This window comes from Xiphophorus hellerii, chromosome 7 (assembly GCF_003331165.1).
Source record: "Xiphophorus hellerii strain 12219 chromosome 7, Xiphophorus_hellerii-4.1, whole genome shotgun sequence".
Classification (NCBI taxonomy): Eukaryota; Metazoa; Chordata; class Actinopteri; order Cyprinodontiformes; family Poeciliidae; genus Xiphophorus; species Xiphophorus hellerii.
Window position 1 is genome coordinate 14,785,776 of NC_045678.1, and position 144,179 is coordinate 14,929,954.

Consider the following 144,179-nt stretch of genomic DNA (forward strand, 5'->3'; position numbering starts at 1 on the left):
CTTAGAATACAATTGTCTCACTGGCTATTATTGCTTCATTACAGCTTCTGTTGTTTAGTATTTTATATGACTGTGAGTCTTTTCTGCGAACGGATGGCAAAATCCCTTTTCATTATTTAAACCAAAATTTGCTGAACATGATGCATTACGTCTTACATATTAAGACTTGATGGAAGACTTATCTAGTTATATAATAGATTGACAGTATATCCTTGCACAGAAAATAATCTGCATGTTCAGGTTTAAGCCTGTAGATGGGGCCACTGCAGTTCAAAAAACATTCTGTACTTGTTTTTGTCAAAAATGTCTGTGCTCACAAAGAATGAACTTAGAATGCGAGGATGTAGTCAGTGATTAAATAATACGTAGATTAAAAAAAGAAAATGCACAGGATAAATATAATTATCTAAGAAGATAAAACAAAGAAAGTATTAATCTTTTTTTAAACCCGTCTTAAAAAAAAGTAATATATTAACTTGCATAAGTTGAATCCATGCAAAAAAGTTGAAAGTGGTGAGGAATTTAGATTGTAAAAGGCTCAATGCTTAATGTTTGTTACACGTCAAGACATTACTCGATTGTCTGCAAACCGAAGAAAAAGTTTAAACTTTTCTTCAACTGATTTTTGTGTTGAAAAATATGCTCTGATGACACCAAGTTTCTTTAACATAAGTAGGTTAACAAAAATAATGCTGCTATTCATGTTGTAGGTAGAAAAAAGAAATTTGCTCAGAATACCACTTCAGATCAGTTTAAGACCATTGGTGACCATGGAAAAATCTGTAAATCAGATTTTTAATTAAAAATTATAGCTTATTTGCATATAATTTATAATGTTATGATGTCTTTGCTATCTTATATAATACTGTATATACATGAGCTATTGTTAGCTCATTTTTGGCATTTATATTTGCATACATCAAACTGCACCATGAGTGAGTTGAATGTTCTTATTCACAGTAGTTTCTTGTTAAAAAATTAAGCTTTGGGAATTAAGTATTTACAACATACTCCGATTTATTAAGTTAAGTTAAGTTTAGATTTTGTTTCATCACTACAGAGAATAGTTTCTCAAAAGTAAAATATTAAAAAGATTTTTTGGCTTGTGTAAGATTACACTTTTCAGTCTGCAGTGGTTCTTACTTTTGAACTGACCTGTGGATGTGATTTTGCCCAGTCTCTTTCTAAATGTTGATTCTTGAACACTGACTGAGGTAGCTGTCTTACTACAGATGTTGCTCTGGGTTTGTTTGTGACCTTCTAGAGGAAGTGTTGATGTGTTCTTGGAGTCATTTTGCAAGGCTCGCCTATTCCTGGAAGGTTCCCGACAGGTTCATGTTTCCGCCATCTGTGGAAAAAGGCTTTCCCCGAATCCAAAATCCTTACAAATGGCTTTGTAGGCTACAATTCACTTTACTGTGGAGAGTGACACTGACGTCCAATAAGCATCCAGGTTAAGACTAGCTTCTGCCTTGAAGGTGTCTGGGTTTTTCTTGAAATTTTTAAACTATTTTGTTTGATCTGACTATATGACAGTTTGTCTCACAAGAACAGACATACATATTCTCTCATTATTTCAAGCTTTGTTCATAAGTAGCTTCAAGGTTCACGTTGTTATGATGTCACAGACAACTTTTCTTTAAATTCTCAAAATTACATTTTGATATTTATTTTCCTTTAACTCAATCTAAATTCTTGTTTTTATATATATATAAAAAGTTTCCAAAAGTTTGGACACACCTTCTCATTGAATTCAATGAGAAAGTGTGTCCAAACTTTTGGTCTGTACTTTATATATATATATATAAAAAAAAAAATTCCCTTCTCACCCACCGCGGGTGGTTCTTATCCTCTGAGCTCGGGTCCTCTACCAGAGGCCTGGGAGCTTGAGGGTTCTGCGCAGTATCTTGGCTGTGCCAAGGATTGCACATTTCTGGACTGAGATGTCTGATGTTGTTCCTGGGATCTGTTGTAGCCATTGGTCCAGTTTGGGGGTGACTGCCCCGAGGGCCCCGATGACCACAGGCACCACTGTGGTCTTCACCTTCCAGGCCCTCTCCAGTTCCTCCCTGAGGCCCTGGTATTTCTCTAGTTTCTCGTGCTCCTTTTTCCTGATGTTGTAGTCGCTTGGTATTGCTACATCTATCACAACGGCTTTCCTCTGTTGTTTATCCACTACGACAATGTCTGGTTGGTTCGCCATTACCATTTTGTCTGTCTGGATCTGGAAGTCCCACAGGATCTTAGCTCTGGCGTTCTCCGCCACCTTTGGGGGTGTTTCCCACTTTGATCTCGGGGTTTCCAGTCCATATTCTGCACAGATGTTTCTGTATACTATGCCTGTAACTTGGTTATGTCGTTCCATGTACGCTTTCCCTGCCAGTATCTTGCACCCTGCTGTTATGTGCTGGACTGTCTCAGGGGCCTCCTTACACAACCTACACCTTGGGTCTTGTCTGGTGTGGTATATCTGGGCCTCTATTGCTCTGGTGTTTAGGGCCTGTTCCTGGGCGGCCAGGATGAGGGCCTCTGTGCTGTCCTTGAGTCCAGCTTTTTCCAGCCATTGGTATTTACTGATATCAGCCACTTGGGTTATTTGCTGGTGGTACATCCCATGTAGGGGCTTGTCCTGCCATGATGGTATCTCTGGCACCTCAACCTCCGTTCCCTGTTGTCTGAGATATTCACTGAGCACATTGTCTGTTGGGGCTTTGTCCCTGATGTATTTATGGATCTTAGTTGTTTCGTCCTGGACTGTGGTTCTCACACTCACTAGTCCTCTGCCTCCTTCCTTGCGGCTCGTGTACAGTCTCAGGGTGCTGGATTTGGGATGGAATCCTCCATGCATTGTTAGTAGTTTTCTAGTCTTAATATCAGTGGCTTTTATCTCCTCCTTTGGCCAGCTAATTATTCCAGCAGGGTATCTGATTACTGGCAGGGCATAGCTGTTTATTGCGCGGATTTTGTTCTTGCCATTGAGCTGGCTTCTCAGGACTTGCCTTATTCGTTGGAGGTATTTAGCTGTGGCTCCTTTCCTTGTGACCTCATCGAGGTTGCCATTTGCTTGTGGTATACCTAGGTACTTGTAACTGTCCTCTATGTCTGCTATTGTTCCTTCTGGGAGTGAGACCCCTTCTGTGCGGATGACCTTCCCCCTCTTTGTGATCAGCCGACCACACTTCTCTAGTCCGAATGACATCCCAATGTCCGTGCTGTAGATCCTGGTGGTGTGGATCAGTGAGTCGATGTCTCGCTCACTCTTGGCATACAGCTTGATGTCATCCATGTAGAGAAGGTGGCTGATGTTGGCCCCATTTTTGAGTCGGTATCTGTAGCCAGTCTTGTTGATAATTTGGCTGAGGGGGTTCAGGCCTATGCAGAACAGTAGCGGGGACAGAGCATCTCCTTGGTATATGCCACATTTGATGGACACTTGTGCAAGTGGTTTGCAGTTGGCTTCATATACATATATATATATATATATATATATATATATATATATATATATATATATATATATATATATATATATGTATATATATATATATATATATATATATATATATATATAAACCTTGAAACTTAAATGGGACCTCTCCTGGTTAATAAATCTAAGTAAACTCAGTTCTAAGTAACATAAGACTGACGACATCTTGTTTTATGGCTGTTATCTTTTTTTTCTTTTTTTTTTTTAAATTTAGACTGCATCTTTGACACAGTTGATTGCATAAGGTGCAATTGTCAAACCGGATCCTGGAACACACATATTTATTCACCTTCGCACAGTACCTTTACCTGATACCTTTGAATAGTATCAGTTTAAAATAAGTTGTCTGACTGATCTGTACTATCACGCATGGATTTCCAAGCTACTAGTTGTGACTCCAGCCCTTCAAACTAAATAAAGATGCAAAAACCGCTCTGTTTACTGTAATTGACATGGACGCGTTAAGAGAAAACCTGCCAACATCTCCATTTTGAATTTCAACAACAAACATTGTTTCTGCTTAGAAGGGCTTCAGGCTTAATACATGAGTAAATAAATCATCTGGTGGTGGGGATTACTATATATCTGAACCTCCATCTGCATTACGGTGATTAACTTTTGCCAAAAATAAAATACTGTGGATTAGATGATTTGTGCACAATCATTCTGGAAGCTCATTAAATTAAATTGATCTATTGAGGTAAATTTAAAGATGAAATTACAAAAATAAAACAAGAGGTGATACAAACCAACAGGGAAGAACCCTAAAAAGACTTTGATGGCAGCAGAGGGATAAAAAATTGTCGTAATTACTAGGACAATAAATTTTGAGAAGAGGTTCATACAGGGACAAGGAACAGGCGAGTCTGATGACTAATTGTGGAACAGCTGTGAAAGGAGCTTGAATTGGAGAAGAGCTTGAATTGGAGAGGCCTCTGCAAAGCCACAGTGTGAATACTGTATAACTGAAAATGATTAACACAGAAAAAAAATAGATATGAGTGAAAAAGACACGAACAGAAGATGACAAAACACAAAGTAACTAGAAATGTAAATAGCTGAAAATTTAAAATGCAAAATAATGTAAAACTGAAAACCAAAGTGACTAGTGAAACTTAAAGTCCCAAGGATAAGAATAGATAATGCATTAAGATCTGCCTTGGTTGTGAAATTAATACAACCTGCTGACCCTGAACTAGTTTCTCACCTGTTTGTGCCATTTGTGTTTGATTGCAGCAACGGTGAAGGCTGTAGCTCTGTGACCTTTTACCTGTAAACCCACTCAGTAGCTATAAAGAAGAATATAAACACTGAAAGCGATATACTAATTGGGCAATTAACTTTACAAGATTAAGCAAAATGCTTTACAACTTAACACAGACACAAAATTTATACAATGTCTTGTTCATACAAAACAAGGCATTTCGTATGCATAATATAGACTTGGGATAATAAGCAAAGCACACACTACTATCTGGTTTTGTCAAGTGCTCTAAATCAAGCAGGAGAACCAACAGCTATTTATATTTGTTGAAACACAATAAAAAATTAACAGAAGAGCTTAGTTTTTTGTGTTTAAAAACATAAAATGCAATCAGTAAGGAACATCCAAAGTCAGGACATTTCTTCAAGGAAATTTTGTCTGTACTTTTCCATCTCAGTCTGTTAATAGAGAAGTTTCCTCCCCGAAAGACGAACTGAAAAACGTGAGACATTTACTGTGATCATGCTGACAAACACAGCAATAATCTTGCCACACGAGATGATAAAATAGTTTTGAGGTTAGCTCATACTAATAACTCCCAAAGTGTGATAAAGTGATAACCACATAACAGGTGGTAGTTTAGCTATCACCTGTTATGTCTGATTAATGTTTTTATTTTTAATCAACAGCAGCATTACGTAAGTCTCAGTTTAATTCCCCAGTAATTACTGATGTCGCTAATGCTAAATGTTTGGAACTTTATTTCAACCAAATAATCATTGTTTGGTGAACAGAACAGAGAAACTGTAAATATCTGTCTAAATATATTTTATTCTTGGTTTAATATGCTATCAATCCAGGTCCCGGATCTATTATCTTTCTTCTACCCCAGTTTGGGTTAGTAAAATTTATTTTAAATGCTTTTAACCTAGAAAACGTGATAATTAGAAAAAGAAACTCAATGTAACTATTTTCTCATTTAGCAAAAGATAGACTGAGCCAAAGAAATCTTTGCCTGCTTCTCACAGTTCTTCCGCAACACACAAACGTCTGGATACACAAGAGTAAAAGAAATTTACTAAATGCACTTAATTACACTTATGATGCAAATAAAGAACTTTAATTTCTATCCACAACTAAGTTTATTTGTATAGCAAACCTACAAGAGAATTACTATTCAGTTTAAAAATGTAAACAAGTCAAAATACAATGGACTGAAATCCACAGTGAAATAAGTCTAAAGCTCTAAGGATATGTCAAAGCAAACAGAAAATCCAATGAATGAATGAATGAATTCACTTCCTGATACTCACAACACGATCTTTTCCCCCTCTTACACAATAACCTCTGTCCCGCAAGGCATGCTGGGAGATGATGTTTCGCGGGAGATGGAATTTTCCAAGATACCCGTTTAGAGTAGTGAGTGGAAATTTACCCTGTCCTCTTGCTCCTTTTATATGGAGAACCATGCCTTCCTTTGCAGGCTTTTTCAGAGAAAGTCACCATATTTTGCCATAATTTTATTTGTCAATTGAGAAAATTTGATAATATTAATATCACGAGAAAATAGATAAAGCAGCAATGTTTCTTGTGTTTACATCATGAGCGTAATTGGTTTATAATAACCACATCAGAATGAATTGTAGTTGTAACACCTGTGGTAGCAGGGCAAGGAGGCCAATCAGAAGGCCTAGAGTAGTTTGATTGACTTTCATTCAATTTATTGGCAGCCTTACTGGCATACTTTTAAATATCCAAGCAGCAACAACACCTGATATATTTCTCACTAAAGCATGCAATAACAATATTTAACATATCCCGTACATATACATATGTATATGTATGGGTATGAAATGTTCACATTAGAACACAAAATAGGATTATTTTGCTTTTCAAGAACAAGCATTTCTAACATTCAAGTTTGAAAGTAGTTATTTTACAAAACACCAAATACACATTGCTTATCATAAATTATGCCCTTAAAGGACATGAGTGATAGCTTTTTACAATGACAGGTATACTTTATTTGGATCACAAGCAGGATTGGAAGACTGCTTTGTAAAAAAAAACCCAAAAAACAGATATTCCTTAAAAAGTATATTTTCTGATTGGTATGGGCAACATTATTATTATGTGACAAAACCCTCAAAAAATCCAAACGGGAATGTGGAGCTGCTGTATTAATCTAATAAAACATGCACTAATTACCTAGATTTTTCCAGGATTCAAATCTAAACCCAAATTAGATTAAGTGTCAGACTTCCGTAGCCAGAAAGAGCAGGCCCTTCTGGTAGTTTCTCTAACTCCAAGCAGCTCAGAAATGTACTATTATTAATGTATTGTTCTAAGATAAGCAGGGACCTTTGTGTCTAAATATAGGGCTGCATGTTTTGAAAATGATTTAGTAGGTTTATGTACGCTACAGTTTGCTTGAAGACCAATAAAAAGTTGTGCATTGACAAGAAATTCTAGAATATTTCCACAAGACAGCAAATGCAAGTGAAGTTTATTTTAAAGACACAAGAGACCAGATATGGGATAAGACCCAAGTAAAACGCACCTGGCCTGGTTCTCTCAACTTAAGCATGGGGGTTAAGGCGGGTAATTAGCCGGAACAACTTCTAGGCGCATTTGGTGCGTCCCTTTAATACGTCACGGGTCCACGTGTGGGGCGTGGATTTGTATTGGTTCCTATAAGGAGTACGAGGCTGATAGGTTATCGTTGTCCGACAGAGCATCACAGTTGAAGCGAAACTCTCCTTCAGCTGGGGAAGCCGACTTATCCTGGCCATATCTACACACTACGAGAAAACAAGCTCTCTTCCTGGGCGGACGGAGTATATTCTTCTTCCTGTTCATCGACTTCAAGGGGCGTGGAGTGGCGTGTTGAAGCGCGTCTATTGAGTTACATTTTTTCCAGTGCAACCGGTGAGTGTAATCCACGTCTTTAAGTTGATCCCATTTAAAATATACCGACTGAGTATCACTATTAACCCGCTGGGGGTGTGTTTCCAATAAAAGACACGCTCTCTCTCTCTCTATATATATATCAGCGATTGTTTTAGTAAACCTCGTCCGACAACATCAGAATGCTGACGTCAGTGTACGAAAACAGTCGTTATCTTAAAGAAAAGACCCGCTTAACGCCACAATTCGGCTTTGCGAGCGCAGGCAAATGTCCCAGACATACGGAGTGGTTATGAATGAGACATGTAATGTCGCGGCATTTTCACGCGAATGAATGAGCGGCTGTTCTAGAATTTTCTTGCCACCTGATAGGTTGGTCCGTGTCTGCTCGTGCGCTGGTGTCGCCTCCTCTTTGTATTCTCGGGGCAGTCTGAGGCCGTCATCCAGCTGCATCTGGACGTCAATTGAAGCCCCATTGTTCCGTAGCGATACTCTTGCGTCGCGTTTTATGTTGCTCCAAAGCTCAAGGGGAGTTATAGAGCCTCACCTGTGACTAAACAAACAACAACACACCCCGTTTCATGTCCTCCATTTCAATGGGATTAAGTTGTATCACCTTCTTCTCTTTGTACTGCGGGGATGATAGTAACCAAATGATTTAGGTTGTATTGATAAGGTTTAGAGCAATTTAACCGTCTGGTGTTCTGCTGCGTTTTGCTTTTGAAGACAGAAATTCAACCACAGCTGGAAGGTAATTGTTAGCCTGGGATTTAAACTGACAGGAGGAGGAAGAGCAGAAGAGTTGCACTTGCTGTTTGTTGTTATACCTGTTTTATGACGCAGCCTTGTCGTGTCGCTGTGTCACCTGACAGTGTCCATGCCATCTCTCAAGCTAAGTTGGGGACCTTGAAATGCATTGCACAATACCAGTGGAGTTATTTAATGTAACTGCAAATAAAACGCTTTTCCATTTTGGATTAACTCTGTGGAGTTTAATGAAGATTTTTTTTAATTGTGTGCCTGTGCACCTTTCCGTCGTATGGGTGTGTTCTTTTTTTTTTTTTTTAAACCTTTTTCGAGGTAGCATGGGTCTGGGAGACCAGATATTTTTTTTGGCACCATCATAGGTAGGCTGGCTTGCAAAGACCTGTCCTATAATCCAAACAGAATAAATTCATTTGGGAAGAAGGCCATCAATGATCTTTTTTTGTGTGAAACATATTTAGAATGGAAGATAAAGGGTTTCTGAACAGAGCGATTGTCCATTATCGGTGTAAAATGATGTATTACATTTGTGAAATAAACAATATTTTTATTTCTCTTTATGCTGCCTTACATATCTGTTAGTAATTCCGACTGAAAACTCTTTACATGTTTTATTCTGTGCACATGTTGCACAAAGGAAGATCATTGGTGGCAAACTGCCTCCTACCTTCATTCTCTGTGTAAATAATAATCTGCTTCTTTAGAAATAACCACCTAAACCAAACATGACAACCATTTAAATATGAATTAAATAGTGTTTGGATAAACTACAATGGTGTTTTGTGTATTTGGAGTTATTTTTAGACTTGACTCCTCTTACACTAGTGGTTATCTTCAGTCTTCTGGACCAACTCATTATACCAGTAGTTCCCAAAGTCGGTCCTTGAGGGCCGGCATCCTGCATGTTTTAGTTCTCGCCCTGGTTTAACGCACCTGGATCAAATGATGGTTCATTAGAAGGCCTAAGAAGAGCACTGACATGCTGAAAAGGTTGTTATTACCAGCAGGGAGAGAACTAAAACATGCAGGATGCCGGCCCTCGAGGACCCACTTTGGGCGCCCCTGTATTATACTAAATTAAGATAAAAGCTTGATTCTTTCTCTATCCAGGCTAACTATTTTATTATTAAAATAATTCAACAAGAACGGTTTCAATAAAATGTGAGCTACCACATGTAGAATGCACAGCACTGTTATTCTGGCACTAAGGCTGAGTAAGTCGGTCCTGGCAACATTGGGGAAAAATAGTGATTATGTTTTAATCCCGTATTATGTAACTTTGCAAATCAAAATTAAAAAATGTATTTACTGAGAAATCTCCCAGTGTTTCTGAGCCAGGGTCTCTTAGGCAGTTTATGGCAACCACATGGAGAAATGGGCCTTGTTGATGACTTAATAAAACTGAAAACAAAGACTTCTTTTATTGAGAGAGATGCTTTTGCATAGAGCATGGTTGTGAAAAAGAAGGCGTGGGGGTTATTTTCTGCTATGTATGGCAGGGTGAAACCTCAGGAGAGGCCAAACATTCAAGTGTTTGTGATGATGGGGGGCGAAAAAACCCCCAACAAAAAACAGATGTGCTCAAACTTCTCCCAAATGTATTCCTTTTTGCTGACTCTGGATTTTTATTTAATCCATCTGATTGTCTATCTGAATATGTATTGTTCACCAAATATTCACCCTACAGGAGAAACTTAGATCTGGCCTCTCTGTTGAGCGGATGGTCAGTTTAAGAGCATTGGCTGCAGTCATTTATGGAAATCCTCCACAAAAATCGCCTTTGGATTCATTTTTGTCCTGTATGAAGCAAATAAGTTTGAGATTTATATGTCAAAGTACTATTTATACAACTTTTTAAGTCCTACTGGAGAGTGAAGAGATAAAGACCTGGGATAAGATAACTCACCTTTTGCAGAATCTGAGCATCGAGCTGCACATCTCTTGATATCTAAACAACATTCACTATAATCATAAAACAGATACTATACTACAATTTGAGATGCTAATTCTTTAATACATTAGTATGAACACAAATGTATGGAAAACATATAAAGCACAATCATTTAATTGGTCACACATGGGGCAGAAAACTCTTAAATAGAACCTGCCTGACAACATGCAGTAGGATGTAAGATCTCACAAAGCATTGCATCATGATTTCAAAAAACAAATCAACATAAGAAAAACAAATCCATTGCAACATTTTCCTATAAATCCAATTATACACAATAAGGCATGTTACTAATAGCGGTTCAGCAACCGTTTTTAGATCCCGTCACCATATTCCCGGGGACTGTTGTTTGCTATATAGCAGCTGAGGTAACACATTGACACTGAGATGCTCTGAAAAATGTTGTGAGAATGCTTATAGGGAGCTAACTTAAGTGTGCAGAAGTTTCTTCAAAAATGTGCAGAAAGTTGTTCCCAGTTTCAGTCACAGTGTTGTAGAAAACGCTGCACTGGTAAACACTCACCACAACCACAAGAATGTGCACCCCTGATTCTTTTAATGGTACATCCCAATGGGGGGTGGTTGTCTCTTGACAGCTAAGACAAAGAAAACAATTTAACTGAAATTCATATAAGAAACCAGATGATTCAATTTCTGTAACTGTAGGTGATATTAGTAACATTTGCTGATGGTAATTTGAATATTTCTGTAAAAGATAATTTTTGATACTGTGAGTCTCATAGTGATCTTTATTTCAGTGAAGTCTAATGATGATTATTTAAAAAGAGGCATTTTGAGGAACTGTCCAATAAAGGCACACAGGACGTTCTAGGGCTAATTAAAATCATGTTTTGGTGTGTGTGTGTATCTTTGTGGGATTTTCTAAGTGTAGGCATGTTCTTAATCCAAAAAGGAATTGCATGACACTCTAGAGGACACCAACATGGCCTCATAATAGGCCGCGTAGGAACTGTGTAGCTGTTGCCAGCGGCATTTTGTGCTTTCTTGACTCACCTTACATAATATTTCAGCTCTAGCATGGTGCGACGTTAGTTGTATTTGAACAGATTAGGAAGAAAATCTCAGGAAAGGTAAATCCCTTTTTAGTCTGGGTGGCACTGGAAAAATACAACCGAAGCAAATCCCAGTTCACTGAAGGTGCAAATCTTGTTTTTTTTTTTTTTTATGTTTGACATTTCACTATTTATTTTCCTAATCATTTTTGTCATACGTTTTGTTGTGTGACCTTGAATTTGGTGTCAGTACACATTACTCAATGTCTCTCCTGTTGTGAGTTCTAACATGTTTGTGTTCAGTGTTTTTTCCAAGTAAAAGTCATAATACTAATGATGTGTTTCTCTTTTTCTGTTTTACAGGAATATTTAATCTTGGCTTTTCTAAACTGGTGACCTACAACGCCCTCCCCAGCCTCCAACAAACCCAGAGCCAACAGACTACCTCGTTAAGCTTTTTCGACCTGGCAGTGGATCATTAACCAGCCTTTGCTTTGACTGAAAACTAAAGCAGCAAAATTTTAAAAATATTTCTGCTATTTTTTTTTAAATGAATCACACTAAGAACACTTGTACATTTGCTTCTTTTTAAGCTTTAAAGGAATTAATTCGTAAAAATGCATGCCAGGATGGAAGCAGCGGACATTGCAGTGGTTGCACTGTATTTTGTCCTGGTGCTGGCCATCGGGCTTTTGGCCATGTGGAAAGCCAATCGCAGCACCGTGAGTGGCTACTTCCTCGCTGGACGCTCCATGAACTGGGTAGTGATAGGGGCGTCCCTCTTCGTCAGCAACATTGGCAGCGAACACTTCATAGGTCTGGCTGGGTCGGGTGCAGCAAGCGGCTTTGCTGTAGGAGCCTGGGAATTCAATGCACTCCTCCTTCTGCAGCTGCTCGGCTGGGTGTTTATCCCCGTCTACATCTACTCTGGAGTTTACACTATGCCAGCGTACCTGTCAAAACGTTTTGGTGGGCACAGGCTGAAGGTTTACTTCGCCTGCCTATCTGTGCTGCTCTACGTCTTCACCAAGCTCTCCGTGGATCTGTATGCTGGTGCTCTCTTTATTCAGGAGTCCTTGGGGTGGAACCTTTATCTTTCAATTCTTCTGCTCATCAGTATGACTGCTCTTCTCACCATCACTGGTGGATTGGTTGCAGTGCTCTACACAGATGCTCTTCAGGCAGTGCTGATGATTGGTGGAGCCCTGACCTTAACCATCATGAGCCTAATCAAAGTTGGTGGACTAGAAGGGGTCAGAACTAAGTATATGCAAGCCATTCCTAATGTCACTGCAATAATGGCTGCTGGAAACTACACATATTCACCATCTTGTCGCATTGAACCAAAGCCAAACTCACTACACATCCTTCGCGGCCCTCTAGATGAGGATATTCCTTGGCCAGGTTTCATTCTGGGGCAAACCCCTGCATCCATTTGGTACTGGTGTGCAGACCAGGTCATTGTGCAGAGAGTATTAGCTGCTAAGAACATTGCTCATGCTAAGTGCTCAACACTCATGGCTGGATTTCTCAAGATCCTGCCCATGTTTGTGATAGTCATTCCAGGAATGATCTCTCGCATCTTATTCGCAGATGAGATTGCCTGCATCGGGCCGGAGCACTGCATGGCTGTGTGCGGTTCCCAGGCTGGGTGCTCGAACATCGCTTACCCACGCCTGGTGATGGCGGTGATGCCGGTGGGTCTCAGGGGTCTTATGATGGCGGTCATGATTGCTGCTTTGATGAGTGACCTTGACTCAATCTTCAACAGCGCAAGTACTATCTTCACCCTGGACATCTACCAGACTGTCAGGAAAACAGCTACGCAACGCGAGCTGCTGATTGTAGGCCGCATGTTTGTTGTGGTCATGGTGGTAATCAGCATCGCTTGGGTCCCTGTAATCATTGAGATGCAAGGTGGACAGACATACATGTACATCCAGGAAGTTGCTGGCTATCTCACCCCACCAATAGCTGCCCTTTTCCTGCTCGGTGTGTTCTGGAAGAGGTGTAACGAGACGGGCGCCTTCTGGGGAGGGATGACGGGTTTCGTGCTCGGTGCTGTACGGCTGATCCTCGCCTTCTTTTACCGCCAGCCTCGCTGTGACCAGCCAGACAACAGACCCTTCTTCATCGTCCACATTCATTACATGTACTTTGCAGCTGGACTCTTCTGGATTTCAGGGTTGGTTGCTGTGGTGGTCAGTCTTTGTACCTCTGCACCGGATGATGAACAGGTGCGCACCGCCACAGTCTGGGGGCTCCGCAAGCTGGAAAAGGTTCCCCCGAAGGACAGAGCTGTAAAGTACGGTCTCACAGAGAAGAACCAATGCAACAATAGCGAAGTCTACTATAAAGACATTCCTGTAGATGTCAAAATGGAGAGGTGTCTAGATGGAGCTGAGATCAAGCTTCTGGTCCCGTCCACAGACCATGATCCAGCTACTCCCAGCACGGAAACGTCCCCTGCCTCCACCCCTGCTGAGCAGCCTGCTTTCAACCAGATGGATATGATCAGACCAGAGCCAGGAGAAAAAGGCCTGTGCATGCGCTTTATTGACTGTTTCTGTGGGTACAAAGAAGAACCACATGGTGCTCCACAGAAAATCTCGCAGGAAGATGAGCGGGTGATTGCAGCGATGCTGTACGAATCCCCCAGAGTTAAACTCCTTCTCAACCTGGCCCTATTTGTGGTCTGCTCTGTGGGCATATTCATGTTTGTGTACTTCTCACTGTAGTTGGACCCCGTACAGAACTGTTTAGAGTACTTCTTTTGAATATGTAAGATAAGTGCAAGGTTTTTTTGGGCTGTTACAGCAGTAAAAAAATTTTTCACGGTTTATACATTTTGTCTGTAATATTTACAGTTATTTTTTGTATCTCATTAACAGGGATCTAAGCTTGTTATCATTTTTAAATGAGTAAAGCTTCTCCACGTGAAAAAGAAAAGCAAAACACATTGTACTTCTATGTGACTTTGAATCCTATTGTTAATCTTGCATTTAAAATGTTGACTGGGACTTTCAGAGTTGTTCTATAAGTGAATCTAATATTTGCCTTACTATATATGTTTTTGTTGCATTTGAGGATGAGTTGAAATATTTATGACCTCTTTAGAAGGGGTGCAAGAGAAAACATCAAGAAGAATTGCTGGGTACTTGAAGAATGTTGCAAATGCTGTTTATTTTTTAAAATATATTTTTAATAGTGATAATTGAAACAATTGATTTGACTTACTTAATGTGTTGCATTTAGAACCACTTTATGGAGTTGTAATAAGAAATGTATTCATGTTTTTCTGCTGATCGGTGTCAGAAAGAGAAGCATAACTTAAATTATTTTTCTTTTTTTGTTGTAGTCAAAAATAGACATGGTGTAGTTAATTTAGTAACTTTTGACCAAATTTCAGTTGCATTTGGAGCATTATTTCTCTTTCTATTACTTTATACACATTGTGTTTTACACTACATTATGTTTGATTTTGTTTTTGTGGCTATTTTATTGTAACAGAAAGCACCAGTCAGTTCTTATTTGATGTCTTGTTGTTTCACATTAGAAAACTAAAGTCTTTTGCAAATCTTTTAGGGCTCATTTTGTTCAAATTGCTTCCATACTAAACTGTTTATTGTGTGTCCTCTGTCTGTTTTTAAATATTGTCTATTTAAGGTTATTTTTTATGAATCTCCTACCAAATGTGTCTTATTGTGCAATGCATAAGTGGGGGGAAAAAAGAAGAAAATTTACAAAGAACACAGAAATAAAAAGTATTTTTTAAGTCTTGACTCAACCAGCTTTTTAATGCAGTGTTTTTTTTGGTGGCATAAATTGAGACTGATGCTGCAAAACTTAAAGAACGTTTGTGTCAGGGTTAGCATTTTGTTGGCACAGCTTACTTCTGATGTCATCATTGAAATGTCTTTTTTCAATCTGCTGATCTTCTGGATTGTGGTAATTGTTTGAGTCACAACTGCAAAAATATGAAAATTTAAAGGAAGATTTGAATCAAGTTTTGCCCAACCTTGAGTGCACAATGTCAGTGAATGGGACAGGCAAACCCTTTTTCAAGTTGAGACATGTTGGGATGATGAGAGACGATTGCTGTACGGGAAAAAGCTTTAAAAGTTTTTTCTTTCCTTTTTGAGAGAATATACATTATTTTTATTCTAGAGACTAAATAAAGTTTCTGTGGAGACCAGAAGGAAGGTGCGTTTTCATTCTTTATTTTCTGAAATAAGTACATTACCCGAGTAAAAGTTGTTTGAACAGATAACAGAAATTGAGGTTTTCTGTTTATTATATTCATAATGTGAAACAACCCAAAGTAGATTACATTGTTGCATTGGGCACTTGAATTATATTAAGCATCCTTGGATAATTTTGTTCTTTCAAATGGCATTCATAAACATAAGCACAACTTTACGGATAATTTGCACCTCATATGCAATTGCAGTTTAATAATACTAGCAGTAGTAACTGGGAATTACAAATACAAATACATCATATTACCTGTGATAAATCTTTTACTTTTAAAATGTCAATGTAACTCATTAGTGTTTGTTTGCATGTGTATTAATATTAATAATAATCACACATTAAAAAACAAGAATTCAAAAAATTAAGCTGTTTAAATTCAGATCAGATTACTTCCGTCTTCTCTTCTTACTGCATTTCATCTTAAATTATTTACCATCACATCATAACTACATTAGTTGGATATCAAAACCTTAACCATCCTCTTGTAGAGAAGGTATGATGTAAAGATTTAAGACTGTAACTAAATCATCAGTCATTATATCACTCCTTTCTGAACATCCTATGCAAAGAGCTCTGCTGTCTTATTGACTAGGATTACATAAACCCCAGCAAAGAGCAATTAATCCGCTTTGAATCTGATGAGGACTCGGTTATCCCAAGCTTCTTTACCAAAGATTCAACTAATCAAAATCCCAACATCAGTAGTGATGAGGCTTCACATTCTGCAGTTGTCCTGTACTGACCAAATCTCACGAGTGTAACTTTCCATCTGGATTTAAATTAGAAATACAACATAGAAATAGTTCATCTGTTGTCAATTTTCTGTTTGACTTGGATTAAAACTATGACACTGAATCCTAAATAAAGCAATCCAATAAAGATTGTTGGGTATTATGTTGACTAAGGCACTATATTATACAAAGAGATCTGATCCCCACTGTTGATCCTCCTTTGATTCAGAGGGTGACATTTGGAGGCCATGATCTGAGTGCCTGTTTAGTCTGTGACTCATCACTGATATGCTGCGACTTACCATAGTATCAAGTGAAATGTATCATGATGCGAGGGGGTGCAGACAAAACCACATTCTGGTTGATTATGAGCAGGTGTCACGCTTATAATTGATAAAATGAATAAAAATATTTCTCTTGTCATTGAAAATGCAACAAAATCTGTTTATTATTTAGAGAAATAATGCAACATTGCCAATGATTAGCTAAACATGTTCAAGAATGACCTTAACTTGCCTCTGTGCACAGGACTGTGTACCTGGCAGGCAGTGAAACAAATAAGTAATTGCAGGATAAAGGACAAACAATGGCATAAAAATATAATTTTTAAGTAATCACAATATTTACATAGGCATAGTTATTCATTTATCAGACAAATTTAATGTCTGTCAAAGGTTAACTGAGAAAATAAAAACAGTTTTTATATGTGAAATTTTGTTTTTGCATCAAAAGTTGATCTAGGTCAACCTCACCTTTTGTGACCCCTAGAGGTTACGTGACATAATTGTGATTGACCACCTTTTCTGGAGATCTCAGTTCAATTTCTACTGTTTATCAAGAAGTCACGTTAATAGAACCTGTCTGACAGCAGGAAGTAGGCAAGCTGATCTTAAAAAGCAACACATTGTTTCCAGATCTATAGAACTCAGAACAAACAGGACCAGAGTCATTTTTAACATCTTTTACACTGAGGTTAAAATGTATTTATAAGGTTTTGGGAATCCAGTGAACCTGGGAAAAAGCCGCTATCCACATATGGAGAAAACATGGAACAGTGGTGAACCTTCGCAAGACTGATTGATTGGCTTACAGAAGCTCATTGACAACTCATCATGTCATACACACAAAAAACCCCAAAACATGTTCTGCAGACCTCATTAACCTCAGTTAAGTCAGTGTTTGTGATTCAACAACAAGAAATAGATTGGGCAAAAATGGTATCCATGAAAGAGTTCAAAAGGTGAAACCACAACTGACTAAACGCAACACAAAGGCTGTTTCACATTTGCCAAATTAAAACTTAATGGTTCCCAAGATATGTGAGAAAATATTCTGTGGACAAATGAGACAAAAGTTGAACGTTTTAGAGGGCATTCCCATTAAACCTGGTGTTAAACTAACACAGCCACATTTGGTGCTGGTGGAGTGATAATCCAGGGCTGCTCCAATGCTTCAGAACCAGTGATAATCAGCTGATAATCTGTGGGAAAACCGATGCTTGCAAAAGCTCTATTTCCATTATGACAGAACCTTTTCCATGTCAAAACATGTTGGGATGATAAGAGATGATTGCAGGATGGACAAAAATGGCTGTCTTTATGTACAAAGATGGCAGAGACATAACCAAGAAGACTTCCAGCTGTAAATGTATACATTTTTCTTCCACTTCCCACTAATGTACAAAAAAAATACTTGAACTCTGATAAAGGTTTGTGCCATCTCTAATGGTTCTTAGTGGCACAGACAGACTGAACATCAAACTAACGTCCTGTAGATGTGGACGTTTTGGGCGATTTTCCAACGAAGCTATTGTTTGCAAATTCTAATTCTAATTCTATCAGTGATATCCAAATCATCATCATTTCGGATGCATTTTGCTTACTCCTCCACTAACCCCCGCTAGCCTCATTCCCAGCCTCTTGCCCAAGAGGAAACTAATGATATTGTCCTTCTGGAAAAGTACTGGCATTTGGGCCATGCTTTGTTCATTGTCTATTTCAGACAGAGAAAAAGCAGCCTGAGACAAATACTTAGATAGAAGTAGGTAAGCAAGATATATTATAAAATAAAATTATAAGTGACAGAAATCTACAGTGCTTTTTTTTTTTTTTTACCAAGCACTACGAGGTTGTCATGACCTTTTCGGTCTTTATCTTTCCATTTGTTTCAGTGTTACTCATTGAAGTGAGTCTCTACAGTCATGGCAGAGTTCCTGCAGATAGAGTGCCTTCCAAATGTGTTAACTTGAAGCTTTTCACTTCACATTTTGACATTGTCAGTGTGTTTTATTAGAGTTTTATTTGAAACGACAACACAATAGTGCATCTTTGTGAAACTTAAGGAAAATAATAGATGTTTTTCGAATCTTTGTACGTGTCAAAATCTTCAAACTTCTCTTGCAATTTTAAAAGTCTTGCCACAGATTCCCCACTGGAGTCTAACTGCAGTGTTAGACATATCCTTGTCTAACATTACAGTTCTCCTTCTCAGAGCTGTTAGATTTACTTCAACCAAAAACCCATCAACCCACCTTACCTGAGGTGGATATCTGCTGCTTCTCCAGAGAGACCGGGGGACTCTTCGCTGCTCTCCAAGTAAAGCTCTCCTTTCTCATGCTCTCAGTTTAGTCATAGTAGGTTTGAAACGGTGCTTCATAAGACAAACAAAGCTTAATGTATAGTTTTATAATTTAACTCTGCGTACTCACAACTATATCTATGACCCGTCTACTGTGCTCCCTTGTCTTCATGATGCAGTTTGTTCGCTGTGTTTTAGCAAACCTCTGAGGCCTTCACAGAACATACTATATATACTCATAGATGAACTAAGTGGTAGCTACTGAAGGATTTTATTTAGATGTATTAGAGTAAAGTCAGAAAAATGCAAATGCACTTTGCATTTCTCAGTTTTTTAAAAACACAATTTATCAATTAAGCTTTCTCATTATAACTCTACCTATTTTGTTTCTGAAGTAAAACCCCAGTATAATGAAATCAGTGGATCTAATGTGAGAAAACAGAAGTTTAGTACTTTTTTAAGGTTCTCTATAATGGATGCAAAAATTGAGACAGCTGCAAACAATAAAAATATTAAATTGCATAAAGCCTCCTGTGTAAATATGTGTTAATATCATAAGTTTGAATCCTTGACAGGATCTGTCACAGTGCTTATATAACTATATTTAACACACAGTAGATGCAGTTAACCCTGAGGTAACTTCTTGGCAAAGCTATGTCTCCAGGAAAAGATGTTTTGTTGTGAATAAAAACAGGTTAAACTTCACCTTTGATCTGAGACACTGAACCAGTCAGGAGACTGGACTGCATCAAGTAACCACAAGCTGTTGAATCATAGGGTGTGTTTAGTTTTTGTCACATTGCTTCTGCAGCTTGCCTCAGGCTTTATCGAGTTAATGGTAGAGCTTTCGAGTAATCGAGTATCGAGTAATGGCAAGCAAGAAAGATGATGTTTGGATTGTTCCTTTGCAGTATAGAGGTCTTGTTTGAATGCTGGCTGAGAGTCTTTGCATATGTGGGGTTTGCGACTTCTTCCCACAGTCCCAAGCTTTAAGTGTGCATGACTCTGTAGAGATGCGCCAAGGGCAAAGCGCATACAAAAAAAGAAAAAAGAAATTCAGAATAAAATGATTCCTAAAGTAGTTCACATACTGATGTACTGACTTAACCCCACATGGTGTGTGCTTGATCAAATACATGTGACTGTGGCCAAATTAGGGTGTACACATTTGTTTATCATGATTGTGTTTGAAAGAGCAATAAAAAAAGACACTCCTGAAAACCAACCATGACATCATGTTGATAAGGTAAACTAAAATGGTCCCTACTTCCACAGGGAGGATTTCAAGGTTAAAATAAGGTAATTTATGGCTTTGATTCTCTGATACAAAATGCTTCTGTGGTTTTAGGAAATTATCCAGCTGGAAGGGAGTTTTTTCTTTTTTTTGGTCTCTGCTTTACATGAAGCCAGATACAAGGATAAACATTTTTTTAATCACCTTTGAGAAAAGCTGTTTATATACATGGTGTAATGAGATTGATGATAATCGTGGGAAAAAATAGATGAAAATGTTAAAAAATGTTCAAGTGTCCCTCAGGGATTTTTTGTATCAACTTCACAAACTTTACAAGATACGTGTTTTTCTTCAGATTTGAGCGCATTTTAGCCATCTTAGCCTTAAACAGTCATTTTTAATACTTGATTTTCGTGTCTCAGTTTAACTTATTTAATTAGATTTTTTCAGTGGATTGATTCTGAATTAACAGAAAGTCAGTAAAACCCAGAACCATTTAAAAACAACATTGACAAAAGTTTCCAGTGAACTGAGCAAAACACTTATCCTTGCAAAGGATGGAAAACAACATTTTGCACATGAAACAGTAAAAATAAATGTTCCATGGAGATCGTTTTAATATATGTATACTGTATATACAGTATATAAAGACCTTAGGCATTATTGTTACTAGACAGCATGTTTACCCTGACAAAAAACATGCCACAGCTTTTGTTCTGTTATCACAACTAACCAGACATGCAAAGGTTTAAAAATGTCGCTGTTGTTCATTCCTAGGGTAACAGCGGAAGCAACCATGTAGAGAATGCAGTGAGACCTTTCAAATATACGGTGAACACATAGTCAATGCATTCCTGGCGTTCCCCGTGCATAGTCCCGACTAAACTATGGCGGCATGCCTGGGATTCTGCCGTTAATCCACTGAATAGGGCTTCCCCGGCAAAAGGAAATATTTACCTCCTGCAGAAATAACATCAGGAAGAATAGAGTCTGGGATCACAACATAATAAGGATGAGTCAATGAAGCAAACACCAGTGAGGCCTTTTTCTTTCAAGGTCATGATGTAAAGACAGATTAACAGTGACATAGTGCAAACCCTGTCAAAGAGCTGGCTGATATATGTAAACAGAGAGTTACTGACATGATGTAAAGTCTAGAATAAGGTGACTCAGTTATGACGAAACAAACCTTATCTTATCCTTGTATGTCATAATGAGTGAGGTAAAACAATGCCCCTATCAATCTTACGATTTACAGTATTGTTACCTCATTTCCACTGCTTACACAAAACAGTGTGAGGTTGAATCTAAATATTTGACTGTGTGATACTTCAGTCATTTCTTTTTTCTCTTCCACATCCCCTATACGGAGCCGAATCTTATGTCTTCTCATATGTTTTACACTTTCTAGGGAGAGGAATTTCACCAGACGAGTGTTGTAATATAAAAACAAAGGATTTCCCCCCCCCCAGCATTGCAGGCACTGAATGTAGAGTTTTTTAACAACTGAATGTAGAGTTTTTATTTTATTTTAACATTTTAACTCTTTCAACAAGAGTTAAAATTATTTAATTATTTTAAGGTTTAAGAGATTGGAAATGTCTTTCATAAGACAATGAGGCCGATGGTGGCAATTGTGGAAGGAGTTTGTCCCTAAATTGCTGGGTTGCTGGTTTTATTCCCATGCTGTCTGCCTGTGTCATTGTGTCCTCGTTACCTGCAGGTGGTGGTTGTCCTGGCAGCCTCACCTCTGTCAATGTGTCCCAGGGCATCTGTGGCTGCAGTCCAGTAGCTTGCCACCATCAGTGTGTGTTTGAAGTGCAACACTGTCCATTGGACTTGATAAAGTGCTATACAAGTACAGACCATTTAATATGTTTCTGTTACCAAGTTTAAATTAAAAGTTAGAATACTACAACATCATTGGCCCAGCCAAAGTCCTGACACTGCAAGGAGAAGCAAGCATAGACAATGGATGGATTGATTAATTTAATTTTGTCTAAGTCAGTCTCACAGCAGACATTTGTTCCAAAACTTTGCATCAGCATGCCACTCCCACAAAAAACTCAGTTTGATTGTATCTGAGTGCTGTACTCAGCTCAAGGCCAGTTGAAAGCATTTCACTCTCTCACAAACACCTTCATTTTGTGCACACCGAGATAAGGTTTGTTTTTGTTACACCAGCTAACCTTTTTCTTTGTACTAGCAAAAAATATACTTTGTAAAGAAGTAATAAAGCGTCACCAAGCAATTGACATGTTCAGAACAAATTCTACGCTGATATCACATAAGGTACATTTATTGCAATAGTGATATTTAGGAGTATTACTTTAAATGGAGATCAATACAAATGCATGCCACATTATATTTATACTACGGATTTATCTGGTTTTGACTGGGCTGGTTTTGTTTTTGGCGTCAGTGCCGCAGGTGGTAGCGCCGTTGCCTTGCACCTAGAAGGTTCTGGGCTCAATTCCTGGCCTGGGGTATGCGTGTTCTCCCTGTGCATGGGTGAGTACCCGCCTTCCTCCTACAGTCCAAAAACATGGCTGTCAGATTAATTGGTCTCTCTAAATTCTCCTTATGTGTGTGCGCATGATTGCTTGTCCTGTCTGTCTGTGTTGCCCTGTGATGAACCGGCGACCTGTCCAGGGTGTACCCCGCTTCTTGCCCGTTGATCACTGGAAACCCCAATGGGACAAGGGTGTAAGAAAATGGATGGATGGATTTTCTTCCTTCAACAAATATGCACCTCTTTGTATTGGTGCATACACAAAGAGGTGCATATACAACAATAATACTCAAAGGTTTGTGATTGTAATAAGATCAAATTCAAGGGGTATGAATTGTTGTTCCTGCATCATTATGGAAAACAATTATTTATTACGAAGGGGGGAAATGACAATATAAGTTACTTATACAGGAGTTATTTAAGAGGATTTAGGCATGAGTTACATTTTAATCACAAGGTTATTTTCTTCAGAAGGACTGAAAAACATTTCCATGACGTCTACTGGATAGGCTGACTTTGAAAACAATAAATAATGGGTCAAAGAGACGGTTCAGGTTAATTTGTTACAGTGTTTGGAGTCAGGTGTAGTTTTCACTGCAGCAGGGCAGTGAGATTAAAGGAGAGATTCTGGTCTGTGGCAAGAAGAGGGAGTGGTGACTAAATAAGAAAATCTCATGACCACGTCTGGAAAAATACTGTTGTAGCTCACTCAAGGACAAACGAGAGAAAGAAAATAGAGAGTAACTCATAACATGAGCAAGTTATAGAAGGAGAATGTTTGATCGATTAAACAGTTTGACAAATAACTTGCAAGATGAGGATTAGTCATTCTTTTTTTGTGAATTTGAGACCAGATAAATGTTTCCCCAAGCCAACTAAAAAACAACACTGTCAGGATGTTTACATTTATGATTAGGCAAATTGTTTAAAATCTGACATTTATGTATGATCTTTTATCATTTTTGCAAAGCTTATTTTTATATTTTCTAATATTCAACATTTTGAATGGGAGTCATTGCCCACGAATAAGCAATTTCCCCAAAGGGCTCAACTCAATAAAGTATTTCTGATTCTGAAGTAATCAGTGTCACTGAAATCAGCACTGAATTTCAGACAGAGATAAATGAGGATATACTGTATGTGAGTGCATGTGAAAAATGAGGAAGCAGCAGTAAAAACGTGTCGATGAGCGTGTGTGCAAGTCTGCATTTTGGAGCTTATGTAACATTTAAGCTCAGCTTGGGTTTTACGGTTCACTGGCTCTTGAGGATCGTTTACATATGTCACATTCACTGTAGGGATTGGTTGGCTGACCCCTGATGTTTAATCCAGCAAAGCTTGGGATGAAGTCAGAGAGCTTCTGGTCAAAGCAGTCTTTGCTTTTGCTGTCCGTAGCTTTTTATGGCTATATTGAGAAAGACTTCACAACTTTGCTGCAAGATATTAAATTTTCTTATATTTGTGCATCACTTAAGTAATGAAAAAAATACTTTAATATTTTTGCATTACACATCCCTAATTTCACAAACAATACGTGTAATTAGGGATTCCACAGGCCTCTAGTTTTGTAAAGATTTGACCTATCTATATTGACATTTGCTGATTTAGAAACTGCAATGCAGAGAAATGTAAGAAAAGTTTCAAAAATATTTGTTGTTGGTGACTGTGGCGACTCATGTAGAGCTGCAGCAATCATAAGACAACAATTAGTTTTGCACTCCACAAATCTTACTTTCTGGGAGACTGATTGTCAACCAAAGATCTTTTTGGGGAAACAACTATCAAGTAGAAAAAGGTGCTCATGTCAAATGAGTCCAATATTAAAAACTTTATGTGCTGAGAAAACAGAAACAAACAAACAGACAAACAAAAAAGAACAAACATCCCCACTGAGCAACAGCTGTGGATGTGTGTTTCTTTTTTGGGGGGCAGGAAAAGCATAAATAAGAGAAATCATTAACCAAGAAGCCAAGAAGATGTTCTAACTCTGGACGAGATGCAATGATTCACAACTCAGCTGAGAAAATCTCCACAAAACAAATCTTTAAAGAAGAGTGTCAAGAAAAAAGCTGTCATTCAGAGAAAGTGATTAAAGGAAGCTTTGCAAATGTCGTTTGAAGCCTCCAACAAGCTTCGTTCCGGGATTGAAAAGAAAGAAATTCCAAATCATATTAAGATTTACCAAATATCTCTCTAATAAGAGTTTTCATCTGTAAAGCAGGAAATATACTGGTAGTATGTAGGTTTGATAGTGTCATTTACAGAGGAAAGTAAAACATTCACAAAAAAAGGGATGACTTGGTCTCCACTTGCAGTTTGTTACAACACATACAATGTTGCAATGAGTTTTTGTCCCACAGCGTCTGCTGAAAACTGACCAGGGATGAAGAGAAGCAGAGGAAAAATCCCGAGGTCATTCTGAAGTTTGGTGCACAGTGTGAATATTTTATCTCACTGGAACAGGAAAGTTCCCATCTGCTGGATAATAAAAGCTTGTAACATTTGTGTCAAGACAGCACAGCATGTACAATGTAGATAACATTCAACTTTTAATGTGTTGACAGATTAAAACTGACTGATCTCCATTTAGCACCTCTATTTTAATTCAGTCTGTCTTTTGGCTTTGTGGTTTGTTTCAATCTTCTTCAACCAAAAAAATCAGAATGAAACATAATGAAATGGTTTACACATATATTTTGCCCCCCCCCCCACCCCCGCTTTTTAACAGAACCGGAAGACGTGCAACGTTAACCTGATAGTGAGGAATCATAAATCTTCAAGGAAAGTGGCTTATGTTATACCGCCATCTAGCGGTTTCAAAGGAAATGAGCGGACGCTTCTCCCTCTAAGTTGTGCTTTCTCTATGCAGTCAGTGTCATGAGTTGCGGTAAGTGGTGGTGGAGGCAGACGCTGAGACCCAGGTAGGATGAATGATGATGATGAATTTAATGATGAAAAGTAATCCACAAAAGTCCACACAGCACAAAGAGCGGATGCAAAAGCTCTCAAAACGTAACAGGTAACTGGACAAACACGACAAGGACCCGACAAAGACACAGAGAGACACAGGTGACACTAAATACACAAGAGGTAATCAGGGAACGAGACACACCTGGGAATAATCAAGGGGAGACAGGACAACACGGAGGCTCAGAGACAAAGAAACTCAAAAATAAACACACAGAAGACTCAAACCATGACAGTCAGGTTGTCAGACAATTCATTCATTCATTCATTCATTCATTCATTCATTCATTCATTCAATGCTGTCTTTCTTAATTACAGTGAGATTGAATATTTTTTTCCACTGCTAGTATATCGTCTTTAGTAGCTGCTGTCAAACAGCAGCTTGATGTTTAACAGCAAGCTGATATTTGCCCTTTTATTTAAAAAAAAGTCACACAAAAATCTAAAACCTAATTTAAGTTAAATAAAGTTTGAAACAGTAAACAGACTTTGCTCTCTTTCAACATCATAAATAAATTAATTCAAAGTAAAAGCATTACCAGTGAAGATATGCTCACCTTTTCCTTTGCTTAAAAATCTTTATGTAATTAATTTCGGGATGTTGTCCTCAAAAGCTTGACAAATGTAGAAGAAAAGCTGAATATTTCTGTCGATGTGTCCTCATCTTCATTATGTTAATCATAACCAGTCAAAATCAGTCAGTCATTTAATCTGGGCAGAACAATTGCTGTTCTCGTTCTGCCCCTACCTACTTAAAACTAAAGTAAGCACACAATCTAACCTTGGTCTACACTACATAAGTTTTCTTTTCAATTATAGTTGCTTATTTCTAAGTTTATCTGTGTTCTTCCATTTGCCTGTCCCTTTACAGTTGACACTCTTGAATTTGCCTATTCTATTCCATTCTATTCTATTTAAGAGATATTCAGATATTATACAGTTTGAAAGTCGTATGTCGAATTATGTTTGGATTTATAGGAAGTTATGTGTATTTTATCCTGCAGAGGGCAGCAGAAGTTCAAATGTCAGCACCTGGAAAGCTTTCATATTTGAGAATATGACTATTGTAAAGAAGACTTTATTGGGCAGTTTGTCTATACAGAAAGTTGATTCAGTCCAGACACAGAGACACACACTCTTTCCTAAGGGCAATTTAGAGAGAAAATTAGCATGAATGTTTTTGTACAGCCGGAGGAAGTCAGAGTCCCCAGTGAGAGCCCCATTCAGACATGGAAAGGACATGCAAACTTCATCGGAAACCAGGATCTTCTTGCTGTAGAGTAACAGCACAACTACCTGTGACACTGTGCAGCCCAACTAAACTCATTTAGTTCAAAGTGTCACTCAGTATACTGTACAATTAAGATGATCTAATGATATAATCCCAGTAGATAAAAAGCTGTTGTGAGTTGTAGACTTTGTGGGGGTCTTCACACTTGGTTTCAACAGGAACAAATGTCCAGCAGCACCTATTGAGTATGGGTATCCAGGTGCTGCCACTAGCTGAGAACAAGGGTATCAAATAAATAAATATTTTTGGACGGACTTTTTTTTTAAGTAACTTTTTTGTGTACATTTGGACTAAAAGAGAGACTAATTGTAAAGCCCAGTTTTGAAAAGCCATTGACGCATCACAACATGCAATAACAATAGAAAAGATCACTATAAAGAAAGGTTAGCTGGGGGTTAGTCGTTTGAACTGTTAGTTAAACACCTGTTAGCAGACTGTCCTGTGAGCTGCCACTTCAGATACACTAACATTTCCTTCAACTGCACTAAAAAAACTCTAACCGCTTCTTCTGAACCTCCTTGTAACTTTGGAGGAGGGGGGTCAGCCTATTCAACATCAAGTCTGTAAATGAAAAATCAGAGAGTGAATACTTTTTTTTTAATACTCCCCCCACTGTCATCCTTTGGTGTTTCCCTTTCTCACTTGCTGTTCTATTTTTATCTTTCAAACAACTGGTCTCCTAAAAATGGGCCTGTCCTGCTCCAGTAGGGGAAGAGAAGCTCGACTATGTATGGTATCCACCCACAGTACATTGCAGGCCTGAGTGAGCTCCTCTCTTCTTTGTGTCCACAGGAAGCCGTGAGGGAGGAATCACGCAGTGGGGAAAGAGTTTCTTAACAAGTTTTGAGATTTCTCTCGGCATGCTAAAAACTTCAGCTGACAGACTTTTGTTTGCCTCCTAAATCCTTCTGCAGAGATTTCTCACTTTCTTCCATCCTTTCCCAGTTCAGTTGTCTGACTTCTCCAGTTGTGCAGCTTCATCTTCTGAAACCAAGTCACGCTCTGTGCGGGTGGATGGTTAGCTGTGGACCATGTTTTCCCTGTGGTTGTTCCTGCTCCCTTGCCTGAGCTTTGTGAGTGTGACGTCGGCTGAGAAGGGCCTGGAGTTCCCTCAGTATGACGGGAAGGACCGGGTTCTCGACATCAATGACAAGAATTACAAGAAGGCCTTGAAGAAGCACAGCATGCTCTGTTTGTTCTACCACGAGAAAGTGCCGGACAATAAAGAGCTGCAGAAACAACACCAGATGACTGAGCTAGTGCTGGAGGTAAAGCATGACAAGGAGGGTAAACATTGGCAAATTGATAAAAGAGAAAGAGGCGAGTGGATGTGATACAGAATTAAATGATATGTGACATATAAAGGTCCATGTTTGTGCTCCAGTAAGCTGGAAACCCACAGATAGGAGATGATTATCTGTGGGTTTTATCTATCTATAAGAGGAATACTCCTGAAGGTCAGTCTGTAGTCTATGAATGCCCAGTTATCCAATAAGATGCATTGCTGTCACTTGAGGTTGTTTCACCCTAATTCACAGCGTCTCCATCCCATAGAAGTATATGAGCTCTTTTCACCCTGTGGCGCTGCTCTGTTCAGAACCAGAGATCTGCAGTATTTAACAGCTAAAGGTCACAACATTCTTGTCTGCAATACAATACCTAAAAAAACCCCAAATCTAATATTATGGCCTCAGTCACAAACTGATTTCCAGATTAAATGGTTCTTAAAGTTTAGCACCAAACGGCCTTGTCTCACAGCACAAAGCGAAAGCAGGGCTCCTCTTTGACCTGTTAGAGGTAATTTGAACTCCTGCTAATAGCTTCCTTGCACAGGTGGGCAGATCAGCTATTATCAGGCAGCCATTAAATCTCATGTAAGGAATTTGTCTAACTGGTATGAGGTGCCCATAGTGACTGCAAGTGTAGTGTCCAAACAGTAATTTAAGACTAAGACAACAAAAATTTAATGACTAGAATACAACAGTCTTTTATGTTTCCATTAGCAGGAAAATGTGCACTATTGCAGAAGGAAAGGGGATAAATTGTAAGAACTTTTTTTTTTTATAAATAAGAAATCAATAAAACAGAAAACTACCATTTAAATAGAAAAATACAATAATCAATGGTAATATCCCAATAAAAAAATGTATTGTCCTTTTAGAAGAAAATAGTTCAAGTTCAATGCTCAAGTAAAAACATCACTCTGCAAATGCTTGAAAACCATTTCATCAGTGTCACAATATCTACGTAAGTATTTTGAATGCTCAACAATTATCTGACCGACTTACCATTGTTGTTTCAGATACTGCAATATCTTAATTTTCTTGACAAAAAGATATTTTGTCCAAACAATTGGACACAATATCAGATTTCAGAGCATATTTCCAGCTTTGAGTCTAACACAATAGTTAGCTTCACCACTTCAGGTGAACACCACCTGAATTTATAGCAAAATTGATTTTTCTAAAAAAAGAAAAATCTATCTGTCCATCCATCCATCCATCCATCCATCCATCCATCCATCCATCCATCCATCCATCCATCCATCCATCCATCCATCCATCCATCCATCCATCCATCCATCCATCCATCCATCCATCCATCCATCCATCCATCCATCCATGTTTACAGGAACCCCAATATTTTTTGCTACCTATCCTGTTTTTCTTTTGTTTTGTTTTTCTGATATTTATTTCAGACACCACAATACAGTTTACATGGAAACTAAATTAAGCCAAATGATTTTTTTTTTTTACCATGTTTGGTGATTTCCAAATGTTGCAAGAAAAGATGTAACAAAAGTCAAATTCTTTTCATGCAGTAGAATAAACATCTGATGAGTTTGTAGAAACTACTAATATTTGGTTAAGAACCGTTCAACGCATTGCAAATTGGAGTTACGTGTGTGTATACATGTGTGTATTGACCCAACTTGAAATCCACCATTTTGCAAGTCCTCCCAGCAGCACTTTACCAGTATGTTCCTTTCTCTGTTGCATGGGGAGGTCAAACACCAAAAAAGCTCCTGTACTACACATGACAAATACCAGAACAATAATATGCTGTATGCTCTGACTGTGGTTATATTTAGAACGAGCCAGACTGAGTGATTATGTAACTATATCTTTCTGCCTCTAGCCTGCAGCACCTGTCATGCTGCCAACCATCTTCTGTGATCTTGGAGCTTTGTTCGGATTTGTTTGTCTTCATACAGAAACTGTGGATCTTTTCTTTCACTTTAACTCTTCCTAATATTTCTTCCTTGACTTTCAGCTTGTTGCTCAGGTCATGGAGGAGAAGAACATTGGGTTTGGGATGGTTGACTCAGTCAAAGATGCAAAAGTTGCAAAGAATCTAGGTGAGAACAGAGGCTTGTCGTCAATAATTTTTTTCTTTATTATAGCAAGATGAATATTATTGAAAATATTTAGCTTTCCTTTTGCTGAAATTGTTTTTCTTTTAATTGCAGGCTTGGAGGAGGAGGGAAGTGTGTATGTTTTTAAAGATGACAGAGTAATTGAGTTTGATGGTTTGCTGTCTGCAAACATTCTGGTGGAGTTCTTGCTGGATGTGAGTAGATTTGTGTCAGAGCATATTTCCAGCTTTGAGTCTAAATCGTGCTGGTCGTAGTTACGAGTCCACACAGGCCACTCTCCAAGCTTTTTGCTTTGGCTTCTCTCTTTAGCTTTTGGAGGAGCCTGTGGAGGTCATAGAGAACGCTCTGGAGCTAAAAGCCTTTGATAGAATGGAGGAGGACATTCGCATTGTTGGCTACTTCAAGAGTGAAGACTCTGAACGTGAGTGCTTTAGTTTGTAAAATGCACAATCTTCTGCTGCCTGATCATCTTGCTTGTTTAGAGGAATTTCAGAGGCATTTCTTTGATTTTGACTGAAGTAAAAATAGATTTTAATCCTCTCATCTCCAGGGATTATTCATAGTTTTGTATTCATACATTGAATTGACAAACAGGACCCCACCCAGTTAAGAAAATCAAAACTACACTTATGTAGTAACTATATTACTGGTCAAAAGCTTTTCTGAGATGAAAGAAATGTGCCTCTTCAAACACCACCACAATTTAAGAGAAATGTAATTTTTTTCTACAAAGTGTTATTTGGCCAAAACAGTAGAAACTGAGTCTAGTATACAATCAGAGCTGTGCTGGAGCTTTATCCCATCTGGCCATCTGTGGGAGAACCGCACTGAGGTCAAAGATGAGCTATTTCCGCTCCCTGATGTGCAAAGGACAAGCCGATCTGTGACTAAAGAAAAGGATACAACAATAAACATGTATTTACTATAATACTTCAGCTCTGAGCTGCGCATACTTTATCTGTCATTTTTGTTTTTAGATTACGAAGCATTTAAAGAGGCTGCAGAGCACTTCCAGCCCTACATTAAATTCTTCGCCACATTTGAAAAATCTGTAAGTGTCAAACAGAGTGTAAAAGGTTGTCATCAGGAATCTGCTATTGTTGGCTGATCTGCCTTTGTTGGTCAAGGTGGCCAAAGAACTGACCCTGAAGCTGAACGAGGTGGACTTCTATGAGCCCTTCATGGAGGAGCCCGTCACCGTCCCAGGAAGGCCACACTCTGAGAAGGAGCTGGTGGACTTCATAACAGAGCACAGGCGGTAAACTGTGGACTTACCTCGATTTATTTCATATTTTAAATTATTTGCAACCGCAATTCTGCATTGTGATATGATGCAATGGGTGATATTGTATTTTCTGTGCCACCAGACCAACTCTGAGAAAGCTGCGTGCAGAAGATATGTTTGAGACCTGGGTCAGAGAGCAGCAAAATTAATAATTTTGCTTTATGTTTTTCTCACAATTTCTTTTAGCAGCTAGTGTTAAACCTTTCTTCTTTTTTTTCCAGGAGGATGACATTGAGGGCATCCACATTGTGGCTTTTGCAGAGGAAGAGGACCCAGGTAAGGTTACATAACATTGTGGAACAGGCTGGTTTATATTATATAAGCTGAATAGTTTAGAGATCTGCATCTTTAAGAACATAAACAATAAAAACAGGCCTGAACTCATATAAAAGAATAGTGACTTAAGCTTGTATATTAAAATATATTTATAAATCGCAATATATATTTTTAAAGAAACTAAACAGTAACAACAAAATTCCTGTTTTCCAGATGGTTATGAGTTCTTAGAGATCCTGAAGGAGGTTGCCAGAGATAACACTCACCTTCCTGACCTCAGCATCATCTGGATCGACCCTGATGACTTCCCCCTGGTGAGCCTTATGCCTCCTACATCAGAGTAACTGTGAGTGCAAAGGCAAAACAATTATATGTTCTCTTTCTGACTCCTTCCAGCTGATTCCTTACTGGGAGAAGACCTTTAAGGTGGATCTGTTCAGACCGCAGATCGGCGTCGTCAATGTTACAGATGTAAGATCCCGAAACCTGACGTTCAGACCAAAACAACATTTTCTGTCACAGTTTAACCTTTTAATGTGAACGCAGGCAGACAGTGTGTGGTTGGAAATGGAGGATGAGGAGGACCTGCCCACGGCTACGCAGCTGGAGGACTGGATCGAAGACGTTCTTTCTGGCAAAGTAAACACTGAAGATGACGACGACGATGATGATGACGACGAAGACAATGAAGATGATGAGGAAGAGGATGAAGACGATGAGGATGATGAAGATGATGACAACGGTGATGACAACAACGATGATGATGATGATGAAGAATAACTAACTGCCTTGAAGCTGGCTCTTCCTCCATCAGTCCTGCTGTACAACTTTGGACTCAAAAATGACTGTATATCATCTGAATCGGTGCCTGCTGATCTTTTTAACTTATTTTAACCTTTAATATTCATCAACACAATTTTTGAACACGTAAATACCTCTTTGATTGGGGTTGAATATAGATATGTGTAAACATGTTCATGAGGGACATGTTTAATGGATATGGATTTGACTCTTCATAATAAATGGTGTTGATGTCAGTTTCTCCTATTGTAAACTGCAGTCTTAATCAATCACTGCAAATTTATCCTTGTAGTCGGTACTTTTGATGTGGTCATTCAGGCTTATGCATTCATCTTTACAGCAGGTGGACAAATCAAGACTTTTTTCTCACCTATTGCAAGTAGTGATCTAATGTTTCTGAAAAACCATACAACTTTTTTAATGCAGCTGATCCACAAAAGATGATTGGTTCAAGCGAGTCCCTTTAAATGTTAAAATGGTGTTCAGATCAGAATTATATACAGTTTTAACCAGAAGTTAAAATACACTGTATAAAACCACACATAATCTGTTGTTACTGTCTGACAATAAATCAAATTAATCTTTTCCTGTTTGGAGTAAAATAGAATCACTAACGTGATTTGTTTTTCTCAAATGATAGATGGTTTGGAAAGGCCAAAATGACATTATGACTTTGTAAGCCTCCAAATTCACTACCTCTGTCTTTAATGGGGATCTAATTGTGAATAATACAGATAGGTGTATTGTAAGCCAGAACGCAAACACACTGCTTCATTTTGTCAAGGAAAAATTAAACAAAATTACGCAAGATAGGAAGAGGATTAAAGAAGTTAAGAGATCAGTACAAATATTTATTTTATTTATTTATTTATTTTACAAACTTTGCCAGAATGGCTGTGTTTTACATGTTTGTTGTATAAAACAGGACAGGGAAGGGCGTGCCGTGGTGGCGTAGGGGTTAGCGCGACCCACATTTGGAGGCCTCAAGTCCTCGACGCGGCGGTCGCGGGTTCGACTCCCGGACCCGGCGACATTTACCGCATGTCTTCCCCCCTCTCCCTCCCCCTTTCCTGTCAGCCTACTTCATAAAAAGGGACACTAGAGCCCACAAAAAGACCCCCTGGAGGGGTTACAAAAAAAAAAAAAAAAAAAAAAAAAAAACAGGACAGGGAAACTGGGGCTCATGACATGTAGTTGCATAAATATGGGAAATCAGTCTCTTTACTCAGGTTTTGTCCATGTTAACATAAACACACACTCGTACAGGTTCTAAAAATGCAGTATATAACCGAGGCACGTGTGTAACACTCCTAAACAAACCTACACTTTCTCTGAACACAGCAACACTTCAAGATATTACAACATCACCAACCTCATAAATAAAAAAAAAACAAACAAAAAAAAAAACAGATCAACTATCCTCACATGTCAAAAGTCAAGGTAGATCCTCAGAATGCTCTTCCAATCTTGGTAGATAGGTGGCAGTAATGTATCAAATGAACCACAAAAGCAATACTGACATTGCTCAGTCAATTTCAAACTCAAATATTCATCTTCATTAATTGCTTTAACAATTGGCAGTTTAAGAATACAAATGGTCCATTTCAAAAATATTTTAAGGAATGTTTTGAATGTTAAACAGGAAATTAACTACCATATATGGACATGTCCTCTGGAACCACAAAGTGTGGCAGGTTGGTGTTGTAGAGAGAGAACATACACAAAATGTCTTGACAAAAAAAATTATGATTTTAACATGAATAGATATGTTGAATAGGTTTGTGGTTGCTTATTTGCTACAGAAAATAATGGAGGGAGCACTCTTACTTTCTTCAAAAATTCAACCATGCAGAAGAAGAGTAAGTGTTCTCATCCCAAAACAATGTCTTTGTTGTAAACAACTTGTTGTCCAAAATAACAAAACAATAAACATCTTAGTTTCAAGGAAATTAGCAACTGAAGGTCAAAGGACAAGAACAAAATACACTTCATAATAAAGCTAACAGAGTTAGCTCTTTAACAATTAGCAGCCAGACCATTATGGTCCATGACCAAAATTACCAATAAGTTGGACAAAAACTCAAGTTAAGATGTGCCAGACAAAACTGAAAGGACCCTTTATTTAACAGATATTAAGATTTGTATAATTAAAAGTCTAGAAATGTAAGCTTCCTGTAATCTGAATTCTCATTTCGCCATGCTTTTCCAAACTTGGAAAAATTTTAAAAAACAATCCACACTATTACAAACCACACAGTTCAAGTCCTTACAGTTTCCATGAAATAAGGGGTTGAAAGTTAGATTATTGTAGTGCAGCTAAACCACCTAGAGTAAAACATGAATTAAGACTGTATGGAAAGGTATGACTTTCAGCTGCTTCCATTTGTAAGTTTACAAAATGATGGCACAGTTTGAGAACATAAAGTAGGGCATGTGTGTGACATAGCTACCGCGAGAGAAATGGCAGTACTGACATCAGAATGATAATGCTGGTCAGAACTTCAAGTTATTTCTCCCATGATTCCCTTTTCCTCACTGAACAAACTGATAAATAGATCTTAAGTTTACAAACTTTCATTGAGGCTGTATATGTCTTCTAACATCTTGGATGTCCTCTTTCTAATCCATTCACTCAACCAGAGTAGCCAAGTGTGTCTTTCCATAATCTACTGACTACAACATTAGTATTCAGCTGGACTGTGCTTTGCTTTCTGTTCATTAGACTCCTGTCATTTATCTAATACTTGCATGTCTTTAATTAGCTGTGGTCCTTGTGTCTCATCAAATAATTCATACATAAACAAACTGGTAAAAAAAAAAAAAAAATCACAAAATAAAAAAGTTATCAAGCAATCAATGCACAATTTTGTATAAAAAGTTAAAATGGGATAAAGCATATTTACATATAAATACTGTACATACATCTGTAATACAGGGTGATTATAAATAATAACTGCTACTGTTAAAAAGGAGTAAAGCACTGTGCAAAAGTATCAAACAACCACACTTTTTTTTTTTACATTTTCCTGTTCAGTAAGGGGTGATCTTTTAAGGTTGCCTTGATAAATACTTCTCAGATGTTCCTTCAAAACTTTCCTTTGGACTTTGAAAAACAGCTAAACTTCAAAGAACATTGAAAAGCCTTCAAAAACCCCAATGCAAGAATTTATCACAAACACATTAAAAGATTACAAGCAGTGCGGCTTCTAATGAGAGATGACTTAAGACCTTTTGACAGTGATAAGGTTCTGGTAAAAAGAATTAACTTTACATTGAATTGCTTAAGACAGACTCCAATGTGAACCTCTATGAAAAAGCTGTGAACATGCTGTAATCCCTCTTTTGTCCTAATTCTGAAACTTTCCTACATCACATCGGTGCACACTGACATATGCAAACCAAGGGAAAACAAAGAGGCATGAAAATATGTTCATTCCTGGAACTTTTTCACAGTTCATCATGGTATTACCACAAAATGTAAGATGCTTTGTTGGAATTTAGTTGTTCTGAAATATATTCCTGTATGCTTTGAATAGCCCAGTCAAATTCCTGACTTAAATCTAAAATGTAAATTTGTGTTAAGATATGAAAATTGCTTTTGTCAGATGCTCTCCATCCAGCCTGACTGAACTTGTGCTAGTTTGAAGAAGTAAGAATTTCCCAAAAGCTGTGAAGACACTGCAAAATATTAGCATTTTTATATTCAACAGAAGATGGTTGGACAAAATAGCCTATTTACCGAGCGGCTATGACTTCAAATGCATTTAGCTAAAATTGAACGCCATGTATTCTTTTCATCTCATATGATAATTGTGCAATATTTTACCTGCTGCATGACATCCCTATGAAATAAACTGGAATTTGTGGTTAAAATATTACAAAATGTTAAAAAGTTCAACAGTAATGCTTTTCAGAGGCACTGCAGATGTCATCTGTAGTGCATGGAGGTATAACTAAAGTGAGCCTTGCAAATGTTTTCAGAAAGAAATGCTTTTCAACCCTTCATCCTCATTCCAGTCCGTCACGATGACTACAACATATCAATTTGGAAAACAACACGCATAAGTACAAAAACGGTACAAAATGCTTTTCTTGGAAAAATTCAGCTGGACAACTGCAAAAGTTCTGCTTTTTACAGAGCAGCAGCACCGCTGCAATGCGTCACTACTAAACAGATGTTTCTGATTGGAGCAGCAGTATAAACTTATGAGATTTGGGGTCAATGTACTCTTCAGTCAAACGGATGTAAGGGATACCTTTGACTGTGACTGCTAAACTAAAATCAAGACACTTCAACAGGAACTCTGTTCCCTCCTTAACGCCGCTGGTCACTGAAGCTTCGCTGATCAAAGTCCACTGATCGGCCATCCAGCGCTCGGGGCCGTACAGCAGGGTCGGACCGGGAGCGAGGTATGCCTCAAGGAAGGCCTGGACACAAGGGGGAAAAAAGTTACAGCCATACTCAGTATGGTATAAAAAATACTTAGTTTAATATAAATCAACAGCTTGATAGAAAGTGAAAGTGTTAGTTAAACAGGCTGTGTTTCATTCGAAGTTTCAATAATCCTGTCCAACATGAAAACAAACATAAACCAGACTGACCTTAGGACTCATGTTATTCACTAGGCAAAAAGCCAGGTGCTTCTGGATGCTCTCCATGCTGTGGCAGTGCTGCCTCCTGGTGGTGCGGAGGTATTTCTGCAGGGAACGAGCCATTGAGGGAAATACGGCCAGAGCGGCTTCACGAACATCCATGATGTCGGACGGTGCTGCGTTCTCATCCTCTTTCTTCATGCGCCGAACATGTGTGAAGGCCTCCTCAACGGCAACCACCAGCCTGATAAACCCACAGATATAGGAAATACTTTTACATACGGCCATTTGTGTAATTATTAAAACAATGATCTTGACCTGAGACACCTGTGATACGGTAAGAGAGTAACACAGAAGTATGATAGACCAAATATTTATCTTCTGGTGTATTATGAGAATGTTATTAACATTAATCATACAGCTCATTTATCCACTCTTTACCAGAGGAGTTTTGATGATAATGAGCATAAATAGTAGCTGTAAGTATCTTTTTCAAGAAACTGTAGCTTTGATTGTTCTAACTTAACTTAAGGTTCTCCCCAAACATTGTCCACAATAGACTCTGTCACTATTTCTGTCTGTGTTATATTCTGTGACCTCATTAGAAAAAGGACTCTGACTTATCCTTTTCCCCCAAACCCACGAAACACAAACCCTGTTACATTTGGCCGGAAGAGCAACCCGGTCTCAGTGGATCTGTAACACTGGATTTGGAAACGGCTATTAGAGAATCTGTGCCACCACTGGGACAATGTCATGAGGCGTTTTGGTTTCCAGGGCTCTAACTAGGAACATTTTTGACCAGAGTTTTGCTCCAAAGGCCTGGTCTGCTGAAAATGTATTATAAACTTATGTTGGTTTGTTGTTGTGACTTACCTGGCTCTTCGCTTGCGGACTCTCCTCTCATAGTCTGCCTCCTCATAGTATAGCTCACTGTGAGCGTTGTCTTTGCGTTTGGTGGCAGGTGTAACCAAGGGCCGTGACTGATTTCCATTGCTGGGCTGAGCTGCAGCCGTACTCCCTGGGGCTAAAGCCAGGAGAGAACAGAGGTAAACTGATTATATCAGTGTGACATAAGGGAAGCAGCTTCCTGACCCGTCAACACTGGTGGTGGACCTCACACCAGTGATGAATGGGCATCGAGAAAACAACTCAGAAAACAACAGAGAAATCAGATGTAATCATAGAAGGTGGACAACTAATGAATGAGTATTAATTTTTCTGGTCACGATTATGCCCATCTAAGTCTAATTTTTTTTTTTAGAAAACAGGGTTTCAGGACTCTGTATGTTAATCTTTGGGACATCCTTCCAGTTTAATTTGCAGATTGTTTTGTTAATAGCAAAATATAAAAATAACTTTCATTTAAGTTGTTACAGAAAGCATCTCATTGGGCGTGGCTTAAAGTAAATTGTGACATAATGTGAAAATCAAAGGTTAATGTCCATGTCTGATGAATTTACTGCATTTAATGGTTTGTGTAATGAAACTTGTAGTGGAACTGAAGCTCATCAGCTTTTAATGTGGGCGCATTTGGTTTTTTCAAGCATGCGGATCAGTAAAGTTAGAGGGAGGTGGTGGAGTTAATGCTACAGGTCAGGTGAGGATATAAATCATTAATAATCTGATCTGCATTTGTGAGTGTTGACGCATCCGCGGTTCAGAAAAATATACCAAATGCAGTGATGAAAAATAGGTGAATCATCATATTTGTTGTGCATTTTCTACAGAAAAAACATCACCCTCTTTACCTCCTGGCCTACTTATGTGTATTATAATAAGAATAGTGACTGTGAGTGAATGGAGCAGGGAAGAATAAGCCATGCGTGGGGGTTGACAGGAAAGGAAAAAAGGGACAGAACAGGCAGAGCTGGAGACAGGGTGAGCGGAGGAAGGAGAGATGTAGGAGAATGTGAGAAACGAGCATTTCTCTGATGAATTATTTAAGGCATGAAACTCCATGGCCCCCTAGAGGGCTTTTCGTTATGCTCCGATAGGGATGGGGGAAGATTACTACGAGGACACTGTATTCCACACTATATCGCCGCCAAGGATCAAGAAATCCAGAGCTCTGCAGTGGGTTGAGGATTAATGGGCAGTGAGTGGAAGATCCTTTTAAATGCAGGAGAGAGTACAATATGTGACACTAGAGAACAGGCACACGTAGTTATGGGGAGCAATATGTTAAAATGCAACAAGGTGCTGCAGTGTGAGTGAGTAGGCAATGCACTATGATCGTTATACTGAGGTGGCAAAGATGAAGCAGCTAAACTATGAAATAAAATGTGATGTAAAAGTCTTAAATCATCTTTTACTCTTTGTTGAACTTGTTGGAACTGGTCTTCTTTATCTTTAAACTTCAGCAACTTTTCTCTCATTTTACTGTTGCAACTGATAATTTATTTTTTCAACAAAACTAGCTAATATTGAAGTTTAAAATGGCTCCCAAATTTAAAGGATAAAGACTATTAGCTTAGTTTTTTATATTACAATGTTTTCACTAACATTTGGTCCCAAGAAAACAATTTACTGCTGCAGTGAAGCATTCATTCATTCATCCATAGAATGGTCACCAGTCAATCACAGGGCAACACCGTTTGTAGATTTCACTTTTAATGTATTTCATGTAAGTATTATCTCGACCCACAAATACAGTCTGTGTATGTAATCCACCAAATGGTCTATTAAGAGATAATGGGTGACACAAAATTCATTGCCATTACTGGACAGGAATGTTTCTGTCACATTTGAGGTGACCTACCATCCACGTTGTAGACCTTTAGCCCAGCCAGGTGTTTGGCAGTTCTGTGTTTGGAGGCAGAGAGCAGGGCAGGGTTGTGCAATGGAAAGTCTCTGTAATAATATTCCAGGATGGTCAAAGCAGCTCGTTGAATGCTGTGTGACAGAAGAATGAGGAAATATAAATACAAGTTTGAATTTGATCTGATTTGTTAATCTTGGCCTGAAATTCAGTAACATAACCATTGTTTATAATGTGGCTTTGTATTGTTACAGTAAATGAATTAAAGATTTTTTTTTTTTTTACCTGAATCTGACGAAAAACCCATCACAATGTATAACAAAATATTTACAGCATCTTGATGTAAATGATTTTTTTTCTGTGTTCTACAATTTAAAATGATAAGTAGATAAAAATAAAAGGTTAGGTAAGGTGAGAACTGGTCAGAGAAGCAGCCGAGATCCACAGCTCAGGTGGGGGAGACTCTCGACAAGAAATTAATTAGAAATTAGGGTCTGAATTAACTTGAACAATTTATAAATAGTCAATATTTACTAGGGTACATGTAGTACTTTCCAATTTTTTTGTAGGAATTAAAGATTTTTGAAAATCTTTAAACATTCTCATTTCACTTCAAAAGTGCAATCAGAATTATAATGATTCAACACTATTTGGTGTTGGTTCATAATTTAAAATCCCTACAGAGCAACTTTGGGTTTGTGGTTGTACCGTGGCGAAATAAAGAAAAGTTCAAGGAGCGTGAACAGTCTTGTGACAAAATGCAAACTGAAGGACTTGTACATATAACTTGCAAACTCAATTCACTTCAGTTTTACTTCCTAAAACTACTCAGTGAACTTTGTGTGTACAGTGAATGCCACATTTTTCTGCCGGTTAACACAAGTTCTAACAAAGTAAGGCATGAGGGCATACCAAGCTGCTCAGGCCCTCAATAGCATTCATGAAAAACCCACTTGGAGCCTCTTAGACTTATTATAAATGGTTAAGTTTATGAACCTTGCATTAATACAATTCTTCTCGCCAGAATATGACATTATGATCACCATGTCCTCCACTGTTATTCCTCCCCCAAACTCCTTGACTCACACTAACAAGACTCTTGAGTAACTTGATTACAGCCTATGCCAGTCTTCCCTGCAGACACGAGCCTCCGATTACAGTCATACTTCAGCAAGAAGTGTGTAGCAACTAGCCATCATGTGTCTCAGTGTGGACTGCAGTGAGGCCGTATTCACAGAAGAAATCAGGCTAAAGAATTTGTCTTCAGAGTCACTGTAGGTCATTTTTATGATTATAACAACGGCCTTGTGTGTGTGTGTACCTCAGCTGTCCAATGTTGTAGTGGCGCGTCTCTCCGTCTGTGGAACGGATGACGCACACGCTGTAGCAGGGTCGGAGGTGACGGAGCTCCAGAAGTACGACTGCCAGGTAGTGAACGAACAGCTGGGAGTCCACCAGAGACACGGCAAATTGGACGATACCATGGTAATCTTCATCCTGATTAAATCACACAAGAATTTCCAACAAACTGAATGGAGTTTTTTCTCTGCGGCACAGATTATAAAGGAAGGAAAAGTAAAAATAAAAATCAAACACGTGAATGAGAGATTTCCATCTGAAGCTCATTAACTGAAAACACAATATGGAGCTTAGGCATGACGTAGCTGAAGACATCAGAATAATTTACTTCAGGATTCTTATCTCATCTCATCTCATCTCAGGAAGTGAAACATCCATCTTTCAGGAAGTAGGTCAGACTGCTGCCAATTGGAATCACTTCATGCATTCAGCATGCCGAAGTAAGTGAATATTCATGAGTGCAAACAGAGTGTCTGCATAGTGAAGCTTAAGATATTCACTTGCATAAATTCTATACCTGTGTGTACAGGTATGGGATATATGCCATCTCTGAATTATTGTAATTCAGAATTCAGTATGAGGTACAATACTGCTTTGACATTCAGCGCTTCAACTATTTGTCAGTAATATATGAATAATGATGCTGTGAACTTGAGCCATTTGTGATTTTATAGTTCTTAAAGGGAGAGTACCCAGAGAAACATGAAATAAATCTAACACTAAAGAATAACTAGACTAACTGTATACAAGTAATAAACATAACTAGAAACAGTAAGATCTAACCAAAATAAAAATGATAATGAAACCAGAATCAAACCAAAACAACTCAACAGCAAACGTTGCCAACAATGTATGCATGATTTAATTAATTTTCTTATTTCCTGTTATTATAAAGTGCATTGACATGACGTGTGTTGTATATTTGTGCTATATTAATAAACCGAACTGAATTGAAATACATTCAACATCAGTTCCCAACTTCACGCTTCTGCACACACGGGCTAAGCAATAACATAAAACCTCACAAACAAGTGGAAATCTAAATGATGAGAGAAAAAAAACATGGCTTAAATTAAATTGTGATGCTGTGCGATGAACTTAAACACCCTCAAACCTCTCCAGAGTTGGCTAAATCTGCCATAATCATTGTCTTATATTAACATTTATTTGTCGACTTGAAATATGTAGTTGTGACAGAAAGAAGCAAGAGAAAATAATCTGTATTTATTGAGGAATAATATCAGTAGGAAAAAAAATTGTTGAGCAATGTTCACTGTTTTATTGTAATAGATTTTTGCGAATGAGAGTTACACCAATATGAGCTTATTAAGACGCTATCTGCAATAAGTCATGGTCGAGTCCAGCTGTGACAGTCATTAATACTATAATTAGTCATTTTCATTTTCAAAATGAGAACTCTCTTATCCCTACAAAGTTGCAGATACTGTCTCCTGTTTTTCTTTACACAATAAATATTAGCTTTGAATACGCTAATGTTTCTGAGCCAACAGTTCTGCCTGCTAGTAGCTGGCAACCGCCATCCGTGTTTACTCTGTCTCTACTACACTCAGCTGCTACACTCCTCGCTCCCCAGGAGGTCCTGGCAGGCTACCATGGCAGCAGGAGTACTGTATAATTATAAACCCCAAACCAGAAAGCACTGGGGATTGAAGACATTTTTTTCTCTGCGTCAAATACCCAACCTGTTTAACTTTCCATTTCTGAAGCTACAGGGAGTAATCTGCCGTTTCAAATCTGAAATCCTCAGCCAGTTCTCTATTATAAAAACAATAAGGATCAGAATACATTGTATTCGCGTATGATAGATGTAAAGAGTAATAGTGGTCTTCAATATAACTGATATACTGAAACTCCTTTGCTGTTTGAAGGGTGAAAAAATAAGTTGGTTGGCTGTGAATGCCATAAAACATGGTATTTAACCACAATAACGGCATTATGTGGAGCCTACCTGTGCATCTAGGATCCGGACCCCGTAGAAAAGCCAGTAGGACATGGTGAGCAGCAATGTGAGAGTGGTGAGAAATGCCCGATACACACACACTCTGGGCAGGCAGGCCCGGCTCGGCCTCAGGAACAAGGCCCAAACAGCAACCAGGAGGATGAGGATTTTGAAAGAGATAGAGAGGAAGAGGCCCTCGCAAGCTGCACCGCAAGCCTGCAGTCTGTCTGGCCACATTACGACTGGGAGAAGCAGGAAGACCAAGGGTGTGGCCAGCACCAGCAGACCCACACAGGAGCCCACAGCCAGGGGGAGATATCGCCGGAAGCCCTGTGTTCGATCCTGTATCTCTTTTCCAAGGCCAACCACTTCCTCTTGGGAGATGCTGAGCTCAGATGTTCCTGTAACAGCTGTTGTGGTCTCTCCCCAGTTATCATCCTGAAAGAAAAGTAGAGACAAAAGAAAGAGGAAACGATCTTTAAAGGCGCTTGCTGTTTGGATGTACCAGTTTTGTCAATGGCGGGAGAGTTTATCCTCATTGGAAACCTTTGATATGCTGAATTTTAAAGTTACATGAGCATGAAAAGTATTACATCCCTTACAGATTTTAGGTGTTTTTGCTTTTCATTACACTTAATTTTTTCAGATCCTCAAATTCAGCTATTAATCTAATAACTTTACTAAGTTATTAGATTAATAAATCTAATAACTTTTTGCCAACCTTGCATGGCAGTGAGAGTTTTACATAGGAATTACATCACATTCCTGTTTGCATGTAGCATATTTTTGCCACAGTAGTTTAACCAAATGTTGAGATTGTGCTAGATTGCATTGGTTAGTTTTGTTCATTTGAATGCAGCTTTTCATATTTACTGAGGTCAGATATTTCCTCATTTTAAATTTGGTTGATAGTCTGAAACACTTCAGCTTGGAAAAAAAAGCAAAATCATAAAAAAATTGTCAAAAGTCAAACACTTTTGCCATGCTGCCGTATTGTTTTTAGATGAAAATCCAGCTGAGTGGACATTTTCATGAGACATTTTCAAAGGAAGACTCTTTCTGCTAGGCCTGGCTCCAGATTGGAAAAGCTCTGATCTCTGATCCAGATAACAGTAACACTTTAGATTTGCATTGCAATCTCTAAATTGCTGACAGCCTCCTTTACAATACAACTAGGAAACACAATTTTACATATAAATATGATAAAAGTGCAGCCTTTATTTATTCTTTCAGATGATATGTATGTCTTCTCTTGGTGGCTACTGCTGTTTAAAACATATCCTCTTGCGGGTGATTTGCAGTCATTATGTTCTATTTTCCAGCATATAAAACCTACTCTTAAGCATATACTTGTTGTGTTCAGAGGAAATGGGTATTATTATATTCAGTTTATGGACAAATCCTTCTATAGAGGAATACTGATGAAATGCTAATTTCTGACAGCTCTGAAATAGGGCCAAACTGAATAAAATGGAGTTATTCATTCTGACAGGAGAACATACGTGTGGAAATGACAGAATAATATATGTGATGTGACACAACCATTTCACCAGCCAGCACTGTGCCTAATCGCTCTGCCAAGATTTAAGGACTAAAGCTTTGCACACCTGCGATCAGACTCTTCTATAATGTTTTAAATAACAACCCTCCCAACACTTTGAGTTTGTAATTATTAAAATGAAGTAAAAGCGTCTGGTGCACTTATAGACAAATGCTACTGCTCCCCACTAGAACTCCAAAATTGTCCAAATTACGCATGCAAATTATGGAGAATCGTTGTTTAAGTCAAAATCAACATAGCTGCCAGGCAGGGCTGCACAATTCATCGCAAATATTGTCATCACATTATTAATGTCTTTTGTATTAAAATTGCAAGAGCTTGTTTGCATGCAATATAGTCAAAAAATCATGAATACACATATTACATGCAAATAAGATATTCAGCCTGCTCGATGGATTCTCACAGCAAAATGCTGAGAAAAATGTTGTTGCATGCTTGTATTGCTATTTACTTTAAGCCTGATTTCTGACTCTAAAGATCTTCAAATCCTGCTGTTTGTTGAGTTTAGGCCTGGGTGTTAGTGGCTTTAAAATATGTACATATTTCTGTGCTACAGATAAAAATTCTAATAAAAATATTTTATACTCGTATCAGTTGTAATTAAACTTTGAAACAGCACAACAATAATTTCATTCAATTTAACTTTTAAATACAATCAGATTTGTTTCTCACACATCCGATTGTGAGACACAGATTCATAAAATCAGCAAAAAATGACTAAAAGTCAAGAGTAGCAATTACAAGAGCACTGTCAGGTTTGGATACATCATTAATTGGGGCATGTCGTAGCATTGCATGGAAGGTTATTACTCTACATCTTAAAATAACTGCTTCCTTTCAGCGTTAATACGACTCATACTGCTGTGTGCCCCCTCACAATATATATTTCAAAAAGTGCAGCTCGATCCCGTGAGGGACTACAAAACAGAGGTAAGAAGGGACAAAATAGCAATGTGTATGTATAAAATGATGGAAACAATAGATAAGAAAGCAAAATGACATTGGTTACGCTGGTCACTGAGCACAACAATCAACTAATCCCACTTACAACTGGAACTGAAAGAAATATAAAGTGAAGGTTATTGTGGAAAAACTCTCATTACAAACAACTTAGATTTTTTCCTTTTTGTTCAGTGGTATGATCCCTCTTGTAATTCACACAGGAGTTTTCATTGTGCTTTATGCAACCTTAAAACATTAATTAGTACTGGGCTGACAACAGAGCACCAGCTATGTTTCAGATAGTTTTAGAAAGATTTAGAACATTCCTCAGAATAATCTATGAGAAACAAACATAAAAAATTTACTTACAGGCTTACACAATAGATTTTATGCATTATGCAAATAGCTCATAGCACGGGACCTTTTCATATTTTTTTAAATAGCACATGCTCTGTGCTATGAGAAGTTTTTTTTTTTTGCTTTAGCTCATCATTTTTAGGCTTTAGAAATCTAGCTGTAGTAATTCAATGTGACAGAATGGGATGTGAAGGAAGATCCACACAGCAGCATAACTCAGAACGCCCGTCCACACACACACACCTACACGCCTACATACACAAACACAGACTGTGAATCGCAACAACAACCACTGCAGCTTCAGTTGTAAGTCATTACAGGGCAGTGTCTTTTTGGTATCTGAACCGTTGTGGCTCTTTTAAACATAAACATTTTCAACAAAAGCACACAGACAGGCATAATGAATGTGTAGGAAGTGGAGTTTTTTTTGTTTGCGTGTCATTAATTCTGGCACCTAATTATTGTCCCCAAGAGTGCTGCTGTGTTGTGCCAGCTACAACCGTTCACAAGAGCAGCAGCTGCAGAGACACGGATGGATGAGAGCTGGGGAAAATGACAAGCTGAGCAGAAGAGCCTTCATATCATCACACACGTGTGCATTCAGACATACACCAAAGCACATCAAGCAGCACACAGAGCCAGAGAATGCAGCGGAAATGCTGGAAAACCAGACAACAGACGGTCACATTAACGCTCATCTGTCTGGAGAGTATTTATCCCACTGCATACTGGGTCATTTCAGTCCATTGGGTGGTTTAAATGAACAGTTACAGATTATGAAAGCATTGTTATTGCTTTTGTTTTATAAACCAAGGTTTCAAATTACAGTTGCAAAAAGACACCAAATGAGCAAGGACTCAGTACTTCGCTGCAGTTAACAGCCAATTAACTCAGCCTCGTTGGAGGAGGGGATGCCAACGGGAGCCACAAGATAAATGAGCATGAGAAAAAAGAAGAAGCAGAGGAAAGGGAAGTTGGATAGGGGGATGGAAGTGGGTAAGGTGCAATTCAAGAGCAGAGAAGCAGAGAGAAGGGAAGGTTGGAGTGGAGTGTGGTGCAGATGTAGTTAATCCTGTATGTGTCTGTAAGGCTAATGAATGAAAAAAGCTTCCAGCCAAACACTCCTGGTTCCTTTAAGGTTCACTTTAGTTTCTGTCAAGCGATTTATTTCTTCAGTTTTTCTCAAATCAACCCCTTTTTTTGGTGGGACCCTGCTTTCATATTAGCATAAATGGTCATAAGTGAGTGAAATTATTCTCTATGAGGAAGCCAAAATAAAAGGATGTAAGCTGGATAAATTGATATAGAGTAGTCATTCTATTTCAATAAATCTGAAAACATCAATGTTTTTCCCCCAAAATGTACAATATTCTTTAAAATAAATTGTACAACAAATGAACCTTTCAGTGAACTAGAAGCCGTTGTTTTTTATGCAAACTCAAACTTTGGATCATTGAGCAAAACAATCAGCAACAATTCAGCAAACTGACTGCAGTGTTAAGTCTTGAAATATAGTTTTTACCTCATTTAGCTGGTAAAAAAAATGCACCAGTTAACTATGTGTAAGAACCTGATCTTATTCAAATCTGATCCTTATTGGGAATTGCAAAAGTATTGATATCCCTTGAGCTATTTCACATTTTCACCCCAGACTAATTACAGCTGTTCTGTGAAGGACTCTATTGGAGAACATCAGTGAACACACAGCAGAATGAAGACTAAGGACAACAACAGGGAAGTCAGAGATTAAGTTGTGGAGAAGTTCAAAGCAGAGTAAGGTTACAAATCTGTATGTCAAGCTTGGAATGACTCAATGAGGACTGTTTAATCTAAGACATGGTTATCCAATTGAACTAGCAGGCAAGGCAAGAATCAAACAAGCAACCAAGAGTTTGATTGAATGATTGATTGATTTGTAGAGATCCGCAGCTTAAGTGGGAGAATCTGCTGTGAACTTCACCGCTTTGGTCTTTATGGAAGACAGGCAAGAATTCAACAGTCGTTGAAAATAGCCAAACAAAGTCCCATTTAAAGTTTACCATAAGTCATTCAAGCATTTAGAAATTGTTGATCTTCCTGCTAAGAACCAATCCCTACAGTGAAACGTAGTGAGGGCAGTATTGTGGGTATGTTTTCTTTAGTAGTGACAGACAAAGTGATGTGAGCTGATGGGAAGAGGGATGAAACTAGGTATAGGGTAGTCCAGAAAAAAAATCCTGTTAGAGGCTACAAAAGACCAATGGAAAGTAAACATCAGTTGGCATGGATGTTCACCGTTCAACAGGAAGATGAGCCAACACCCACAGCTAGAGTTACTGAATGGTTTAGGTCAAAGCGCCCTGTTCAGGTGTTAGAATGGCTCAGCCAAACTTCAAACCTAAATAAGAATTAAAATAACAATCCTTGGCAGGGCATTCTGCATCCAATCTGAATGAGCTTGAGGCATTTTGCAAACAAGAATGCATAATCATTTAAATCTCTAGAGATGGAAAGCTGACGGAAACATCCCTATTTAGACTTGCAGCTATAATTACAGCAAAGATAGCTCTACAAAATGACTCATTTGGAGCAGACCATACTCCCAAAATGTGGAAAAACATGCATACGTTTTCTTCTACTTAGCAATTATGCACAACTCTGTGCTGGGCCAGCATATAAAACAGAGTTTTGATGTCTCTGGTACAAAACAAAGTGCAAAAAAGTTGATTCGCCAGGCAAAGTGTAGAAAACAAAGTAAGCGGTGAGAGAATACAACATCTACAAGTTGCTTCTTGGCAAGGTTCTGCGATCTGGCAGAGGGTAAGTGTGGATGATCAGCCCACATCCACCATTAACAAATCACAACGACAGAGGACAAATACTCTGCCAGCTGCAAAGCACAATGGCCCAGACCTGCGCTACTCCGGATGACGCGCTACATGTTGGTTGTTTATGTTGGATATGGTTCAATGCCACATAGTCTGACTGTTTTTCTTTAAATTACTGCTTTCCTTTTATTGTGTGGGTGTGTTTTTTTTTTTTTTTTTTTTTTTACATCAAATTGCAAGCTGTTCATGTCTCGAGGCTGTGAGTAGTTATCTGGACATGCGCTCAGGCAAAAAGCTAAAGAGACAAGTAGTCACACACTACAAGACTAACATATGCTTTGGTGTTGCTTGAGTTAACAGTGCGAGGAAACTGAAGCTGCTTCCTCCTGGCACAATGTCTCTCACAAAGCAGCATGGACAGGCTCAGCAGCAGACTCTCTGTGACTCACACACACACACCCCCACACACACTCCACTCTAAGAGTATATCCCTATGTTGTGCATGTAATAAACACGGAGGATTATTCATATCAGTTTTCCCCAAAGTGGCGTTTGGCAGGAAACTCAGGCTAATCACGCTCTCTCTCTCCACTGGAGACCAGTTCATATTCCATCAGCTCCGCCAGTCGATGTTTGCCGCTCCAGAAAGCCCAGAACAGAGCGAACGTGGGTGATTGTGACGGGGGGTGGAGATAGTAACGAAAGTGCTGCTGTTGCTGCTGGACACATTTTTTTGGTGGGCAAGACGCAGCACAATAGCGGATCACCTTACACCACCGACAAAGCATATGAGCTGCAAGCGGACAATCACATGCCAATGGGGAATGTGTGGAATGTCACTTTGCCGCCAGAAGGGCACACAGAGCAGAGAGACGGTGGAATAGGTCTAAAGAAACATCGAAATATATGACTGAAGAGAAACTTTGAGAAAGTGCAGTTGCTTGCGTGTGAATTAAGCAGCTCCCTGATATACAGAGGAGTAAAAAATAAGAAGACACATTTCTGATTTAAACTCATTCCAACTAGATCAGAGACACGGTGCAGGCCACCCCAGGCAAAGTCCTTTACAAGAAGAGACTCTGCTTCTCTTTTCCCACGTATTTTTCCTCTTTCTGCACCGTCTTTAGCTCTGGTGCACAAAAGTCAGGCATTTTGGGAAACACCTGTAGCTTAAAATTTAAAAACAACAAACCACAATCTTACAGCGGGGGGCGTCACAGTGACAATAAAGCCAAAGGAAGTCATTATGTACGAACAGAGATAGGCTGTTTCCAGTTTTTGTTCTCACTGCATGCTACAAAGAAGCCACATTAATCCTCTTATCTATAGCTCAGCCAAAAAATATTGAACAGTTTCTTCGCACCACGACCTTCATATTTAAAGCATCTGCAAGCTTTTCTTCCAAGAGGCTGTTTAGGGGATTGTTTTATGTATTTAAAAGTAAAAGCTAATTTCCTTAAACTGTTCTAGCCTCACTGAATTACTTCTAGTGTTTTTTATTATTTCCCGTTCATAACAATCCCACACAGCATGACCAGCATGTGCAGTGTAACCCGGCACTGAATCCATCCACGCCTCAAAGAGCGATGCTAATCCGCTGACCTATTTGATCTTGAGTGACCATTGTTACTTTATATAAGGCGGTGGAAAGCCAGCTGTGTTGGGAGCATGAGTTTATAAGGTCAGCATACAAAGTTCATACGAGGATTACCGGATTTGTTCTAAAAATAATGTGATTGCCACAGAGACAATTTCAGAGTGAACGTCTGGAAAACATTGATGTAACTGCCACTCATTTGCTATTCTCGATTTTCGGCTATTTGTCTTTAGTTTCAGTTTACTGCAGGGTACGCACTGAAGGAAGTGGAACATGAACAAATACCTGGGTTTCATCTCCAGGATCCGCTGCTGCTGACGGCTCTCCGGGAAGCGGCTCTTCGTTGTGAACGGGGGAGTCCTGGGACGGCGTGTCGGGTGGGTTGATCACGACAGATCTCTCGGAGCGACTGCTGTCTTTGCTGCTGCCGCCTTTGTGTCTGTCGCGGCTACGTTCCCTAAAAACAGGGAAATTAACAAAAATAACAGACACAGTGACTAATTCTATGTAAATATCACAAAGAGAGCCACTAGAATAACAATGTAAAGGTTAAGGAATTGCGTGGACATTATTTTCATGGTTTAATACCTTGTGTTCAATTTTAAATTTGGTTATTTTGAAATATTTCTGTTCAAGAAAACTGCAAGAAAGTCATGATGTAGAAACTAACAGTGCCACCCGTCACTCTAGTTAATGCAATTCTGTCAGGAAGCTAGAAGCACCTTGCCGGTAAGGCTGAAATCAGGCAGGCGACTCAAGCAAATAAAGCAAATATTTAAATACTTGTATTACACAGCAGAACGGAAAAAGAGACATTGGCGCAGAGAGCAAGTTAAAAACTAAACTAAATTTAGAAGATAATCATTCAGAGGTACTGAATCAGTCTGTTAAAATAAAAAAATAATAAATACATGTTATATATGCCATTAATAAAAGTGTAATAATTAGTATTTTACTGATAATCTATGCAACTTTTTCTGCTTTAGACAAAAAAACTTGACATTTATACCAACAGTTCATTTCCCATTTCTACTATAAAAAATAAGTTTAGACAGGAAGGTTTGGATGCAATACTTTCTTGTTGATTCCAGTTACTCTGGATAAAATTGACAAAGCTAAAATAGATATGAGAACATCATGAGCCACAAAACGCTGATTGCTATGCCCATGATAAATATGACCCTAATCCTCCATATCAATCCCCTGCTATTTTTGTCTCTCACCTCATTTACCGGGTGATGAGTGAAACAAAAACAAAACAAAAAAAAAAAACTAGCAAAAATGCAGCAGCTCAGGATGGTGTGTGAACACGCAAAGCAATCTCATGCTAGATGGCTGAAAGAGTTCCAGCAGGGAAGCTGATGGGCAGATGATGAGGCCTACAGACGGGAAGCGTACCCGTGGCGGTTTGATCTCCCCGAGCGACTGGAGTAGCCGGAGTGGGTCGACTCGGTGTCCATCTCAGCAGAGTTCGGAGCTGGAAATTGGGCAGGAGGACGAGGAGTGACTTGTCGTGTGACAGAGATCGTGAGCTGGAAGGAGGGCCGAGGAGGAAGATGGGGGTATGGGCTCTTCTAGAGACAGGAATCCACAGTGACTGACAGCGACCCCAGAGAGCTGCTTCAAATGCCACATGAACCTGAGAGACAAACAGAGAGAAATCAGGGGGAGGCATCAAAACCTCCCTTCAGCATTCAACAAATACAGTAACGATTGCCATACAATTTTATTTTAAGGTAAATTATTAGTAACTGTGTAACACTTTGCCATAAAACAGTTTATTAAGACATCTCTTTACTCCTGCAAAACCTTATTGCTTTTTTGATATGTTATGTGTATATCGTAGACAAAATGGTGGGACTTTGTTCCTTTCACTTTGCACGCTCAGCTCAGAATAATTTACGAGACAAACTTTATGTGGAAAGACTTATTAAGAGGCAGATCCAAAAACATACACTCCACAGCAGTCATAGTTGTAAGCCGGCAAGATGTCTTTTTGAGGCTCATTTCTTTAAAAAAAAAGAAACGTACATATGTTCTTCTTGGCAAAGAGTGTTTCTGAAAATGACAAACAAGAAAAGCACCTCTGAAATCTTCTTAAACAAATGTCTTGCAAACGTATTTACATCCCTTCAAGTTTTTCGGTTTGCTGTCATGTTACAACTCTACATTTAAATGAATTTTATTAGGATTTTATTAGATAGATCAACACCAAGTTGTGCATGTTTGTGTAGAGCAGGGGTGTCAAACTCCAGTCCTCAAGGGCCGCTGTCCTGCAACTTTTAGATTTGCCTCTGCTGCACCACACCTGAATAGAATAATTAGGTCATTAAGGCTCTGGAGAACTGATCTACACAAGGAGGAGGTAATTAAGCCATTTCATTCCAGTGTTTTGTACCTGTGGCACATCTAAAAACTGCAGGACAGCGGCCCTCGAGGACTGGAGTTTGACACCTGTGGTGTAGAGGGAGAAACATAAATTATACACAGTTTTATAGATTACAGCTTAAAGTCTTTCAAGGTATGTCTACATCAGCTTTGCACATCTACAGAAATAATTAATTGCTCAACTTTCAAAACTCGCTACAGATTCTTTGTTGGATATTGACCGGCTCATTCAAATGAGTGAAAATTCTTTGGCCTAAACCATTTTATAACAGCGCTGTCTGTATGGTTTGGTTCGTTGTCCTGCTGGAAGCCTCTAAAAAGTTTTCCTCCAGGCATATTGGTGCCATTTCCAGGTTTTATTTTAGAGATATGTTTGGTTAGATTTCCTCTATAAAATGTTCCCCTTTCATTACTTGTGGTGAACTGTATAATCAAGACTTCTATTGCTTTCTTTCCAAAAATGTGTTCGTGTTACCATTTCTTAATCTGGGCCAGATTTATAGAGTCTATTTTTTATAGTTGCCTTGTTAACATTCTTTCATCTGAGATGTAGATCTCTGTAACTTCTATGCAGTTACCAAAGGCATCTTGGTTACTTGTCTGAATAATCTAATTAATTTAATCAACATAATAACTTATGAAATGTTATAAACTTTTGCATATTATTAACAATGTCATTTGTTTAGACAGTCATAGCTAAAACTAAAATAAAAGTATCTTTCATTTATTCCATTTATCATCCAATTGTCTTTTCCACAGTTTTAGATTTTGGATATCTAGTAAACTATCAGATGTGCATTTAGCTGTTCATTATGAAATATTAGGCAGGCTTTTACAATATTGAAACTTAAACGGCTAGTAATAACACAAATATATCTGCCCTGTCTAAATGTATTATTAAATTCTCTTCTGGTTGTTAAAACATTTTTTTTACAAGCAAGCACATACTCTTGTACCTCCCAAACCAAATTAATTATAGAATATTCTGTACTAAATTAAATATTAAAGCTTTTTTTTTTTTTTTTTTTACTCAACATGCATACAAATTTGTTTAAAAACTGGGACTGCATCTGGCCCACTCCGTGCCCTTAATGGGTGCAGTGCGATATATCCAGGAGGCTGCCTTACTGTCTCACCAGGCATGACCATTCATTTGGACCGCAATCTACGCCCTGTCTGTTTCTCAGCTGTTGTCCTGACAACCAGCCGCCAGTACCCATCCCCAGTATCACCTCCTAATAACTGGAATTATTCTGCACATCATTTACAGGCAATTTGTTGTCTCTCGAGTCAATGATGGATGCTTTATCTAAATTAGCACACGCAACACAACAGGATGAGATCATTGTGGCAAAGAGAAATCGGCTACTGCTGATCACTGTGTGCTTTGCGGTTAAATATAATTTGGACTAAACTCTCTGTTTAGTCAAAATTTGCATTTAAGGATTCTCCTACCGGCCAAATAATCTCACACTACTAATTTTTCAAATCATTTCGATCATGCCGCCGTACAGAAGATCTTCCTTTGTGTTAATGTTGAAGTTAAAAGCAGGGAGGGCGTCATGTGCTTTAAAATGTCAATTATGAAGACGAAACCTTATGAAGCAGCTGCAAATTTTTTAACACAAAATCTCAAATCAAATTTCCTCCTGACATCTGCGGCGTCCACTGTTGCCTTGCCAACGCACAAGGCTGAAGGCTGCATCTAAGGGCAACAATCAATCTCCCCTGCCGAGAGCAAATTTATGTGATATCTATGTGTGTGTGTGGGGGTGTGCATTAAAGGGGGGGGGGGGGGGGGGCAAAGGAATAGGACCCAAACAGCAAACAATAGCCTTTCAACCCATCTAGAACCCATATGGTTAAATGAATAAGCCTGAATCAAAGCTGTTAACCCCCTGAGTGCTGAAGTCGGAGCGCGTGGCTGTCGTATGTGGGCCAGGAGAATACCGGCGCAAAGCCCACTGATGCACGACACGATCATGAGGAGGCATGTGAACCAGGCCATGTGGAAGAATCGAAGCCACAGACTAAGAAAAACTATCAATTACCAAACAAGAATAACTATGAAACATGTAAGAGAGAGAGAGAGAAAAAAAAGAAACTTGCCTATAAGCATATTTTTTCTAACTGACCGTATTAAATGCAATAAATATTTAAACATCCTGATGACATCCTGTTGAGAAAATATATTCTGCGGTTAAATGTAGTTGCATCAACGCACATCGTTCTGCTTGGCTGCACTGAGGGAGTCACAAGGGCAGAAACTGACACTAATGTAAAACAAACATTCATTAATGTGTTTGTTTAATGGAAGGAGCCTGCTGCACAGTAGGAGCTAATATAATAACACGTGCAGGCAGATTGGACGCTACCGGCATTGTTTCGCCTTTTATCCTAGGGACATCAAAAACACACTTTGCTCGTCATGCATCAATGTCCTTTCAAAAGGAGAGCTGCATCATTAGAATTGGTTTTAAGCCTCCAAATGTAAGACTGTATCTTGCAATGATGATCTGTGAAAGAGAAAATGATTTCATCAAAGTATCCAGTGCGGTCCTGGCACCCTAAATGGCTCAAATCTGCCTCGGAGCTTCTGCAGAGCTCATGCCGGAGCCTGGTTACCATAGCATCTGTGCCCTCCCTCTCACACCCATTAGCCATTGTGCCTCCCTTCCTTCCTCCATGCACACCATGCTCTGGTGGTATTACTATGCCATAATCTGCCTGATGCAGCAGCTGACTGTTTCACAAATCCAAAGCAGTCAACAAATTACAAAACCCCCAATCTACAAACGGCACAATTCCTACTGTAGTGCACTACAACCTCTGCCGAGTCTGTTGGATTTTTGTTACCATTTTAATGTTGTTTTGAAGAGAAAAAAAATTGCAGCAAAAACACAGAAGAAAGACATTCCGCTGAGCTTGTTAAATCAAATAAATCAGATGCAGGCTGACACACTCTCTGTGTGTGTACGTGTTGGGGTGTGCCAGTGGTATTTATTGTGAATACAGTCTCCAATCCCTCTGTGGACTTCAGCTAACCCAGAGAAACACCTGTTCGTTAACAGATTTTAGTCCCACTGGAATTCAAACACATACATTTTCACATTTTGTGACTTTACAGCCACAAACCTCTGCATTTTTCATAGTTATTTTATGTTATTGACAGACATAAAGCAGATGATCATTTTAAAGGCAAAGGAAAACGATAGACGGTTTTTAAATTTCTTTCATAAATAAAAATCTAAATGTGGCATGTTTTTTTATTGAGCCCTATTAGCCTTGTATAGATAGAAAACGATATGTTTGACTATTGTTTTTAAACTAGCTTGAGCACAAACAGATTAAATGGAAAGTATTAATGATATATTGTATCTCAACTAGAAATAAGTTTTTAACTGTTTGTCTTTAACCTCCAATGTTCTATCATAAACCTTTGTTGCCTTCATAGAACAGTTGGATTTTAACTGAGAGAAAATTATTCACAGGTGGACTTAATTTACCAATTAGGCAACTTCTGAAGGTAATTAGTCCCAGAGAATTGTGTTTGAGAGTTTTAGAGAAAAGGATGCTAACCACAAATGCATTTATATAATTTCGCTTCCACATCTATGCAACGCTATGTGTTGGTCTGTCATAAAATACCTCCAGCCCCCTCAAAAAATACACAAAAATTGGTGGTTTTAATGCGACAACATTCCCACTATGAATTTTAAGGCACTAAAAATGGCAAAAGTCAAAAACAAACAACCCTTTTTTTTCTTCCGCAGGCCTAACTTTGAGTCACATGCTACATAGTAACCAGTGCTGCACATTTTAACTCTGGCATGCTCCAGAAATATTTCTTGGATATGTGCAAAAAAAGCAAATCCTTGACCTGCGATTGACTCCTGGCTTACCTCACTTTGTTCTCTCACCCCCCACCTTCACAAACACGCCCACAGAGTAAAAGGAGAAAGTTAAGATCTGACACATTTCTCAGGAATGCAAACTTCAGGCCCTTCTGATGCGTTCAAGTGGAACTAAGTAAAAGTACAGTAGGAGGAAGGAGCCATTGCTGAGGAAGAGATGCCCCTCCGTCCAGCCAGCTCTGCTGTAAGTGCTTTTACATCTTTCTATAGGCCTGGTGTAAAGAATCTTGCATCACGCCATCCAAACTTTAGCCTAAAGGTAGTGCTGTTTCCTCTTACATCCTGTCCAGCCAGTCAGAAACCATGGCTTTAAAGAGAACAAAAGGCAAAGCAACCCCTTTTCTTTTGATCTCTCCTTGCAGGAGCTGATATGACTCATCTGATCAGGAGTTCCCCAGCCTCTCCTAACAGCGCTGCTCAATAATAAATAACTGTAGCTCTCTTTGCACAGCATCAATACAGCGCCAGAGAAGCTGTTTCAGATTCAGTAGCACTTCATCCAGCTGTGCAGCCCCGCAGACAGCTGCTGAGGATGGCGATGCCCTGCGGAGGCTGCCTCGTCTCCGAACAGCCTGTGTTTCACAGGGGCTGGCAGAGAGAAGGGTGTTACTGATCTGCTTCACAGCTGCAGCATCAGTCCCCACCTGAACCCCCCATTCACCCCCATTCAGTGGCCTGTGTGATGTGCAACCACCTCAGATTAGCCACTCGGTTTTTATGCGTTTTATGAGAGCCGTGTTTTAATAAAATACAAAACAGGGCACGCGTAAAGTAAAAAAAAAAACAACAAAAAAACAGAAAACAGATTAGGACGCAGCATCTATTTGCTAAGAAGAAAAGCTTTTTTTTAAATAATCATCCTCGCCGCTACGACAGCAGTGAACTTAATTCCTATGAGGTCGTGTGTCTTCGGCTTTTTTTTTTTTTTTTTTTGAGCAAAGACAGCCTCCACCCCGTCCCAGTGACATAAACACAGCACTTCGATAAAGCTTAATTTACCTACCTTCGACTCAGAATTGCCTCGTATTCCGGAATGCGCGTCTGGATGCCAGTCAGTGGATGTGCGGCTGCTGCTCTGAGGCGCGTCTGTCTGAGCCGAGAGAGGCAGCTCCTTCACAAGAGCCTGGCTATTGTAGTGAGCAGGACCAGAGAGGCAGGCGGAGTGGATGTGCAATGCTCTCAAAAGAGCCACAACGAGATTTCACTCCAGACCACAAGGGGTCGTCCTTTGTGTGACTTGACGACCCTCCACGAAACAGGAAAACTTACAACACAAATGTGATACTATTTATTAATTATTTTTTTCCCCACGTTATTTCACATTAACGGTCAATGGAGAAATTCTGTTTGCTCGACTTAAAGACATTTTGCGGCATCAAAAATCTGAAAATACATATAAATAAAAACCCAAATTCATAATTAAAGGGATCACATTTCTACTTTTATAGAAATAAAAAATTGTAGATGTCCCAAAATTAAAATATTGTCTAAAAGTTAATTTATAAAATGTATTCGTTTCAAAAGTCAAGATACATATTATATAGATAATACAGGTGAATTTCAAAGTTTAATTCTGTTATTTTTCATTATGGCTTCACAACTATAAAAAACAAAATTTGTTTCTTAAAAAATGTTTAATGCTCCATAAGACTGATTTAAAAATATATATTTTTGAGACAGGAATGTCAATGTGCTGCAGAGTGTGTGCTCTCAGCACTGTGTTGGGTCTCCTTTTTGCATAAATTACTGCATTTTTACAGAGTGGCATGTACTTATTGAAGCCAAAATCCTTTATTAGTGGCTTGCAATTCCTCTGCGTTCTTAGGTCTGGTGTCTGTCATCTTAAGAATAAAGTGCTGCATAATGCCCTGGTAGACACCTGCATGCATGACTTTGGTGTTGATAAACCAGAACTCGCCAACAGCAGATGACATGACATTGTTCCTAAAATCATCACTTGCTGTGAAAATCTCACACTGAACTTTGAGCAAATTAAATTCTACGCCTCTCAAAATATTTCTTCAAAACTCTGGAAACTTAATTTCCAAATTAAATGATAATGATTTACTTTGTCAGAAAATGTACTTTGTGAGCAACAATCCAATCATTTTTTTCCTCCTCACTGCTTCTGAGGATGCTTCTGACCGTGTCTCTGGTTCAAGAGTGTCTTAATGCTAGGACTGAAACAGTTTTAGCTATTTAAAACAAGGATTTTAAAAAATAATGAATGAACAAAAACATTTGAGTATAATTGAGCCATCTTGTAATTTTACTCAACTCCGGGAGAGGGCGGTGTTGTTATCTAGAAAAATACCTCGGGTTCAGGGAGTATTAAAAAAAAGAAAAACCCTGCACAGATTGGGTACTATTGTATTTATACTCTCGAATTCTTCAGAATAACATTCAACATAACCTAATTTTATGTAAAATATAGCTACATTTAATCATATTAAAATTAAATCAATTAAAATAAAACAGTCCTTGAGTTGGTTTTTTTTCAATTACTGAATGTATCAAATTAAATTTTTGTCTAATTAATTTTTAATATATCATACTACACTCAGTAATCTGCTTTATAGTATTTACAGACCTCCTGGCCATCTGAAATGTGTGCTGCAGAAGGTCTCATTTTAATTAGGAAAAGAATGAGAAAGGACTCACATTTACAGCTTTTCTAGTTGTTGAAAGGTTGCAGTCTTAGATAGGGGAGTTTTGTTAGATTTAATAAATTAAGTATTTTTATATGAGACTAAATATGTAAATAGCCATGAGTAGTGAGTTGCTTTGAAAGGCTTAATTTTTCCAGTGTTTTGGTTGAACTTTGAATTTTATTAAACTTTAAATAAGCAAAGTATGCAACTTTTGGTCTGCATGCTGAAGGCTATAAATGAAGAAATATTAACACTGCACATCATCATGAAAACAAAACCCTGATAGTAAAATATAGCGATGGCAGCATCATCCTGTGAAGATGCCAAAGAAGCAAAAAAATGATTAACATTTGCTTTACAGTATATTTCAATGTCCACTCTACAACAACAGAGGACCATTTCAAGTCTAAAATACCAATAAAACAACTTAAAATCAATTTTATATTGGAAAGGCAGAAAATATAAACTTTAAATGAATGATATATGAGCTTTCTTTCTGGTCTTCATAAGTTTTTTGCAGCTGATATCTGAAGCAGCTGTAGTGGAGATACAGTCATTTTAAAGAACACCTTTATGCAGATTATTATAGTAAACTATTCTACAAGTTACACAAGTGTGAACTAATATCTCTACTAGACTTAGAAAGAAATGGCTGCACTTTTGCAATGCTTTTAAGTTGATGAAGTACTTTATTAGTTACTGAAAATATATTTTTTGGTATTTTTTATTTTTGCTGTCATTTGTATGCAGACATATACTGCAGTTTATCAACTATAAATTGATTAAATTGTATTTCAATAAACAGCTCTACTGCAAAATCCTACAAAATGACCATATCCACAGAACACCAGTGAAATAATTATTTTTATTGTTGTTCAAAATAAGAGTACAGTAAAGGCAAGTATGGACGGTTCAGAAATTCCCCAATCAATCACTACCCAATGGTTTATACATTTCTTAATTAAAATATTAAAACATTAAAATTAAATCAATTAATTTACTAATTTAATTTTAAAAAAGTTATTCCTCCATTGAGGTAGTTAAAATTGGAATTAACATGTGTGTAAAATTAATTCAACAAATAGTTCTGATGCAGTGCCAAAAAGGAAGAATTTAACTCTGATATCTGATTGGTTAACGGACACAAGCGAGATCAGCTGGGTCTTTACCCCACCCACTGAATTTGAAGTAATTGGCTCAAAAGGAAATTAAATTCATTATGTGAAGCATAACCATTTTGTTGAAATAAATTGTAAAAAATAATAGTCATGAAATTTGCAAATAAAATATATATTAATGAGACATTTATTTAATTACGCATGTAAAGGAATAGTCATCCTTTTACTGAGTAATATTAATGACACCATTAGTTGTGCCATTTATTTATTTATGGCACTTTTGGACCTCCATTTTTACTAACTCTAAGAATATTCATTAAGTACACTTTGCTTACAAACAATATTCAGAAAATTTCTTTAAGCCACAATCCTACAGAATTTTTCTGAAACAGTCCTGCAACTCCTTATGTGATAAAAAACAAAACAACAACAACAACAAAAAACACTCAGTAAATGTGCTCCTCAATACCGGTTAAGAACCGTGATCCTCAGACATGGTGATTTGATCCTTTGTGCCATTTCCCGTCAAACATCCAGGACATGGTTCAAGTAGGAGATGTAACAAACTGCGAGTCGCAGGATTTCAATTTTGGACAGCTTTTTATCCGGTGGGAGGGTCGGTAGAAGTTTCCTGAGCTCCGCAAAAGCCACATTGAAGGCTACGACTCGAACGCGCTCCCTGGACGCATGCGCAGACCGATATTTGGCGGTTGCGCGTCTCCTGCGTCTCCTCTCCTCTCTGGAGCGCGCACGGTCCCCTCTGTCCACCGGCATTTAACCTCGCGGAGGCTCTCCGAGTCCTTTGGTCCCCTGGTACAGTCACTTTGCTGTTGGTCAGAAATAAGGACCAGGTCATTTTCTCTGGAGCAAGAAAGTTTTTTTTATTATAAAGAAAAGAGGCATAATTTTCTTAATGCAAGATATAAAATATGAAAATGCTCTCTTTGGTTCGGAATTGTCATAACGATGTGCCGTAGGCATTTTCTTTAAAATTAAGAATGATTTCGCAAAGAGTCTAAAAATAACTCCACCATCGCCCCTCAGCGTTGATCCTGGTTGGAGAGACCGCCGCTGTCCGAGGTGCTGAAGGGATACCGAGAGAGACTGAACAAATATAAAATCAAAAACAAACAAACAAACATAAAACTATCCAGTACTGTAATTTGAAATTGTATTCATTTACTTATAAGGTATTCTGTATTTTCGGTAGGATCGTGAGAGGCTATGCATCTATTCAGCGATTATGGGGAGAAAGGTGGGGTAGACCCTGGACAGGTCGCGCTAGCAGGGTAATACAGAGAAACATAATCACATTGACGCACAATGAAGGTATGGCTTAAAGTAATCAATTAGCCTAACTGTCATATTTTTTTGTGGGGGAGGAGGGGCTGCAAGAGGAAGCCGGAGTACCTGGAGAGAACCACACTGGGGGAAATAATGCAAACTTTGTGAGGAAAAATTCCAATTGAGTCAAAGCGCAACAACAACAACAACAACAACAACAACAACAACAACAACAACAACAACAACAACAACAACAACAACAACCAAATATTTGTTTTCTTGCCAAAGATGACTAAGAGATCAATTCAAAAGTTAGGATCTTAAGATAATTATTCAGATGTACTTATGTACTTAAGGGTCTTAAATTAAAATGAAAACAAAGTGAAAACTTAACTCACCTGATACATTCAAGAGTCCAGTTCTAAATGGCTGGAGAAAAGTACAAAAAAGAAAAAAAGGAGAAGTTTAGTCAGAAAGCACAAAACCACATTCCCATGTTTTACATGATGCTTGAAGTTAAAGAGAAAATGTTAGGATTAAGATGTAATTGAGGACCTGGGAAGCAAACCTCCTCATCTAGCTCCATCTCCTCTGACAGTCCAGTCGTCTGCTTTTTTCTGCAGCCTCACTGAGACACACCCACCTCTCTTCTGGAGCTACATGGACAGAGGAATTCAAGAAGGTTGCAGGTAAGATGTGGGCAATTAAAGCTAATGTAAATGTGTTGACCTGAATGGTTAAGATGACAAGAAATCTTTATAATCTCACAGTTGATGAAAGTTTTTTTATTTTTATTAGAGTTTTTTATAAGGAAAAACATTCCTGTTGTGATTCCCTGAATTGGATCAAATAAATGGACAATAAATGTCACAAACGTTTTTAAAGTAAAATATGAAACCTTACGTTGGTCTTTTGGCTCCTGCTATTTTCTAAATTGTCAGAGTTAATTATTAAATCAATGATCGCTCTGAATAAGATTGCTGCCGGTGGAAAATATGTCCTCAGACTCTGCAACAGGCTCTGTGAGAAATGACTCCACCGTATGCAGTCACTGACGGAGCTTTGGCATATGGCCACCATCATTCTCTCCAAGCCACCTGTTTGTGTGTTTGTCAACCGAAACAACAAACACACAAACAGGTTGTAAGTTGCTTACAGCTTTTAAAAAAATATATAAGATGTGTGAATGTTGGTAAAATCCTTATTCTTTTCACCTCTCTGACTGATTTGTGAAAATAAAAGGCTGTTTGTTCTGATATTGCACTTATTAATAAAGCTTATTTTCACAACCTGAGCAGTGTGTATTGTTTGGAGACTGCATATTTTCTCTCTTGTATTTCCCTGCTCTTTTCCCACTGGGATGTCTTGGATTTAATTCGTCATCTGTTTCAGTCTAGACACCATCTGGTTGAAAGGACAGAGCCTCACATTTTCATCTCCTTTTTACTTCATGTGCATATACACAAAAACTTAATCATTAAGTTTCTTTGAACATCTCTATGTTGACTGAGTATGTTCTTGTTAATTTAGTTTCAATCCTCTGCTACAACATTTTGTGACTAATAAACCTTTAATTTCTCAACCCCTCTATCAGTCATGTCTCTCTAGATAACAGCTGCTGTACAGTTTTTTGGGGGTCGATCAGCTCTTGTCACTATGGCAGCAGCTGGTGAAAACATTTGAGGTAAACTGGTCAAACCTAAGTTTAATGAACCTAAATAAAGCATTTTTAAAAAAAATAATTTGAGATTCATGAAACATTTATTGTAAGTTAAAAAAAACCCCAACAAAAAACCCCCAGCCCTTTTTAAGAGTGTTTTAGGTGTTCTTGTTTTTTGTTGCTATTGGACTGAGATTGCTGTTGTGCAAGAGACAATAGTGTTTTAAGCTTCATATGGTAATTATAGACAGGTGGGAGAGCGGTAAAGCAGTAGCAGCACCACCATGAGGGAGTTTAAGCAGTTGTTATATTACAAACTTACATTGCTTTAAACATCAACGAGTTATCTTCCTGGCAAGACCTGACATGGTGGGACAAAGGAAGGATCTGACAAATTACTAACTGAACTGAGTCAAATATTTTGAGGAGGTGATTAGTGAAATAGAAGCAGGTGGCAGATTGTTAACAGGCTACGGGAAAGAGCCGAGATTAAACTGAAGATGGCTAAGCAGAGACAACACAGAGAAGCACTAAAAACAGAAAACTACACTATCCATAATCAGTGTTCAATCCAACGCAGACTCAAACCCCTGAACCAAAAGGTAACATAGAAAACTACGAACATATTACCACATTAAACATAATTAAAAGTCTTCTCTTTTTGCAAGAGAAGACTTTGTGCTTCTCTTACACAAAGTCTGCAGAGAAGAAAGTGTCTCTGCTTAAAAACACAAGTCAAATGGTACCACATCTGTGTGGTAGTTAGGGAGTCTCTGAATTGTGATGCTAGATTTTGTTGACAAGTCCAAAATGTTTGGTGGCATTGTGACTTAGCTGAAGAGCCACAGTATCTGAGAAAGGAGATGCTGGAATGTTTTTTTTTTTTCCCGTATCTTTTTATGCTAATGAGTTGTAAGGCAGTTCTGCAGTAAGTACCTCCAAGGGATCTGTGGATTATGGAGAACACCTTCTGAGCCAGAGGCGATAACAAAAGAAGAGGCATGCATGTAAATGTTCAGATGCTCTTATCTGTGCATTCCTTTGCTGTGACATCAAATAAGTATGCAGAAGGTTTCTCAGTCCCCTGGTCTGTTAACAATGCAAATCAGTGTCTCAATGTTAGCCACTGTCACAGTTCAGTGAACGTCTCTTCATCATGTTGCCTGCAGCCTGCAGGGGTTTGGACTCAGGAAAGACATCTTCACACTGAGCAAATTATCATCCTGAGGAGAACAGAGCAGTTATGTGGCAAGAAGATGGTAATCCCACACTGAAAATCAATGGTTCAAAAGATCATTGACAAATTTTAAAGTTAGAAAGGACCAAAAGTTAATAGAAAAGCAGCTTTATTTGTTAATCTATACATCAGTTCAAATGAAACTGAAGTGCATTTAAATATATCTTTGGAAAGAAGTAAATCGATCTGAATTACAGCAAATGTGTGTAACTTGTTAAAATGGTCTGTCTAAACACTGCACAGCCTTTATGCAACAGAGAAATATTACCAAAAAACAGAGAAATATTACCAACAAACAAAAACATATTATCAAATTTGGACTTTACTATGACTTCAACTACAAGAATAATTTTTTTTAATATATGCGAAATAGTTTATGGTGTAGGTGAGGAAAATACATACATTAATTTTAAGAGAAAACTGCTGTTAGGGCTAAACTATGGGTTCATTTTGACCAAATTACAGAATTTAGTTGGCCAGCTGACATGGGCAATAGATCAAACAGTCTTTGTAGACAAAATGTGTGGGATGTATGTTACTAGAGTTTGCTTATCCCTTTAGTCATTGTCTCTCTAAATGGAAATTGTATCATTTTATAGAGGTAAAGATGAAGATGAAAGCTTACGCACTTTTTAAGTGATTAACGTGAAAATAAGAGTGAGGTTCAGTTACAGCTGGACAGCCGAATGAAAGAGCTACGGCGACTGAACAACAAATAGACAAATTAATTTTAGTCCATCTTGAGTCTTTTCCTGAGCAGTCCAGCACCTGCCAGTTTGTACTGTTGCCAGGCGGCCCTGCTGACAGCCAGCCAATAGTCTCACAGTAAATCCTGCAGCTCTGTTTACTTAACGGTCATCCTGGTGATTAGATCAGCTACATTAATCTTTTAAAGGTTGCTATTTGCATCTCTGCAGTGATTATTTTCCGTCAGGATACAGCTAGAATTAACGACTCAACATCTGGATGGCTATAACTCACTGTGGCTGGCTGTGACTATTGGCTGGTTGTTATTTGGATGTAAACAGTGATTAGGTCATAAACAGCATTAAAGTCAGACCTTGGCATTAAAAGTGTATGTGCACTCTCGCCATCCACTGGTTAAAAATGAAAACAGGACGACTATATTTTCTGCTTGAATTATGTTTGTGTAATTTTCTTAATAAAAACTTTCACATACAGTTGTCTGCATAAAAAGTCAAAGTAAAAGTTGTCATGGTAAAATGGCATTGCTTAAATTTATATTTGAACGTCATTTATGTAAGTAGTGGACTCCTACGATCATGTACGTTTCAGATGTTTGGTTGGAGTTTAACTGTGAGTTCAACTGTTTCTCAGAAACTGACATTTAAAACCTCTATAGTGGAAACATTTAGCTACACTAAGGTCCCAAGAAGATGAAATTTAGAAAATAAAGATTAAAAAAATAAATTAATAATTCCTAAATGATTGCACTTGTGAGGATTTGTAATAACAACCTCTATAGCAGAGGGAAAAAAAATTGGGAATAGCTTTTTATTGCTAACAGCTGTTATGTATTGAGCAAAACCAACCAACTCTCAAATCTTACTGGTACTAAAGCTCACAAATGCACCATTGTTGGGTGTGATGTCATTTCCAGATTCAAATTTCAAATTCTGTTGTAACTAGATTATATCTTAAAGAGTCACCAGCAATTGATCATTGTTCAATGTCAGCTGCTACGATCAGAACCAGACAAGCACCACACAACCCAGTTTAAGAACTACTCTTCAAACCAAGACGATGCAGATGTAGAACAGAACTTTGCAATAATGAATTTCCCTTGTGGCCACATGATGGTGCTGTTGCTCCCTATTTAAAACGCTTTTTGCTGCCATATAAACTACATTACATGGTTGCTATCAGAATTTGCCAAATGTCTCTGCACAGTGATTTAACCTGTGCACATAGTTGTGCAGACAATGCACAGCTCATTGAAAAATGATGAAAAAGCAGAAGCAACACTAAGTTAACATTAAGTCTGCAGCAGTATAAGTTGGAAGTAAAATACTGCACTATTGTTCTTGGACAGAACTTATTCAACTTCAGGTTTTAGTGGAAATGTGTGGAAATCTGAAATTACTCTCTGATGCTGTTACCCGAATCATGAAGACAATTGTTAATTATCTGCACCTGAGTGTGTTTGAGCACAGCCAGACATAAAAACAGCTGAGCAAGTCTAGCAGGTAGGGTGTGATTTATTTCCGTTGTGGCAAAAACAACCAGGCTTTTGGGTCAAAAATGGGTAATAGTTTCTTGTGATTGCTGAACATATTTGTTGTAAATATAATGTTTCTGAGATTATGGTTAAATGTATAGTTTTTTTTCAGCAAACAAATCACTGATTGTGTATGCTCACCAGAGCTCTGGCTCATTCAATGCTGCAGCTAAAAATGCTGCTGTGGAGGTTCTGACTGCTCAGGGCTGCACAGTGGAAGTCTCTGACCTGTGTGCCATGAGTTTTAAAGCCACTGCTACAGCTGAGGACATCAAAGGTATGAATAAACGCAGATTTCTCAAATGTTGTGCTTTAGTAATGCCTGATGAACCTTTCATGCACAGGAGACTTGAAGAATGCTGAGAACTTCTGTTATCTTGATGAATCCAAACTTGCATGGGAGCAAGAAAAACTTTCAGATGACATCACAAAGGAGCAAGCTAAGCTAGCTGAGGCAGATTTGGTCATCTTTCAGGTAAAGCATTCCTAATAGCAGTGCATTGTGGTAAGTCATCAGAACCTACTTACTGTAGTCCCTCTTTCAGTTCCCCATGTACTGGTTCAGTGTTCCTGGCATCCTGAAGGGCTGGTTTGATTGGGTGCTCACCAATGGCTTTGCCTTTTCACAAGAGAAACCCTACAGCCTGGAAACCTTCAAGGTAAGAGCTCAATGAAGGGGAAGATGAAACTTGAGGTTCCAGAGACTGGAGGATAATCCACATTGCTTAAAGTTCAGAGTGAAATTTTCAGTTATGATAGCCTTGGTATTGGGTAACTGAAGTCCAGTCACTCTAGCCATCTACCAGGAAGTTATACAGCAATCATAACTTATTTCCATAACAAGCTATATGGAGATGCTGATTGTATTTTCCAGTAAGACATTTCTCCTTTTCACACTGCCAAAAGCTGGTCCAATGACCATGGTATCACTGTGCTTGATTTACCAGCAAATCAACCTGACCTGAACCCATAAAGACTCTGAGGTATTATGAAGAGTCACCAGACCCAATAATGTAAATGACCTGAAGGCTGCTGTCACTGCAACCTGGGCTTCCATTACATCTCAGCAATGCCATAGACGTTGATGCAACGATGCATGGAAAGGAGACCTGACATATTAAATGTATAGTAATCCTTGTATAAAATAATTTTTTTAATTGATATGTGATACTCTATTTTTCTGAGACACTGCATTTTGGGTTTATCTTTAAGTCATAATCATCCAAATTGTGAGAAATATTTACCATATGCGTATTAAGTTTCAGTACCAGAGACAAATATCAAAAAATGTTGACATGTTTCTCAATATTCAATCTTCTTGTGGTGTTCTTGCATTGAGATGATTACAGACTTCCACAACACTCTCTCACACACAAGAACTCAGCAAGTAAGACACCAGTTGAAAGGCTAAGAATTATATTTTAGTCCATATTTTGAAAGGCCTTTAAATTGGGTAGAAAGGATTTTTTTTCTCAATTTTCCATTGGCTTTTAAGCAAATTCTTTTATATTTGTGTATTTTTTGTACTGTCTTTTGATATTGCTTGACAATTCTTTTTTTACTTGAATATGTTTTGAGTTTGTTTATGCTGCTGTTTTGTTTAGTTCTTCCTGGAAAAAACGATTTCAATAGAACATTCCTAGCTAAATAAAGACAGTCTTAAACTTGACCACCTCACAAACACCAGTGAAGGACTTCCTGTGTAGTCAGGCTTTCCTTTAGAAACTATTATCAGTGAAGAAATCAGTCAGACTTCATTTGTATAGAAATTTTATATAACAGTGAACAATGTGCCAATGTTATTTATATTGTGCGCAATGGAAAGTAGAGGCGAGACAAACTAAAGAAAGCAACAAATAAAAAAATCTTCCTGTCCCACCCTACCTCCCAGCCAAATTTGAATTGACGGTTGCATCAGAATTCAATCACGTTATCTCAAAGCTAGATAAAATAAACAAGACATTTACTTCATACCAAAAACAAAGTCAACTTAAAACAAATTAAATTGTATTCAGCATAATATAAAATACTGAAGTATAATAGAATATTGAGATATGGGCCAAATTCTTGGACAGACATCAAAATAAGCTAAGGAACATTTCTTCAGTGCCTGCACTGTAAAGTTCACATCAATTTTATCAACAATAGTATAAAAACAACCAATGATGTCATTTGATTCCTAAAAATCGCTTTTGGCTCTGTGAGAGTCTGATATGTCAGTAAACACAAATTGTTTATCAGAGTTTTAAACCAAGTTTCTTATCTTTATTTATACTGCTTTCATGCCTTTCGCCGGAGTCCTCTCACCAGTTGTGCACAAAAAGCCATTTTTGTTGGTTCAATTGGAGGAAGCTGGTACAGTTTTAAAAAACAAGAAAAACACTCTTTGGAACCCCCACCCCACCCCAAAAAAAAAAGAACAGTTAAAGCATTTCACCAAATAAACATAAGCCAGAATTATGTTGAGTTTTATTTTGAAGGTTGAACCCAGATAGATACACCTATATATATATATATATTTTTTAATCACATTTTGACATATCAGACTAAACGTTGATTTAGGTTCTGTTGATTTAGGTTTCTGTTTTAGGTGCGTTTGGTTATCCAAATACACCTAAAACAGAAACTCACAGGTTTGAGTTTTATGTCCATGCATTAAAGCTACACACTCAGTTTGGCCACACAATGGCACTGTAAGCCACGTTTTGCTATAAGGAAAAGACCAGCATGAAAAGTGTGTGCGCAATTCTTTTTGCTTCTGACGCACACTATGAGGACACGGCCAAAGCAAAGTTGGAGTGCAGATGTTAGTGTTATGTTTGTCTTTATTTTATTTAACCGGAAATTATGTGAAACGTAGGAGAGCAACGCACAATGTTGTTCCAAAATATTTAAGAATCTGCAGCTTGGTGTGTGGAGAGCATGAAAACATGCCCTCCCTTCCCCCCAAGTCATTTCACGTCATCCTTTCATGTCAAAACAAAGTGAGTACAAACACAGCCTAAATATAACATTACATAAACCAACATACTTCTGATGTAATGGGATAAAAATTACATTGAGGCGACACACCATTTCTGTCTCACTTAAATCTTTCTACAGAGCCAAGGATTTGTAGTACTTCAGTTTGGGAAAATGTAGCGGTTGTTAATTGAACCCTTCCTCTGAACAGAAAGAATCAGACATCAGTGCATTTGACGCGACATGTGTCCCAGCTCTATGCCTTTGAAGCCAGATGCTGAATCTGTTTGTCTTTAACGGGGCAACAATCATGAGTGGGCTTGACCACAGGCAACTGTTTCTGCAAAGGAAAGTACTGTAAAAGAAAACCAAAAGCTGTACAGTGAGAGGATTACCAGGCCACTCTAGCTTCATGTGGGTGAAAGATAGCGAGACTGGCATGTAAATTTTAAACATCTTGTAGACAGAGGGACAAATACAGACCTGCATGCTATCAAATATCCTGGATCCACAAGTACACATGTCTGGCTCTGCTGCTTTACTGCCAGGCCCAAAGAAGAAGAAAAACAAACACTGTAAAAAGGAGAAAATGAGTAAAGGGGTTGATGTAAGATTACACCTTGTGAGAATATAGATAAATCATTGCTGAAATTCAGTAGTAAATCAAATTTTTTTTTATTTTTTTCTTTAAACTGGAAACAAATCTTTAGGTAGGGGAATGATCCTCCCACCTGACTGATTGGTGACCCTGATTACAAACTGAGAGAGCCTAATGTGGAAAAGATGTATAAAACCTGCATTTTGAGCTGTGAATATCAAGCACCTCTTTTCTTAACTAGCTATTTATTTGGAAACCAGCCTTAGAATGGGTAAGCTTGTTTTTGTGTGCCTGCATGTGAAAACTTTTATTTCTTGTTTCTACTCTGTACAACATTAAAAACGTTGCTGTCTTCTGTTATATTTAAGTTATTGAAATAATTAAATCCAATTGTTCTTTTCTCCATATAGCAGCAAAGAACGTGCTGATTGTGTATGCTCACCAGAGCTCTGGATCATTCAATGCTGCAGCTAAAAATGCTGCTGTGGAGGTTCTGACTGCTCAGGGCTGCACAGTGGAAGTCTCTGACCTGTGTGCCATGAGTTTTAAAGCCACTGCTACAGCTGAGGACATCAAAGGTATGATTCAATGCAGATTTCTCAAATGTTGTGCTTTAGTAATGCCAGAAGAACCTTTCATGCACAGGAGACTTGAAGAATTTTGATAACTTCTGTTATCTTGATGAATCCAAACTTGCATGGGAGCAGGGAAAACTTTCAGATGACATCACAAAGGAGCAAGCTAAGCTAGCTGAGGCAGATTTGGTCATCTTTCAGGTAAAGCATTCCTAACAGCAGTGCATTGTGGTAAGTCATCACAACCTACTTACTGTAGTCCCTCTTTCAGTTCCCCATGTACTGGTTCAGTGTTCCTGGCATCCTGAAGGGCTGGTTTGATCGGGTGCTCACCAATGGCTTTGCCTTTTCACAAGAGAAACCCTACAGCCTGGAAACCTTCAAGGTGAGAGTTCAATGAAGGGTTTGCAGAAAACAAAACATGCTGTGTTCAACTTGTTTCCTTTTAGGACAAGAAAGCCATGCTGTCCTTCACCACTGGGTCTCTAGAATCCATGTTCAGTCCAACTGGTATTAATGGAGACATGAACGTCACACTGTGGCCACTGCAGGTAACTTATCTTAAATGAGTGTGATTAAACCACACAAAGTGGAAACCTCAAAGCAATTCTTTCTCTGCAGAACAGCATCCTGCACTACTGTGGCTTCCAGGTTCTGGCCCCTCAGATCTTCTGGGCTCCGGCTCTTGTTGATGCTGGAGAGTTGGCACACACGACTGCAAGGCTTGCTGGAGGAGAAGACCCTGTCCTTCACTGCCTTGGACTGTTTTGATGAGAAGACTTTCCAGTTGAAGCCTGATGTCCATGAGAAACATACCAGCAAAGAGTTTGGTCTGACTGTGGGCGTCCACCCGAACAAACCACTGCCACCTCACAGCCAGATGAAGGCTGGATGCTGAGATGTTGCCATTGTATGATCAATAAAAGCTGGTTTATTCTGAATTGTTGTGTTCAGGCTCTGTGGTTGCTTGGCCCTTAAAGCTGAAACTATTATAAATGTTTTCCCCTAATGTGCACTGCTGGTTGAAATTTTTTATGATGCAAACTTGCCATTGCATTGCAATTCTGACTTGAATACTATACGCAGACAGTTGTCCTTGGTGGTTTCTGATTCTTCATCGCTCCTTCAGTTGAGCAAAATCAAATGTATTTGATTACTTGGGGCTTGCAAAGAAGTGGCTGAACCCTTTTCCCATAGAAGCAGCTTTTGTTTGGGTAAGAAGGAAATGAGACAGGGGAGGGGTGAGGCACACTTAAGGAAGTGGCCTTGCACACTTATGTCCAGACTACAGCTTGTGACAAAAGGGAATTGGATCTCGTGCTGCTTTAAAGGTCGCAGAAAGTCACTTTTCCGATCCTGCCCTTCAATTTAGTATTTACCTGGAAGATATTAAATAACTAGAAAATGTAAAATATGCAATAAATCTACACAAACACACTGGAATTTTTTTTATTTTATTTTTATATAGATTGCAAGGTAGTAGAATAGAGTTTGGGTGTAAGGTTTACACCATGGAATCAGATTTGGAGTTCTTCCTGTTCTCCCATTGTCCATCAAAGTTTTCCCACAGTGACTGCATGGAAGGCCATTTTTGTCTGGCTCTGTGGAAGGAAGTGAGTACCGTCTTGCATGATGGAAAAAGTCTCCGGAAAAGCAGATTTGGTTCAATGGAGGCTCAAATGCATATTTATTGGGTTGATGTAGATAAAACTCCTTATGTACGGTGAGGACTTTATTTGTCCAAGTTGTACAATAAATTGTCAAACATAAACACTCTTCAAGCATTAAAGAAAAATATCAACTAATCTAACCTATTTAATTTTAAACTCTGTAAAACATTATTCATAATTGATTCATGGGTGTTTTTACCCCGCAATAAATTTGTGCCTGTGTTTGCGGCAAATGTCATCGGGTTAATAACGTGGGTTATTTACCACAATGACCCCCAACAGGCAACTGGGGAGGGAAAGGGGTCAACCTGAGAAATTAGGTACATTATTTATATGATTCATTCTCTCGCTCTTTCAAAGGTTACATTAAAATCCAATCAGTCATACCTTCACAACAAATGCAGCCTGTTGAACTTTGCCTTAGTGCATGATTGAGTGAATGCATGTTTGCATTAATGTGAGGAGCTTGAGGCAGGCTCCTCTAAGGTATATTAAGATTGGCAGCAGGAAAGACTTGTAATGAGGAACTGCCAGCGTTAACTTTCATGGTTTCCAACTGCGTCCTTTACCTTTGCATCACAGAGTGTCCATTGTGTGTTCCCCCATCATCACAGAGCACAGGGAATTCACGCTGACATTTGAGCATGATTATTCTCACCTCTCACAGCAGCCTCTTAAAATTAGCTTTTTACTTAAAAAATTGTGATTTTCCAGAATGTTTTGGGGAACAACATTTATTGACATTTATTTATTGAACTGATAGATGAGCTGTATGTAAATTTGGGTTTTCTATTCTAATCTATTCTATTCTTTCTAATTCCACATTTTTCAAACCTAAATTTTGAAGAAATTACAGATTAGCAAGGTTTTGTTCCAGGTTTCCCCTGTAATTAACTCCATTCATCTTCCCAATAACTATGACTAGCTTCCCTGACACTAGTAAAGACAAACGTCTCGTCTACAGAGCATGATGCTGCCACCACTATGCACAGCATTAGTTTTCCACCATATTTAGTGTTTTGCATGTAGTTACATCTTAGTCTCATCTGACCAAAGCAAACTCTTGGACATATTTACAATATCTTCCAAATCACTTGTGGCAAACTTCAAAACAATTTTTTTTTAAAACTTGCTTTTTTCTCGATGTTATTCCATAACTCCACACTATTCCATATTGAAAGACACCAAATAGTTGTCTTGTCAACAGATTCTCCCATCTGAGTTGTGAATCTGTCAGCTCCTCCAGGGTTACCATGAGGCTTGTTACTGCTTCTCTGATTAAAACTCCTCAGGATCGGCCTGTCAGATTTTCAGGACTGACATCTGTTGGTAGGTTTGGTAGGTTTGCGGTTGTCCCATTAGCTGTCTAATGGTGGATAATGAATTGAACAACACTTAATGGAAATTCAAGAGTTTAGCATATTGATATGTAGTCTAATTCTGCTTTAAACCTGTCCATAGTTCTACCCTGATATGTTTGGTCTTTATATTTTTAATGTAGTTTGTTCACTGGTATTTTCTGAAAGAACAAACAAACAAAAACTAAAAAAAAACCAATAACACCAAATTACAAACATATGAACTCCAATTTAATTGCACTGAAAGTCATTGAGGCATATCAATGTTGTTGAATACTAGCTCTAAACACACTTTTTCAAATATTTGCTATTTTTTTAAAGCCACGAAACATTGCTTGTATATCTCCCTTTAAATCATGTACCACCCTATATACTTTGTAAAAGTTTGTGGTCATAATGTGACAAAATCCGAATTTGCAAGGCCCCTCATAACTCCAAGGTTTATATCCCTTGCATGAATGTGTGTGTGTCCTCTCAGCCCTCACAACCTTCTGCTTAAGGTCGCAGCTTGAACAGCTGTTTAGAAGAATTATAAAAAGTTGTTGACTACGACAGCTGTGGAGGAACAAGACCACAAACAGAGCCAAAGAGGCCTGAGTGAGGTCCAGAAAAGGAGGGAAAACACGGGTGAACAAATAATAACAAAGACCACCTCCTTCCTCTTTTTATGCACTTCTCCAGGACATGTCCTTCATCTCTTGTTCAGTTTATCCTCATCTCCGTCCTTCTTTTGTGTTTGTCATCTGCGCTCACCGATGTGAAAATTCACAGGAAACTTTTACCACAATGAAACTTTTCACATGTCTTTTGCACTACGGGGATTTGAATGCTCATTGAAGATGCATGCCTCATGGGATTGGACTTTAGTTTAACCACGCATATACACGTTCACAAATTACTCCTGACAAACACTTTACTCAGCTAAGCTGGCTGTGATTGGGCAGAAGCGAGTCTGCAATTTACAAAGTCTGTGGCTCTTGCACGTAAGGCCTGCCGTCATTGCTTTGATGAATAGAAGGAGATCACGCTATTGGATTCCAACTAAAGCTCTGATGTATGGAACAGCCTGGTACTGAGAGCCTGACGTGAGGCACCAAAGCTGTTTCCTATTTGCAAGGTTGAGTGTGGTTGGGAGGTTTCTGGTGGTTTGGGGTGTCAAAGTGACGGGGTTAAGACTCCAGTCAGCCATTACCCTCCTCTTTAAATCTTTTTGCATACTGTAATGAAAAACAGATCTTTGCTATCTCCGCCACAGGACGCAACAGGAATAAAAGGCATAGACAAGAACACAGCAGACTCCCCCTGACGTTAAGTTTTCTGTTTCTGTTTACTGTCTGTCTCTCGTTTCATGCGTCTACCAACTGTCACACATCAGTATAAACAACCAAAGACAACAAATGGTCTCATGTGTTTTTTTCTGTGCAGTGGCTCCAACTAAAATCAGGAGTACAGATGAGGTACGAAGAACGGTTGAAAAAGAATAGGAGTGGCAGAACCCCTTACTCTAAGCTCCAGGCATTCATAGCCCAACTCCAGATGCTGCCTGTGATGCTACATCCTGACTGTAAACCCCCCTGCAGTACTGCATTCGCTTATGAGTTTGCAAAAAAGTTGAATAAGAGCCACCTGGGTTAAAGAAAAAGAGCTTGAGGTTATTTTCCATTTCATGTTCCCTTATTTATTTAAATTAATATTTAGTACAGCAGGGGAAGTTTAAAAATAACATCATATTTACAATGTATTCTCACTTCGAACTGAGTTGGACTTCATTTCTCTGTCCTGTTTATCCACAATATTTATCCAGCCATCCTGTTTGAGTGGTTTGGAGTTGTGTTTACCAAGTAAAGTTTACAGTGTTTAGTTTCCTCCTGAAGCCCATGCTCTTTAAAAGCCAGCGAAATGTCAGAATGTCAAAGACGATTTGATGAGATATTTTAAAATTTAAAGGACATATGTTGTTATGTTTGGGCTTGCAGTGCGCGATAGTGGTATTATTTTCCAAGTCTGCAGTTGAGCAGCATGTAAAAATGCAAGAGCATTGCTGGTTGGTACAGACACAATTCAACTGGAATGTCAGAGTGGATTCTGTGACCCAGTGTTGCACATGTTTTAATGTGAAACAACTATTACCAGACCACTTTTGACCTCTGTCAACCATTGAATTCTTCACAGTTAATTTAGTTATTTGCCCCTAAATAGGTCACTTCAAACTAATGCAATATAGTTGGTGTAAGGAACATAAAATACTTTCCATCTGCTGTTAGATGTTCTCTTCCATATCTGGCTCAGAATCAGAGGAAAATAAGTTGAAAGTAAGCCTGATTATCATTAATAAAAATATAAGTGCTGCTACATCATCATTCCTAGATGGCAGTTTCATCGTGTTCACTCTTTTGTCTACCTTGACAATAAAGCATAAGGTTTGATTGTAATACATTTATGTTCCATGGCTCTAAAAATAACTTTGGCCATTTAACCCAAACTGTAAACTTGATCCCAGTGACACCTTAACTGACAGACTGTCATTTCCAGCCACAGGATAGAAAAACGTTGACAGGCAATGCCACTGGTTAAGCTTCTGTTTTGCTGCAGGCCTCTCAAAAGCACAACGGCATTCCAGCAGCTCTGAGAGTCCATTATTCATTGAGCTGACAGGACAATAGGGGTGAAAGTTACCTAGCATATTTGTGAACTTACTGTCATGCATTTAACGAGGACAGGTTCATTGTAACGCTCACACTGGGTTTGTCAGGGTAGGATTACGAGATTATACCCGCACACTGCAGAATCTGCAAAGAGATTGACATTTTCTTGTGAGCTTGCTGAAAGATTCTCTCATTCACTAATCCATACAGGATAGCTGCAGTGTCCCCTTGGGCGAGACTTTTTCTTCAGATATCACAAGTCTTCTGTATGTTTTCAATGACCTTGCTGTTCCTTCGCGTCTGTCCACAAGGCTGGAAAAATGGTTACATGTTTGAGGGGGTGAGTAGTGAGGCCTGAGGACAGCATAACTTTTTGTTTGAGTTAACATTATGTGCAGAGAGGGTAGACAAAGTCAATGGACTGTATGAGCAACAGAAGTTTTGGCCAAAATGCTAAGCAGGCCTCTGAATTGACAGATTCATGGACGTAAGAGAAAGTCGAAATGGAGAGCCAAGAGTAAACTTTTGTAAACAGCTCAAGGTATTACTCACTAGCTTTTTCAACACTTAAATTGTTGTTCTTTTTCTGCAGCCCTTTTAGAGAAATGTACTTTTGGTCCATGTGCAAACAATTGTCCAGCTCACTGAAAGCAGCTCCTTCCACAGGGAAGATTTTTAGAAAGTCAGAATGAAGTATGTGGAAGGGCAGCAGCTTACGATTATTTAAGTAATTGAGTATTCTATCAATTATTTTGATGATTTATTAAGTATTTGGACAAAAAAACCCCCAAAAAAAACAATTGTCATGTTCTGCTGAAAAGAAGGTAAAAAAAAAAAGTTGACACAAAGTCATTTATATCGTGGTGTTGGCAAGTTTCAGGAAATTTTATTGAAGACTTCAAGAATTCTGAAAGTCCATTGTTATTTAAATGTAAAACATAATAACATAGTGAGCATGATATTTTACGGACTTCATAAAATAAGACAGTTAAAGATAACTTTATAGGATGGAATGTTTCAGATCTGGTCTCTAACTTCACTCCCTTTGTTCCTTTGAATTACCTACGTTCCTGTCTTCAAACAGAGTATACTGTAAGGTTCATAATAGTTTTTGGCAACAGGTCTCAACAACTACTGCAATCTTATTTTCAACCAAAATCTTTCCACATCTACACTTTTTCATGACAAAGACCCTTGAAGAGGATAACCATCAAGAGTGTTTTGATTTTAAGGTCCTCAAAACTGGACCATTTCAGTATTAGAAGTTTTTCAAGGCTCAGTGTCGGACTTTAAATTACTTCTAATGGCCTTTTGCTGTGACTTTCATTGATTTAGTTTGTTTTGAAAAGTGTAAAAACACAATTTTCCGCAGCCAGACCCACATACAAAAAGCAGGAGTGCAGCATTTCTTAAAAATATATATATATATATATATAAACACCAAACAAAAGCAAGAACATGTAAGAATTTACCTGAAGAAGTATTGAATAATTAAACATATGAATTTAGGATAAACTCTGGTTGTTATTTAAAAGACAGCCTGGGAAGTCCTAGACGTGCTTAAGACTTTTCCCATTTACATTAAATTTAAAACTTTTTAGATCCTGCAGAATCCTGACAATTTGATTACTTTGCATTTGAGATTTTCACATGATAGAATAACACTGCTAAAGTACCAATGACTGAAATGCCCTTATTTTGAAATTCACATTGTGTGGTATCTCCACATGAAAATGTTTCCTTGCATTCTTGTGTCATTAAATAAAATAGACTGAGGCAGGTTTACTGTAAATCTACCCACATCAGTTGTCTAGGAAACGTGACAAGAAGTCAAAATATATGTATATATATATATTTTTAAATTGCCAAGCGATGAGATTATATTTGGCACATGCTTGGTCAGAGTTTGTGAACTCTCTTTGCATACCTGTTTTATTTGGCAAGCGCCTGGTGAGCACTGAACTGTTTTTAGCATTGTTCCCTCCTCAGGGCGCGTTGGAACTGCATATTAATAGTTTAAAACTTGTCCAAAGACATTCAGCAGTTGAAGTTATTTATTCCAGTTTCTATCTAGTTGTGCATCTTTTGAATGTGGACCAAACTGAAGATTTTCACCAAGCAACTGTTTCTCTTGTCCAACCCAATGGACCTTAGGATAGGATCCCGTTGCATCATAAAATCCCTGAATAATTAAAGCTAGCAACAAAACAGAAACCCAAAATTTTCTTAAACAAGTGCTTTTTTGTATTAGAAAACAGATACAGCTGAACATGAGCAGTAGTACGCTGAGTGGGGCCTGAAATGTATTTTCGGGGATTCCTTACTCAGCAAATTAATAAGGGAAAATACTCACCCGGTGGTCAGCAATGCAAATTATGACAAACTATAAAAATGTCAACTGAAGATGCCATTTGACTGGATATTTGGTAAGTTATCGATTTCATTTTAAAATTAAGAGTTTTTTGTTTTAAAAAGTCTTTTTTTCTGTGAGCCAACGTAGTCATAAAATGCCTTGTATGAACTTAAAAATCTTTTCACAGACCAGCTTGACACAAAGCCTTTTGTTACTTTTGTTACTTTGGAAATCTGAGAAGTTCTCAGGTTTCCCACACATTCACAGTTTGGTGTAAGGGATGCTATGTCTGTGAGAATTGCCTTCCTTTGTTATATTTCTCAACAGGGACACGCTCTCTGCCGACCATGCACCTGCACAAAATAAAAAAGATCCTTCATCCTACCGCGAGGACTAAAAATATCTACAGTGATCCCAATTGCTGCCAAATGTTTTGTTCCTTAGACTGTTTTAAAGGTCCAGTGGTTTTCTTTATGTTCACAGACTCCTTAGGAAGCTTCATACACTCTGAACACAAAAGATTCAGCTTCACCCACTCTGTTTGACAGATTATAAATGAATAAGTAATTAAGTGAAAAATGAGTGAATTTTTGAGAGGGGGGCACAGAGGAATGTGAGGGTGTAGAAAAATGCCGGAGGGGGCCTCAAGGCAGAAGGGGAGGCTGATCTGTAACAATGTGGTGGAGGAAGAGTTTAAGAGGGACCCTCTGAATGGACATTTGCACGAAAATGGAACATGTCTGTCAGACCCACCAGCATGATGTATGGAGCTAGATTACAATGGAAACTGCAGCTATTTAAATAAACTTTCTTAATTTTACTTCCTTATTTTTCTCCCTTTTTTTCTTGCACATGACCTCCTTTCTCGCTCATTGTTTTTGTCGTTCATGTAGCCGCCAACTCTTTTCAGTTTCCCTGTCTGCTTATTTTGAACCCAGTTTTAATCTACCTGACCCTGTCGAAAAGAAAATAGTAGTATTGTATATTTGTGAATCATCTACTACCTTATAGAAAATATTATTTTGTCAGCCCATAGAAACATTAATCACATTTTTGACTGAATCAGTTGTTCTACAGAACGAGAAAACATTAGATAAGGAATGAAAGTTAAGCAACCAGATCAGTAGTGCACATTCTAGATCTGGCAGACTTCCAGGTTGTAAAATGGTCTGTTCCAGTGGGAGTAGTATTGTATTGAAATATGGAATAGCCATTATCAAGCTGGAGGTAATAGATACTTTACCAGCTGAGGTTAACAGGAATAATATAAGCGCAACACTTTGACTATTTCATCAGTAACTCCCAACATATTGTTAGTCTTCATTTGTGTTACTGAAAATGGAAAGCATATTTTTTTGGTGGTAAAGAGATCACTGGACATACAGCTGATGTCTTGTATATTTAAAAAATATATATAAAACAAGAAGGACAACAGCATAAGAAGTGTATGTACTCTAAACTTTATATGAATTTGTATTTTTAAAAAACGATGTTTTTTTGCATTTCAATTACACTGGAATTCACCTCTCACTAAAAATGTGGTGCTATTTCATGCTTAATAAGAATTACTTTGAAAGTCAGATCACTCCAGTAAAATGTAATTCATTTATGTTCATAGTTTATCAACTCAATATTCTTAACCAATCTGAAATATGAACCAGTCCTTTGTCATTTATTACATTTCTTGTCTGGAATCTTTATTCTCCAAATTTTTGGAGAATAAGGGAAGCACAAACTCGCTGCACATTTTGAATGAATCCTCAGACTTCCGGACTGCTTGTAGCTTTTTTCATTAAGCAGCTAGAATACTGTAATATTTCTTTTTAATTGAAACACGATTGAGTTTAAGCACATCAATGACAAAGTCTTCTCTCATGTTTTAAGTGCTGCTTTTTCAGCTATCCTTGCCTTTCTGTGTGACGCTCATGGCAGAAAAATGAGTCTAACAGAACATAAAGGGATCTTCTCTGGTCATATTTCTATCAGTTTTAATCTGAAAGTTTTGATGGGTGGAGCTCAAGTTTTCATGTTATAATGCAGAGGCTGAGGCTTCAAATGTGTCCTATCTATATTACACAGGGGAAATGTTATGAAGAAATTTGTAGGCAGAGCAGATCATAAACAAAATAAACACTCAAGTTTATGTTTATTCTTAATTTTTTACTGACTGCGTTTTGAGAGTATGAACAGACGCATATTATCATGAAATACTAAAAATAAAGGAAATTTTTACTAAGCAAACAATTGATTTAGTCAATTTCTAGGTTAATCTTTAAAAAAAACAAAGTCCTTGTTTTTGAATCTTTCAGATTGTTTCAAAACCAATAGTCACTTTTTTCTGAGCACCAGTACTGTCTTTTCTCAAAACACAAATACACACACATACACACCCCTGCTGTTCCCACTCCGGCCTCCCTGTGAATGAGGACTTCACAGCAGAGGTTGGCAGAAGTCTGCGGGACTACGGAAGCTTATCAGAGGGGCTTACAAATCCCCCCCGATGATTCTGATATGGAAGACAATGGATATGCATGCGTAGTGGGAGCTTTCTTTAAAGCCTCATTGAAACTGACTTCACTGCTTTGCTCTTTTAATGAGGTCAGAGTAGCCTACTGGGTGCATTTGAATCAATGAATACAAGACCGACAGTCATAATAAACTTCATAAGCTGTCTGACTTGGGCAAGCCGCTTGTCTTTTTATAAGAAAAAAAAGCTGGACATGCTGAGCCTTTGTTATTTCAATAATTCGCCCTTTGAAAGTGATATCATTTATTTTTCAGAGCTTGATCAAAGTGTGTTATCATTATGAGGCCAAACAAACACCGTCTCTTGCCGCAATGTGAACTGGAATTCCACAGCTCCGCTTCCTTTTGTGATCCGTTCTTTGTATTGAACTTGGGGTTAATTGCCCAGCCGGAAGCAGCTGCGAGGCCTCTGGAGCTGCAGGTGAGTTCTCAGAGATTCTTTGTGCACATGAGCCTCCTGCACAGCTTTGAGCAGCCTCCAAGGAAATTCCCTAAAGTGAGACCAAATAAGTCTGCAGATAGGATTATGGCTGCCAGTTTTAAATGCAGAACTGCATCGGTTAAAAAAAATAGATGTGACTCTGAAATGTAATCTTGATGTTAAAAAGGTTTAAAAATGGCAGAGTAATATTTTCTACAAAGGCGGGTTAATATTCTCTCTCTGTGTTGTCAGTTACCTCTGTGGAAGTGGGTGTTGGGTTAAACCCATTTGTTGGTTTTGGGTGGATGCAGAAGGTAATCGTTGTGGTCAGAAGTTTCAGGCGTTCACTGAACGTCTGAAACTTCGGTTTCATATCTAGGCAAATTGGGGTGGGGCAGAAATCACTGCCCGTCTAGTCATTGTGGAAAAGTGTATTGCATGTATTTGCCCCAAGGAACATACGTTGTTGTTTGTGGGCTTTTTTTTAGTTAATAAAACTTGTTGTTGTCGTCGACACCACCCATAAAGAGGGTGAGCAATAAAAGGATTGTTGTAAAAAGAGCTGGTTGTTGCAGAGTGCTTTATCTGAACTGTTTATGGGAAAGTTAAGTGGATGAAAAAACTGGAGTAGAGTAAGATGCACAGGGACGATTAAACCCCATTCAAAAGTTTAGTGAAAACATGGATTGCAGTGCTTCAAGAACTGCAATCCACACATTGACTTGGGCTACTTGTCCAGGATATGGGCTACAACTGTCGCATTCCTTGTGTTAAGCCATTCCTGAACCAGGGACCTTGAAAGCTTCTTACCCTGACTATGCAACACAGACGAGCTGAAGGCTGTAATTAATGTTAGCTTTCTTAGCACAACGGCTGAAACACAGTGTTGAATGTTGGGTCCAGGATTTTATTACTGTAGAACAAGGGGGGGAAAAGTTTTTTGAAGGTTTTGAGACATTATTTGCCTGAAGCTATTGGACAGAAAACAGGCAGAGATCCTGTGAATTGAAATGAACTGCACCAATGTGAAGATCAGACTCTGACTCTGCTTAGATGCCCCATTTAAGCAGCCTTAAGTTGTTTAATTGAGTTCTCCAGCTCATCTGCAGTGTTAGTTCTGCAGTCTCATATTTATCTTTGTCATGGTTACTCACACAGTTATCGGTTCTTTTGACAAGGCATGAGCCAAGTCCAGCTGGAAAATTAAACCAGCATTTCTTTTGCTACGGCAGTGACCAGGACAACTATCAAATCAATGCACTGAATAACAGTTTTTTTAAAGCCACTGTAATAAAAAAATAACATAAATAAAATGTAAATATAACGCTTTGCATGCAATGAATTCGTGCAAGTTTCACTTTTTGATTTGAATGACTGTAATAAATTTACTTTCGATTACATTTTAATACTGCAATAGTTCAGACGCTTTTACACTCTGTACTATTTCACTAAAGGACTCTAGGGAATCAGAGGCAGAAATGTTCATTTCTCTCTGTTTTTTGTTTTCCTCACTTGGCCGAAACTGGCTGGGCTGCGTGATGTTTTGCATGCCGGAGGTGATGCCATATCAATACGCAGCACTGCTGGGACCAGCCTTAGGAGGCGTAGCTCTTTTTATCAGCAAGTGCAGGTCGAGGGAGTGGATCACATTTACTGCAGAAGGAGTGAGGCACACGGGAAGTTTTTTTTTCTCTCTCGCTGCAGAGTGGAGGTTTCTTTGAAACACCCGAAGTAATCTCAAATAAATCTGACCCACAGACGAGAGACTGCGATTAAAAAGGAGAAGACGAAAAATAAATAAATAAATAAATCAGGTAAGCGTTCGGGAAGAAGAAGCGAAACTTTTTAACGGTGATGCTGCGACTTCCCTCTGCTTGCTTTTCTGTAAATACTTCGCTCTTTCGAGGAATCACGGCAACTTTTCTAACACCTTTCTGCTGAAACCTGATGCGACAAAACAGTGTTAGCTGCAAGTTTTGTCGCTCGCTTGTGTGTTTGCGCCACTTGTTTGCCTCGGGTCTTGAGTGAGATTGTGGCTTCAAATCTGATAAGGATTTGTTGACAGCCTGATCCAAATCAACAATGACTACAGTGACATTGTATGCATCCGCTGTGAGCAGCAGCAGGCTGGGATCGCTCGTTCCATTAGGAGTTCATGCGTAATAACGCACCCAGTGACACCTCACTGGTTATCTACGCGGAAACACCGGGTCCCGTGCAAAGAGGCCAGAGATTTTATCCGGGAGCCTGTCGATCGGGACTGACGGGAGCGGCGTCTGACGAACACGCTGCACCTGCGCTATTCACGTCGACCAGCATTTGCACATGAAACGAATTGGTGTATTGTGAAACAAATGACGTTTGGTCCTTCTTTGTAACCGCGTAGTGGGTTGAAAACGTAGAGAAAATGAGAGGCAAACATACAGTGGGAAAGAGGGAGACTTTATGTGCAGTCTGTTTCTTATCTGATGTTGCGGGTGTCAGGAGGTTAATTCGCTTGAAGCCCGGGAGGCGACCTGGCACCTTCAGGTATTTTCCATTTAATGTAGAGGAGTTCGAATTGCGTGGGATTATCGCAGCTCAAACGCTCGCAATTTAAGCGAATATCTCCTATCTTATCAAGACGATTTAAGAGACGGGCATCAGATATGTGTTCAATCAGAGTTATCTCAAAGGAATAAGTTAAAAGTCTTGCAATCAGTGAGAACTTCTGTTGACACGGGCAGATTTATGTATTTACCTGCGTCATATGCCTCAAATACAGAAACGTACCCAGATAACTGCTATAATAACACAACTGCAGAGTTAAGAGCTTGGATTTATTATATATATATATATATATATATATATATATATATATATATTTACATTTGTCTTCAGTGTATTTTATTAAGATTTTGTTTGATAGACTTATGACTTGTGAAGTAGTAGCCAAATGGCACATGATCCTCTTTTTCTTTGTTTACTTTTCTTCCTTTCTTTTTTTCAAACAAATCTAAAAAAAAAATGTGGTATGAATTTGTATTCAGCACCTATTTTCTCTAATTCCCCTAAAGGAAATCCTGTGCAGTCAATTGCCTTCAGCAGCCACCTATTTAGTAAATAGAGTCCTCCTGTGTGTAAATCACTCTCAGTGTAAATACAGTTAATCTGCGAAGGCCTCAGGATTTTTGTTGGAGAGCTTTAGTGAACAACACTATCATAAAGACCGAGTAACAGAGCTGACAGGCCAGGAGTGAAGTTGTGGAAAGGTATAAAGCAGATTTAGGTAGCGAAACAATAACTCAAGCTTTTATCATATCTCACAGCAGTGCTCATCACCCAAAAACACAAAAGACATGGATGTAACTAAGCAAGAGCTATTATGCAAAAAACAAACAAACAAACAAAAAAAACCAAATGTGCAGGAACAATAGAAACCCATTCCAAAAGAGGAGTGAGCATTTTACCTCAGGGCTGCTGAATATAAATGGGTGCCACACTTTTCAGACTTTCATTCATACAAAACTGTTTAAGCCATGTAACTTTTTTCACACTTATGGAGTACTTTGTGTAGGTCTATTAGATAAAATCACAATAAAATATACTGAAGTTTATAGTTGATGAAATACAGTATATGACAAAATGTGAAACAAAAACGACTGGGCATGAATTTCTTTTCAAGCATATGAAAAAAAGCTTTTACATGAATTCGCAACAGTCTATTGTACAATTGAAAAGATGGAAAATGTCAGACAGAAGATTGGGAGGAAGGGAGGTAGCAGAAGTCAGTTAATACTACCCTATGTTTGGTATTAATACCCCCTGATGATTTCAAACTCATCTCTGTTAAAACTAAACGTGTTTCTTCTGATTTGCTTCATGTGTATGTAATCTGATAAATACTGAAAAGGTACATGTTTTCTAAAGTGAGTGAATACAAGTTGGCAGACCATCCCCAAACAACTGCTTTTCTATAGGTTCCAGGTGTCCTTTTTCAACTTCTTTTCATACACTTCGTCATTCCTCAGCCTGTGTGTCTCTGTGCCAATTATCACGTGTGCAGCATTAGTCTCTCCCCACAGACAGATGTCTGACACGGTCACATTTCACTGCTCTGTAGCGTGCTGTGCCCAGACCAGTGGTCGGTGACCCTCTTTTTAACCTCAGCCAAAGCATTTTGCAGCCGTCAGGCCCCCCTGCTGATCTTTGCACACAATTCACTCTGTGGGCGTACGAGTCAGCGAGGGGCAAACGGCAGGGTTAAGCCACTCATGTTCTGGTTTTGATCCATCACCCCTCACCTTTGATCCCTCACACTGTGGTGGGCTGACAGTTAGCAGAGAGAGACATTGCAGAAAAAAAAGCTGCCAATGCGGGCCACGCAGGGGTGAGGCTCTCAGTGTCCAAAGGGCTGGAGACGCCAACTTCTTTTATCCGCCCGACTGTTTCGTTTGCTTACATTCACTCCAGGTTTGAAATCTTATGTTGTGTTCCTGCTTTATTAGAATCAGATGTTGCAAGATGACGTATTCGGAGCCATGTGCAACTTTTTCTTTGATCAACTGGGTGGTGACAGCTGATCTCTCGCCCTCTCTTTTCCTGCCTCATGAGTGGAGAAAAGACATGGGATTCAATGTGTTTTACAAAAACAAGCATGCTAAGAAAAAAAAAACTCTTTAAAGAGGCATCGGATTTCCCACCCTCACCAGTGCTTTATCTTGGAATGCCCAGAATGCTCCGGAAATACACAATGTTTGGATTTCTCGGTACCGCTTCCTTATGTCCACTCTACTCCCTCTGTCAGTGGAGCTAATATAAACATTTATTGTGCTGCCCCCAGAGTGCACATCCATCACTGAAACACCCTGCCATTTATGAGAGGATAACAGAGATGTGTTAGGAACTCATGAAAGCACTGTTTTAACAACTTAACCACATTAAGGTTTGATTCTTCACCATCTTATATTTTACTAGCTCAGTGAGACCTCTTGTAAAATACAACATGGTTTCTACAGATGAATAATTTCAAGTACAAATCCACCAATCAGAATTTTGTCAGGTCAAGGTTTTGTAAAATTCATATTTCTCGTTAAAGAATTGTACTTAAAGAAGAGACATCAAAGATATATATATATACAGTATATATATATATATATATATATATATATATATATATATGTTTTGTGTGTATTGCCTGTGCTTTCCTTAACACTGAAATCTTCAAAAAACAATATTTCCAAATTTATCATGTTCTAAAATAGGCAAAAGTTGAAAGCTCAAAAGGAAAACATGCGCAACTTTGCTGTACTACATACCACATTCCTGTTATCTGCCAAGTGTTGTTCTCTAACACTTCTGCAACCTAAATGAACTCCAGACACAAGAGAGAATACATAGAGAATACATTCTTTGAATCAATAACTTTCAATCTTTGTCCCTAATGATTGTTCACATAATTTGTATTGTATTTGTATATTGTATTTGTATTTGTATTGTATATTGTATTTATATTGTATAACTTGTATTCTTGTATTCTGTTCACATAATTTGCCCCTCTTGTTCACACCAAAGGCTGACCTGGTTGGAGCATTCACTTGATTCACCCTTACCGATCAGTTTTAGCTTGCAGGTCCCAGTCACCAGACAATGTTTTGATGTTTCTCCTGACATCTAACTGCTTATGAAAACTTATTAAGTTGTTTTTATGTCTTCACAGGATCCATCCCTGTAGGACTTCTGGAGTGCATTACCTCCCAGTAGCCTGTGGTCTTCCTCCAGTGTCACAAAATGAGCCTTAGTGCCACTGAGCTGGAGGAGCTGTGGGAGTCCTTTGGAGAGCTGAATGTCTCTGACAGCTTCAGCAACATATCAAGAGTGGATGTGATGGTGTGTACCACAGCTTTTAACCGCACTGCTCTGCTGTACTCCATGTGCGTCCTCTACTCTTTTATCTTCATTATCGGACTGGCTGCCAATGGTCTGGTCCTCTGGGTGAACATCCGTGCCCAAAGAGACTCCACGCCTCGCCATGAGACGCATATGTACATTGCTCACCTAGCGGTTGCAGATTTATGCGTGTGCGTCACTCTACCTGTGTGGGTGAGCTCCCTGGCCCAACATGGCCACTGGCCATTTGGCGAAGTGGCATGCAAGCTCACGCACCTGCTATTCTCTGTGAACCTCTTTGGCAGCATCTTCTTCCTGGCCTGCATGAGCGTGGACCGCTACCTAAGCGTGATGCAGCACAGAGAGGAGGGAGGCGCTCGCAGGAAGTTGATCCGTCGAGCTGCATGTTTTGGGGTGTGGCTTCTGGCTTTGGTGGCGTCTTCTCCTGAAACCTACTTCCTGCGTGCTGTGAAGTCGGTGCACGGAGACACTATGATGTGCAGGCCGGAGTATCCAGAAGAAAACCACAGGGAGTGGATGGTGGGAGTGCAGCTCAGCTTCATCCTGCTGGGCTTTGTTCTTCCCTTTCCTGTCATTGCAGTGTTTTACGCTTTACTAGCCAGAGCTTTCAGTCGCTCTTCTTCCTCATCTTCATCATCTTCCCATTTGGAGCAGGAGCGCCGTGTGAGCCGCAGGGTAATTCTGGCCTACATTGTGATTTTCCTGGCCTGCTGGGGGCCCTATCACGCTGCTCTGCTGGTTGACGCACTGTCACAACTGGGTCTGGTGCCACTGACTTGTGGCCTGGAGAACGTGCTCTATGTGGCCTTGCACCTCACCCAGTGCCTGTCCCTGCTCCACTGCTGTTTCAACCCCATTCTCTACAACTTTATCAATCGAAACTACCGCTACGACCTCATGAAGGCCTTCATTTTCAAATACTCAACTCGAACGGGCTTGGCACGTCTTATTGAGACTAATAACATGTCAGAGACTGAATACTCGGCTGTAGAAAACCCACCACTGATCTGATCTCAGTGAGCAGCATATGAACTTGTGCTCCGCTTGATTTATCTGCTCTAAACCAATCGAGCATCGTTTTCACAGACATCTGCTTTAAACCTAGAAAGACTTGAAGACTAATCAAAAAGCACTTAAAGCAGTTTATAATAGCAGCTGATTTACAAATCATTGTAGATGAAAAGCCAAAATTGAGTGTAAATTGTATGAAATCATTGTTTTTTTATTATGTGTGTATGCTCTGTGGATTAGTGTGTGTGTAGTGTGAGTGATGTATATTATCAGCAGAATAATATCTTTGTAGTCTATCTACTTTTGTGTATTTATGTACATTTACACTGTTTGTCTTTTTTCTGTCGTAATGCAAACTCTTCGCACAATTTCTCATATTGTAAAACATTTCCTCATCATTTGCAGCTGAGCCACTATCTGGCTCCATTGCTTTTGTCCTGCTGCCACATTGTGAATTACAACCTCATTTTAGCCAGCTGAAGCCTTCAGAAAAAGGATTTTCTTTTTTAAAATCCAAAAGACATGTTTTTACTTTTTCAATAATTTTTTTGTAGCTGTTGCTTAAGTATTTATAGCCCTCTTTTGTCTGTAATTTGATTATGAAGCTTCATCTCTGAAGCATCAGAGGTTATGAAGCATTAGCTTTAGGTTAGCTTGCTAGCTTAGCCAAAGTTAGGTTACCATACCTTGACCTGTCAATCTAGCTTGAAGGTGTGGTATTTTATTTTGGTTATTATTCTCTGTCTTTGCACATAAAGCTCAACATTAACGCAAAAATAGTTTAAATGTTTGTAAAATTGCATTTTCTACTTATAAACAACAATGACAACAATGTTTATATTGAAGATATTTTAAGATGGTGAAAGTGCTCTGTGGCTTTGGTCTCTCCCATTCTTGATCCATTTTCTGAAACTCATCAATCTGGATTTATACCAAATGAAAACACCAGTTCATATATTAACTCCTTATAAGCCCTTAACAAAACCTCTGTTCAAAACATTTTAACTATTTTATTTTTTTCTGCTTTTTTGGACATAAACCTTCTCCACTTTTATCTGTAGGCTTCTGCTGAGACTACTGATCTTATAAAGCAAGAATAAAAACCTCCAGATGTTACTGAATACTCCTTTATTACATAATACTGTCTGTTTTGTTATGTCAGTAAATTATATTATTGAAAGTTGTGGCAGTTACACATGTCCATGTGTTAATAATCCTTCTTTGTCTGCACACAGGCCACAGACACAGTTTATGATCTAATAACATTAATAAATGGCTTGCATCCTGTAATGGAGCTGCAGTGAACAGCTTTACAATATTCCTGCTTGAGATCAAATTGCATAAATATCAAAGTACTAATTCAGATCTGATTGTTTATCAGTACATGAACCAAAAGCTTGACACCAACGGATAATGTTTATGTGTTCTAAGTACTGAGAGATATACTTTGTTAATTGTTATTTTGATATGATGCCATAGTGGGTTTTGTGTTACACTTGTATGCCTTTTGCAAAGATTTTATGTAGGATAATTAAAGAGCAGAGACACAAACATGTTTTTGTAAGACAACAAGCATTCCCTTTGCATTGCAATGTATAGCATGTATTTTGTTATGTAATAAAAACAGAAAAAAAACCCATTTTGCATCAATGTTTTTTTGTTCAAAAAGTGCATTAATATCTTTCTGACTTCTAATTTTAGTATGGCTAATGTGTTTACTTATTATGAGTCATGTAACATCGTAAGGGGTTAATGTTGATGGAATGTGGTTTTGAAAAACATTTCCCACTGAGTCTGAGTTATTAAGTTCAAAATAAACACAAAAGGCATCAAGCCTCTGCAGGAAAAAAGTAAATAAGTATCACTTTCTGTGGTTTATTTCAGCTGTCCTGTGAAATGTACACTAAACTTTAGTCTGGTCATGGTTCAGTTGCTGAAACTTAGAGGAAAAGACACATTATCCAGTTACTGACGCACATTACAGCAAAAGAGTAGAAACATGCCGTTCTCCTCTTTTCAAAACAACAATGCAAATTTCTTTTGAGTTTCCACTTACAAAGAAAGACATTGTTAGTTTGGAGCACTTTAGTTTGTGATTTGTCATGTCTAAGCTGCTGTTGGTTCTGTTGCCTTGAAGCAAGACGTTCCTGGGTTCAGTCCCAGGTTTTTTCTGGGTACTCTGGCTTTTTCCCACAGTTCGAAAACATGTTTGATAAGTCTCACTAGAGACTAATCAAATCTCATTAGATTGTACTTAGGTCTGAATATGAGTGTGTGTAGGGAACGAAAATAAGTTTAATAAAGAGAAAACCATCAACTTAATCATTTGTTGAAAAATACAATTTCATTTGTTGCGTTTGTTTTCATGCAACAAATCATTTTCATTTGTTTCATGAAAAGGACTTTTATGCAACTACCCTGCTTTGTTGCAAGATTTTCATGCAACAATCAATGAAAATCACATTTCTCTTATGAGTTCTTATTGAGTCTCATCTTCCTTTACAGAAAATGTGGCAGAGAATGGATGTGGTGAAATCTCAGGAAAATTCTTTTAAAAAGCATGAGCAATAAAAACTGCTATCCTTTTTTATTGCTTGTCTTTAGCAACGTATTTTCATTCTTTTCCAAAGCATTTAGTCCCATTTCTGATACCCTTGAGACAGTATATTTCATTTAAAAGCTGTGCTAAAGGTTTGCACTGGTGAAACCAGGGAAGCACGTGCTGCTTGCAGAATTGTTGGCACAGTCCTGCCATTCTGTTTCAGGTCAGTCTGATAAGGAAGCTGTGCGGGGAATTTCAAAGGTTAAACTAAGCGAGTGACCTGCTAATGATACCCCTCCAGTTTCCTTTCTTCCCCAGACACAACCTTGATCTTGCAGCACTCCTACAGTGCACAGGCCTCCCTCTCCTTTCTTGTTCTGAATTATTTTCCCTATGTGAGACCTTCTCATCTGACCCCGTCAATACCTTCCAAAGACTTTTTTACAGCTCAGCGATTCTCCACTTACTGACTCTTCTACAATGAATACACAATGCTTTGTAGTAAGGTAGGAAAGGCTTTGCTCTTGAAAGTGATCACCATGCAAGTGGATTTTAAAGAAAGAGTTATGGGTCCTAATTAAACCCATCTGCTGTGTGTTTCAGTTTGATTAGTTTGATTAAAAGCAAACATGCTTTGGAGTATACAAAGACTCTGTATTTGAAATACTGTATAATTAAAATGCTATAAAAGTAGAGACAGAACTCCTCTACAGGGCTGATCTAAGCAGTGTCTTCCCTTTATCATTGAAGCTAAAAATCCTCTGTGTTGGGGCCAGAGGAATATTAAGATATCACTTTATAGAGGGTTGATGATGAGCAAAGTTATTATCTCAGTGGCCCACACATAGATTCAGTGAAGAATTATTTGTATCTAGACTGTATAAGTCTAAAGGCTCATTGGTTTATAGGTGCAAGATATAGAGGATAAAAGTTTTGACTACAAAATGGGGAAGTCCCTATGAGAACCATCGACTGTAACAAGTTACTTAAAAATATTACATGATAATATATGTTCATAAATGCATGAGAAAGAAGGAGACATTTGTATGCAATGTTATTTTTTATGTTTGTTAAGGAAAATTGAAAAATAAGTCTAGAGTACACTTGGATCCCAGTAATGATCGTTTTGTTGAAAATTAATTTAAAAATGTAATTTAAAAATGCAGATTTTCTGTTAACTTTGATTACTGGACCAGAAAAATAAATTTGTCACTTACATTACACCAATTAAAAGTGTATTTTACACAGAAATTTCAACCTACTGAAAAGTTTGCCCACATACTGCACGGTGTATATACTCAATAGCTGGATGGGTTTCCTTTTGAATGAATTGCTGCATCATTGCTGGCATGAAAATGATTGGCCCGTGACTCTGGTTTGTCTTGACAATACTTCAAAGATTATTTGCTAAATTATGTCAGGCCAGTTTGCTGGTTCATCACTGTGGTTATTAAATCAGATATTGGTACTATTGGCAGTGTGAAGAGGCGCTAGCTCATGTTAGAAAAGGAAATCATCACTTCCATAAAGTTTGTCAGCCGATGGAAACATGAAATGCTGTAAACTTGATGAATCGCAGTGGACCAGCAGCAGCAGATGACATTGCTCCTCAAACCATCACTGACTGTAGAAACTTCACATGGCACCTCAAACAACCGGGATGCTCTCCCTAAACTCTGGGATTTCAAACAGGATGCTAAATTACTTTCACCTGAAAAGAAAACTTTAAAACACTCAGCAATATTTTCCGAAGTTCCATTTCAGCCCAGGTAAGACATTTATGTGTCTGGTTTAGGAGTGGCTCAACACAGTGAATGCATTGTGTCCAGTGTCCTGGATATGTTTATCTGCTGCCAGCCACTGTCAACACCTTCTGAATCTCTTTAAGTTATTTGCATGAGCGTTGCTTCAAAATCATCTCAAGGCTTCTTGTACACCTAACTCTTCCAAATGTTTTCTTTCCACTTAACGTTCCAGTTTTATACTTAGGTGCAATAATGCATAGAAAAAAATATTCAATATGTCATTCTAAGAAACAGTGTTTTCAGGCTTCAGTAAACCATCAAAATTGACCAGAATGCTTGAAGTGGAACATGTAAGCTATGGTTGTTTGTTGTTTAACTTCTACTGTTGCATTTGTGACCACTGTTTGAATTACGATGAAGGTAATCTGACAAAAATTTCATTTCTGTAAATGTGTCGTTGCTGCAGATTATTTTTTTTAATTTCCATTCCTGGGAGACTGGGTTTCTCAGGGTGAAAAGTGAGGCTTCACTCCAGTTAAATGGCTTATATTTCCCCAGGAATGCATTTATGTTATGAACTGCTGTGCTTTGTCACAGTTTGCCAGCTCTAATTAGATTATTCTGCTTTAAGATGTTTCACATGCAGAAGTATCAGACCTATCACTGAGAACCTTTTCTGACCAAACTCTAATGCGGTGCAGATAAAATGCTGAACCAGCCTCAGAGGAGAAAGTTACAAGTCTCCTCTTTTATCACCTTGCCTTTAATTTTAGCTTTATGTTTTCCTGGTGCTTAGACAGCGTGCAATCTCCTCAAAACAAAGGAAACGCGTTGAGTGAAAAATATCAGAATCTAAACTGCCTCAAGCATCAAGTCTGGGAACTGGAAATTCAGTTCTCATTTTTCTTAAATCAGATCTTCTCTGATTTAACAGCAGTTACTTAATGGCCGACTATCTGCTTTGGTTTGATTTAATAAGCGGACGTAATGGAGCATAAATTCTGTTAATGCAGTGAGGTTCTTTTGCTTCCCATAATGGCCTCTATCTTTCACTGAGACAAGATAACATGAATGAATTATGAAATAGAAACACGGTGCTGCGGCACAGAGTAATTCATAGCACATGAATTCTTTCCCGTTTTCTCCAGGAGGTGCACGCTTTGAAATTTTACGCACAGTTATCCGATGATTTTAAGGCAAACATGCCTGTGTGGTCAAAGAAACTGTAATATTGTTTCTGGACTGTTTCCAGGCATGAATGTTGATTCCTAATATAGTTTGCGCTTGCTTTGCTCCATGTAGTAAAGGACTGAACAGGGTGACATAAAAAGGCTTTAAATATTTAATGAAGTAGAATAAGAAATCAGGAGCTGTTTGTTGTCAGAGGGAGTTTTTAGTGGGCATATGAAGAAAACCTCATGGTCTGGGTTAGTTTAGCGCTACACTACTGTCAGCAGGAAAGGACAGCCCCTGTGGCCAGATGTAGGACAGATGTTTAGTCTAAAAGAAAAGAAGAAGAAAAAAAGGTTTAAAGACAACTGAACTGGATTTTTGATGAAGCGATGAAACAACGCAGAAATTTAAAAAGACATGCGTCATTTAGTATATCCTGATCTAATTGTAACGAAGGCAGAGTCTTTAAGTGAGCTGGTAAATATCACCACTTTGACGATATGTCTTTAAGAAAAATTTCTGTTTCATGCAACAAGACCACAACTCTCAGAAAGACTGAGCTTTGGTCATTTCATAAACAACACCAAAGGATTTATTTTCCCAAGGTTTAGGATATCTCATCCAGCTGCAACTAACAGCTAAACAATCAGTGACAGATAATTAAAGTTTATTGTGTACGCAGTGAACCCAGTGGATGAGTCTGTTAAGATGATTATTTTTATTTGTTTGTTGTGTGAGGCTATAAACAGGCATGATGACGTTGGTCTGAAATCACAGTCAAATAAACAAAAACCTATCTGCAATTAAGCATAAATTCAGAACAAACAAAATGAAGCACATAAGGAAGCAACTGAGTCTAGTTGCTTTCTTTAGTAGTTTTCTGTCACCACTTTAGGTTCTCTCTTAAACATATGACATACAGAAGCACCATAGAGAGCATTCTGACCAGCTGTCTCTCTGTGTGGTGTGGAGGCTGCAGCGCCTCCGACTGGAAGAACGTGAGGAGAGTGGTGCGGACAGCAGAGAGGATCATCGGGGCCCCCCTTCCCTCCATTCAGGACATTTCATCCCAGCGCTGCGTGTCCCGAGGCCGAAACATTGTCAGTGACCCCTCACACCCCCACCATGGACTGTTCTCCCTGCTGCCCTCTGGAAAGAGGTTCCGCAGCATCCGGTGCAGGTCCACCAGGTTCCGAAACAGCTTTTTCCCACTTGCCATCAGACTGCTGAACTCTTAACTGGACTGCATTCAAAAACTGGTCTCCACTTTATACCTTGCACATATACATAGCTAAATAACTTCCATTTTACTGTCAGTCCTGCACTTTATATTTTATATTCATATTTGTATTCATATTTTATACGGTATTTTATTTTATTCTGGAGTAACCTCACAACATTGGAACCTCAAAACACTGTCCTGAGCCGTATGCAACGAAATTTCGTTCTGTATACACGCTGTGCATGCAAAATGACAATAAAGTCAGTCTAAGTCTAAGTCTAAGTCTAATATCTGGCTTTGTTGTGACCAAGGGCTGTCAGTCGCTATGTATTATACCATTATCTTGTGGAAACAATAAAGTTTAACTAATAATGTTTGAAAACCTTAAGAACAGAAAGTATTGCTGGATATCTCCTTTTTGCTGAATAATTTAAACACTGTACTCCACTTTAGCCTCTTTTGCCTGTAGAACTGCTTAACTCTTCATGGTGTAGATTCAACAAGGTGTTGGAAATGTTTCTCAAAGATTTTGGTTCATATTTAAATGATGGAATTATAATTGATTGAATTATGGCTCTGATTTGTTAGCTGCACATCCATGATGCAAATTTGGTAGATTTTTGTTGAGGCTTTAAGCTATTGTGTACTTCTGCTAAATAGAATAGAATAGAATAGAATAGAATAGAATAGAATAGAATAGAAGTACTTTATTCATCCCAGCAGGGAAATTACTTCGCAGTTACAGCATAGAGACAAGACACAATAACAACTATCACTGAGTACTAGTTGTCTATAAATTGTAAAAATATGAAATGCTGTTAATATAAAAAGCAACTTAAGAGCAGTCCTTGCAAAGATTCAAAAAAAAAATGCAGATATGTATATGTAAATATATGTACAGCAAGTGTGCTGACCCCTATTTTTAAACGGTCACCTGATTTTTCATGGTTCAGTGGTGCTACTTTAAAGAATTACAACTGTCAACAAACTTAATGTTGTTCATTCTGTATGTGTATCTGTTCATCAAAATTATAAAAATACAAGCCCACATAATAAACAATATTATTACAAGAAAATAAATAAAAGGGACTATAATAAATAAATGTCAACAAATGGCTTGAATAATCAATTCATTTTACTCAATGAACAAAAAGTAAATACTAATGCTATGCTTTTTTTCCACTCAGTCTGTCCAGTTCATTGTTGAGGGATGACATTGGGTTAGAGGCAGGCTTCACCCTGGACACTTTGCCAATCCATCAGCAGGGTAACACAAAGACAAACATCCATGCATCCACACACTCACAAAGTCAACTGAGAACCCCTAATTCACCCAACATGCATATTTCTGGATTGTGGGAGGAAACCTAAGTAGCCCAAGTAAAACCAAGCAGGGGGGACATAGAAACCCTGCAAAAGCCTGCCAAACTGATATTTAATCCTTAGGCCTTGTTGTCATGAGGTTTTAGCAATAACCACACCACTATGCTGCCTGATTTTACCCCAATAAATATATAAATATGCAGACTCAAAGAAACAAAGAACTACAGTAGCTCAGTGGTTGCTCTAGCTCTACATGGAGAGAATGCTTGACTAAATTTCTAAACATGATTTACAGATAAAGCTGTGTTTAGACACTGTTTTTAAAATAAGTTTCACATGCACTCTGAGTTATGGGAAGTCCTCTTCATCGCTTACTGCTCCATGGTGGTCTTTCAACCATTTCTTTTGAAAACCTCTAATCATTGCAAGATCCACAAATGTAATGGTTCAAGGATGAGACACATTACTACTCAGGCACCATATTGGGGGTTGATTTATACCACAAGTCGTGCCCAAGCGTTGTTTCCAGTGTTTAGGAGTCACCTAATTCATTCACCATCCTGATGGTTTCAAGAGTTCAGCCCGATGCTCAGCCTCAGGTTCAGTCTCCACTCAATCACTCAAATGGGACACTCATGTCAGAACCAATATCAAATCTTCAGAGAAGTTCTGGGGAAAAGAAGACAGCTGCAAAAAAAGCTTTGGGAAGCAAAAAAAGTCCAAGCAAACCACTTTTCTGATTTATTAAAGTCATATCCGTCAGGCATTTTACAAGGAATCAGTAATGAATTTGGAGCAACTACCAGACTGATTATGAGGCAATATCTAAAATATTAAGTTATTGATATTAACCCATGTCTAATTAACAAATCTTGTTTTTCTATCAGTGTATCATTTATAGAGAGCGGCATTACGGTTAAAAATTAACTTCTAGAACACATTTGGTCATGTTTACTATAGTTTCCTGTTAAAACCTCCCATTTTTCCTAGATGGGTAATAAATGACTTCCCAACAGTCCTTTGAGACCAAGTCCAGATAATGAGCTTATTTTGATTCCTGGGAATGAATAAAGGTGCTGACCTACCTTTATCACAGCTGTCACTGTGTGTTAACAGACACGCTCATGTTTGAAAGCAGGATTTATGTGAAATGACAAAAAAACACAGCAAGCCTTTTGCTGCATGAGATGTTTTGTCTGTGGTGATGTTTGAGCAGCCAAATGTCCTCCTTTGGTTCCTGTCTGGGGTCAGACTGTGGCATTCTGCTACATAAACACGCCTTGTTTTTTCAGACAAGACCATGCTTCACAGTGAAGTCAACATGACATTACAGCCCCAAAGCAATTTTAATAAGGCTCATAAACATGCAGCTGCCTCCTTGTTCTGTCTACTTACTAAGTCATGGCACAGTCAGTGGATAGATGTGAAACATTCAATTTGTAAGACATAAACTGTCTGATGTAAGATTTTTCCATTTTGTTTATGGAAAGAAGCTCACATATCTACCTTGAGGTGGTCCTTTATAATGAAAGACTACATCGTTTTACTACAGCTGTGATGTATTTTGATTATCAAGGCTGAAATAATACTGCCTTCATAAAATACCCATGGGAAAAACAAATGCAGTAGAGGCTCAATTTCTGTACATTCACAAAATAAAACACATTACTACCTTTGGGTTGTGATTGTGTCCCATATAACTCACTCATCACTGGTGTTCCAGACTCTGCAGCTTCCATGTTTAGTTTGTTTTTTGACAGAGATAAATCTTTTTCCTCAGCAGGAGCGTCTGAAGGACGGCCTTATATTGGAAATCAGACTTCAATAATAAACTAAATTCAATTCAATAATAAATTCTATTTCTAAAAGGAAGTCAAAAACTATTGAAGTTTGAAAAATTGAATCGCTCTCACACTGATTTCCAAGTTTTGAAAAGCTGGAGTCCGTCTGGCCAACCACGAGCTTAGGTTCAACATGGATGCACATTTAAAACTTATTAAAAGTAAAAAAATAAATCTCTATTTGTATGACAATTTATATTTCTTTAAGCTATACAAAGGGCAGTTTTTTTTACCCCTTATATAGCACAAAATATCCCTCTTTATCAAAAGGGAGTTTTTGTTGTATAAAACAGAATTGGGGAGTGTTTTTATTTGGCTTCATTGCTAATGGTAAATAGCAAAGTATCAAGGCACAAAAAGAAACAAATTAGAATTAGTTTTTTATTTGTACCTTGAAAATACACTCAATAATTGTTCTGGTGTCACCTACTTGTAGCAATTCAAGCTGATGACTGTATTTCATACAGTCCTGGCTCTAAACACTAGAGGAACATGATTTGCTCCCAGAGTATCTTCCTCAAAGGGAATTATTTTTATATGTCTGACCAGGAAACCCTAATGTAGCATAATTTAAATCTTGTTCTGGCTCCTGATGATTCTGTTGTTATTGTTTTATCAAGAGCAGTTTCCTGAAGTGCCAGACAAATGATAGCATGTTTCCTCACTGTTTAGATATGTCCCGATGATAAGTTGGTCCATTGCATATTTTAGTGCAGTTAGAGTGTGGACAGAAATTACAGAATGTTTTTTTTTTTTTGTCTTACTTCATGACGTTAGACTTTTGTTTTGGATCTCATAACAATTAATGAGTAATTTTTCAACTGCTACGATAAAAAGTCCAAGAAAGCAGAGAACATCAACTTGTTTTTTCTCTCACAGCTTTTATACACATTCCTGATCGGAGCTATGATTCCTGACATGTTGCTAAGTTTTCATAAACACTTTTTTTTTTCATTGTTTAAATATTAACTTTTGCATGTGTACATATGTGCTCCCTTGGGCCACAATATATAGAGCTGTCTGAACATAATGTTTCAGATCAAAAGGAAAAACATGGAAATTCCCCCAACACTATTCCTTCCAGCTTTTCTCTCCACACAGTGCAGCAATTTGTCTGCATTCTGATATTCTCATTATAACATTCCAACCACTGAAGATATGTATTGTTTAAACATGTGTCAATGCCCTGTCACGTACCACAAAAACCACTCAACGTGTGTTGTGCGCATTGTCAAAGATGTCGTTCAGCTTATTTTACTTGTGTCTGGGAACGATTACACCTGAAGGCTTGTACACTTCAAATGTAAAGCAATATTCCCATGCTGCTTAATTAGAGTGAAAAAAAAGACAATGATGGCAGAAATTATTGACTATAATTGGCTGCGAATGAAAAGTATATTCAATACCTGCTTTTTCAATCACGTGGACGTTTTGAGAGAAAATCCAAGACCTGTAAAATGCTTTGACCGTGGTTCGGCTGACATAAAAAAAAAAACAATGTTGAAGATTCAAGCCTCTTGCCAACTGTGGCTCAGAAATGTATGAGCCAATTAGATTGATTAGTCATGTTATTCATAGCAGAACCTGGCTGGTTTATGTTCTATAGAAATTCATTACACTTGTCGAAAAAGCACACCAACTCAACAGTGATTAGCTCTGATTACGTGTTTAAATCTGTCTAGGACCAACAGGGAGAAAAAAAAAAAACATTTTAGTCTTTTCATCTATTTCTCCTCCAGGTGTCTTGTTGGAGTATTACGCAGAAACACTGTGTGTGATATCACTTTACAGGGAGTTTCTCAAGTCATCACTGACACACAAAGAAAATTCACACCCTGAGGTAAAAATGAATGTCTCCACGTCATTCAACCACCACCTTCGAGAGAGACTTGACTAAACCTTGGCTGCTCGTTATCTTCCATCACACTGCAGTTACTGGCTGCTGCCGGAGACGAGCTCCAACGTAGCTCCTGACTCACTCTACCCAGCCTGCAAAACGTTGTTTTAGTTACAGGCTTCCTCGGGCTTAAAAGAAACTGTGATTTATGCTATGCATGTTCCTGCGAAAAAAGAAAAAAGAAATAATGAGCAACCCAATACACACCCACAAAAGCAGAACCCAGACTTTTTAAAAAAATGTCTCAAAGACTGAAATTTCTCACTTTCAACAGACTGCTTTCTCTGTCATTTTAAATATGTATGAAAAGAAGAATTATATTTGCTTTCCTTGGATTAGTTTCAAAAGCCTTGATAAACTTTTACTTGGCTTCACAAATGAATTTGTGAGAGAGCTCATGAGAAACAAAACAGGAGGAGTGAGATGGATAGGGGAGGAAATGGTTGTTTCCGGGTGGGTGTCAGGGCAGTGAAGGGTGTGCCAAATCACAGTTTCCACACCCAGTCTGACACCAAGTCCTATTCTCACAACTGACTGAATGAAAATATGTAATGGATGGTATTTCCCTCTCCGGCATTCTGTTGTAGAGATAATGTTTTCAGAGCCTTAACAGAGGATTTCTCCTCTTCCTTTTGCTGCCGTCGTTTGCTTAAAGAGGGACAAAGAGCTTCAGGAGAATCTTAAAATATGATCTTGGAATAAATACTATAATAATTAAAATAATGAAAGTTAGTGTAAAATTAAATGGCAACAGATTGATTAAATAATTCAATGAGATAATGTAAACATCTATATAGAGTGATCTATTTCAAGTGTTTCGTGCTGTTTATTCCAATTATTTTAGGTTACAGATAATAAAAACGAAAATTATAGGTTCTCTCAAATTTTGCATAATACATGCACTCATATTCAATAAATTAAAATTTTACAGAAAAAAATATTTTAGTAACTCAGTTCACTAAGTGAACACATCTATGTATAACCTATAGTTTACAGATGTGTTCAAGCCTTTATTTCTCATTTTTATGATGATTTTCCACTTACACTTAATTCAAACATGACATTTAAGATCAGCATATCCCCTCAGACAAATAAAATTGGAGTATTTCTGGATACAGATATGTGGACTTAATGAAAAGCATGTTGCAGTTTACAATAATCATATTGTAAACTGTTATTTCTCTGTACAATTGAGATTCTGGGCATTTTTTACTGATTGTATTGTTTAAGATGGTTTTTATTAAATGTGTGTTTTCTATGTGCAGCACTTTAATCTCCATTCATTTTTATAAAAAGGTGCAATTAAATAAAGACTTACTTTTGTTCTAGTAAGTCTAACTTTCAGAGCCTTAACAGAGGAATTTGAGTAAGTCTAACTTACTAGAACACACAAAGTTATGCATCATTATTAAAATAGTTTGCTGCAACAAATGTATTGTGCAAGTTATTTTCAGAATTGTACTGTACTGATTTACTTGATAAAACGACATTCAGATATTAGCATTTCGTGTCTGACTCAGTGTACATGATCTAGATATTTTTCTGCCAAGTCACTGTAGTAACAGAAAGCATCAAACAGATGTAATTTGAGCATTTGGGCTAAATATGTCAGAATGATGACAGAACAGATAGGGAATGAGCAACACAAAGCCTTTTTTGTCAGATTTTATTGGAAAACCCCTTGATAAAAATTGAGTCCGTTTGAAGAACAATATTGAAAAACATAAAAGGAAGAAAATTACAGCAATTAATTTGAGTCAAGTTAAAGTTCAAGGTTCTTTGATTTGTTTCTGGCTCTTATAGGTCTGCTCAGCCTGGAAATTTAGTTCTAAAACTGGTTCATTGCCTCCGTTAAAAATGCAACTCTCACTGGTTCATACAATTCATGTGCATGACTGCAATGCAACTTTCAGTGTTTCAAGAACCATTGTGATTTCAAACACTAAAGGATATCTTAAAAAAATCTAGAAAACAAAACAGTATGCATCTCCCCTCTCAGGAACATCCCCTGCTCATTCTACAGGACTTTCAATTGTTTTTCAGGGCAAAATAGACATGATGTTCTTTTGTACTGGGTAATTCATTTATTTTGACCATATAAGTAATTAGCACTGATATTTCTGCTGACTACCACCAAAGGCAGCTCATGTACCACCAGCAGAAGTTGTATCACAGCTTTATGGTTAAGTTATATTACATACACAACCGTTTTTTTCAGTAATGCTGATGTAAGCCCACCTTGACACAAAAGAGATGTACGAGGAGCTGTAGGGTCATGAAGTATTGTGTCTACCGGGGCCTTGAAATATAGAAATTACAACAACAGCACTATAAAGTGCTTGAAGGTCTTTTAAATTTAGGACCCTACTGAGCAAATGGGCTACATAGCTTTAAAACTACGTTAACACTTAAAGATTGATCTGACTACTCCCTACAATGACTAAGGAAACACAAAGTGAGCTACCCGGGCCTGTCAGTAAAAATGATGAGGGCAAGACTTGCACATTGTAGCTTTGTGCACATTTCTTCTGAATGGACATGGATTGACCGTACTCACATCTTAGACCTCAAACTTTTGTGCATTTCATCTAAAGTGCCGATTCTAAAGAATGTTTTTGTCAGGTTGTTTATCTCAATCCTGTCAGACCTTAATCTTGACGGATGAATATTTTCATTGGGGCAGAAATGCCTAAACTAAAGATTGCAACCTAAACTGGCCTTTCCACTCTGGTCTTACAATGGGTATATGGTTTGTAATTCTATAGGAGCAGAGGGGGTTTGAACAAACATGAGTTTCAGGGAGGAGGATGGGCAAGTCTGTGGTTTACCACATTCTGCTACAGTATTAAATAACTCCCCTTCACATGCCTGTCACCTTGTAACCAATAGTGTTAGAATAGCGCCTGAAACACCATCGGTAACCTGTTGCCTTCTTTTTACACCCAAACGTCTATACTTGTGCAGTCAAACTCAAATAACCCATCGCTTATAAACTATCTGGTAGCTATTCAGAAAGCACACGCAGTTGTAGAGCTTCCAGGCATCATCCATCACCTCAGCCCATCAGTGGATTTTTTTCTGTGAATGAGACATGCAAGCAACTGACGTGATCAGCACCAGGTCACAGACTGGACACACAAACACATCTGGGGCTGGACAAACACAAACACGTGTAAAACACAGGTCACTTACAGGGAACACACAGGTGCCCCTTGTGTGCGCTAACGCCGAAAGCCGCTTACTTCTCCTCTGGGTTCTCACACTGTGTAATTATTTTCAGACTTTAATCCCCATTCTTAATTAAACCCTTGTGCATTTTTCCACCCATTCTTACCAGAATCTTGTCCCACCTCTTACCTCTCCTGCTATGCGGATTATGTTTGCAGTACACTGTATAAATAGCTCTGAGTAGGTGGCCTTGTAATGGAAATGCACACATATATGAAAATCAAAGGCTCAGCCTTCTACTTTCAGTTGCTCTGCACATTAATCAGGACTTGTCTGTTTCACAGATGTGTCTGAGCACATGCGTGTCTGCATTTCTGAGGTGGTAAATGTGCGGTGGGGGCACCCATGCGTGTCTGTCTGGAAATGTGTGTGCGTGTCATGCAGCAGGTGAGAACATATGGCAGATCGGTTTAAATTTTTTCACAGAAAAAAAGTCACAGTAAAAGTTGTAAGTTGGATTAAAGACTTTTATATGAAAAGCACAAGCTTTTAAACGTCTATGAAACTTTCTGTCTTTTATTTTACAAGCCTACAAAAAAAATGAGAATAGGCTTGCTGATGAAAGAATATTTGAACAATATCATCTATTTATATTCTAAGACTTTTCCTTCATATTTTTCCCATCTTTGCAGATCCCAGTCTTGAGATGTGTCTCTCCTGAAAAAGCAGAGTCTTTTTTCATTGTTTTTCTGAAAACTGGAATCTGGCGAAATATTATATATATGTGCTTAACTTTTAGTGCTTTTCTGGAACAACATTTTGAACGTGTCACTCTTCATTAGACAATCCTAGAAGGATTACTCTAGGGTGGCTACTAAGCTGGGCTCTGTTTTCCCAGAATGCTTATGTATTTTTCCTTAGGCTTTACGTTTTCCCAAGGCAGGGGTGCGGTCTGGCAATATGAAAGCCAGATTTTGCTACAGTTCTCTCCAATATCTTACTTTCAAGGATGGTGAAAGACTAATATTTGGTAGAAAATGATTGATGTCTCTCTTGAGATATTAGTGTGATGAAGGATTTTGATGTTTGGCTTAAGAAAATGCAACAAATCCGAAGCTCCAACACTGACACCTCTCAAGACTCCAGAGATGTTGACACGAATTACTTGTGGCTTCAGATTCAACGTTCTTAAAGTTTTAATCCAAATAAATCATAAATCCTTCATAGATTCATTGGATTTTGTCTGAATTATAATAGTTACAATGTCTCATTTTTTTAATCACCATTCTAGTTTTTCTCTACTTATTTGTGTAGCAATTCTATCAACTTTTGTTGTTTATAATTCTGTGTTTATAAATAAAGTTTACCTTCATTTTCCAAAATTATTCAGACCCATTTTTGGAAGGATAAATAAATGATTGTTTTTTATTTTAATTGTTTTATAAACAAAATCTGAAAAGTGTGGCGTGCATTTATATCCAACTCCCTTTGCTGTTTTACCCTGAGGTAGAATACAGTGCAGTCATTTGCCATCAGAAGTCAACTTGTTGGTAAATAATATGTGCAGTTTAATGCCAGTCAACATAAAACTGCTGTTTGAAGACCTCAGGGCTTTGTTAGATTAATGAAAACCAAATGAGCGCGCCAGTCTGCTCAGCAGTAAAGCTGTGGTGATTTTTAAAGGGCGAATTGTTAAACAACATCCAAAGCTCTGAACATCTTTCAAAGGACAATTCAATAAATCATCTGAAAATAGAAAAAAAGATTGGCACAACTACAGATGTGCCATGATACGGCCGCCTAAACTGACAGGCTGATTGTTGAGATTGTTAATCAGAGAAGCAGCCAGGAGGCCTGAAGTAACTCTGAAGGAACTGCAGAGATTCAGTGTTCTTATGGGAAAACCCATCAAGAAGACACTCAAGAAATCTCTCTTTTATGGAAGAATAGCAAGAACTAAGCCACTGTTGAGAGAAAGCAACAATGCGTCCTATTTGCATTTCCCTTCTAGCCCTGAAGGAAACACAGCAAATGTGTGGAAAATGTGTTTTTGTCACAGGGGAGACCAAAATGTAACTTTTTATCCCACAATCAAAATGCTGAATGTAGAGGAAAACTAATACTCCACATGACTTTTAGTACAGCCAGAGATTCAATGGATTAAGGCTAAATGTAAATTCAGATTTTAATTTTTAAAGAAATTTGAAAAACAAACAAACAAACAAAAAAAACCCATCATTTTTTCCTCTTGCCTCACTTTTATGCACTGTTTTGTGTTGGTACATGATATAAAAACCAAATAAAACGGAAGTTTGTAATTGTAACAGCACGGAATGGAAAAAAGCTTAGAATGTCTAGTTGAAAGACATTGTAAATGCCACCATTTGCAATGCTTTTTACCTGGTCATTTTTTTTTTGTAGGCGATTTAGCTGGTCTGCTTTCGGGAAAGCCCAGAAATTAAGCCAGGGTTTAAGAATCAGAGATTTGAGTGCTGTGGTGGTGAGGGTGTTGGGACATTGTGGTGGGTCTGCCGGAATACACAACTGAGCCGTAAACTGAAAGCAGAAGTGCTCAAATGACCCAGACCAGGCCGTGGAGAAGGATAATGTCAACATTTAAAATACACCACTGTAGTTCACAGAAAGTCATAACATCGCTTCCACACGCAGGCCCCACAGAGAATTTTGCGTGTGGGTTTTTCTTAGCCACTTGGGGGCAGCGATTCAGTCGACATGGTGAGAATCTAAGCAAGATGTTACCACAGAACACTCCTGAGATAGCCACTAGATTTTGCTCAGTTTAGTTAAATCATTATTCCAGATGGAAAACTTGGCTTGGTTGAGGTGGAAGACTGCAGAATTACAAACTTAGAAACAAATGTTCAAAATATCGGCCAAAATATTTATTACACTTTGCACAAAATAATACTGATATACCAATTAATCAGCGGTATTGTAAAGGAATGAAAGGAAAATAAGAAAGTTCTTATTCTGCTTAGACTCAAATTACAATTTATGTTTGAGGCAAGAATTTTAATCCTTCTGGATTTTGACACATGAGCTCAGTTTGGTGGACTTCACCTCATCTTCCTCAAGCTGAGCGGATGCTGTGCAGATTTTAGATGCTGAGGTGACATAAACAAACACAAACAGATCAACACAATCAGAAAAGTCTCTTGTTTGAAGTCATGGACTACAAATGGAAAGTTGAAACCAGATGTACAAGAATACATTTAACCTTTTCCCTGAGTAGCATTACATCAGACTAAACAGTTCAGGTTTTAAGTCACTTAGGATTACTGGAATAATGGATAAATGCCAACATTTTTAGAGTATTTCTAGAGTATTTTCTTTAAACTCAAAAGTTGTCGAACACCAATATTGATGTGACTTTAAACACCAGATGATGCGAGGATTTGCTAGCTTCTGATAGAAGAACAAAATATTTCAGTTAAATATTTTGCCGTGACCATAAATATGATCACAGCTGACCATATTGCTTAATCTGAGTCTTACAGAAGATTAGCGGTGTCAAGAAAATCCGAGTTCATCCCACTTCCCCATGCTGGAGATTTTAGTTTAACAGTAATAATAAATAAAGTTATCTTTAAAATGAATCACTCAAGTGACATCTAGGCCCAACCGTAGACTTAAGTGTCAATAAAATAAATCTGGTTGTGTGTGTTGTTTTTGTCTCATGCAAACTTTGCTTTAATTCTACTTTTTTCTATCTAATCATAAGAAATCATAGTCAGACAGAGAGAGTCATGAAACAGGAAAAGCAGGTTTCCTGGAAAAAGAGGAAGTAAGTTTCCAGCCTGCAGATTTATAAAAATAGCTGAGACTATTCCTTATTTTAACGCATGAAAGTTTTAAAGAATGAAATCTAAACATTTTGAGTAATTTGATAAGATTCAAAGTAAAATACTTATATTAATATTGGTTTACTTGTAATAATATTTACACGTACATTTGTGGGAACACTTACAAGAAAAACAAGTAACTGTAACTTTGGTATCAAATAATTAGAATCATGGATTATTCTTGGTTTCTTTTCAGAAAAACATCTGTAATAACTCACATTAAGATTATAATAAGTATAATTAATAAGTTATGGTTATAAAATCATAAATGAATGCTAAATCAGAGAAGCTAAAGAAAATAAATGTGATATAAATGTGATTTTGACATTGAACTTGAAATGGTGTAAGAAGGTGTAACTGCAATTAAACATCACTGATATGTTGGAGGTAGATGGTAGGTGAAAGGTGAAAGATTAAGGGAAAAAGGGGAACTAACAGGAGAGCAGAGATGACCAACGCCTTATTTAGAAACAGATTGAACAACGTAAACGTTTCAGAGAAAATGTCGTGCAGGCAATGGACACAGGAGGTTGAGCAACCCTGAGACATTAGCACAGACATCAGGACATAATGTCGGGACATATGAGGTTGAGCAACCCTGAGACATTAGCACAGACATCAGGAAATGTCTGTAAGACAGTGATGGATATGAGATCATCTGTCTAAGCAGACAGCAAACGCACCAAATGGGTGGATAAACCCTATAAAAGGTGGGTGCAAAAGAGGAACCTTTAGTTGGATCCTCCGGGCAGCTTCGAGCCACGAGATGGACAAAGAACTCTGCAGCTGAAGAAGAGCCGGGGCCACGGAGCCGAAGACTGTCCTGCTCATGGGGACCAACCCGTCAGGCCCACAACCTGTGGCTTCAAATCGCACTTCTCTCATCAGCTGGGTTCAGACCCCAAAGACAAAGATGAAGACAAAGACAAAGGCAAAGACAAAGAAGAAGAACTGATGCCTTCCTTCCTGCAAGTCCTGTGTGACCTCACCATCCATGCGGAGAAGAAGCTCATCAGACCTACAGAGATCCCTGCCTTCGCCGATCAACTTCCTCCTCCTGCTGCAACACCTTCTTCATCATCAGGCCAGGTCTGGGGTTCGAAACGCCAAACTCCGTCCGTCTCTCTCAAAGGTTCCCTTTTTTAGTTCTCAGTGTCAGCAGTAGGGAAAGATAGACTAGATGATTGATTTTACTTATTTGATTATTTCTGCTACTGAATTAAGCTGTACTGACCCTTGCAAAAATGCCTTACTAATAAAATATTTAGCATAAAGAAAATCTAAAAGATTTTGTGGACATTCAGTTAATGAGTCACCTTAAAGTTCTTTGATGGTTGTAAAATAGCTCTGGTGTTTGATTCTGGAGAGGAAAAAGTGGAAAATGTTTTTAGGTTGCTGGTAGCCAAAATGTAAAACATCATCCTTGGGACTCGCCCGAGTCACTAAAACCTACCTGGTTCAATAACAAATGCAAGTTGTAAAATAGAGAACGAGCGACCGTTAACAGGTGTGCTCTGTGAAACTAGTTGGCTGTAGGCTGCTCAGTCTGGCTAATTCACAGGGGGAAGCAGGGTGGGGCACCTGGATGTAGGCCGTCAGAAACCAGGCGAATCGTTTCTCGAAACCAGCTTAAACAGAGTTTACTTCAGTTCTGGACAGGGTAAATCCCAGCAGATTTAGGAAACTCAATTAACCCGTTAGAAGGAGAGCTGGTAGCACATCTCCCCTCTCAGAAGAGGAAGTACGAGAGTGAGAGAAAGAAGGGGGAGGGGGGGTGTTGCGCAACAACAGCGGGCACACCTAAAGAGGTATGGCCGCTAAACTAGGCTAGGTTAATTCTGTCATGAGAAATGGAGCAAATTATTGTGAGAAACCACAGTTTCTACAGGTTAAAAGACAATATCACCAAATGTTAAATAAATATATGTAAATTTGAGAATTCCAAAGAGAAAAATCAAGTTTTATTTATTCTGACATCTAGCAAAATAGACATAATTTTTATAATCCTCAATGACTTAAATCTGCTGCTGAAAAGCCAAATTTATACTAAGAACAAATTCCACACATTGTTTCATATCGGGGTGCTTTTTGAAGGCTTTTGGTTGTGCTGGATTTTATTTAGGTTTATCAAAGTAAAGGAAGCTAAGTGTGGATGCCTGCCACACATTTCAGATTGCCATGCACAAAAAAATATTCTTAGTCATTTTCTTTTCACTTCAAAATCAGGCTTTATTGTGACAAGATGTGAATGAGCCTGAGCTGACGCTATATTTGTGAATAGAAGAAAAAAAGAGACTACAGTTCATGCGAATATCATAAACCTTCTAATATCCTATAGTAATCCTGGATTTTGTTTTGATTTGACTCTGAAGTTGATGATTGTTTTTCTTGTGAGCTGTCAGTTTTGGATGAAACGTTTGTTTTTTTACCAGTTCAGCTCTCATCTGTGAACCCCACTCTCCACATCAACAGTTGACCACACTGACAGTAATATTTTTGAGATTTTGATTTGGATCTGACTGGGTGGAATTTCTCAATAGAAGGAATTTTTTTTGGTTTCCAAACCAAAAAAAATTGTTTTTTGAGTTTGCTTGAAATCTCTGGTATGCTGTGTAGAAACACTAGCCAGGGTGACTGGGATCTGATGTAAAGATCTCCAATATAGTGAGAATTTTGTTGTTTTTAATGAAAATACCTCTGCTTTTGTCAACCTTTGAAAAAATAAATAAATAACACATTTTAGATAAATATGATCACAGCTGTCTTGCGTTTTGCTGTGCTGGAATTTTCCTGGGTGTGCTTTTTTCTGATTGAGTAATTACAGAACATTCCTTTGAGTGTTATGATCCTGCGGCACTAAATTAGAGACAAGCAAGTTTAGTGGAGAGAGAAGACAACTTGCTTGTATCAGTTGTTCACACATTTTTAAAACTTTGGGTTTTGTCTTGAAAAAGTCAAGAACATTGACTGTGTCTTTATCTTCAACAGCTTCTGTGGCTTTGTGCGGTTTCCCTCAATTTATGTTCTGTCGAAAGCTGGAGTTGCCTCTGGTGCATAAGAAAAACGCCCAGCAAGTGTTTTTTGTTTTCACCACCTTGGGAGGGATACTTCTTCACTTTTGGCTCATAAAGGGATAGTTTAGTTTTTTTCCCCAGTGTTGCTCTGCAGAGTTGTTGTTGTTGCACAAAGACATCAGTCAGTATCTTACGAGCAGTAGACAACTCCCTGAACAACTTTAGTTTGGAGAAACAAATATTCTTGAAGACCTGAGGGTTGACCTAATGACCAGTCAGTTCCAGAGCAGGTAGATAGTACATGCTGATAACTACAAAAATACCAAAATTATCTCTTTATGTGTGTATATTATATTTTAGAGCAACAATCAACACAAAGCAGATAAGTAATTTTAAAATGCATTTTCTGAAACAGAACGACCCTTTAGAACACAATGTGCTTTTTGCCATAGAATTTAGGTGAGTACAAAATATTTGTTAACATCTGTAAATTGTATTACCACCCATCCAAATCCTTCTCATACATGGCTCACAATAGTAACTAGCAGCAATGACCAATTGTACATTTGCAGAAACATTACATGAGCAGTAACAGCCTGGATAAACATTTTAGGATCGAAACACCTCATTATTGTAAGAAAACTAAGCTGTGTAAAAGATTGTGTCATCTTACTGTGCTTTAACAACTACATTGCTGTTTGCAGCTAAGCCCCACATGACAGATTATTTATGGATAATTTGGGTCATATGTGTTTGAAACAGAGTGCTTTTGAATTTTCTTGCAGGATGCCGGTTTGTTGGATGTCCAGATTAAAGCTCACAGAGAACATTTCTTCTAATTTCTTCCTATTGACTGCATAAAATACCATACAAATTATTGTTATCACCTCTTTAGTCTTGGTCAACAATTGTGTTTGATAACCAACTGAGCTTGGTTATCAAAATATAATTGTACTCATGATGACATTATTCAATTCATACTGCCATCACTCTTCAACAACCTTCTGCCTTGGCCTCAGTGTCAGTTTTTCTACCTTTTTCACACATTTCTCAACATAAAATATAAAAATTAATCAAACAATTGTGAGATACAAGCCTAAACATTGTTGGAAAAGAAATTTTTTTAAATTGTATAAGTTCTTTAGGTCAGCAAATTATTCAAACTGTGTCTAACCCTTTCATGCATGAATTATGATCCTTTGTGTCAGAATTTTTTTTCCATTTTTAAAATTTTTTTTCTTAAGGCATAAAAAAAGGTAGGAAATTTTTTTTGTAAAAATATTTTTATTTTTATTTTTTATTTTTATGTGATCAATTGTAATTTTGTCCAAATACAAAGTTGTTATTTGAAAAATACATCAGTAGTATTGTTCCTTAGGGGTTATCTGATGTCACAATATTTTTTTTACTTGCAAGAGTCGTCTACAGTAGAAGGAGGGACCAGGTCGGTTCTCATGCTTTTTTGTCTGTCGGCCATATTGTATTTAACAAAAATAATTTCTTGCATTTGCAGCTGATGGCCAGTAGTTGATGGTATATTTTATGATGCATTAGTGTCCACTTCAGTGGTCTGTGTGCATTTATAACATAAAAATCCACAGGAAGCACAAGAAAATGGCTTTTAGATAGCTGTCCACTGTAGTGACCACTATGCATGAAAGGGCTAATGTATGTTGGTACAAGCAGTTGGTGCTTGTAATCATTTTAAAGTTTTGTCTTTCATATTGGTTTAGGATCAGAAAGGCTACTTTTCTAGCTGAAATAAAACTGTGTTGTGGGTCAATGATTTTTAATTGGATCATAATTTAAAACTATGGCTGATAGATAGATAGATAGATAGATAGATAGATAGATAGATAGATAGATAGATAGATAGATAGATAGATAGCATTTATTGTCATTGAACAGGATTCAACGAAATTTCTATTGTACTTTCATATGTACTTTCAAAAATATATATTTTATAAATTCTTTGTAAAGACAGTTATCAGATTGTGATATCACGTACAGGTCAAATACCAGGAAAGGTGTGGTAGACTGTAGTGTCCAACATCTGGATCTGATATCCACCGCTCTATCTCTAGAATGATGCAGGAAGAAACCAGGTTCCACCCTATCATCCTGTCTTTATTCCCCTTATCTCTGCTATCAGTAAATATGTCAAAAGCTTTTAAAAAAACTTTACATTAATTTGCAGAGCTAAGCTGATATGGACTAAAGTTCATGTTTTGTCATAAATTACCCCGGGAGCCCTGAGAAAGTAAGACAGTTTTATGCAGAGTGATGATTTACTGACCTGATGGCAAAAAACATTTTTTGTTATATATGTAACATTTTTCTTGTGCTAACCTATAAGGTTTCTTATAATTTGTGCCAAATAATTTTGTTATTATCATGGCACAGTTATTTACTAAGGTTCAACATGCTGTGAAACGCACACACAGACCTCCTCTCAGTGCACAAACTGAGGAATATATGAGATGCATGTGACAAAACTTGAGTTATTTTCAGTGCTTTATTCAACCACAAAGGTGCAGAGAAAGACGATGAGAGTGAAATATAACAATGCTCACAGACCCCGGATTTTCAACCGCTGAACTTTCCATCACCTCTAGATGCAGGACAGGGACAAGGCAGAAAAAAACAAAACAGAGGATTGAGTGGGAAATTCCTGCCAGGAATCCGTGAGTGTCTTAACACCACAGGAATGCACAACTGGAATTTACTCAACTGTCATGACAGCTACAGAAACAGAGAGAGAGAACAACACAGGTTGTCCCCGAAAGTTATGCGGCTGTAAGTTTTGTTACTGTTTGTTCTTGACAAATAGAATAACTGTCACTATCCACAAACAGTCATGAAGTTTGTGAGTTTTTTACAAAGAAAATATTCCCTAATTCTATATTGAATTCAGCAAGTTAAAGTAACAGGTGGTGGGCTTGTTATTAGCATAACTTCAAGACATTTTTTATTAGACTAGTGGAATGCTTAAAATTTTACAACATATTTACCCTATTTCATGTAATTAAAGGGCAGATCTGCCACCAAAGATTTACCATGCTTTAAAAATCTGCCCAAAGGCATGTCTGGAGTTAACAACCATCCTTAAACTCCCTCATACGTAAAATAAAAAAGGGTGCAATTATTTGGCTTCTTTCTGTCATGCAAAATACATTTTGTATTTTTCACAGGCTAAAGTTGGGGTGGAATTAAATATTTGCTTCATTTAACAAAAAAATATAATCTATCTGTTCCAATGGTTTCAATGAACATTAAACCTCATCATGTCTTCCAGGTTCTGTGTTCAGGCTACAAAATAGTGGAATTCATGCTGGGAGAACTAGTCAGTCTCAGGTATCATTTGAAACATATCTGCTATGCTGGTATAGAATAGCTAAAAAGATCCCTGCAGTTGATGTATATATGGAGGTGGGAAAAACAGTCAGTTCTCAAACTGCAGAGAGTAAATTGAGATTGAGGTCCCCTTATACTACAATGTATAAAGTGTAAATATAAGCCCTTACGCAGGCTAAAATTTGTCTGATGGGAGAAGCCCAAGGAGGAAGTGGAATGAAAAAGACAATAACTGCGGGAGATCTATATATTTTAGCTTTGTCAGTGTACTTTATTCCATTTCAGAAACTAAAATAAGCATAAACATTTAAAATAAACAAAACAAATGGAGTTCTTTTGCAGAAGTATAATATCACAATGAAGAGCCTTCTGAGAAACTACTTGCCTGTAGCATCACAGAAGCACAGTGAGCATTTACACATATTCATCTTCTTTTTTTGACCAGACTAACATGGAGTTTTTGTTGCCAAAAAAGCTCAAGCTTAGCCTCATTGGCTGACTATATGGACAGTTTTTTTAAAAGAAATATTTTTTCAAGTGCTAGTTGATTCATTGTGCAGTACATAGGCAGAAAACAAGGAGAAAGAAAATGACCCAAGACTGGGAATCAAACCCAGGACAAGTGCATTGAGATCTGCACATGGTGAGCATGCTCTACCAACAGAGCCAGCCAACCCTCTGGATCAAAACCAAGTGTTCCCGTTAAAGTCCAGCGAGAGTTTAGCATTTAGCACATTTATGATACTACAAAAGACAAAAGGCTCCCAAACAACAAGTTACTTGTTAAGTACATGTGGCTCTTTCTCGCTATAACAGCCCTCCTCAAAGTAAATTGTGACAACATAAACCTGGGCCCTAGTCCAGAGTTGCAGCTCAGTTTCAGCTGTTTTCAACTTTTTCAGTGGCTTTGTAATATGAGCCTCTGTATCAAACCGTTTCATCCTGGCTAAACAGGAATATATGGATCAGCAATTAAAACGTGTCTCATCAGACACATATTGGATTGTTTCTGTACAGTGTGAGATTATGCCACTGCAATATGCTTTTATTGTAAAAAGACTGTAATAAAAGATGGAGGCTTTTTACACGATTTTTTTTAATGTTTTACCCAGGGTGTCAATAAATGTTGCATGCACTGTATAAAATGTCCCAGTACCTCTAATTAGTAACCAAGCTCTTGGTCACAGTGGTGTTTTTCTTTAACACCAGGAAAACTGTTTCCTCTCATTAAGCCAAGTCTTACATATGGACTCAGCATATGTCAACACCTTCCTATTACCAGATCATAAGACTTCCTTTACATTGCATAAAAATTGTGTGAAGAATTGATGAGTATGCAAAATGTTATGCATTACCAACAACTGAAAAAGGTTAAATAAGAAACTAGAAAGAGGGGATGTGGATTTGGGGACAGGACATTTGTTCTAGAAAACTGTATTTTTGTCTTTTGTAGCATAAGTTTAATTAGTTTGACCCCTAAGACAGAGGACAGTAGGGATAGTTTTGTGTAAGTAAGATTACTTAACAATTTTGAACAGCATACTGTAATATCCTTAGCATTCTACATATTGGGAAATGGGAGATAGTGCATTTTCTCTATAATTCCAATCTAGGTTTAGATCAAGCATTTTTGACTTAATGGCTTCAGATAATAATTGTCCTACCTAAAATAAAGTATTTAAAATGATGTGTTTTACAATGCTTTTGCAAAGCTTAAGAACATTGTTAAAAATGTAAAAGTGACAGGGACATTGTTACTTACTCAGTTATCACAGGATGAGCTGTTAATCCCAATAGGAAAATCCACCCAGAAACAACTAATGAACAGCTTTCATTTTCTATTAGTAAGGGTTATGTAACCCAAAGGAGGAACACCCTTTCATCGGCAACGAAAAACAACATTGATTTGTTCATGTGCTTAAGTTCACCGCTGTGTTGATCTCCTCCTTAACTACTAATGTTTCTATTTAATCTACAGGAGGAAAATATTTGTGAAAGCTTCGGCTGATCTACGGAACACCCTTGCTAGACTTCATGTTTCTCTTGACGGATAAGCTCATGTTCTGGCAAAGTGCCCACTGATCCTTCATCCTCAGTGGTGATTTGTTTTTCTTAGCGCTATTTTTTTCTCTCTTAGTGCCACACTGTTTTTCCTGTCTGTTTTCAAAAGGAAAATTGAAGTCTATTCCTCTATAAAGCTATTCTCATGCGATATTTCCTCTTAGAGTAGACCTTAAAAAAACAAGGCAGGGCCCAAGTTGAAAGCTCTGTTATGCTATTAAACACTTTTAAAAACATTAAAATATCAAGGGCTAATATACCACATCTAGTAAATGAGAAATCTGTTTTAAAAAGGTTAAAGAAAACCTAGAATTTAAATAAAAGTGAATTGTGAAGCAATCATATCATTTCATCTGTGCTGCAGTCCATCATGCGGTATTTACGTCATCACTAAAAGCCACTTCAAAAGACCTCAATCTGACTGGCTAACCTCAGCAACTGAGCTGCACATCAGTCCTTTTGTTCATGGTCATATTAACTCCACCCTCTAGCTTTTAAAGTTGAGACTGACAGTTAAAGTAAAGTCATGCTGTGTTGTGACTCAGAAAAATCAAGGTTTGTCATAAATCGGACTAAAAGGAAATTTCATTGATGCTTATAATCTGATTTGGTTTCACTTAGTATTTCAGAGATTTGAAATGACTCATTGCTAATCTAAACTCTAGTATTCATTTATGTTAATGTCAAACCTTGAAATTGACATCTTACGTAATTAACTGCAAACCTTTTTTTTTGCATTTTTGAATGTAAAAATGGCCTCCATCATTAGACATTTAATTTGACTAGAGTGATAGACTTTTGAAGTATGATGCAAAAGGAAAGTGTTTGTTTAACTTCCCATTGAGAAATGAAATCTCAATTGGATGCTGTTGTGAACGTTGGCCAGTGAAGATAAAACTCAGCTGTGAGGAGGGCGGAGCCGCTGAGAGTGAGAGCTGAGCAACGGAAAAAAAAAACTGACTGATCAGACTGATTTTCTGACTGATATTGGGAGTGTTATATCTCAATATAATTTACATTAGTTCAATAACTTTACAATATTTCCAGTCTAAATTACACTATCACATACATTAGTACTTAATTTCTCGTAGATGTGTTGAATTATGAAACTTTTGGTCCTCAGTTTTAAACAGTTTTATGTAAATCTGATATAATTTTTCCAAATATATTCAACATATTTTTTTTATCTCATGAGAAAGAGCAGTACAGTACAGTTCATTATTAGCTGCCTTCCTGGTTAGCCACTGAACCAGATTAAAATCAGCCATTGCCTTAGCATTCCCATGCTTAACAAAAACATATCAGTAAAGTCAATATTATTCTTTCATGCTGACAAAATGAAGCAAGAGAATATGAATAAAAAGGGGAAAAATACCTGAGAGGATGTCTACAGACTGAATGAAAACTCTGGGGTTGTAAGAATATTCCTAAAGGCTTCATACAACTCTGCAAATCCTTAGGGGGCTGTAACCCAGCACACGCCTTTGCTCACTTCCATCCGTTCTCTGTATGAGCTTAATTGGATAGCAGGACAACACGTTGTCAGGATGTGTGCAAAATTCTTTATTGTCACTCACACACACAGCCCTTTTCCAAATAAAACAAGAGATTTCCCCTGATAATGGCGCTCACATGGTTCACTGCCATGTAGAGTTGAACTGAAACCCAAGCCTCCCTGCTCCTACATACAACACATTTGGACTCTTCCTCTCCAGTGTGGAGATTTGTGTAGCTGGAAGTATCATTTTTTACTTTAAACACTGCAAGTCTTGGTCTGTCATGGCATCTCATGCTTCAGTTGAGACATGAAATATAAATACTCGGGGATTTGAAGAGGCATGTGCCTGATCTTTGCTCAAATCCATCCTGTATGACTGCTAAGCCACGAACTCTAGTGCAAAATACATCTTAAACGTCATGCAAGGAGAACGCCACCACTCTTTTATTATGAAAACCAAACATTTATTAATGATGATTCAAACTCAACAGCTTTAGATTGCTTGGATATGAAATAGCATTATCTGTGGTTTGGTTAAAAATGTGCTCAGATAATAAATGCAATATCATCTTCTTATACGGCTGAGTCGTTGGGACTTTCCCACTAGTTTTCTTTATTTGTTGCAGTGCCAATGAATCTCCACAAGTCAAACTTTCTTGTATATGGATATTTAATACTTTTCTAATAATGATGTGGTCTGCTTGTATAAGATATTAATGATGGTAATTTTCAGCTGGAATCCACATTGGCAGCAATGGTAGATTAGTGGTGATTTCCAGGCCATGCCCTATTATACTTACTTTACTTCAAACAGTTTTTAAGGGAATGTTACTTTAAGTTATTTTTTTCTTCTTTTTTTTTATTGACATAAGCAGTTAGGGAGCTGTTTTCTTTACAAATTGTTGTTTGCACAGTGGAATAAGGATTTTCAAATAATATTAATAGACTTTACACTTTACACTTTCATTTTGATATTAATAGTCCACTCAATTTTATCTGTGGTTCTATGATTGAATAATAAATAAAAGCCATAGTGATATTATGTAGCAACTAATCCAAAATCAGAAAATAAATCAGTAAATATTACATTGTTTGATAGTAAAATGGAACATACCGAGCAATGCACACAACATCAACATTATACACTGCTCAAAAAAATAAAGGGAACACTTAAACAGGTGTTTAACACTTAAAGTGTTCCCTTTATTTTTTTGAGCAGTATATAAAGCACAAGCTTTAAACAACAGGAAAACAAATTATACAACACTTTGTAGCAGGGCAAATTTCACTAAAACATTTTTGAAGGCTCAAATATATAAAAAAAATCCTTTTTTGCTTTATTAAATACTGCTTTATGTTTTCCTGTTGTAGTTTGACTATTTTTCTTTCTTCACCTGTTTCTTCGCTGTCTGAAATTTTGTGGTATCTGAAGCAGACGGGACCTGGTTCCCGGATTCAGTTTCAAACTGCTACAGTTAATTTGAAGGTCTTTAGGCTGAAATTCCTCCTAATGAGAACTGAAAGGCAGGGCAGTTTTGTCAATGTTTTCTCTGGAACAGACAACAGTGCTCCCCACATTCCTCACCATATGCTGCAAGCTGCCCGTCAGCTGCGTAAGATAACTGGAGGGACAAAACTATTATTACCTTTATCCCTCATTATTAAAAGACAAAACTGACTGTATGGACAAACCAATACTTTTATGCAGAAGGAATAGAATATATGAGCCCTTTAAAGGTGAACCTGTTTCTATACAAAGATTTCAAATATGTTTTTATAAATATGTTTATCAAAGGTATTTATTCAACCCAAGGTGTCTTTTAAATATGTCTCTGGTAGGATGCATGGCATTTTAAATGAAAGTAAATTCAAATTTAATCTCAACATTTAAAGTGGATTCATATTTAAAACTTATTTAAAATATATCTTTAACTGAACCAAATTCATGTCAGAAGCAGAGCTTTATCACACTATTTTTTTCTCTGTGCATCAAAATTAACTGATATGTAAAATACTTATAATATTAAGGATTAATAATAAACATTATCACAGCAATTAAGTGAGTAAGAAATTTTATATCTATATATTTTTGATAAACATACAGTATATACATCTATGTCAGTTTTATACTTTTGTAAAACTGACAGATGCATCACCAGCATTCACAGTGTTGTATTTCCACTAGTGAGTACTTGTGTAACAAAGAGCCAGCTTGTGCACGTTCAAGTAGTACATATGTATCAGTTTATATGCATGTAACTGTATCCATTGATTTCCCACTTACTCACCTTTCATGTTGCTGCAGCTGAAGCCCCAGAAAGGCTCCATGCTGAGGATTTTGAAGTATTTGTTGAAACTGTCTCTGACTCTTTAGCACTCTCCACAGTGGGCCCAGCAGCTGCTGGAAACACCAGATGAGGTCAAGCTCCGTACTCCCACTGGGATCAAGTGATAGTGATAGTTTATAGCTTTTATTCACAACAAATTTATCTTCTCCAAAGGAGATGCACACTCAGTGCCAACAAGTTTCCCACATTATTGCTGGGAAATGCTCAGCAGCTGGTGATCTTGTTTTATTCTTAGCACTTCAAGAATTTAATTTCTTTCAGCAGACAGATAAAAAAATAAACCATGACATAAAGAGCCCTGCACTGCCTCAAAGTTTTTCACATGCTGTCATAAAGGAGCCACATTCCTATTTGTCCTTTATTGACATTTTATTTATTTTAAGACAACATGAAGAATTGGCACGGGGTGGTGCCTGGGTAAAGCACGCAATTCATGTACAGAGCCCTCAATCATCAATGCGGTTGTCACAGGTTTGAGTCTCGGTCTGTTGACATTTATCGCATGTCTTCCCCCGCTCTCTTACAACCTGCTTTTCTGTTGCTTCACTACCGAATAAAGCTCACGAGAGTTAAAAAAGAGATCCTTTAACAACAAAATACATCGTAAAAAAGTGCATGTTTGGGAAAAGAAAAGGATACAGAATTTAAAAAAGTCTTTCAAAGTAATAAAATGGAATGTGCATTTTACAGCTCACACGCCCTTACTCAGAAAGAAAGACATAAAATAAACAGGAACAGCTGTTCTGTGAAGGCCTCAGATGTTTGTTTGAGAACAAACAGTATCATAAAGGTGAAGGAAAACATTCAAAAAGGTCAGGAATAAAGTGCGCAAGATACATCAGAGTTAGCTTATTAAAAATGATTCCAACTTTAAACATCACAGCGAGCATTTTTCTCTGTATAATTCAAATGTAGAAACTGTCTAAAACAACTGCAATCTTTTAACGACATGGCACAGGAAGCAAAAGTGACAGCAATTCCTTTTTGGAAGGTGGAAAGAATAAAAAAAGAAAGATATTGTTGAAACAAAACACTGGAAGAAGTCCCATTTACAGTAGCTAAATGGGACTTAGCTAATGTAAATGCAAACACAGGTTCCCCAGTCTGGTTCAGACCAGTAATAAACGTTCACCCATTCTTACAAAATGCTGCGTGGCAGAAAACTGATAGTGCACATCGCTCTGAGCAGACTGGCCCTACGGTAAAACATAGTGGTGGATGGAACATGATTCAGAAATACCTTTCTGTAGCTGGGATGATGGATGGAGTTGAAACAAGACAAACCTGGAAGAAAACATTTGAAGGGTTGCAAAGGCTTGGGACTGAACTTGGGTTGTTATGCATACATGAATAATCAACTATTTCCGTCTATTAATACCTTGGTAGAGACATTCCCCCAAAGACTTGCAGCTTTAATTTCTTCTAAATGGGATTCTACAAAGAATAGAGTGAGGGAGGCTCAGTACAAACCCCAGTTTTAAGTGCAGTTTTGAAAAACGTTTATCGTTTTTCAATTACTTTACAATTATGCACACGTTTGTGTTGCCTTTCAAATAAAATCCCTCCCCAAAAATCCACTGAAAACTTTAGTTGTAATGTAAAGAAATGCAAAAAAAAAGTTTATGTTGTGTGAATACTTCTATAAATTACTATAACAATGTTCAGAGAGGATGAAAAGCTTCTCTGCTCCCAGATTTGTTATCAGATTTACTGTTTGTGAGTTGGAATATAAGAAAGATTACAAGTTAATTTAAAGCTCATATTTTCAAGGCACCACATAAAAAATTGTTTGGAAAAGAAAGCTATTTGATCTCAGACAACTCTTATCAAAATTGGATTTTGAGGTTTCATAAACCAAACTTCTACCCACTGTGAACTCATATTGAAAAAACGAAAAACCTGCCAGCATACTTTTTCTTTTGTGTTTCACTACTTCCTCTATGCTAAAGTTCAAATTTGAAAGAGTGGGCTGTTTTATGAATTTGTAGGGTACATGGTAGCTGTAACAATAAATCGGTCCTTCTTCTTTTATAGTTCTCATTCATTATTCAGAAATGTCATTACATTTCTCACCTTGTACTCCCGTTTCTGGCCCTTTGAAGTGAAAAACCGTCCCCTGTGCAGTCGTAAATAACGACGGGCAAAGTGGTTCATTTCTCCCCAGAGAAAAGTTTCAAAGGCTGTTACACACTGGCCACTCATGGTCAAAGGAGTGCTCCTGTTAAGGTTTAAAAGTTAAGGTCACGTCAAGGAGGAAGCAGCATGACATAAAATATCATTATTGCTGTTGAAATAACTGACAGAAAGCTACAGGATTTACACAAATGACAACAGCAGACAGCAAACTTTAGGAAGAACGTACAGTTTATTTTTTTATTGAATTAGATAAGAAAAACCTTCCATATTACATCACCACAAAAGCATTTACCCTTGTTTCTCATTAATGGTCATAGCATATTGCTTTTGCCTTCTTCTTAAATTTTATTGCATGAAAAACAGATAAATATCTGCAACTATCCATCATGCTTTGTGCTCATTCTATGTGGAATATATATATATATAAACATAGTTAAGTTTATTTCGAGCAAGATCTGCAGGCGAACATTTGGATTTTAAATCAACAAATGGGGGGTTTGTTGGGCGGTTGGGTGACAAACTGTAATAATTCAGCCTCCCATGTTTTACTTCTGCAGGAATTCATTCTTTTCTTTTTATTGCTATTGTTTTAAACTTATGGTCTAAAAGTCCAAGAAATATATAGATACTACCTACTGCAGTGAAAGAAAATAAAATTAATTTCCTGTTTGAAAAATGACTTTGCTCCAGGTGCATTCAGCACACTGGAGTAGTGAAACAATATATTTCTGTAGCAACAACTGTAAATAACTATAGTTCTAGTTATATGTTTATTGTCCTAAAACCTCTAAGAAGGTTTACAGAACCTAGCTGTAAGTAAACTGAGATTAAAATACAAAATGAGTCCATCAAGTAATTCGACGACTTCAAAACAATCATGTACTATTTTTTTTTTCTACATTTCAACAAACCTGAAATGAGCCGTACATAAAAGGTGATCCAGGAAAGCCACAGGATAAGAAGACTGTTGCATTAGTACCAGAGTTCAGAGTCTGAACTGAAATAACCTGAGCAAACATCTAATATTTAAGGATGTGATTCTTGGCAAATTGCATGATCTTGCAGTGTGCCCAAATATTTGCCTGGGACTTGATTTGAAACTGCGGGAGCTTAGCCTTTAAAAAACAAGCTTGCTTAAAAAAACTATATAAAAATATATTATGTTTAAAATTGTGCTGTTTAGATGAAATTTTATCTGTATGTTTTGTAAGCTTTTTTTTTTTTTTTAACTTTTTGGTCTATACATTACAAAGCCCAGACTTCTCATCATTACTCTTTTGCTTGATTTTTATCAGCTTTGCAAATATTTACTGAAGATCCTATTATGAGGGATACTTTTGCTGAATGGGCAAATAAACTTAATCTAACATGAGCACAAAATGACAACCTCATCAGTTCTGAGACAAAGGGTTCTGTTAATGATTACATGATAGAAAACCCTAATGACTTTTTACAGCTGCTGCATTCTCTTGTGCTTGCTGAGCAGAGTTTGGCATTTTACATGAAGTGAAATTGTATCAGCAATGACATGTAGGGAAATGTTTACATTTTTAAACCAATAAAACCATCTGAACACACAAACACACAGAAAAAAATAATAAAAGCGCATGTTTACGTTATAATATAGTTCCTTCTTTTCTTGGTTCATTTCCACATGATAATTGGATCTACCTTTATTTCACTGGAAAATTAGCAATTAAAGGAAGCAAAGAAAATCATGCTAATCTTGATTCTAATTACGGATATCCTCCATTAAGAAGTGACCCACCAGGGTTCCTGTAGGTGTCTTCATACCAAAGGTTCAACACAAAGCATGCGACAAACAAACAAAAATCTTGCTAATTAACCTAAGGCAGGGAGGCGTCTCCCACCCTTTCCTTTCCAGCCGTGGACCCTGACCTAAGTGACGTCAAATCTTGGCAGGGCGCGGCAACAAAGACATGATTTCCATCTGACCATCACGAGAGTCTCTATTTGTTTTCTCAGGCCTGCAGAATGCCCTTCTGGTGATCAGAAAGGAGAAGGTTTGAATTAAGAAAACACATTGACTGGTTTCCGTTGAAATCTTAATTATCCGTCTCTACATAGGAAAAAGTTAAAGAAGAACAGCGTGCATGTCTTTATTGTTCCTGTGTTTTTAAGTGCAGGTCAAAGGTCGAATGAAGGCTACTAGCCAAAAGTTGAAAGCATTTCCTCCTAATGCTTTGAGCCATACTTTTATGTAGATAACCACTGGTGAAACATGAAACATAAATGCTCTTGGTGCATTTATGTTTAAGTCGTGAAAAATAAAGGACAGAGGTGTTGGAAGGATTTAATCCAGGTTTAAATTGACCAGTCATTGTAGACCAATTTTCTTTTTCTTGTGATTGTGAGTTTAAATCAGTTGCATGTAGACTGCTGCTGCAACAAACAGATGTTTTTTGTCCTCTTCTACCTCTGTCTCCTTCCCCTTTTCCTCCACTATGCCTCTTCAGCCATCTGTATGAAAAGGTGATTGTCAAGTAACTTATTGTATAATTCATAACTAGGCTGATTTCTATATCTATAGAAATAAGTCGTGCAAGAGTGTAATCTTCCTTTGTAGAGTGTAAGCTGAGCTACCAGCAAGATTTTGTCCATCACACTATGTGGTAGTCTTAAGTCCGAATTTTTCAAATCATATCCTCCTGAGACCCAGAAAAAAAAAAGTTTTTGAATTTTTTTTTTTTTCACTACATGACTCTTTGGAGTGAAAAAACATCACTACAATTGAAAAAGTTTCAAAACATGTTATTATTTATTTATTACAGTATGTCCTTTGGAGAGGACATCGGGACTCTCTTGTGGCAAATATGAACACATTTTGAGGCCCAGGATGTCCTCTCTAAGGACCAACAGGATTTAACACAGTGGCATGTATGGTTTCAGAGTCATGAACAAAAAAACCTATGTCCTCCACAGAGGACAAAAATGTATTGCTGGGTCTCAGGAGGATAAGGCCATCTGTAAGCATGGTGGCTGTTGTAGTAGCCAGTAGGCTGTGGGCCAGTTTTTCCTCCAAAGGCTCTTTGAATCTTTCACTTACTAGGACATTCTAGATTCTAATCTCGTGGTCTCTGCCAGAAAACTGAAAAGGTATTATCGCTGGATCTTTCAACAAATTCGTAATAACAAAACTGTACAAATAATGAAAGAAATTGCTCACTACAAGCAAGGTCACATTCTGATTTTACAATCTCAGTTCCCAGAATGGAAAGCTATCAGAAAGCTGCGGTGTGAGTTGAACAGAAGAGAACAATAGAAAGAATTGCCAAATACCTCTGCAAACATGGTAAAATCTTTCAGGACCAGGTTAAACTGTCCTATTGACAAAACAGGGTTAAAACAACAGGAGTCCTAATCTTTGGAGCGCCAAAGATTTAGTAAAAAACAAAATAATAATTTAGTACTGAAATCAAATATTGTACTTTTCTTGAATAAAATTAACACAGAGATTGGGCTGCTTTAACAAAAGAGAAACCTATTTCAAGGCATTTTACACTTTTATACCAGTGGTGCCAATAAATGTCGAGGGTGCTGTAAATGGTTAATAAGGCACTGAAAATCTCCTCCAGTGCCATTACTCACATGTAAAATACAAACAAATCTAAATCTTCTGGGATTAAACTGAACTCAACAAGCAGGAGCTGAAATTTTAATGGAGGAAATGAAAACAGGTATTAATTTCAAAAAAAGACAAGTGTCAGAAAAATAAACAGGCCTGTTATTTTCTGCAGCTGTTCAATATCTGGAAATTCCTTGAACTGGCTGCAAATAGTAGAGACACGATAATTCAGTTTAAGCAGGAGGGTGGGATTGATTGCACTTCAGCTTTTGTCACCATAAGCACATACTTGTCCTGATGTGCTGCTAAAGAGACATTTTTAACTGTCAGCACAGATGACTGAGACTCTGGAATGCATGCAGAGTGAAACTCTTGATCCACAAGCTCATTAGGACCGCAACAGATTTATTTCCAATGGAAAAAGTGCATATTTTCAGGCTTTTCATCATGCACAAAGATCCTAAATCAGCTTTTAGCTAAATAAACCACCCTCTGTAACGACAATGAATAATTAAATGCTGGATTAGCTTTGCACTGCTAATGGCCTCATTTATACTTTTATGTAAAAAATCGTTGCATTATTAATGATAAAATATCTCCACATCTCTTGCTTAATTTTAAATAAACCCTTTATAAACTGAAAATGTTTAAGGTTTTTCTCATTGATTTTTTTTTTCTTGTGCTTTGTGGGAAATGTCTTCCTGAGTGTCATCAGTAAAAGGAAATGCTTCAAACATGACATCACTTCTACTGATTTGGACAGGAAAGTGTTTTTAGTCCGTGTCAACAGAGAACAAAGAACAGCACGAAAACATCCGAAAAATGAGTACGAGTTGCATTCCTGACCGGTTCCGCCTCCATCTGATAAACCAAAAAGGGGAAGTAAGGTGTTGCTAATAGTGACCTGAGGTAAACAGAAGCTTGTCATTGACTGAATCAAGCACAAAGTGCTAAAAATGTTCTGAAGCAAATGCGAGCTGCAATCTAATCAGTCAGAATGGGGAGTGCATTAGCTTTGAGCGTGACCCAGATCATTCAAACACTCCTTAATTTTCATTTTGCTAAAATTCACTTAATGAGCTGAAGCGAATCATCTCTCCTCGACCTTGTCTCTGCACAATCAAAGCCACTTTGAAGGCCCTTGGTAAGCACAGCTCTATAAAACTGCAGCTACAGCAACACACCACAATATGTCTGTCAAAGCCCAAAGAGTGTTTTACTATCTTTCTTAGAATCCCATGAGGGCCAGATTCTCTGTGGCGCCATCCTACTCTGTCTCAGCTCCGCTTAAAGACGACATACATCATGTCTGCCCTCGTGGTAACGCACTCCAGGCTACCACTGCTTCCATCATCCCAGTAGTAATGCAAGAAGCAGGCAAAAACCCATAAATGTCCAAATCTGTTCAAGCTGCCTGAGTAAATCAGTGGTGTTCTTTGTGGATTGACTCCCAGCAGAGAAGTTTATTAACACCTTAACCTCCCTGCGCCTTAAATCAATGCAACTTCCACACCCGGGGTGCAGCTGAGACTTGGGAAGGGGACAGAAGAAAATCCCATGAAGAGGAGGAATAAAGAAATTATAGAACTTAAAACACCATCAATTATAAGACTGGAGTTAATTAAAGCTTGCCCATATTTTATTAACTCAGAGCTGTTTATACTTACGTATACTAAGATCCTAAAGTGCTCTGAATGCAGTTAATTGACAGTAATGCACCATTTGAAATATGCATACACTCAAAAAAAGCCTTTGTAACAGTGACAATCAAGCAATCAAGATTGAGTCTGCAATATTTTAATTTAATAACTGTTACAAAGTAACTCCTTTAGGAGTATCGCTACACAGCCGTTAGAAAAACAAACCATCCCGTCTAACAACCTTTGTCTCCTAGCAACAGCGGAGCGATACTGTCTCCGTCCGCAACCACGTCAAATTGAGACACGAGTAAATTGCACACACAAAAAACACAAAACAATATTAATTAACATTAGTAATGTTAATTAATATTGCCTGTGGCCAGCGTGCCACACTTTCATGCCGCTTGAATTTTTCCAATCAAGATTTTAGTATCTTGATTTGTATGCCTTCGCATTTGTTTTTCACTGCTAGTGTTCCATATCAGGTTCAGCCTTGAGTTGAGTTGCCACAGAGTTTAATGGTGTTCTGTGTAAAGGTCAGCACAGGTTCAGTTAGACTGGAAATAGAGCAGCTTTGAATGTCAGCTATCAAGTCTTGTCACATTTTCCCTTATATCTGTAGGTTTAATGCTTTCGTCCTGCTGGAAGTTTCACCTCTGCTCTGATCTATTATGATGTTCTTTCTGCAATGATTTTCTTTTTATTGCTGCTCCACAAAGGCCACAACTGTGAAGCCCATGACTAGTAGCTCTCATGTCATTCTCTCACTAGAGCTGTGGATCTATGCAGCTTTTTCCAGAGTCGACATGCTCTTGGCTGCATCTCTGATTAATGCTCTCCTTGCCCGGCCTTTCAGTACAGGTTGACGGCCAAGTGAGGTCTTGTTCGGGTAACAGTTGTGCCATATTCTTTCCATTTTCACATTTAAAGAACGCTGAACCCGAATTTTGAATCTGAGATATTGTGTTTGACACAAATCCCCTGTCGACTGCGTTTGTTGGTCTTCATCATACCATTTTTTCACTGATGTTCTCTAACAAACCACTGAGTCATTCACAGAACAACATAAACAGCTGTAGCCAAGAGGAAACCCTAGCAGTGCATAGAAGCATTACAAAACAAACCAGAGAGAAAACGGAAGCCGAGACAAAACTGAGAAATTTGGCAGTTTTCTGATTGTTACATCAGCTAGAAATCGTATGCAGACGTTGTCATTATATTTTATTCTTTATTCCAGATTATTTTTTCACCAGTAGCTGTCGTTTTAATGTTGTTGTTACTGCCAGGTTCATTCACACCTAAATAAATTTGAAAGAGGCACGAGGGCATTATTTAGGCGCCATCTAGTGTTAAAAGAATAGTATTATCTAATTTTTAAAGCAGAAGTGTGGCGCAGAGGGAACACAGAAATTTATCAAATAGTCATTAACGGTCAAAGTACAACCGGAAGTTATCGTTTTACTTGAAAATTAAAAGTCTTAAGAAATGAAAGGGCTGGAGGAAATGGATAGTTTGTTAATTATTAAATCTCCTATAAACAAGTAAAACATGTTGAAGAAGTATATGTCAGTATATTTGTTTGGGGTACAAAAATGTTAATAAAACATCTGAAAAATCTATTATGACTGATGTTTAAAAAAATATATTAATCCACCACAGAAGGTTATCTGTCTTCATCTCATCATATTCTTTGCTTACTCACATGTTAAACCTTCTCTGAAGCCTTCTCTTTATCCTCCCAGGCAACTCCATCTTCAACATCCTTGGTCCAACGTATCCACTATATCTCTCCCCCAAATCCAAATTATTTCAGTATTGCCTCTCTAACTTTGCTTCAAAATCTGAGCTGTCTCCCTGCTATATTCATTACTTAGTTTGTGCCACTGTCTTTAGACCATACATCATAGCAGGTGTGACTACCACTAGCCACTATTTTCCATCACAAATCCACATTGGCCCCGTGTGTCTGTCTGAACCACCCAAACTGTGCTCTTCTCAATAGAGGATACCTACACATCAGACTCGCTTTCACCTTCTCCCACTACAGATCAAAATATCGCCGGTAGGCATCATACTGAATAAATGCATCCTTATTAAGAGCTATATAACACATCAGAGTTTTTTTTTCTATCTTTGTTGTAACTATATCTAAGCCATAACTTGTTTGGGGTTCTCACCAAATAATGTTTTGTTTCATATAGTTAAATTTATCAAGACAAGTGTTCTTTAAATAATTGACCAGTGTAAAAGGGTGTGAATAGACAAATGAAAAAAAACAACTAAATAAATTAATGTCCATTTGTCTTTTAACATGTAACTACAAATGTTCTGTATGCACTTAAAATCTCAAAATAAAAATGACTAAACATGGTTTTTGTTGCCTAATTCTATAGGACTTTTGCTGAAAAAGACTTCATACTGAACTACAGTAACAACAACTGTAAGTTGAAGATATAATGTCTCTACATTTTTTTAAAAGCTTCCATCTCAAATAACCCAATTTAAGTGCTAATTATATTTTTTTTTAAATGACAAGACATTTCCCCGTTTTAGACACGTTAATTAATTGCTCTTATTTTAAAGGTCCCAACCGGAAACTCTACCATGTTACGCTTAGCTAGACTCGCAGCTAGCGTGCCTCGGCTGCATGCACATCCCACCAACAGCAGGCACAGCATGGCATACAGTGCGAAGATAGGTCCGTCCATCCTGAGCAGCGACCTGTCCTGTTTGGGCAGCGAGTGTGTCCGGATGATGGAGTGCGGGGCGGACTATCTGCACCTGGACGTCATGGACGGGTCAGTTTGTCCCTGGCTGCATTAGCCAGCCTGCTAACGGCTAACAGGCTCAACTCAAACTCTGAGAGCACAAGTTGGCTAATATCAGGAAGCTAAGTTAGAATAACAAATGTTAAGTCCTGAAAACCAAGTTTTCATTATTTAACCTAAAGCATTTAGATTATCTTGTTGATTTTTAAAAAAAGTTTTAAATCTTCTATACTGACTTAAGGAGTTAAATTTCCCTTTACAGGAACTGCTTAACTTTACACCATTGGGCGATTACTCAACAAGCTGTTATTGCTTACCTTTAAAGGCACTTTGTCCCCAACATCACATTCGGCCACCCCATGGTGGAGTGTCTGAGGAAAACTGTAGGCCAGGATCCTTTTTTCGGTGAGTAAGGATTCATCCCAAAACATGCGACAGCACATGCTCTAACTTATGAGCTGAATTAAGGTCTGCTATGACCTCTTTGCTCATTATTCTATTGACGTTTGCAGACATGCACATGATGGTGTCCCGGCCGGAGCAATGGGTGAAGCCCATGGCTGCAGCTGGAGCCAGCCAGTACACCTTCCATGTGGAGGCCACCACCAACCCTGGAAACCTCATCAAGGAGATAAGGGAGAGCGGCATGAAAGTGAGTATGATAGTAAAAAACAGACTGAATTATCAAGTGGATTATATCCTCCGTTGTGGTTTGTAACATTTTATTGTCATTAACTGCTCACATTTTCTTTAAACTAGTTTCATTAAAATCAATGATACAATTCAAAAACAAAACTTTACACTCGTATCCACCTTATTCCTATCCCCCATGAGGCTTTGCGTGATTCATGGGCGCGACTTCCGCCTAAAAGCGATTTGTTTACATGTTAGAAAACGGCTTTCCACAGAGGTTTTAGGTTATAAAATATGTGGGAATACCAGCTATCACAGCTTAAATGTGGCAATATTGTTTTACCGCTACCTACAGCTATTGTGAAGAGGGATGGTGACTTGAAGAAATGGCCGCAAATAACCCACACTACCATATTTAGCTACTTCACTGACTCAGTTGCTTCGGATGCAGATGCGGGTTTTCTTCCTTGGCTTTTTATCCACACAATGAAATGAGCACACATAAAGAAGCTCTCTGATGGCAGACGACATGTCCGTAAACAAGTTCTACTAAATATTGTATTATAACTGAAAAGAGAGATGTAACTTCTATCATGAATAAAGACTATCAAAAAACCCAATAAATTACAGTGAAATACTGCTACTTCCGGTGGGCGCCGGAAGTAAGACCCATAATCGTTTCCCCAGTAAGCCTCTCAGGAATAAGGTGGATAGGCATGTCATAGTTCATCAGACTTTTTTCAGTGTATCAAATTTTATTTTTTTCCATGGTTATTGCTTGTTATAAGTCAAATTCCTCCTTCAAAAAAACAAACAGAAAAACAAAACATTTGACCTCCATGTGACAAGACTTTAGATTTCTGGAGAATTTGGCCATACTAAAACACACAGATGACATTGCTGAAGAGGACTAGTGTCAACAGAAATGGAAAGATGTGACTAAAAAATTTCTGAAGAAATTCCAAGCGAGGCCTACCGAAGTGTGCCTGTCGGATGGAACCCAGCGTTCTGATGCTCTAAATTAGCATTGATGCTAAAGTAAGCTACAATGTACTCAATAGCATGTGGAGTCACATGGACTTACTCCATAAAGTTTGTTAAAATTAGTGTTTAAGCTAAACTTAGCCAAAATGCTAATATTAGCCTAAATGCTAAATTTTGCAAAAGTAAAAATCTGATGTTCTTACTTTGTGGTAAATTACTTTCTGGTAACCAGGTGTCACTTGGCTACCAGAAAATGCGCTCATCTCTTAGCAACAGTTGAACAGCAAATATTGTTATTGTTCAAAAAACAAAAGATTTCTTCTTCTCTTTTGAAATATTTACCTTATACTTCTTAACAGGAATTGTGCCGTTGGTGAATTTTTCAGAAAAGTGAAAATGTTTTTTTGTCATTGGTGGTAAATATATTATAAATCATATATACTTGTTTGTAGTAAGTGTTCCACCAACGTGGCATCTCTGTAGTTCTAACTGGAATCTCTGCCCTCCTCTGTAGGAACTGAGGTTCTGTTTACATGACAATGATCCAACGAAAATGGAATTTTTGTTCCGTTTCTGTTATTACATTTACATGAAGACGTTCTAATTACAATCTTTGTTTACACAGCAACGGTACACATCGAAAACGTGTAATGCTCTCGCCACACCACTAGTTGGTGCTATTAATCAAGTGATGTATCATAAAGGCCTTTTCACCTCTTAACAATAGGAAAAAATCTATATTGTTTTGTTTGATGTTGTCAAAGGTGGGATTGGCCATAAAGCCTGGTACTACGGTGGAAGAGCTGGCACCTTGGGCCAATCAGGTCGACATGGCTCTGGTCATGACAGTGGAACCTGGATTTGGAGGACAGAAGTTCATGGAGGACATGATGCCCAAGGTAAAGGAGATGCAACATTTCATTTGATTCAGGGTAGACCAAAACTCCCCAATTACAATAAATAAACTTAAGTAGTTGTAATTTGGTGGTTATAGGTATTTTTCCTTGATCAAACTTTTCTTGTAGATACAAAAATAACCTCCACAAAACATTCAGTATTGCCCAAGATAGTGTTGGATATTCAAACTGCTCACAACATACAGTGAGGAGCTCTCCCTGCTCTACATTTTGTGATTTCTATGTTCATTTCCCCTGTCGTTTTGCTCCACAGTCTTGTCTCTTTTATTTGCTTATCGCATCTTGGGAGTTTTCTGTGTTGAGCTGAAGATGTATTCAGGGTGGAATTATCCGCAGAGCTCAGAGATGAATTTATTTTTGGGTCATAAAAGGTGCAGGAAGTTGCAGGAGGGGACTCATCTCTTTGCTGCCCCACTGGAATATTTCTCATCATATTTATCTTAGTCTTGTTTTTATCCAATAGTTACTGATTAATGACTTCGCTTTGAATTCCTCCTGACAGAGCAGCCCAATTCCCCTTAATCTGAATCCTGCATGTAGTTTTGGAGTCGTGCCAAAACTTATTTCATGTTATTTCTTTCATTTTTACTCATAATAGACTCTGCATTAGTCAAATTGTAGCCTGTAGTTAATAACCTATTGCAATTTGTTCATGCCTATATATAGCTGTATTATAGTCTTTTGCGTTTCTCTGTCAGGCTGGTTTACAGGACGTGTCAATTATTCTAATTATATATTATTCAGTCATAAACCAACTCAGCAAACATTTATTATGGTTTCTTGGGTTGTGTGCTTTACAATGTGGTCACCATAGCAACCTTCAACTGCCAGCGGGACCACTCAGGGCGTAGCATTTTTTAATGGTTTCTCCCCTCGGCGGTTCTAGGTTTGCAGGGTCCAAACTCCAATATCTCACAATTGTGGAAATTATAAAGAGAGCAATTTTAGGAAAGGTCATGAAGTATTAAAGAAGTATTCAATGTAAGACGGTTAGTTAGAGTTAAAAACCTTTGGGGTTGTCAAATTGACTCTTGGGCAGTTCTGCCATTAATGATGAGCTTGCTGAGAAAAAGTTTGATGAATTTACATTTGTAAAATCACCTGGAGGAAAATGATATTTTAATATATAAAATACATTATTACATAAGTAGAACCTGCTGTGCAGGTCCTGTATCACTAGATTACCATTATCACTGTAAAAAGAAAAATAAAGATTAGTCAAATTTTGTAAATAAAGACTTAATCTGAACAGTTAGAATGCTAAAACCTCTGACAGCTGAAGAAATATTCATTTTCTTAGATGATCATGGCCACCGTACGTTATTGAAGTTGAAGATACTGATGGAATTTGGTTATGTTTAGGCTTCAGTATATGTACTCAAAGATCAAAGGTTATCCATTCCTACACCTCCTAGAAAATTATTTGGATTAAAAATAGTTGCACTTCTTTTTGTATACATCAATAAGAAGCCACGGCCTCAGCTCTATGCATTTCAGTACAAAGTGTGAATATTCAGAGTTGTACATTTGTAGCTGAATATAAGCTTTGATGTGGTGTAAATTGTGATTGCTAGAAAATGATTTGGTGAAATCATCTCCTGTGAAGAGGAGTGGCTAAGGCTTGCAAACAGTGACAGCGGAAAACGCTGCAGATGCCCAGCACTTACTGACCAGATGGTGTTGCAGAAATGACTGAAAGTTTTAAAAGAAACTATTAGGGCTCTTAAAACTAAAGTAGCATAATTTTGTCAAATCTGCTGCAATCAACATTTTAAAAATTAATCACTTAATGCAAGTGCTTCAGTTTTAATGGAACCGGTTTAGATTGTATTAAACCACACTGCTGCTTAAAATATTCCATCACACTTCAGAACTGCTTGATTTTGCTGTGGAGCAGGGCCCAAGACAGTGGGCCCTGCATGTCTTGCATGTACTTAGGTGTTCCCCTCACTGCCACACACCTGATTTAAACATATATTTGGTTAACAGGCACCTGTGGCACTTGATGGACTCCTGAGGAGTTGATCCAATCAGTTGAGCTTTGCTTTGCATCTGTGTGTCACGCAGGTGAGCTGGCTGCGGAGTCAGTTTCCCTCCTTAGACATTGAAGTAGACGGAGGCGTCGGCCCTGACACTATTCACAAATGTGCAGAGGTAAAGGATGCAAACATTATGAATGTATTTAGAAGCTTAGAAAATTTGTAGTTTTTGTAATTTGGGCCTGTTCACCTTCGCCTCAGGCTGGAGCTAACATGATTGTGTCGGGTAGCGCTGTGATAGGCAGCGACGACCCTCGCTCTGTCATCGCGCTCCTGCGCACAGCGGTGGCCGAGGCAATCCAGAAGCGCTCCCTAGACCGCTGAAGCATCGTGTTCCTGGGAGTCCGCCCGCAGGGACGGTCCACCCGCCCCTCATAACACCAACAAGCCGCAGCAGCTGCAGGAAACGACTCAACATTGGACATTTGTGGGGAGAAATGGAGGTCGAGGGGTCACGGTCAAAGAAAGGGGCTTCTGTTTTTTTTGTGTTTTTTTTGCCAACACCCTTCACACAATTGGTGTGATGTGATTGAAGCTGTGTCGCGCCTGTTTTAACTTCTCCTGCCAGAAGTCTGTCAACTCAAACTCAGCCCCATCTCGGCGCAGGAATTGCTCCAGGACCGGAGCTAAAGTTCACGCCAATAAACTCTGTAAGCATTCCAGAGCTCTGTCTTAAACAAAAATGGCCCATGAAGCAGTTTTATTATGCCTTCACCTTAAGCGTCTGTTCTAACTGAAATAATGTTTTAAAGATTCCCATAAAGGACAAAGGTTCGTTTACTGTCGTGGTTGAAATCACAAGGTACAGAATGTACTACTGAAAAATGCATCCTACAAAACTGTAATCCTGAAGATTTGTTTTGCAGATTAAAACTATCAAAAGTTTATGGACCTACTCTAATATATTTAAGTAATGCACAGTCACAGCTACTTAGTTTCACTGATATAAAAACACTTATAGTAAATTGTTACAAATTTACCAATGTAAGTGTTACTTTTAATCACTTGTGCCAGTCCAGTCTTGTTCCAGTGTAAGGCTGGGTGTTCGAAAAAAAAAAAAAAAAAAATTGCAACAATGTATCTGGTAAGAAGATAAAAAAACGTAAAAATGCGTAACACCACAGTCATTCGGTCATATTTAGAAACACACTTGTAAAGCAGTGTATTAATGTATAATAAATTGATAAGTTCAAGTTCACAGCGAATTATGAGGAAATCTTCCCTTCTAAGATACAATAAAGGAAGAGGAAGGAGGAACACTCTTGAAAGAAGTACACAAGGTGTCTGTTTCTTATGATGTAAGGTTTCCTCCCATATGCAAACTACTGAAAACCATCAAGACAGCTGAAAGACCAGAGTAAAATGATGTATGTGTAGAAAAGGCCTCCAGGCAAAGTTTTAATTGGTTAAAGTTTAGCCACAATGATGTAAAGAGGAGAGCATTGGACATATTCCATTAAAAATGAAGATGTGCTTTCAGCTCTGTCATCGCGCTCCTGCGCACAGCGGTGGCCGAGGCAATCCAGAAGCGCTCCCTAGACCGCTGAAGCATCGTGTTCCTGGGAACACGACGAAACTGGTGTTTATTAAACTTGCCAGTGGATTCCTTTTGACGTATGCCACAGAGGGCTTTCTGGCTGACAATTCAGGGAAATTCAGCCTAATTAACTGAATAAGTAAAGCTTGAAAAATGAGCCTGTGGTTACGTCTTGAGTGACAATATTGTGTGATGATAAAAAGAGACAAAATTAGGGAAATTGTCCAATAACCGATCTGATCTGAACAACAATTCACAATTCTCAGCCAATTCAGCGAGAGTTTCTTCTGTCAGTGTTGTTCCTAAGGTAAACCATAATCAGATTTCTGAAAAAAAATAAATATACAAGCTGGAAAATGTTAGGCTTTCAGAGACAGGAAGTGTTTAAGAAAAAATCTTTAGGAGGTTATAGTGTTAAGAAATCTACATAACATAACCTTAAACACTCCAAAAGTCTTTATCATGACACTAAATTTAGTTAACTCTTTATTCCAAGCACTGCTCCTGAAATTGTCAAAGTAAAGTTTTTGATTTGAAACTTTCATGATAAACTTTCCATTTAGATAAATGTCAAATATTGTGCTTTGAAGTAAAATTTTACTTCTGGGTGATAACTCAGTAAAACTTGTTCATCTTGGTTTAGCTCTCAGGCTTTGTATGTACGTCATCCTGATATTTAAATACATAATTTATAGTGTTTTGTTTTACAATTTTTGTGAAACCTTCTCTCTGAGCAATGCTAAGAAAACGGTTTAAATAGAAGTACAATAGATTCGGTGTGGTGTTGAGAATGAAAATGTTCCAAAGACAAGGTAAGCTAATGACACCACCATGTGGGCAGAGACTTTACTGTCCCAAGTCAGTAAAAGGAGAGAGATGACAGAAAATGGACTGACTGGGTAGCAGAATCAAAATCTGTGCCCACTTGGAGAAACCATGTTTGCTAAACCCGAAGGCTGAGAGCTGACGAACCTGAAGCAGCTTTGACTCACCCAGAGGTCCGCTTGTCCTGCTTCATCCAAAGCTAATTTCTTACATCGAGTCCTGCTGAACTCAAAAGGCTTCCTCTTTTTGAATTTTGCCAAAACTTTTTCTTTAGCTTCTTTCTGTTTGCAGAGAGATATTTAGAATCTAAATTATGCATGGGAATCTTGAGTTTAGCTTTCAGATCCAAAGAGATATTAAAAGTCTTTAATCATTAATTAGTCAAAAATATTGTGACTGTTTTATCTCATTTCCCTTATTAATTTTCCTGTCAGTGGTTAGATTTTATGTTTGTGTATTATTTATGTAACTGAAATATATTGTGATTATCTAATAAGATATCTATTAATTCTATATAAAACCATATCCAGTCAAGTCATTCAATTTCAATTGATAATATATTCTCATAAGATTTTCTTCTCAGTCTTTTATATGAAGTATGTAGTTCAGACTTCTTGACAGAATTTTACCGTCCAGACAGTCTTGATTGATCTTTGAGACAGATAAAAAATAATATATTTTATTGAATGAGGAAGACGTGATTTTTAATATATAAATGTAGTTAAATAGTGTATCAACAACTAGAGTTAAGGATCCACCATCGAATAAAGCCATTCCCTTATGACTTAATCGCTAATGTAAAAACCTGAATAGTTTTAGTAGTTTTTTTTTTCCAAATCTGTGTTCATGGCTTTCCATTGTTCATACACTAGATGGCAACTTTGGACAAAAACTGATGGAAGAAAGCCCTGTGTGAAGAATTACGGTTATACTGTAAGGGTTTGCTATAAATTTATGAATATGAGCAAATGCTTTACACTTTTTTTTTCAATGGAACCAAGTTTCTGTGATGCATAATACATTCAGACTTTCTGGAAGAAACATAATTACTAAGAGTTCAACAGAGTCCTTGGACATACAATAACCTCAGAAAGGCTCTGTCCTGAAAATGGCAAAAAAGAAAAAAAAAAATTTATCTCAATGCTCAAGTGCTGTTTGACCCCTTTTCTCAGAAACATTTGCCACTTTAACTTTTTCAATCAATGCATCGTTTTAGTTGGGTGGAATATTGAGCAGAGTCCAATCCAACTTTTTGGACAGTATGTTTTTTTAATGGATTAATTGACAGACCATAGACTTATGTATATGGTCTGTCTACAATCCCTCCACTTGAAGACAGACAGACATAAAACATGTCTATTGTCTCTCTTGTCTCTGGAAGTGTCCCTCCCGTCAGTGAAAATCACCCACTACATGCTTCAACCGCAAGCAGCTCTCTCAATAATTCAGCGCATGACTTGGAGGCAATTCGCAGGCCCCCTGAAATATTGATGCCGAAAATCTGTATTTTCATTTCAAAGTCACACTTAATGGCAGATAATGTTGTCCTCCTTGCTCGTTGGATCTTTGAATGTGTGCATTTACTTTATATGTGTACCAGTTCAAATTGAATGTGCGCGTGCAACAATAGAGTTTGAGTTTGATGCATGCATTTGTGAACGTTGTGTGAATCTCCAGTGACAGATTTCTGCTCTAATAGATGACGACAAGCGTTTTGTGTGCTAATGTCATCGCTGCTTTGCAAAGACAGGAAGACAATCCGTACAGGGGGTAGCTGTCAGCACTTACACATGTTCCAGGCTACTTAAACCATGTTGCAGTCTTATTTGTGACAGGTGTTATTTCTCTCCAGATTGTCTTGAGCTGTTTTCACTTGCTGATTTGGACCACGCACTGGTTGAATCAAAGTTTGGTCATAAAACACTTCCTCCTCTGGCGTCATGACAACTGCATGTAGACGCTGTGTTATCAAAAATGAAAGAAATGGCAGTGAATCAGAGTGCTCAAAAGATCAAACAACATTCCTTGGATTTTTAAACTGCTTACATGTGAATTGCCTTGCAAAAGTGTGTTTATAGGGCCTTTTCTCATTTCTATTGCACACCCTCACAAGTTAATGCATTTCATTGGGGTTTTATTTCATAGGCCAACTCAAGGTAATGCAACATTTTAATGATGTACTCTGAAAGTGTGCAAAAACGTGTAGAAAAGCTTCAAGTCTTTCTGGGGTATGTCTCCACCAGCAGTGATGGTACTTTGCAGTCAGATTGGATTGAGATAATCGGTAAATGTATATTTTTAAACAGTTTTCTTCCATAATTGCTCAGTGTTCATCTTCCCTTTAATTCTGACCAGCTTTTTCCATCTTTGCTAAAGAAAAAACAGTCCCACAACGTTTTTGACCCATCTTTTGCTGCAAATTTAAAAAATAAAACTCGCATTGGCACGAGAGTATCTATGATCATCCATTTTTTTTCTTTCCAAGTCTTGACACAGATTGAGAGATGGTGGATTTTTTATTGAATGTGTGTTTTTGAGAGGCACTTCTCTGCCACCTGCTCTTGCAATAGATATAAAATGACCAGTTGCTCTTAATCTAAACTCTTATCTTAATGGTAATGGGGGTGGTAGTATTTGTAAAGTTTTTTTTTAAAGTGATCTAACAGGATTTAGTATGGCTGAACTTCTGAAAGACTCACTCATTCATTATTCTGTGAGAACATCAAGGAATCGTTTGCAGTGAAGGATGTTCTAGTATTCCTGAAATTATGGAGATGAAGTGTTACACTTTCTACAAACATCTTAATGCGACATTTAAAAGACAATGTGATATTTAAAACAACCTGCAGATATTTTAAATTATTTCCAATCTGCAGTTCATTTATTACTCATAAATGTAATAGAGTGGGGCATTTCCATGGCTTGTTAAAAATCATCATGCATACTACTATCTCTTTAGCTCTGAGTAAAGAAAAGTCATAGATTCTAACTAGTTCTGGCAAGACTAGTAAAAGTTCAAATCAGAGCTTGCAGGAATTAAGATTATACTCCCCTTCTATGGCTGGCAGTTTAAGAAAGTTTGTACTAGTGTTACCCTCAGTCCATTTTCAGGTGGTGTTTGAAAAGTGCTTTAGCTTTTGTTTTTCAGGAGTGTTAGAGTAAAGGGTGCTGACAAATGCCTAACAAACCTGTAAAATTTTTATTTATAAAGAGCTGAAAGCCATCCATCACTCTCCTTCTATTTCACAAGTACGCACTACTTTCAGTCTGCAAAAAATAAATCTAATGAAATTTGTGTTCATAATGTGATGGAATCTGAGAAGGTCATCAGGTGTAAATACTTTTTCAAGGCAGTATATTCCTCGGCACATAGCTAGAAACAAAACAGGTGAAACAGGTAAACATGCTAGAAAATGTGTGTACACAAAAGCACAAAAAATAATTCAGACAGCCATCATGCGGTATTTTTGATTTTCAGAGAATTGCCGCGAGGGAGCATCTCGGTTTCAAACGGAGGTGTGTGCCGTTTTTTAAAGTCAGTACCAGAGGGTATTCAACCACACAGCGACGCAGGTCAGATCACTGAACAGCCAGTCTTAATGGACTGCATGGTTGACTCATCATGACAGAGAGCTGCTTTATGCCTGGTTTGATCAGAGATGAAACGCACATCAAGAAATTTTACCCCAGGCCTTCAAGCATGAAGCAACCACAGTTTGTTTTCAAATTCATAACGATGAGGCATGCAGATGAACTTTGGAAGTCTTACTGAGGTCAGTATTACCTGATAACAAGTGGGACCAGCACTATTTATTTTAAAGATTTATGCACAACGGGAATTTTTAAAATTTGTCCCAAAAATGAACACCTTTTAGCCCCGAAAAAGACAACATGTGTTTCAGTGCTGTTTTTTCCTCTTCTGTAAAAGTGAAGACCAAGTAAAAAAAAGAAGAAAAAAAATTTTAATCTTGCATAGAGACAAAATTGATGGCTTACAAATTTTAAGTGTGGGTCCAAAAACACCTCTAGGAGGTATAGCTCACAATGGAGTTATTCTGCTCCACTGTCAAATTTTGACCTTTTCTGCAACTTTCCTGGAATAGTCAATGAGAGTTCACACCTGAACTAGTCTAACAAGTCCTGAGGACCAAATAAAAGTTAAAACACACTTTCCACAACAAGGTAGAACTCAAGTTGGTTTGAGCTTTTCTTATTCGCATTATACTGGTGAGCAAAGAACACATTCAAATACACACAGACTCATTTAAATATCATCAGTGAACACTGATAAGAGAAGATGTTTGTAAAATCAAGATGCACAGGACGAAGATTTTGCAATGGTCCTCTGACCAAAACATGATTTGCCATCAGTAGACAATTATCTTAAAAGTTGTACGTTTTAGATGGTTCGAGAATCTCTCATAGCAATGCAGAAATGAACAAAAAAAATCCAATACTTTTGTTTATCCATGAGGGTGAAGCTGTGCAATTTGCTGTGGAGTTTCACCACAGTGAATCCATATCTTGCACATAATTAGATCTTTCAAAAGATGCATGTCAGTAAATTGGATTATAATTGAAAAGTTACTTCACTTCAATAAGTCCATTCAAAAAGAGAACCCCTGCCCCCCCCTTTTTTTTGGATGATTAAGGCTTACAGGATATGAAAACCGAAAGCTAATTTATCAGAAAACCTGAATATTATATAAAACCACTTCTTTTATCTCCAACACAATCCCTGGGAAGAGCTAATACGTGTCCAGCAGACAATCTTTAACACCCCCCACTGCCAAACAAGCTGACTGTTGACAGAGAGCTGTATACAAGCATATTAAGAATAGAAGGTGTGTTAGAAAATGAGCTCAAAAGCAGAAGGAATAAAATAAGCTTTGAGAGGATTGTGAAGCAAAGCACATTAAAGAGTCGGGGGGATATTCAAAATGTGTGGACTGCAGCCAGGATCAGGGCTTGCAGAGCTACAAAACGCATATCCAGGACATGGGAAACCCTGTTTTCCTTCAGCCTCTCCTGAACTGTAGACATCAAAAATTACTTGCAGGGGCCAAAGAGAAAAAATGACTGGACTCCTGATCAGTGGTCCAAAACCTTTTTTTTTTTTAAATTCACCTTTAACATAGATTTCTGAGTCTGGAGAATCACAGAATCCAAGTTGTCAGAGGTCACAAAAAGGTTTCCACAGTCAGTGATGACTTGGAGAGCAATGTCACCTGCTAGTGTTCGTCCGCTGTGTTTTCTGACTTCCAATCTTAGCGCAGCTGTCTACCAGGAACTTGAAAGGCTCATCTATTTTCAAACTTTGATGAATTCTAACTTCTAATAGTTCAATGATCATGGTATCACTTTGCTTGATTCTTGCCTGACCTGAACTCTTTGGAGTATTGTCAAAAGGACAATGAGAGACAAAAGCTCCACCGATGCAAGCTGAAGATCATTATTAAAGCAACCTGGGCTTCTGTTACACTTTAACAGAGCCACATGCGGACGGTAAATGGACTGAACCTATATTGTGCTTTTCCAGTCATACTGGCCACTCACAGCACTTTACAGCTACATTCACACATACTGATAATACGCAAATCAGTAGTCAAATGGAGATTAAATGCCTTGATTGATTTGGGTACTAGAGGAAGCTGGAATCAAACCTACAAACCTCCGATTGCAAGATGACTACTCTTCCCACTCAGCCACACAGACTCTTGTTTTCATGTATTATTCTATTTTTTTGTGAATTAGAATTTTGGGTCTTCATTGCCTGTCAATCGATAGTCATCAAAATGAATTAAAAGCATAAATGAACACTTAAAATCCATCCGTGTCATTGTGTGCAGTGAATCCACAGAGAATGTGACTTGCACTTTTTAAAGTGAATTACAGACAAAAAACCTTTTTGATGAAGTTCCAATCAATGGAGATGCAGCTACAGATGGTATTTTGTGTTCAGGCTAGCCTGACTCATCAAAATCTTCTATCAAAAGCTTGACAGCAAACATTTGAAATTGTGCAGCTTCAGAACAACAATGTTACTTTGATGTTTTATTCACAGAGAACAGTTAGACAATACAACTAACATCATTGGAATATGTAGATTTAGATTTTTCTTTCCTAATTTGATCCTTAAAGAAGTAAAAAAAAAAATACCTAAACAAACAAAAGATAATTTCATAAAATAAGTAGTAATAAAGTAAGAGTGGAAAGAGGGAATTAGTAAGCATATGGTATTTATTTGTATTCATAAAGCCGACATAAGTAGTATTCATAAAAACATAAGTAGTTCTCTTTTTGTGTGTCTTTGCAGTCATATTTTAAAACAAATTTATGTAACATGTTTCAATTGAACCCATTTGGAAACAAGGCCATCTTTGAATTGCTTTGCTACTCAAGCTAGAATTTTAACCTGGGATGCCCAAACATTTGCTGTATAACACAAGCTGTCAGATCCCAAAATGTTTAAAAGAAGCTGCCTCTCACTGGGGAATGTGTATTGTTTTTGTGTCTCTCTCTTCTCTTCTTCACTCTCTCCTGCCATTTATTTTGTCGAGTTTATTCCCCGCTGCATTCTCTTTGCCTCAGTGACGCTTCCTTTCCTCCTTACTGGGATGGTAATATAGCAGGATTAAATCTTTCCGCTTATGTACTCATTCTTAGCACTAAAAGCACACAAGAGAAGTTGTTTTCCATGTTCCTGTTCATTGGTAATTACTGTGGGGCCCCCTAGGAAAACAAAACACTCACTGTTGTTATGAAGAAAGGCCTCATCTGATAGTTTTCATTGTCTTATTAACAATTAAAAATAAATTGCGAAGATAATATTACAGAAAATCTCTTTTTCATTTGCCCTGAAGTGAGATGGGCTGCAGTAAAGTACAGAGGGTATATGTTGTGGGTAACAGTAGTTGAAGCATTGTAGGGTAGGAGGGTATCAGGACTGGGAGTGAGGGGGGGTGAGAGGAAGCCTGATTAGCCGGGCTGCCTCCCGTT

The 144,179-nt window shown here is 37.9% G+C and overlaps 7 protein-coding genes and 1 long non-coding RNA gene across 9 annotated transcripts; 7 read left to right on the plus strand and 1 right to left on the minus strand.

Moving 5' to 3' along the window:
- Positions 1 to 549: 549 nt before the first annotated feature.
- Positions 550 to 25,667, plus strand: LOC116723337 (uncharacterized). Its single transcript, XR_004339964.1, has 4 exons — positions 550 to 561; positions 10,798 to 10,802; positions 23,874 to 23,878; positions 25,509 to 25,667. It is a non-coding gene; the product is annotated as an uncharacterized LOC116723337 (long non-coding RNA).
- Positions 7,272 to 15,525, plus strand: slc5a3b (solute carrier family 5 member 3b). Its single transcript, XM_032568159.1, has 2 exons — positions 7,272 to 7,619; positions 11,691 to 15,525. The coding sequence occupies exon 2, from the start codon at positions 11,945 to 11,947 to the stop codon at positions 14,063 to 14,065; it is 2,121 nt and encodes a 706-aa protein (XP_032424050.1). The 5' UTR covers positions 7,272 to 7,619; positions 11,691 to 11,944; the 3' UTR covers positions 14,066 to 15,525.
- Positions 25,668 to 27,629: 1,962 nt separating the features above from the next.
- Positions 27,630 to 32,884, plus strand: casq2 (calsequestrin 2). Its single transcript, XM_032568859.1, has 11 exons — positions 27,630 to 28,161; positions 30,167 to 30,251; positions 30,363 to 30,463; positions 30,579 to 30,690; positions 31,247 to 31,320; positions 31,397 to 31,527; positions 31,637 to 31,682; positions 31,776 to 31,830; positions 32,044 to 32,144; positions 32,227 to 32,301; positions 32,377 to 32,884. Exons 1-11 carry the CDS (start codon positions 27,925 to 27,927, stop codon positions 32,608 to 32,610), a joined length of 1,251 nt encoding a protein of 416 aa, XP_032424750.1. The 5' UTR covers positions 27,630 to 27,924; the 3' UTR covers positions 32,611 to 32,884.
- Positions 32,885 to 36,141: 3,257 nt separating this feature from the next.
- Positions 36,142 to 58,040, minus strand: LOC116723579 (vang-like protein 1). The gene is made up of 9 exons (XM_032568607.1): positions 57,874 to 58,040; positions 51,967 to 52,207; positions 50,854 to 51,025; positions 43,314 to 43,742; positions 41,307 to 41,482; positions 39,986 to 40,119; positions 38,101 to 38,251; positions 37,234 to 37,468; positions 36,142 to 37,059 (listed from the first exon to the last, which is right to left on the minus strand). The coding sequence occupies exons 2-9, from the start codon at positions 52,026 to 52,028 to the stop codon at positions 36,799 to 36,801; spliced, it is 1,620 nt and encodes a 539-aa protein (XP_032424498.1). The 5' UTR covers positions 52,029 to 52,207; positions 57,874 to 58,040; the 3' UTR covers positions 36,142 to 36,798.
- A 9,042-nt stretch (positions 58,041 to 67,082) lies between these two features.
- LOC116722835 (ribosyldihydronicotinamide dehydrogenase [quinone]-like) lies at positions 67,083 to 68,024 on the plus strand. Its single transcript, XM_032567171.1, has 5 exons — positions 67,083 to 67,086; positions 67,172 to 67,336; positions 67,404 to 67,534; positions 67,605 to 67,718; positions 68,007 to 68,024. The coding sequence occupies exons 1-5, from the start codon at positions 67,083 to 67,085 to the stop codon at positions 68,022 to 68,024; spliced, it is 432 nt and encodes a 143-aa protein (XP_032423062.1).
- A 2,861-nt stretch (positions 68,025 to 70,885) lies between these two features.
- On the plus strand, positions 70,886 to 72,134 carry LOC116722836 (ribosyldihydronicotinamide dehydrogenase [quinone]-like). Its single transcript, XM_032567172.1, is given in 7 exon segments — positions 70,886 to 70,889; positions 71,029 to 71,196; positions 71,264 to 71,394; positions 71,465 to 71,578; positions 71,643 to 71,744; positions 71,815 to 71,882; positions 71,884 to 72,134. Coding segments are annotated over 7 exon segments (795 nt in total). The 3' UTR covers positions 72,092 to 72,134.
- Positions 72,135 to 83,795: 11,661 nt separating this feature from the next.
- On the plus strand, positions 83,796 to 90,705 carry ackr3a (atypical chemokine receptor 3a). Its single transcript, XM_032568205.1, has 2 exons — positions 83,796 to 83,981; positions 87,866 to 90,705. Exon 2 carries the CDS (start codon positions 87,936 to 87,938, stop codon positions 89,064 to 89,066), a length of 1,131 nt encoding a protein of 376 aa, XP_032424096.1. The 5' UTR covers positions 83,796 to 83,981; positions 87,866 to 87,935; the 3' UTR covers positions 89,067 to 90,705.
- Positions 90,706 to 130,076: 39,371 nt separating this feature from the next.
- rpe (ribulose-5-phosphate-3-epimerase) lies at positions 130,077 to 135,705 on the plus strand. Of its 2 annotated transcripts, none has more exons than XM_032568251.1 (6): positions 130,077 to 130,275; positions 130,571 to 130,650; positions 130,758 to 130,897; positions 132,627 to 132,761; positions 134,847 to 134,933; positions 135,020 to 135,705. In XM_032568251.1, exons 1-6 carry the CDS (start codon positions 130,082 to 130,084, stop codon positions 135,140 to 135,142), a joined length of 759 nt encoding a protein of 252 aa, XP_032424142.1. In that variant the 5' UTR covers positions 130,077 to 130,081; the 3' UTR covers positions 135,143 to 135,705. The 2 variants fall into 2 exon arrangements, with proteins under 2 accessions (XP_032424142.1, XP_032424143.1); XM_032568252.1 differs by having other exon boundaries at positions 130,114 to 130,275; positions 130,508 to 130,650.
- Positions 135,706 to 144,179: the final 8,474 nt, after the last annotated feature.

Bases quoted from the DNA above. Each gene is read 5' to 3' on its own strand.
- slc5a3b (XM_032568159.1), top strand. From the start codon at position 11,945: ATGCATGCCAGGATGGAAGCAGCGGACATTGCAGTGGTTGCACTGTAT.
- casq2 (XM_032568859.1), top strand. From the start codon at position 27,925: ATGTTTTCCCTGTGGTTGTTCCTGCTCCCTTGCCTGAGCTTTGTGAGT. The intron at 31,321-31,396 runs GTAAGTGTCAAA...TTGTTGGTCAAG, and splicing joins TCGCCACATTTGAAAAATCT to GTGGCCAAAGAACTGACCCT. The intron at 32,302-32,376 runs GTAAGATCCCGA...ATGTGAACGCAG, and splicing joins GCGTCGTCAATGTTACAGAT to GCAGACAGTGTGTGGTTGGA.
- LOC116723579 (XM_032568607.1), bottom strand. From the start codon at position 52,028: ATGGACACCGAGTCGACCCACTCCGGCTACTCCAGTCGCTCGGGGAGA. The intron at 51,026-51,966 runs GTACGCTTCCCG...CCCTGTTTTTAG, and splicing joins GGGAGATCAAACCGCCACGG to GGAACGTAGCCGCGACAGAC. The intron at 43,743-50,853 runs GTATTTGTTCAT...CTTTTCTTTCAG, and splicing joins ATCCTGGAGATGAAACCCAG to GATGATAACTGGGGAGAGAC.
- LOC116722835 (XM_032567171.1), top strand. The intron at 67,337-67,403 runs GTATGAATAAAC...TTTCATGCACAG, and splicing joins TACAGCTGAGGACATCAAAG to GAGACTTGAAGAATGCTGAG. The intron at 67,535-67,604 runs GTAAAGCATTCC...TCCCTCTTTCAG, and splicing joins CAGATTTGGTCATCTTTCAG to TTCCCCATGTACTGGTTCAG.
- ackr3a (XM_032568205.1), top strand. From the start codon at position 87,936: ATGAGCCTTAGTGCCACTGAGCTGGAGGAGCTGTGGGAGTCCTTTGGA.
- rpe (XM_032568251.1), top strand. From the start codon at position 130,082: ATGTTACGCTTAGCTAGACTCGCAGCTAGCGTGCCTCGGCTGCATGCA. The intron at 130,651-130,757 runs GTGAGTAAGGAT...TGACGTTTGCAG, and splicing joins AGGCCAGGATCCTTTTTTCG to ACATGCACATGATGGTGTCC. The intron at 130,898-132,626 runs GTGAGTATGATA...ATGTTGTCAAAG, and splicing joins TAAGGGAGAGCGGCATGAAA to GTGGGATTGGCCATAAAGCC.